Below are 142,641 nucleotides of genomic sequence, written 5' to 3'. Positions count from 1 at the left end.
CAGATCAACTTTATAAACCAGGGGTGTCAGGTTTTGTGAGTTCATTCAAACCCATTTGATTCCTCTTAGCAGAGTGTGCCCACATTGAGGCTGATTATTGTCCCCTGAATCACCTGCAGCCTATTCATTTTAATAGCATATCTTGTTAGTAAGAGACCTGCTCTGACACTCTTGACAAGAGATGACTCACCAGACTGACGTCACATTGACTTGGACATGCTGTGGTTAGAGAGACACTTATTAACTCAGCCTTTTTCAATAACAAAGCGTTGTCCTCTGTGCCCCATTAGAGCTGGGATTTTAAACATATTTTTACAAAAATCTATTTCTTTGTGTGGTTTGCATGTGAATATCACATTGTTTAGTGAGAGGCACAACTTTGATCTCTATCATTGTTGAAAGCCTGACACTGGCAGACTATTTATATTAGTTATACGGACCAAAGAAAGATAGAATTCCAGGAGAAAGTAACTGCTGGTGGCGGCTTGAGAATATTGCCTTCAGAACTCTTCCATTCCCTTTAGTTGACTTCAACAACGACAGCACTGGGAACAAAGCAAAAATGACATGGTTTGTGTAGCTTGGAAGCCTAACCCAGAGAAGACTGACAAACCACTAACCAAACCACTGTCTGGAAGGCATCCAGGTAGATCCTTTATCCCATTGTTTGAGTAGAAAGTTTGGTTTGGTAGTCCATCCCCCACTGAGGTTATTCCCAGACTTAGGTTCAGAGGTCCTCTCTTCAACTCCAAGTGTTTCTTTTTATTTTGGTCTCGGAAAAGCCTAAATGAGAGCCTTCTGGCCGTAGCCCCATCACCACCCAGTAATAAGTGGGGTATTTATAGCAAGCCTCAGGGTCACTCTGTCTGCCTGTCTGGGGAGGCTGAGGCAAAGGGCGAGGCTGTAGATTCCATCCAACCATCCTCTCCTCCCCCGGTGTATCAATAATTATATCCATCACTGAGACTGAGGCCGGGGCGTGGTACTTCGTGGTTGGTCCCAACCTCTCTCCCTGATGAGGCAGTGGTTCAACTTCACATTGATCTCACTGGTGGATGAGGTAGGGGTTTAATTATTCTAACATTTAGATGGGGCTGACTCGTGACTGACAACCACAACAAAGCAGAGAACTGTAAGGTATGTCATGCATTGTGGTTTTTTGTTTCTATGTTGTGACTGATGGTGTATTATAAGGACCTATGCCTAAAGAAATTGTATACTTCTGAAGTACTATGCACTGAGTGTACAAAACATTATGAACACCTGCTTTTTCCATGACATAGAATGACCAGGTGAATCCAGGTGAAAGCTCCAGTTTGTGTCAAGGACTGCAACGCTGCTGGGTTTTTCACACTCAACAGTTTTCCGTGTGTATCAAGAATGGTCCACCACCCAAAGGACATCCAGCCAACTTGATACAACTGTGGAAATAATTGGAGTCAACAGTGGCCAGCATAGATGTGGAATGCTTTCGACACCTTGTAGAATCCATGCCCCGACGAATTGAGTCTGTTCTGAGGCCAAAAGGGGGTGCAACTCAATATTAACGTTTTGTACACTCAGTGTATATCCAACCTATTCACAATGGACTAAAACAGAGACAGTATATACAGTATACACGGTATATGCTTTCATTGGAGATGAGATGGGAAACAACATCAGGGATAGAGCGTGATTGATGAGGAGGTTCCAGATGCTGTCATCCCTGTGGATGCAGTCTGTCCCTCCCACACAGTTACAGCTCCACTAGACAGCCAGCCAGCTACAGTCTCTCTCTCTCTCTCTCTCTCTCTCTCTCTCTCTCTCTCTCTCTCTCTCTCTCTCTCTCTCTCTCTCTCTCTCTCTCTCTCTCTCTCTCTCTCTCTCTCTCTCTCTCTCTCTCTCTCTCTCTCTCTCTCTCTCTCTCTCTCTCTCTCTCTCTCTCTCTCTCTCTCTCTCTCCAGAGCAGCATGTCTGGGGAGAACGTTAGTGAGGGAAAAGGAAAATTTTGATGGACAAAGGCAAAAGAGACATTCCAAAAAAAATCAAATAACAAGAGGTGTAGACTTTACAGTGGAATGCTTACTTAGAGCCCTTTCCCAACAATGCAGAGTTAAAAAGTAAAAAATGTAGCTAAAAATAATGGAAATAACACAATAAAATAACAATAACGACACTATATACAAGAGTACCGGTATCGAGTCAATGTGCAGGGGTACGAGATAGTTGAGGTAACTGAGGTAATACAGTATGTACATGTAGGTAGGGGTAAAAGTGACTAGGCAATCAGGATAGATAATAAACAGAGTAGCAGCAGTGTACAGTGCATTCGGAAAGTATTCAGACCCCTTGACTTTTTCCACATTTTGTTACGCTACAGCCTTATTCTAAAATTGATTAAATAAAACATTTCCTCATCAATCTACACACAATACCCCAAAATGACAAATCGAAAACAGGTTTTTAGATTTTTTTGCAAATGTATTAAAAATAAAAAACTGAAATACCTTAGTTATATAAGTATTCAGACACTTTGCTATGAGACTCGAAATTGAGCTCAGGTGCATCCTGTTTCCATTGATCATCCTTGAGATGTTTCTACAACTTGATTGGAGTCCATCTGTGGTACATTCAATTGATTGGACATGATTTGGAAGGGCACACACTTGTCTATATAAGGTCCCACAGTTGGCAGAGCAAAAACCAAGCCATGAGGTCGAAGGAATTGTCCGTAGAGCTCCGAGACAGGATTGTGTCGAGGCACAGATCTGGGGAAGGGTTCCAAAAAATGTCTGCAGCATTGAAGGTCTCCAAGAACACAGTGGCCTCCATCATTCTTAAATGGAAGAAGTTTGGAACCACCAAGACTCATTCTAGAGCTGGCCGCCTGAGTTGGGAGTTGGGCCTTGGTCAGGGAGGTGACCAAAAACCCGATGGTCACTCTGACAGAGCTCCAGAGTTCCTCTGTGGAGATGGGAGAAACTTCCAGAAGCACAACTATTTCTGCAGCACTCCACCAATCAGGCCTTTATGGTAGAGTTGCCAGACGGAAGCCACTCCTCAGTAAAAGGCACATGACAGCCCGCTTGGAGTTTGCAAAAGGCACCTGAAGGACTCTCAGACCATGAGAAACAAGATTCTCTGGTCTGATGAAACCAAGATTGAACTCTTTGGCCTGAATCCCAAGCGTCACGTCTGGAGGAAACCTGGCACCATCCCTACGTTGAAGCACGGTGGTGGCAGCATCATGCTGTGGGGATGTTTATCAGCGGCAGGGACTGGGAGACTAGTCAGGATCGAGGGAAAGATTAATGGAGCAAAGTACAGAGAGATCCTTGATGAAAACCTGTTCCAGAGCGCTCAGGACCTCAGACTGGGGCGAAGGTTCACCTTCCAACAGGACAACGACCCTAAACACACAACCAAGACAATGCAGGAGTGGCTTCGGGACAAGTCTCTGAATGTTCTTGAGTGGCCCAGCCAGAGCCCGGACTTGAACCCGATTGATCATCTCTGGAGATACCTGAAAATAGCTGTGCAAATAAAATAAAATCAAATATTATTTGTCACATGCGCCGAATACAACAGGTGTAGACCTTACAGCAGGGGTGTCAAACTCATTTTAGCTCAGGGGCCACATGGAGGAAAATCTATTCCCAAGTGGGCCGGACCGGAAAAATCATGGTATATATAACTTAAAAACAACAACTTCAGATTGTTTTCTTTGTTTTAATACGATCAACATACAACATAAAGCTGGAGCCTGAGGACAGTGTGTCCAAAATTGTACAAGCACAACATCACTATTATGTGGTCCTCTGTAGCTCAGCTGGTAGAGCACGGCGCTTGTAACGCCAAGGTAGTGGGTTCGATCCCCGGGACCACCCATACACAAAAAAGTTATGCACGCATGACTGTAAGTCGCTTTGGATAAAAGCGTCTGCTAAATGGCATATTATTATTAATCATAAAACACGTCAAGTTTATTTGAAAATTCTAAAGAAAAAGAACACACAAACACACTGTCACGAGTGCTGTAGGTGGGTGTAGTGGTGGAATCAAACGCAGGACACCGAAGTATAGTCCAACAGACTTTAGTCAATCTCCACAAGGAAAATACGACACGAACTTGCCCGAAGGCTAAAATTACGCACGAAGGCGAACAAACAAAAGCGCACTAAACAGGTGCGGAAACACTCCAACGCAGTGGAGGAAAGCTCAACCGAGCGCAATAGCGAAAATAGCCCAACACACGACAGACCAAAATCAATAACACACAACACTAGACAAACACAACGAGAAACTTATAGGACACTAATTACGCTAAACGAGAACAGGTGTTACAACAAACAGACAAAAGCAAACGAACATGAAACATACAACGGTGGCAGCTAGTATTCCGGAGACAACGAACGCCGAAGCCTGCCCGAACAAGGAAGAGAGGCAGCCTCGCCCGAAACCGTGACAGTACCCCCCCCTTGACGCGCGGCTCCAGACGTGCGCCGACTCCGGCCTCGGGGACGACCCGGAGGACGCGGAGCAGGGTGCGTCGGGTGCCCACGATGGAATTCCGTCAGGAGAGACGGGTCCAAAATGTCTCTCCTCGGCACCCAGCACCGCTCCTCCGGACCGTACCCCTCCCACTCCACTAGATATTGGAGACCCCCCATCCGACATCTCGAATCCAAGATGGACCTCACGGAGTACGCCGGTGCCCCCTCGATGTCCAATGGGGGCGGAGGAGTCTCCCTGATCTCACTTTCTTGGAGTGGGCCAGCTACCACCGGCCTGAGAAGGGACACATGGAACGAGGGGTTAATACTTTTATATTCAACAGGTAGTTGTAATTTGTAACACACCTCGTTCAACCTTCCCAGGACTTTAAATGGCCCTACAAACCGCCGACCCAGTTTCCGACAGGGCAGGCGGAGGGGCAGGTTTCTGGTAGAGAGCCAGACTCGATCACCAGGTGCGTACACCGGTCCCTCACTGCGGTGGAGATCGGCGCTCGCCTTATGACGTCGGAGGGCCCGCTGCAGGTGGACGTGTGCAGCGTTCCATGTCTCCTCCGAGCGCCGCGCCCACTCATCCACCGCAGGAGCCTCGATCTGGCTCTGCTGCCAAGGTGCCAGAACCGGCTGGTAACCTAAAACACATTGGAAAGGGGTTAGGTTAGTGGAGGAATGGCGTAGGGAATTCTGGGCCATTTCGGCCCAGGGAACGTACCTTGCCCACTCCTCCGGCCGGTCCTGGCAGTATGTTCTAAGAAACCTACCCACATCCTGGTTCACACGTTCCACCTGCCCATTACTCTCCGGGTGGTAACCCGAGGTGAGGCTCACCGAGACCCCCAACCGCTCCATAAAAGCTCTCCAGACTCTGGAGGTAAATTGGGGACCTCGATCAGACACAATATCCTCGGGTACCCCGTAGTGCCGGAACACATGGGTGAATAGGGCTTCGGCAGTTTGCAGGGCGGTAGGAAGGCCCGGCATGGGGAGCAAACGACAGGCCTTAGAAAACCGGTCCACAACGACCAGTATAGTGGTATTCCCCTGTGAAGGAGGAAGGTCAGTAAGGAAATCCACCGAGAGGTGGGACCATGGTCGTTGTGGAACGGGCAGGGGTAGTAACTTACCCCTAGGCAGATGTCTAGGCGCCTTACACTGGGCGCACACCGAGCAGGAGGAAACATAAACCCTCACATCCCTTGCCAACGTGGGCCACCAGTACTTGGCACTAAGACAGTGCACTGTCCGGCCGATACCCGGGTGTCCAGAGGAGGGTGACGTGTGAGCCCAATAGATCAATCGATCCCGAACCTCGAGCGGAACGTACTTCCGACCCTCCGGGCATTACGGTGGACTAGGGTCGGTGCGTAACGCCCGCTCGAGCTCAGCATCGACCTTCCACACTACCGGTGCCACCAGACACGACTCCGGCAGTATGGGAGTGGGCTCCACGGACCTCTCCTCCGTGTCATACCGCCGAGACAGCGCATCTGCCGTACCGTTCTGTGACCCAGGGATGTACGTGATCTTAAATGTAAACCGGGTCAAAAACATATTCCATCTTGCCTGCCGAGGGTTTAGCCTCCTCGCTGCCCGGATGTACTCCAGGTTACGGTGGTCCGTCAAAATGAGGAAAGGGTGTTGAGCCCCCTCGAGCCAGTGCCTCCACACCTTTAGGGCCTGTACCACGGCTAACAGCTCCCTGTCCCCTACGTCATAGTTTCGCTCCGCCGGACTGAGCTTCTTGGAATAAAAAGCACAGGGGCGGAGTTTAGGTGGCGCGCCTGACCGTTGGGAAAGCACGGCTCCTATACCGGCCTCAGACGCGTCCACCTCTACCTGAAATGGTAAAGAGGGATCCGGATGCGCCAGCACCGGAGCCGAGGTAAACAGGTCCTTCAGCCTCCCAAACGCCCTGTCCGCCTCGGCAGACCACTGCAGACGCACCGGACCCCCCTTCAAAAGAGACGTGATGGGAGCTGCCACCTGTCCAAAACCCCGGATAAACCTCCGGTAGTAATTCGCAAACCCCAAAAACTGCTGCACCTCCTTCACAGTGGTTGGTGTTTGCCAATTACGCACGGCTGACACCCGGTCTACCTCCATCTTCACCCCTGACGCAGACAACTGATACCCCAAAAAGGAGACCGACTCCTGGAAAAACAGACACTTCTCTGCCTTAACATACAGGTCGTGCTCCACCAGCCTCCGCAACACTCTGCGCACCAGGGCCACATGCTCGACACCGGTAGGCGAGTACACGAGAATGTCATCTATGTACACCACGACCCCCTGCCCCTGCATGTCCCTGAAGATCTCATCCACGAATGATTGGAAAACTGACGGAGCGTTCATCAACCCGTATGGCATGACAAGATACTCGTAATGGCCCGAGGTGGTACTAAAGGCTGTCTTCCATTCATCGCCCTCCCTGATGCGCACCAAGTTGTACGCGCTCCTGAGATCTAATTTAGTGAAGAAACGCGCCCCATGCAAGGACTCAGTCATGGTCGCAATCAGCGGGAGTGGATAACTGTACTTCACCGTGATCTGATTGAGACCACGGTAATCGATGCACGGGCGTAAACCACCGTCCTTCTTCTTCACAAAAAAGAAACTCGAGGACGCAGGGGAAGTGGAAGGCCGTATGTATCCTTGTCTCAGAGATTCGTCTATGTAAGTCTCCATAGCTTTCTTCTCCTCCTGAGACAGAGGATACACATGGCTCCGTGGGAGCGCAGCTCCTGCCTGGAGGTCTATCGCACAATCCCTGCCTATGGGGTGGCAACCGCGTCGCCCTCGACTTACTAAACGCGATAGCCAAATCCCCATACTCAGGGGGAACGTGCAATGCGGGCACCTGGTTTGGACTCTCCACCGAGGTAGCCCCTACGGAAACGCCCAAACATCGACCCACACACTGGGCAGACCACTCCATCAGAGCCCTCTCCTGCCACGAAATAGATGGGTTATGGGTACTCAACCAGGGCATGCCCAGCACCACCGGATACGCAGGCGAGTCAATCAGAAATAGCTGAATCATCTCCTGATGACCCCCCTGCGCACACATCCTAAGTGGCGCAGTGACCTCCCTGATCAAGCCCGCACCCAACGGACGGCTATCTAGGGCATGAACGGGGAAAGGGACATCAACAGGAAGAAGGGGAATCCCTAAGGCTAAACAAAACTTCTTATCAACAAAATTCCCAGCCGCGCCTGAATCTACCAGCGCCTTATGCTGGGAATGAGGTGCTACCTGTGGAAAACTCACAGGTATACAGAAATGTGCAACAGAGAGCTCTGGGTGAGTGGGGCGCCTACTCACCTGGAAGGAATCCCCAGTGCGGGACCTGTCGTCCTCTCCCCTAGGAGGCCATCCCCAGCACCTAGCCGCGGTGTGTCCTCCCCGACCACAGTTGGTGCAGGAGATGGACCCCCTAGTAAGCCGACCCCTCCTCTCTCTAGCGCCAGCGCCCCCGAGCTCCATGGGGCACGGCTCGGAGGCGCTGGAGGGTGAAATGGTCGGACCCCCCTCGGGACGTCCTCGGGTAGCTAGCAGGTTATCCAGCCTGATGGACATGTCGACCAACTGGTCGAACGAGAGGCTGGTGTCCCTACAGGCCAGCTCCCGACGGACGTCCTCTCGTAGACTACATCTGTAGTGATCGACGAGAGCCCGATCATTCCACCCTGCATCTGCCGCTAGAGTACGGAATTCGAGGGCGAACTCCTGGGCACTCCTCCTCCCCTGCCGGAGGAAGACCAGACGCTCCCCCGCCGCTTTCCCCTCCGGGGGATGGTCAAACACCGCCCTGAAGCGGCGGGAGAACTCGTCGTAAGTGATGGTGTCCGCGTCGATCTTCCTCCACTCCGCGTTGGCCCATTCCAACGCCTTCCCGGAAAGGCAGGAGATCAGGGCGGACACGCTCTCATGTCCCGAGGGCGCCGGGTGCACGGTGGCCAGGTACAGCTCCACCTGGAGAAGGAATCCCTGACACCCGGCCGCGGTCCCATCGTAGGCCCTCGGGAGCGAGAGTCGGACTCCTCGGGGTTCCGGTGCGGGAATGGGCTGACTGGCCGATGGTGCTGGCAGGGAGGGTGGCGGTGGAGGCGTCCCCCAGCCTCGGATGGTGGTGATCACCTCCTGCAGTGCGGTCCCCATCTGCAGGATCTGGTCCCTTTGTTCCCGGACCCTGTCCTCCAGCGTCGCCTGGGCTGCTGCGGCTCCTGCTGATTCCATTCTTTAAAGGTGTGTTATTCTGTCACGAGTGCTGTAGGTGGGTGTAGTGGTGGAATCAAACGCAGGACACCGAAGTATAGTCCAACAGACTTTAGTCAATCTCCACAAGGAAAATACGACACGAACTTGCCCGAAGGCGAAAATTACGCACGAAGGCGAACAAACAAAAGCGCACTAAACAGGTGCGGAAACACTCCAACGCAGTGGAGGAAAGCTCAACCGAGCGCAATAGCGAAAATAGCCCAACACACGACAGACCAAAATCAATAACACACAACACTAGACAAACACAACGAGAAACTTATAGGACACTAATTACGCTAAACGAGAACACGTGTTACAACAAACAGACAAAAGCAAACGAACATGAAACATACAACGGTGGCAGCTAGTATTCCGGAGACAACGAACGCCGAAGCCTGCCCGAACAAGGAAGAGAGGCAGCCTCGGCCGAAACCGTGACACACACAATGCCTCAGTGATTAACAGAACTGTTTCACAGATCACAGAACTATATCAGGGTGTCATTTCTCAGGCAGAAATGTAGATAAAAATAATGAAATCCTGTTCCCCAAACAAGTGCAAGAACCACAGAGTCAAGAATATGTTAAATATACAAATAAAATAAAATCAATTAAAAACAATAGCACATCAACATAAAAACATATAAACATAAATCTGAAAGTGTTGCTCAAACTCCCGTAACAGTCCCGTTATTTTATCTTTGAACCCCTTCATGTCTGCCACATGTTGGGTCGCGCACACATTTTTCAGACAGGGGAAGTGAGCTGCATCACCACCGGCAAGTTGCGTCTCCCACAATGACAGCTTCAACTTGAAAGAACGTATGCTGTCATAATACTGCGTGACAACTTTGTTGCGCCCTTGCAGGTGTTTGTTCAAGTTATTCAGGTGCTCTGTAACATCCACCATAAATGCAAGGTCCGGCATCCATTCTGCGGAATGAAATTCTAACACTGGTTTGCCCTTTTCTTCCATGAACTGTTCAATTTCTTCTCGTAAATCAAAGAAACGCCTCAGCACAGCACCTCGGCTTAACCATCTTACCTCAGTGTGGTATGGCAGGCCATAGATGTGGTCTTTCTCTCTGAGAAGGCTGTCAAACTGACGGTGATTCAGGCTTCTGGATCGGATGAAATTAACAGTTTGGATGACCACCTTCATGACGTTATCCATCTTTAATGACTTGCAACACAAAGCCTCCTGGTGCAAAATACAGTGAAAAGTCAAAAAATCACGTCCTCCATTTGCAGATTGTACTTTCTCTCTGAACTTTGTCACAACGCCTGCTTTTTTCCCGATCATTGAGGGTGCACCATCTGTAGCCAGGCTGACAGCGTGGGACCAGTCCACTCCGACCCTGTCCAGCGCGCCGACGAGTGCGGTAAAAATATCAGCTGCTGTCGTTGTATCTGTCATTGGCACCAACTCCACGAACTCCTCGGTGACGGTCAATGTGTCATCAACTCCGCGGATGAAAATGGCCAGTTGTGCAACATCTGTAATGTCCGTGCTTTCATCAATTGCAACCGAAAACGCAATAAATGACTTTACTTTTTGCTTCAACTGGCTGTCCAAATCCACTGAAAGATCGGAAATCCTGTCTGCAACTGTGTTTCTTGTCAGGCTGATATTTGCAAAAGCCTGCCGCTTTTCAGGGCACACAATCTCCGCTGCCTTCATCATGTATGTTTTTACAAATTCACCCTCACTAAATGGTTTTGAAGCCACTGCGATTTCATTAGCAATGAGGTAGCTAGTTTTCACTGCAGCGTCACTGATGTCTCGGCTGTGAGTAAACACAGACTGCTGTTTCTTCAGACCCGCCAACAGTTCATTCACCTTCTCTCATCTCCGCTGTCCTTGAAAGTTGTCATATTTGTTGGCATGAAGACTCACATAGTGGCGACGAAGGTTATATTCTTTCAGCACTGCAACATGCTCTGAACACACCAAACATACAGCTTTCCCATTCAATTCTGTGAATAAATAGGATGACCATTTTTCTTGGAACACTCTGCGTCCACTTTTCTCTTTTTTGACAGAGACATATTGGGGCAATGAGGGTGCCAAAGCACATAATGTTAAAAGTAGAAGCCGTAATAAATATCGCGGGAAAAACAAAGTTGCTCATTGGCTGCACGTGCTTGACCTACTTGCTCTGCCCCGGTATAAACAGTTTGCTTGCTTAACACAATTGCTATTGCGCCATCCAGTGGACGCAATTGGAACAGCAGTTTATTTTATTGAAAAATTGCAGCGCATTTTTATACTTTAATAAAAAAATAATAATAATAATAATTTTTTTGGGTAATCATCTCGCGGGCCGGATTAAACCCGTTTGTGGGCCTGATCCGGCCCGCGGGCCGTATGTTTGACACCCCTGCCTTACAGTGAAATACTTACTTACAAGCCCTTAACCAACAATGCAGTTTTAAGAAAGAATCACACAAAAAAATACAATATAAAATAGTACAAATAATTAAAGAGCAGCAGTAAAAATAACAATAGTGAGGCTATATACAGGGGGTACCGGAACCGAGTCAATGTGTGGGGGCACTGGTTAGTCGAGGTAATATATACATGTAGGTAGGGGGGGGGGGGGGGCAATGCAAATAGTCTGGGTAGCCATTTGATTAGATGTTCAGGAGTCTTATGGCTTGGGGGTAGAAGCTGTTTAGAAGCCTCTTGGATCTAGACTTGGCGCTCCGGTACCGCTTGCCGTGCGGTAGCAGAGAGAACAGTCTATGACTAGGGTGGCTGGAGTCTTTGACAATTTTTATGGCCTTCCTCTGACACCACCTGGTATAGAGGTCCTGGATGGCAGGAAGCTTGGCCCCAGTGATGTACTGGGCCGTACGCACTACCCTCTGTAGTGCCTTGCGGTGGGAGGCCGAGCAGTTGCCATACCAGGCAGTGATGCAACCAGTCAGGATGCTCTCGATGGTGCAGCTGTAGAACCTTTTGAGGATCTGAGGACCCATGCCAAATCTTTTCAGTGTCCTTAGGAGGAATAGGTTTTGTTGTGCCCTCTTCACGACAGTCTTGGTGTGCTTGGACCATGTTAGTTTGTTGGTGATGTGGACACTAAGGAACTTGAAGCTCTCAACTTGCTCCACTACAGCCCCCGTCGATGAGAATGGGGGCGTGCTCGGTCCTCTTCTTTTTCCTGTAGTCCACAATCATCTCCTTTGTCTTGATCACGTTGAGGGAGAGGTTGTTGTCCTGGCACCACACGGCCAGGTCTCTGACCTCCTCCGTATAGGCTGTCTCGTCGTTGTCTGTGATCAGGCCTACCAATGTTGTGTCATCGGCAAACTTAATGATGGTGTTGGAGTCGTGCCTGGCCATGCAATCATGAGTGAACAGGGAGTACAGGAGGGGACTGAGCACGCACCCCTGAGGGGCCCCTGTGTTGAGGATCAGCGTGGCGGATGTGTTGTTACCTACCCTTACCACCTGGGGGCGGTCCGTCAGGAAGTCCAGGATCCAGTTGCAGAGGGAGGTGTTTAGTCCCAGGGTCCTTAGCTTAGTGATGGGCTTTGAGGGCACTATGGTGTTGAACGCTGAGCTGAAGTCAATGAATAGCATTCTCACATAGGTGTTCCTTTTGTCCAGGTGTGACAGGGCAGTGTGGAGCGCAATAGAGATTGCATCATCTGTGGATCTGTTGGGGTGGTATGCAAATTTGAGAGGGTCTAGGGTTTCTGGGATAATGGTATTGATGTGAACCATGACCAGCCTTTCAAAGCACTTCATGGCTACAGACGTGAGTGCTACGGGTCGGTAGTCATTTAGGCAGGTTACCTTAGTGTTCTTGGGCACAGGGACTATGGTGGTCTGCTTGAAACATGTTGGTATTACAGACTCAGACAGGGAGAGGTTGAAAATGTCAGTGAAGACACCTGCCAGTTGGTCAGCGCATGCTCCGAGTACAAGTCCTGGTATTCCGTCTGGCCCTGTGGCCTTGTGAATGTTGACCTGTTTAAAGGTCTTACTCACATCTGCTACGGAGAGCTTGATCACACAGTCGTCCGGAACAGCTGATGCTCTCATGCATGTTTCAGTGTTACATTTTTACATTTTAGTCATTTAGCAGACGCTCTTATCCAGAGCGACTTACAGTTAGTGAATACATATTATTATTATTTTTTTTATACTGGCCCCCCGTGGGAATCGAACCCACAACCCTGGCGTTGCAAACGCCATGCTCTATCAACTGAGCTACATCCCTGCCGGCCATTCCCTCCCCTACCCTGGACGACGCTGGGCCAATTGTGCGCCGCCCATGAGTCTCCCGGTCGCGGCCGGCTGCGACAGAGCCTGGATTCGAACCAGGATCTCTAGTGGCACAGTTAGCACTGCGATGCAGTGCCTTAGACCACTGCGCCACTCAGGAGTTACTTGCCTCGAAGCGAGCATAGAAGTAATTTAGCTCGTCTGGTAGGCTTGTGTCACTGGGCAGCTCGAGGCTGGGTTTCTTTGACTTAATATGGCGACAAGTCAAAGAAAGTATCAGAGAATGAAATATAGAGTTATGCTAGGGGAAGTGGGGAATGGGGTTGGTTTGGAAAACAGAGATATCCTTACACACTGTTGCATCATACACACAGTCTACAGGAGTTGCGTGGAAATGTTTTTTATTAAGAGTTTCACAGAATTTCCGCAGTACATCTGACACCCACTATAATAAGTTTGTGTGTATGACATGCTGAGCTTCTGACTCAAAAGGGTTACTGAGGACTGTCCACAAACCCACACTACACACCAGGGCTTCCCATGTGAAGTTTAAAAAGAAAACTTGTAAAATAGTATTTTTACTGAGGTCTCCTTTTAACAAGCATGCTGGAATTTGCTGAATGTTGAGACTACTAAATCTTGAGAATCGTACATCCTGTCACAATAGCTGATGTGGATGCGGTGTAGGAGTCAGGCGCAGGACACAGAGGCTCAGTCAAAATGACTTTACTTAAGACTGAATAGCGAACAAAAGCAAACGGCCTCGAAAACACAGGAGGCAAAACGATTACGCAAAACAGTGCGTAAAATACTCGTTCCACAATAAGAACGTACAGAGACATCAACGGACAGGCGGACAACAACACACAACCACAAACAAAACCAAAGGAAACTTATAGGTGACATAATCAATACGTGATATGGAACAGGTGCACTAATCAGACAAAACCAAACAAACATAGATAACATCAAACGGTAGCAGCTAGTACTCCGGGGACGACGAACGCCGAAGCCTGCCCGAACAAGGAGGAGGAGCAGCCTCGGCGGAATCCGTGACAGTACCCCCCCCCCTTGACCTCGGGGACGGCCAGGAGGACGTGGAGCAGGGCGCGTAGGATGACTACGATGGAACTCAGTCAGGAGGGATGGATCTAGAATGTCCCTCCTAGGCACCCAGCACCGTTCCTCCGGACCGTACCCCTCCCACTCCACGAGATATTGTAGACCCCCCCTCCGACGTCTCGAATCCACGATGGACCGGACTGAGTACGCCGGAGCCCCCTCGATGTCCAGTGGGGGCGGAGGGGTCTCTCTTATCTCATTCTCCTGGAGTGGACCAGCTACCACCGGCCTGAGGAGAGACACATGGAATGAGGGGTTAATGTGATAGTCATTAGGCAGTTGCAACCTGTAACACACCTCATTCAATCTCCTCAGGACTTTAAATGGCCCCACAAACCGCCGGCCAAGCTTCCGGCAGGGCAGGCGAAGGGGCAGGTTTCGAGTCGAGAGCCAGACTCGATCTCCAAGGCCGTAGACTGGACCCTCACTGCGGTGGTGGTCGGCGCTCGCCTTCTGCCTGCGGATGGCCCGCTGCAGATGTACGTGGGCAGCGTTCCACGTCTCCTCCGAGCGCCGAAACCACTAATCCACCGCCGGAGCCTCGATCTGGCTCTGATGCCATGGTGCCAGAACTGGCTGATAACCTAACACATACTGAAAGGGGGTCAGGTTAGTAGAGGAGTGGCGGAGAGAGTTCTGAGCCATCTCTGCCACCAGACAAGACTCCGGCAGTATGGGAGTGGGCTCAATGGACCTCTCCTCTGTGTCATACCGCCGGGACAGGGCGTCTGCCTTACCATTCGGGGATCCTGGGATGTACGTGATCTTAAAAACGAACCGGGTCAGGAACATGTTCCACCTAGCCTGACGAGGGTTCAATCTCCTAGCTGCCCGGATGTACTCCAGGTTACGATGGTCAGTCAGAATGAGAAAAGGGTGTTGAGCCCCCTCAAGCCAATGCCTCCACACCTTTAGGGCTTGAACCACGGCTAACAGCTCCCTGTCCCCTACGTCATAATTACGCTCCGCCGGGCTGAGCTTTTTAGAATAAAAAGCGCAGGGACGGAGCTTAGGAGGCGTGCCGGAGCGTTGCGACAGTACTGCCCCAATACCGGCCTCTGACGCGTCCACCTCTACCTGGAACGCTAAAGTGGGGTCCGGGTGCGCCAGCACCGGAGCCGAAGTGAACAGGTCCTTAAGTTTACGAAACGCCCTGTCCGCTTCAGCCGACCACTGCAAACGCACCGGGCCCCCCTTCAGCAGGGACGTAATGGGAGCTGCCACCTGTCCAAAACCCCAGATAAACCTCCGGTAGTAATTGGCAAAACCCAAAAACCGCTGCACCTCTTTAACAGTGGTTGGGGTTTGCCAGTTACGCACGGCTGACACCCGGTCAATCTCCATCTTCACCCCTGACGCGGACAACCGATGACCCAATAAGGAGATGGACTCCTGGAAAAACAGACATTTCTCTGCCTTGACATACAAGGCATGCTCCAACAGCCTACCCAACACTCGGCGCACCAGGGCTACATGCTCGGCTCATGTAGCAGAGTACACTAGGATGTCGTCAATGTACACTACCACTCCCTGTTCATGCAGGTCCCGGAAGATCTCGTCTACAAATGATTGGAAGACTGAAGGAGCATTCATTAACCCGTATGGCATGACAAGATACTCATAATGACCTGAGGTGGTACTAAATGCCGTCTTCCATTCATCTCCCTCCCTAATGCGCACCAAGTTATAAGCGCTCCTGAGATCCAGTTTTGTGAAGAAACGCGCTCCGCGTAATGATTCAGTCATACTCGCAATCAGAGGTAGAGGGTAACTGTATTTCACAGTGATCTGATTGAGACTACGATAATCAATACACGGGTGCAAACCTCCATCCTTTTTCTTCACAAAAAAGAAACTCGAGGACGCAGGGGAAGTGGAGGACCGTATGTATCCTTGTCTCAGGGACTCAGCTATGTAGGTTTCCATAGCCGCCGTCTCCTCTTGAGACAGAGGATACACATGGTTCCGCGGAAGCGCCGCACCTGTCTGGAGGTTTATCGCACAATCTCCCTGTCTATGAGGTGGTAAACGCTTCGCCCTAGTCTTGCTGAACACGAGTGCCAAATCCTCATACTCAGGGGGAATGTGCATTGCGGGCACTTGGTTCGGACTCTCCACCGTGGTCGCCCCAACGGAAACACCTAAACATCGCCCAACACACTGGCCAGAACATTCCTTGAGAGCCCTCTGTTGCCACGAAATGGTGGGGTCATGGGTGATTAACCAAGGAAGCCCCAGCACCACGGGATACGCAGGTGAGTCAATGAGGTACAACTGAATAATCTCCTCATGACCCCCCTGCGTCTTCATCTTCAGTGGCGCTGTGACCTCCCTAATCAACCCAGATCCCAACGGGCGGCTATCTAGGGCATGGACAGGAAAGGGTGCATCAACGGGCAGGAGGGGAATCCCTAACTTAGAGCAAAATTTCCGATCAATAAAATTCCCAGCTGCGCCTGAATCGACTAGCGCCTTATGCTGGGAATGAGATGCAACGGGAGGAAATACCACAGGTATACACAAGTGAACAACAGAGAGCTCTGGGTGAGTGGGGCGCCTACTCACCTGAAATGACTCCCCACTGCACGACCTGTTGCCTCGATTCCTTGGAGACACTCCCCAGCACCTAGCCGCAGTGTGTCCTCCACGGCCACAGCTGGTGCAGGGGACGGCCCCCCTCGGGTTCTCTCTCCTTCTTTCTCTAGCGCCAGCACCCCCGAGCTCCATTGGGCTCGGCTCGGAGGTGCTGGGGGATGGAATGGACGGCCCCATCTCGGAACGTCCGCGGGTGGCCAGCAGGGTATCCAGTCGGATGGACATGTCCACTAGCTGGTCGAAGGACAGATTGGTGTCCCTGCAGGCCAGCTCTCGACGAACGTCCTCACGCAGGCTACACCGATAGTGATCGATGAGGGCCCTCTCATTCCACTCCGCATTCACCGCTAGAGTCCGGAAATCCAGGGCGAACTCCTGTGCGCTCCTCTTCCCCTGTCGGAGGTGGAACAGACGCTCCCACGCCGCTTTACCCTCAGGAGGGTGATCGAAAACTGCCCTGAAGCGGCGGCAGAACTCCGCGTAGCTGGTGGTGGCGGCGTCTATTCCCCTCCATTCGGCGTTGGCCAACTCCAACGCCTTGCCGGAGAGACAGGAGATGAGGGCGGAAACGCTCTCGTATCCCGAGGGCGCCGGGTGTATGGTGGCCCGGTAGAATTCCACCTGAAGGAGGAACCCCTGACACCCGGCTGCGGTGCCATCATACGCCCTCGGGAGCGAGAGCCGAATCCCACTGGATTCCGGAGCTGGTCTGGTGGGGCTGGCCGATGGTGGTGGTAACGTAGGAGGAGGTGTGGGCACGCCTCCCCTTTCCCATCGGCGCAGGGTGTTCATTGCCTCCTGCATGGCGGAGCCGAGTTGCTGGATCATGGCCTCATGGCAGCTGACCCGATCCTCCAGCGACTCGGTCGCAGCCGCTGCTCCTGCTGACTCCATGAATGGTGTGTTGTTCTGTCACAATAGCTGATGTGGATGCGGTGTAGGAGTCAGGCGCAGGACACAGAGGCTCAGTCAAAACTACTTTACTTAAGACTGAATAGCGAACAAAAGCAAACGGCCTCGAAAACATAGGAGGCAAAACGATTACGCAAAACAGTGCGTAAAATACTCGTTCCACAATAAGAACGTACAGAGACATCAACAGACAGGCGGACAACAACACACAACCACAAACAAAACCAAAGGAAACTTATAGGTGACATAATCAATACGTGATATGGAACAGGTGCACTAATCAGACAAAACCAAACAAACATAGATAACATCAAACGGTAGCAGCTAGTACTCCGGGGACGACGAACGCCGAAGCCTGCCCGAACAAGGAGGAGGAGCAGCCTCGGCGGAATCCGTGACACATCCCTTAAAAGTATGCCTCACGATGAGTCGAGCAAAAATTATACAGGGTCGTGCAAATTGTATGAGTGCTTTGAATTGTCTAATATTTTATTTTAAAAAACATTTATTCCTTTTATCTGAAAATCTCCAGCAGTTTAATATGCCATACTCTGAAGAATGGTCTAATCCAATGTATAAGATGTTCTCCTTTTGTCTCTCCATCTCAACCTGTCTCAGAGCAAAATTATCTCATTCTGCTCCTAAAACCATACCATGGAGAATACTGCAGCATGAGAAATAGGCCTCGCCATCTTTTGTGACCACAGAGATGAGTCACACCGTAAGTTTACACTACAGGCAAGTAAAATATATGATTATGTTTGTTTGGGTGATAGTGTTTGGAAGGTGAAAGTGTGTGGAAAGGGACAAAGGCAAGCTGTATCCCAGGGTGAGCTACAGATTAAATGCAAGCAGGGGGCCTTGGGTCTGGGAATTGAAGCTCTCCGTCCTCATTGTGTGGTCATACCAATCCAGCCAAATGTAATTCAGTTTATTGAAGAGTTCAAGGATACTCCCTTCCATTCACAGGTACACTATTTAAGTTTAAATCTCCTTCAAAAGACCAAGAAGAGATTATAAGCATTGTAACGACTAGCGTTTTCTGAAGGCCTGACATACAAGAAGATCGATGTTATAAAACCTGCCAGATATACAACTTGGTGACTGTGTGTTACCATTTCTAGCAAGGTACTTATAAAAACATAGTTTTAAGTTTGAACATGTGCATTTCTTGGAAAATCTCAGTATGAAGGAAATATCCTGATTAAAGTTGAATGTTGACATGATGAAGAATGGCTGAAGAAAAGCTTTGCGAGCCCATTGGCTTGTTTCAATTCATGTTTTAATCTTATTGAAACTGGATGAAGATGCAGAAATATCAATTCAAACGTCAAGTTGAACATTGGCTTCACTATTTGGATGTTTCAGCCAAATAAGTTATTAAGCCAAAGGAATTACTTTTCATGACTTTTCATTCACCTCTGCTCAGTCTGGTAAAATGTTAAAACAAGTTAATTCAGCCAAGACTATGTAGATAGGTGTATGGCTCCATCCACAGTGAATGTACAGTACTGCATCTTCACAACCAGCAAGTTCACAGGACTATGAATAAAACTTGTTGATGTGGTTATTTGTGTGTTGCTACTTGAAAGACGACATCAATAACTTAAAGATCCTATGAATGAAAACAAGCACTTGGCCTGAAAATCAATAGGCATATCATCAAAGTTATAACAGATGAAGATTGGAAACCAGCAGCTGAGGTGATTGATTAAAAGGACTTATTGAACTCATTCATGAACATGTAAAATCAATTCTGTGGGTCAGTTATAATGGGGTATACTGTACGTTGGCTTAGACATAGGCTACAACATACATAAATATAGATACAAAATATTAAAATAAGTGAAACCAGGACTACAAAAGAACTGAAACAGGAATAACAACGAATATAGGGACCATACATTAAATATGATTGAGTTCCTTTTTTATGTAATGGTCTGCCTATCCATGTGAGAGACGCAGACTCAGTCTCAACCTTTAAGTCTTTACTGAAGACCCATCTCTTCAGTAGGTCCTACGATTGTGGTCTGGTCCAGGGGTGCGAAGGTGAACGGCAAGGCACTGGAGCGATGAACCACCCTTGCTGTCTCTGCCTGGCCGGCTCCCCTCTCTCCCCTGGGATTCTCTGCCTATGGCCCTATTACGGGGGCTGAGGCACTGGCTTACTAGTGCTCTTCCATGCCGTCCTTAGGAGGGGTGCGTCACTTGAGTGGGTTGAGTCACAGAAGTGATCTTCCTGTCTGGTTTTGCGTCCCCTCGGGCTTGTGCGGTGGAGGAGATCTTCGTGGGCTATACTCAGCCTTGTCTCAGGGTAGTAAGTTGGTGGTCTGTTGATATCCCTCTAGTGGTGTGGGGGCTGTGCTTTGGCAAAGTGGGTGGGGTTATATCCTGCCTGGTTGGCCCTGTCCGGGGATATCGTCGGACGGGGCCACAGTGTCACCCGACAACCCCCGTCTCAGCCTCCAGTATCTATGCTGCAATAGTCTATGTGCCGGGGGGCTAGGGTCAGTCTGTTATATCTGGTGTAATTCTCCTGTCTTATTTGGTGTCCTGTGTGAATTTAAGTATGCTCCCTCTAATTCTCTCTCTCTCCCTCTCTCCCTCCCCTACCGGAGGATCTGAGCCCTAGGACCATGCCTCAGGACTACCTGGCCTGATGACTCCTGGCTGTCCCCAGTCCACCTGGTCGTGCTGCTGCTCCAGTTTCAACTGTTCTGCCTGCGGCTATGGAACCCTGACCTGTTCACTGGACGTGCTACCTTGTCCCGGACCTGCTGTTTTTGACTCTCTCTCTCTCTCTCTCCTCTCTCTCTCTCTCTCTCTCTCTCTCTCTCTCTCTCTCTCTCTCTCTCTCTCTACCGCACATGCTGTCTCGACCTCTGAATGACCCTGCTGGTCATCTATGAGCGTTTAAACATCTTGAAGAGCAATCTGGCCTTAATGGCTATGTACTATCTCCACCCGGCACAGCCAGAAGAGGACTGGCCATCCCTCAGAGGCTGGTTCCTCGCTAGGTTTCTTCCTAGGTTCCTGCCTTTCAAGGGAGTTTTTCTTAGCCACCGTGCCTCTACATCTGCATTGTTTGCTGTTTGGGGTTTTAGGCTGGATAGCACTTTGTGACATCTGCTGATGTAAAAAGGGCTTTATAAATACATTTGATTGATTGACTGATTGAAAAAAGTAACTGGAAGTAACTGCTAAGCCATATTTTGAAAACTTAAAAGAAAGTTATTGCTCTCAGCTGGGACCTTGACTTATACTCCTCTAAGGAAAAACCTTTACATTACTACCCACTAGTGGCCTTTGCAAAGCTCTGCAATGATGAGCTGCACTCAGAAGTGAATATTTTCGGCATCTGTTACCAATAGGTCACATACCTTGTTGTGCCTATTTATGCATGCTCCTTGGATCGATGGGCATTGACCCAGGATGTGTGAGCAGGATTCGTACGGGGCTGGGCAGCGCCTGCAAGAGGAGTCCATCTCAGGCCTTCCTCTTGCAAGCATCTCACGCGTGGGATAAACGTTTGCTCTCTGTAGCACAAAACAATCAATCAACAGCAGTGGCGACCCGTCATTCAGGGAAAGTGGGACAGATCCCCACCTGTTTTGAGCCCCACATTTTTAGCAAAAAAAGTATATATATATATGAAACACATTTTTGGGGCTTGCCTGTTTTGCATGTTATTTTGGCATTAATAAACATGGTCTCTTTTTTGCTTTCTTGAGTAAGGCAGCTCCAAAATGCAGGCTTTGATTGGACTGATCATGCCAACATCATACTTTCAAAATCTTAGCTAGCAGTCATCATCATGAATCAAGTCGACAATCTACTCACAAATCCTGTTTAATCCTTGTCATATGAAGAGAAATAAGGAAGAGAAATTATAGATAAAACGTATCGGTGCTCATCGGCCATTGGACATAAACATTACACAACAATTTGGAAATCGCAAATTCAACAATGAGTGCTTTGGAAGGAATCAGTGACAGTGGCTAACTGCAAGCATTGCAAAGCAATCACTAGCCTGCTATTCAGTGGAGTGGCTGTATGGTCCCAAATCCAAGTTTAAAATGATAAACATTCAACATTGGCCATGCTGTCAATTAAGCATGATTTGTGCAGTGCTCAAAACAACTGTTAACTCGGAACTGTGAAAACTTGACTTCAGTGAGTTTAAGACACTGGGAAGTCGGGGGAAAAACGAGCTCCGACTGGAAAAATACGTTTTGAACGGTCATCCAACTCGAAATTGTAAGTCGGGAACTCGGGCCTCTTTCTAGAGCTAGGACCTGAAGATCACTGACGTCATCATGATTCAACCTTGTTCTTTTCAGAGTTCCCAGTTGTCTTGAAAATCCAGAGAATGCCAGACTTTGATGACAGAATTTGCCCACGAAGGACCGCCAAGCCACCTTCCTTTTCAAGTGAGCACAGCACAACAAGGTGAGTCCAAAAATGTATTGTATGCTGCTGCATAAATGATGTAACATGCCAGGGAGATATGTATAATGTAGCTACGAAAGTAATACTAAGTGTATGTTGTGTAGTAAGCTGTTAGTAGCCCATGTGCCTCACCCTAATAATTTGGTCTATTTACCCCTCTTAATAGGCCCTTTTCACGATGACGTCATCTAACTTCCGCCTTTCCGCGTAGCAGGTTAACTTCACTTCCGTTCACCCGTAACCTGAGACTTCTCAACGAAAATACAACTGTTGACCACTAACTAGCAAGCTAGCTACTTGAAGAAATTCCAAAAGGTACGTTTAAGTTAAATTAGTAAAGTTAAGAGTAATAATGTTTACGTATATGCAATGGTTTGTAACTTGCTAACGTTATTGTTAATTCATAATTGTTCACTGCCTTAGTTACTTAAAAGTGGGCTAACGTTAGCTAACAACAACTTAGTACCAGATACCGATAACGTTAAAAGGTAGCGTTACATTGCTGCCTGGCTGTAATGTAACAAGTTTACTTAGCTAGCTATCTAACCCTTTGTTAGGCAGTTAGTTTATTCATGAATGTATAGTAACTCACCTATTCAAATACTGTTGTGCATGATAGCTAGATAAATATTGATTCCTGGTCAAAGCTGAATGTTAATTTAGCTGTTTCTTTTCTCCCGGTGTCTGTATCGCAACAGTATCCCATCCAACACCGAAGCATGGCACAATCTTCGAGAAGATGCTATTGCAGTGTACCATTTTGTTCAAACAACAAACAGAAATTCCCGTATCTGAGTTTTCACGATTTCCCTGTTGATGGAGAAATACGTGCCCGTTGGGTGAGGGCGATCAGGAGAGATGAGGGACCAAGTTTTAAGATTCTTCGTGGGAGCACCTTTGTTTGCAGTCAGCACTTTCCCCCTGAGGATAGATACACATCGGCCAGTGGACGGATCCGTATTAAACAGGGATCAGTGCCGTCTAGATTCCACTGGAATGATTGGGGTAAGGATAGGTAGACAGCGTTAAACGTAATACTACTGTAATCCAATAATATATTACTTGTACAAAATGTTTAATAATTTAATCCTGATGCAATATAGCTGCTACATTTTGTCATTTTAGGGACTGAAAAGTGATTACCAAAATGTATCATGACAAGCATATGGTTAATTTCACACATATAGGAGGCGGCTCACAAGCTCGGGAGTCAGTTTACCAGCGAGCAAGAAAGCGTCTTGGTGTTGCTGTCCTGGATGATTCTGATCATGAGATGCCTGACAGCACAGAGGGTGCTTTGCCTGCAGTGACAAACGATCACGACTATGCCTGCCGTCCTTCTCCTGGTTAGTATTACAAATAAGAGTAACCATGTATCTGTTTGGCAAAAAAAGTAAAAGTATATGGCAGTTAAGTAAAAATACTATTTTGATTTTGAAACTGATCCACAGTGGAACTTTGTGGAATCATTCTTATTAAATCTGCAACCGCAGCAAAACACAACAAAAAGAAAACTTATCTATCTTAACCTATCTTATCATAATGTTAGAGAACTGTTTATCTGAGAAACCTGAAGCCGATGAGCCTCCTCATTTTTCTTCATGGACCTGTAACATCGCCCTCTCACTGTCACCTCACCGTTAACTACACTTGAGACTGTTTCAATACAGTGATTGGGAGAAAGGGCGCAGCATTAGCCATTAATACATTACTGACTCTTATCTTACGGTCGATACAAACAGCAGTAATATTAAAAAGAGGCTGCAAAACAGAAACTCGTCAGCTCATAACCTTCGCTAGCATAGGGCTAATTTAAGCTAAATAAAGATAAACACGTACCTTCATAATCAAACAGGTAACCTTCAACGAAGAACTTGTAGCCTTTATCAAGCTTCGATCTTGAAGTAAGGGACCACTTGTCAGCAAGTCGTTCTACGTCGTTAAGTCGTATTGGTGGCAGATGTGAAAGGGACTGGGTGAACTCCATAATGATGTGCTACTAGCTAAGCGTTCCTAAGCGACACCGGATGTAAACATAACCTGCATCGCGGCAGAACGGAAGTTGTCTGACGTCACGTGAAAAGGGCCTATTTCGCCTACTGTTCTCACTTGGTGGTGCACATGTAGCCTATAACCTGTTTTAGAGAAATGTAATCATCACATTTTGTAAGAGCTTTCATTGTCTGCTTATATGCCCCCTTTATTTATCCTACGGTTCTGACTTGGTGTACAGGGAGAACACTGTAAGAATGGCCCATGTTCTGAATTCTGTCGCTGTACATTTCAAAAGTGCTCCACAAATAGTTATATTGACTACGTCCGTCCTAGCTCGCTCATGAATGTCTTAATCGAAATTATGGATTGCCCCTTATCCGCTTGTCCTCCCCTTATGCTATAGTTTGTACATCTCAGTTGTCATTAGAAACCACATTTGTTTAAGCAAGTCAGCCATATCAGCTATGTTTTTTTAAAAGGCAGTAAATGAGGCTAAATTAACTGTTTCGCTGCCAGACAAGGCTCCGCTGATAGCCAGGTGTAGCAGTGGTAAGATTTTGGGACTGCTGTTGGGACAGCTTTATGTAGGCCCTAACAGTTTGTGGGCACCGTTTGTCACTGTTATAGTGCAATGAATGTATTGTTTAGTGTTGTGTTGTGTAGTGCCTTTGCTGGCATGCATCCCACAGTTTTTCTTTTTTTGCCCCACTAAGATTTACATGCTAAAAGTGCCACTGATCAACAGTAATGTTTCAAAGTCTCACTGACTTACAGTATATCTGATTGACTGACTGTCTATACTCGAGAAGGAAAATATTTCAAGGATTGTCATACATTTCCTTTGCAACTCAACAATGCATATCCTCACGTTTATCACGTCTTCTCCCTCAATCACACAACCATAAAGATACAGCATCCTCGGACTGACACTAAATGTTCTCACGTACCCACACATAGTCTCAAAACATGTCCCAGAACACTAGTAAACATTATTGATAGTTTTCAAAGTAACTAATAGATTCCATTATTGTTGGCATGAATAGTAATTAGCCAATACCCTTGATCTGTCTTAATTTGCAAATAAACAGCGAGCTCTCATTCAGTCATTAAATCTTCACAATAAAACTTCAAAATTCATTTTTGTCATGAGCCTTTGAAAAGTAGTCACTGAATTATTATAAATACAAGAATACACATATATCAGTGTGAAACCTGGGCTGAGCAGAAAATGTAACTCCATTGCTTTATCTACAGAACATACATATAAAACCACCCTCAACTATAACAGTAGAAATAATGGTTTAATAACTTGGTGATAACATGGTTAAAGGATAGAGAATGAAGTCAGCAGCTGAGCTCCTGTGAGATAACTGATATATCTGTGAGAGACCTGTCATTTCTCTCAGGTGTGCATTTTGCCGTGACTGAATTTTAACTACTCTCTCCTGTGTACATAGGAGTCTTTGCAGAAGAGAAGAGGGCATGAGCGATTTGATAGGCCCCATATCTGTGGATTGGCCTCTCACTTCCTTTCTCCATCATTAAAACACATAATAGGGGCACTTCTGTATCTGAACAGCTTCATTAGAACACTCAAGTGCCTTTGCATTAGTGAGGGCATGTATCTATGAAAGTATGAAGACATTGTTCTCTGATATGTTTGACTATGAAATACAAATCAAATATATTAATAAAGTGTATAATGCTTTACAGTGCCCACACACAATACCCCATAATGTCAAAGTGGAATTATATTTTTCGAAATGTTTACAAATTAATTAAAAATGAAAAGCTGAAATGTCTTGGGTCAATAAGTCTTCAACCCCTTTGTTATGGCAAGCCTAAAATCAGGAGTAAAAATTAGCTTAACAAGTCACATAATAAGTTGCATGGACTCAGTCTGTGTGCAATAATAGTTTTTAACATGATTTTTGAATGACGACCTCATCTCTGTACCTCACACATTCAATTATCTGTAAGGTCCCTCAGTCGAGCAGTGAATTTCAAATGCAGATTCAACCACAAAGACCAGGGAGGTTTTCCAATGCCTTGCAAAGAAGGGCACCTATTGGTAGATGTTTTTTTTAAAAAGCATTAAAAAAAATACCTTATTTACATAAGTATTCAGACCCTTTGCTATGAGACTCGAAATTGAGCTCAGGTCCATCCTGTTTCCATTGATCATCCTTGAGATGTTTCTACAACTTCATTGGAGTCCACCTGTGGTAAATTCAATTGATTGGACATGATTTGGAAAGGCACACATCTGTCTATATAAGGTCCCACAGTTGACAGTGCATGTCAGAGCAAAAACCAAACCATGAGATCACCAACGAACTATCATGGTCCAAACACACCAAGACAGTCGTGAAGAGGGCACAATAAAGCCTATTCCCCCTCAGGAGACTGAAAAGATTTGGCATGGGTCCTCAGATCCTCAAAACATTCTACAGCTGCACCATCGAGAGCATCCTGACTGGTTGCATCACCGCCTGGTATGGCAACTGCTTGGCCTCCGACCGCAAGGCACTACAGAGGGTAGTGCGTACGGCCCAGTACATCACTGGGGACAAGCTTCCTGCCATCCAGGACCTCTATACCAGGCGGTGTCAGAGGAAGGCCCTCAAAATTGTCAAAGACTCCAGCCACCCTAGCCATAGACTGTTCTCTCTGCTACCGCACGGCAAGCAGTACCGGAGTGCCAAGTCTAGGTCCAAAAGGCTTCTCAACAGCTTCTACCCCCAAGCCATAAGACTCCTGAACAGCTAATCATGGCTACCCGGACTATTTGCACTGCCCCCCCACCCCATCTTTTTACGCTGCTGCTACTCTGTTAATTATTTATGCATAGTCACTTTAACTCTACCCACATGTACATATTACTTCAACTACCTCAACTAGCCAGTGCCCCCGCACATTGACTCTGCACCGGTACCCCCCTGTATATATAGCCTCCCTACTGTTATTTTATTTTACTTCTGCTCTTTTTTCTCAACACTTTTTTGTTGTTTTATTTTACTTTTTTATTAAAATAAATGCACTGTTGGTTAAGGGCTGTAAGTAAGCATTTCACTGTAATGTCTGCACCTGTTGTATTCGGCGCATGTGGCCAATACAATTTGATTTGATTTGATTCCCACAGTTGACAGTGCATACCAGAGCAAAAACCAAGCCATGAGGTTGAAGCAATTGTCCGTAGAGCTCCGAGACAGGATTGTGTCGAGGCACAGATCTGGGGAAGGGTACCAAAATAATTCTGCAGCATTGAAGGTCCCCAATAACACAGAGGCCTCCATCATTCTTAAATGGAAGAAGTTTGGAACCACCAAGACTCTTCCTAGAGCTGGCCGCCCGGCCAAACTGAGCAATCGGGGGAGAAGGGCCTTGGTCAGGGAGGTGACCAAGAACCCGATGGTCACTCTGACAGAGCTCCAGAGTTCCTCTGTGGAGATGGGAGAACCTTCCAAAAGGACAACCATCTCTGCAGCACTCCACCAATCAGGCCTTTATGGTAGAGTGGCCAGACGGAAGACACTCCTCAGTAAAAGGCACATGACAGTCCGCTGGAGTTTGCCAAAAGGCACCTGAAGGACTCTCAGACCATGAGAAACAAGATTCTCTGGTCTGATGAAACCAAGATTGAACTCTTTGGCCTGAATGCCAAGCGACACGTCTGGAGGAAACCTGGCACCATCCCTATGGTGTGGGGATGTTTATCAGCGGCAGGGACTGGGAGACTAGACAGGATCAAGGGAAAGATGAACGGAGCAAAGTCCAGAGAGATCCTTGATGAAAACCTGCTCCAGAGCGCTCAGGACCTCAAACTGGGCGAAGGTTCGCCTTCCAACAAGACAACGACCCTAAGCACACAGCCAAGACAACGCAGGAGTGGCTTCGGGATAAGTCTCTGAATGTCCTTGAGTGGCCCAGCCAGAGCCCGGACTTGAACCCGATTGAACATCTCTGGAGAGACCTGAAAATAGCTGTGCAGCGACGCTCCCCATCCAACCTGACAGAGCTTGAGAGGATCTGCAGAGAAGAATGGGAGAAACTCACCAAATACAGGTGTGCCAAGCTTGTAGCGTCATACCCAAGAAGACTCGAGGCTGTAATCACTGCCAAAGGTGCTTCAACAAAGTACTGAGTAAAGATTCTGAATATTTATGTAAATGTTATATTTCCGTTTTTTTTAAACCTGTTTTTGCTTTATCATTATAGGGTATTGTGTGTAGATTGATGAGGGAAAAAAACAATTTAATCAATTTTAGAATAAGGCTGTAACGTAACAAAATGTGGAAAAGGTCAAGGGGTCTGAATAGTTTCCGAATGCACTGTATTTAGGCTTGCCATAACAAATGGGTTGAATAATTATTGACTTATTGATACTTATTGACATTTCAGCTTTATTTTTTAAAATTAATTTCTAAAATGTTCTACAAACATTGACACTATGGGGTATTGTGTACAGATCAGTGACAAAAAATCTAAATTTAATCAATTTTAAATTCAGGCTGTAACACAAAAAAATGTGGAAAAAGTCAAGTGGTTTGAATACTTTCTGAAGGCACTATTTGAAACAGCTGAGCTGAGGGCTGTACTATACTCTGTGACTCACTCACCTGATTGTTGCTGTGACCTTGCTGAGATCCCAAAACTGCTGCTTTTTGTGAAAGAGTTGCCTCTATGCATGTTTACCACACAATAACTTTTGAAATAGGTCTACTTATATTATGTGATAATAACTAAACTTGATATTTCACATAGCACTGCATCCATCAATTATTAAAGGCCCAATGCAGCCTTTTTTATTTCAATATCAAACCATTTCCCCCCGAACATCGGCTCTGACATAAATCGGCCCACGGCTGAATGTAGTTGCCTAACCCTGTCATATTGTGTGCCACTATTTTGCATCATGCTTTATTTTAAGCCATTCGTACATGACATATAATAAATGTTAGTGTCCTAAATTGTAGTTGTGCAGTACATTGCGTACATTTGACCTTTCTTCATAAACCCTACTATGCCGCAAACCAGGGTCAAAATTTGATGTGATTTTATCCCAACTGAGCACCCTGCTCTTGCATCAGTAGGCTACACAAGACTGTCCTGTCTCCAGTGATTCCCTATAGCAGGGGTGTCAAACTCATTCCATGGAGGGCCTAGTGCGCCCTATAGGTTCTACTTGTGCTGATTATGTCCGTAGGCATGCTGTCTCTGCACTAATCATCCCCACTGTAACTGGCTGTTACAGTGGTGGATACAGTGGCTCACAAAGGAGATGTCAGGGCCACATTAGCACTGTTGATGAGCACTACTGAAGTGGCTGCAAGATCAATCTCAAACCCAAAGAGCGAACAGACTAGTCTATAGCCATGAGATGTTGTGCATTTAGAGTGCTCTGTGCCAAATAGGAGGTCCAGGAAAAAGAGGACTATTGCGGGTGTACACAATGACCATGCAGCAGGCACTCACTGTGGAGAATCGAATCTCCAACATAATGCATATGATCTTTGATAATTTCAACAGCTCAATATCTTATAAGACTGCATAAGTCTTGCGTTGCAATCCTTCCAATCCCATCTCGTTGACTGAAGTCCGATGCTAACCTTTCTTAAACAAGACAACAGGGTAAATATAATTAGCATTTGTGGGGAACAAAATGGGCCAAAATAGAACATTTTGATCAGATCATTTTTGTCCTTATGAAAGAGTATATATATACAGTGGGGAGAACAAGTATTTGATACAATGCCGATTTTGCAGGTTTTCCTACTTACAAAGCATGTAGAGGTCTGTAATTTTATATCATAGGTACACTTCAACTGTGAGAGACGGAATCTAAAACAAAAATCCAGAAAATCACATTGTATGATTTTTAAGTAATTAATTTGCATTTTATTACATGACATACAGTGGGGCAAAAAAGTATTTAGTCAGCCACCAATTGTGCAAGTTCTCCCACTTAAAAAGATGAGAGAGGCCTGTAATTTTCATCATAGGTACACGTCAACTATGAAAGACAAAATGAGAAAAAAAAATCCAGAAAATCACATTATAGGATTTTTAATGAATTTATTTGCAAATTATGGTGGAAAATAAGTATTTGGTCAATAAAAAAAGTTTTGTCAATACTTTGTTATATACCCTTTGTTGGCAATGACACATGTCAAACGTTTTCTGTAAGTCTTCACAAGGTTTTCACACACTGTTGCTGGTATTTTGGCCCATTCCTCCATGCAGATCTCCTCTAGAGCAGTGATGTTTTGGGGCTGTCGCTGGGCAACATGGACTTTCAACTCCCTCCAAAGATTTTCTATGGGGTTGAGATCTGGAGACTGGCTAGGCCACTCCAGGACCTTGAAATGCTTCTTACGAAGTCACTCCTTCGTTGCCCGGGCGGTGTGTTTGGGATCATTGTCATGCTGAAAGACCCAGCCACGTTTCATCTTCAATGCCCTTGCTGATGGAAGGAGGTTTTCACTCAAAATCTCACGATACATGGCCCCATTCATTCTTTCCTTTACACGGATCAGTCGTCCTGGTCCCTTTGCAGAAAAACAGCCCCAAAGCATGATGTTTCCACCCCCATGCTTCACAGTAGGTATGGTGTTCTTTGGATGCAACTCAGCATTCTTTGTCCTCCAAACACGACGAGTTGAGTTTTTACCAAAAAGTTATATTTTGGTTTCATCTGACCATCTGACATTCTCCCAATCCTCTTCTGGATCATCCAAATGCACTCTAGCAAACTTCAGACGGGCCTGGACATGTACTGGCTTAAGCAGGGGGACACGTCTGGCACTGCAGGATTTGTGTCCCTGGCGGCGTAGTGTGTTACTGATGGTAGGCTTTGTCACTTTGGTCCCAGCTCTCTGCAGGTCATTCACTAGGTCCCCCCGTGTGGTTCTGGGATTTTTGCTCACCATTCTTGTGATCATTTTGACCCCAAGGGGTGAGATCTTGCGTGGAGCCCCAGATCGAGGGAGATTATCAGTGGTCTTGTATGTCTTCCATTTCCTAATAATTGCTCCCACAGTTGATTTCTTCAAACCAAGCTGCTTACCTATTGCAGATTCAGTCTTCCCAGCCTGGTGCAGGTCTACAATTTTGTTTCTGGTGTCCTTTGACAGCTGTTTGGTCTTGGCCATAGTGGAGTTTGGAGAGTGACTGTTTGAGGTTGTGGACAGGTGTCTTTTATACTGATAACAAGTTCAAACAGGTGCCATTAATACAGGTAACGAGTGGAGGACAGAGGAGCCTCTTAAAGAAGAAGTTACAGGTCTGTGAGAGCCAGAAATCTTGCTTGTTTGTAGGTGACCAAATACTTATTTTCCACCATAATTTGCAAATAAATTCATAAAAAATCCTATAATGTGATTTTCTGGATTTTTTTTTCTCAATTTGTCTGTCATAGTTGACGTGTACCTATGATGAAAATTACAGGCCTCTCTCATCTTTTTAAGTGGGAGAACTTGCACAATTGGTGGCTGACTAAATACTTTTTTTCCCCACTGTAAGTATTTGATCACCTACCAACCAGTAAGAATTCCGGCTCTCACAGACCTGTTAGTTTTTCTTTATGAAGCCCTCCTGTTCTCCACTCATTACCTGTATTAACTGCACCTGTTTGAACTCGTTACCTGTATAAAAGACACCTGTCCACACACTCAATCAAACAGACTCCAACCTCTCCACAATGGCCAAGACCAGAGAGCTGTGTAAGGACATCAGGGATAAAATTGTAGACCTGCACAAGGCTGGGATGGGCTACAGGACAATAGGCAAGCAGCTTGGTGAGAAGGCAACAACTGTTGGCGCAATTATTAGAAAATGGAAGAAGTTTAAGATGACGGTCAATCACCCTCGGTCTGGGGCTCCATGCAAGATCTCACCTCGTGGGGCATCAATGATCATGAGGAAGGTGAGGGATCAGCCCAGAACTATACGGCAGGACCTGGTCAATGACCTGAAGAGAGCTGGGACCACAGTCTCAAAGAAAACCATTAGTAACACACTACGCCGTCATGGATTAAAATCCTGCAGCGCACGCAAGGTCCCCCAGGCCCGTCTGAAGTTTGCCAATGACCATCTGGATGATCCAGAGGAGGAATGGGAGAAGGTCATGTGGTCTGATGAGACAAAAATAGAGCTTTTTGGTCTAAACTCCACTCGCCGTGTTTGGAAGAAGAAGAAGGATGAGTACAACCCCAAGAACACCATCCCAACCGTGAAGCATGGAGGTGGAAACATCATTCTTTGGGGATGCTTTTCTGCAAAGGGGACAGGACGACAGCACCGTATTGAGGGGAGGATGGATGGGGCCATGTATCGTGAGATCTTGGCCAACAACCTCCTTCCCTCAGTAAGAGCATTGAAGATGGGTCATGGCTGGGTCTTCCAGCATGACAACGACCCGAAACACACAGCCAGGGCAACTAAGGAGTGGCTCCGTAAGAAGCATCTCAAGGTCCGGGAGTGGCCTAGCCAGTCTCCAGACCTGAACCCAATAGAAAATCTTTGGAGGGAGCTGAAAGTCTGTATTGCCCAGCGACAGCCCCGAAACCTGAAGGATCTGGAGAAGGTCTGTATGGAGGAGTGGGCCAAAATCCCTGCTGCAGTGTGTGCAAACCTGGTCAAGACCTACAGGAAACGTATGATCTCTGTAATTGCAAACAAAGGTTTCTGTACCAAATATTAAGTTCTGCTTTTCTGATGTATCAAATACTTATGTCATGCAATAAAATGAAAATTAATTACTTAAAAATCATACAATGTGATTTTTACGGATTTTTGTTTTAGATTCCGTCTCTCACAGTTGAAGTGTACCTATGATAAAAATGACAGACCTCTACATGCTTTGTAAGTAGGAAAACCTGCAAAATCGGCATTGTATCAAATACTTGTTCTCCCCACTGTATCTCTAAAAGTATGGTACATCTTTCAAATACAAACTCATCTCATTCATAATGTTCAAACATCCTATATTACTTAATCACAATAGCAATTTCCATATCGTGTGAACAGGACATTTTTTATAAAACTAGAATACACAACTTGCATGTTAGCCTATATACACACCCTTTTAGCATTCAAACATTGATATTTTGAGAAGAATGGATCGAATCCTTTTCAAGGTGTTCCAACAAAATACAATGGATCTGGAATTCAAAGTATTTCACTCTAGAATTTGCAGATGTTGAGTATGATAATAGCCACATGTTTTGTGGATATGATTAATATGCCTTAATCCTTTGCTTTCAAAGAAATTGCCACTTTTTCGTTTGTAGGCATGTTTTCTGTCTAATTGTGCGGGCTACTGTGTAGTTTCATCTAGGCTGTAGGACGGGGCCTGTTAGATATGGGCCTGTTCTGGCATTCAATTCCCGATCTTGGTCCTGGCACTGGCGTAGCACATAGTCCCGCAGCCCCCGCAAGGCCACAAGCTTTGGGGCCCCCAACCCCCAAAAATGAATTCGCTTTAAAACTACACCATTTTCTCTCTGCCTCATGGCAGAATTTGTAGAATAGCCGAAAATTTGTTCCGAGATTCTTGAAAGTCTGGACAATCCTTCTCCAGCAGGGGAACTTTATTTTTTTGTTGCATTATTTGAGCTTAAAATGTACATTTAGGGGAATTTTATAAGGGAAAATATTTGTTTTGGGAATTTTCAAAATACTTTCAATATTATTAATGTTGGCTCTATGCCTGGAAATGCCCTTGTCCAGTGCAAAGGATCCCAAAAAAAAGTATCTTATGTACAGTGGGGGAAAAAAGTATTTAGTCAGCCACCAATTGTGCAAGTTCTCCCACTTAAAAAGATGAGAGAGGCCTGTAATTTTCATCATAGGTACACGTCAACTATGACAGACAAAATGTGGGAAAAAAATCCAGAAAATCACATTGTAGGATTTTTAATGAATTTATTTGCAAATTATGGTGGAAAATAAGTATTTGGTCAATAACAAAAGTTTCTCAATACTTTGTTATATACCCTTTGTTGGCAATGACACAGGTCAAACGTTTTCTGTAAGTCTTCACAAGGTTTTCACACACTGTTGCTGGTATTTTGGCCCATTCCTCCATGCAGATCTCCTCTAGAGCAGTGATGTTTTGGGGCTGTCGCTGGGCAACACAGACTTTCAACTCCCTCCAAAGATTTTCTATGGGGTTGAGATCTGGAGACTGGCTAGGCCACTCCAGGACCTTGAAATGCTTCTTACGAAGCCACTCCTTCGTTGCCCGGGCGGTGTGTTTGGGATCATTATCATGCTGAAAGACCAAGCCACGTTTCATCTTCAATGCCCTTGCTGATGGAAGGAGGTTTTCACTCAAAATCTCACGATACATGGCCCCATTCATTCTTTCCTTTACACGGATCAGTCGTCCTGGTCCCTTTGCAGAAAAACAGCCCCAAAGCATGATGTTTCCACACCCATGCTTCACAGTAGGTATGGTGTTCTTTGGATGCAACTCAGCATTCTTTGTCCTCCAAACACGACGAGTTGAGTTTTTACCAAAAAGTTATATTTTGGTTTCATCTGACCATATGACATTCTCCCAATCCTCTTCTGGATCATCCAAATGCACTCTAGCAAACTTCAGACGGACCTGGACATGTACTGGCTTAAGCAGGGGGACACGTCTGGCACTGCAGGATTTGAGTCCCTGGCGGCGTAGTGTGTTACTGATGGTAGGCTTTGTTACTTTGGTCCCAGCGCTCTGCAGGTCATTCACTAGGTCCCCCCGTGTGGTTCTGGGATTTTTGCTCACCGTTCTTGTGATCATTTTGACCCCACGGGGTGAGATCTTGCGTGGAGCCCCAGATCGAGGGAGATTATCAGTGGTCTTGTATGTCTTCCATTTCCTAATAATTGCTCCCACAGTTGATTTCTTCAAACCAAGCTGCTTACCTATTGCAGATTCAGTCTTCCCAGCCTGGTGCAGGTCTACAATTTTGTTTCTGGTGTCCTTTGACAGCTCTTTGGTCTTGGCCATAGTGGAGTTTGGAGTGTGACTGTTTGAGGTTGTGGACAGGTGTCTTTTATACTGGTAACAAGTTCAAACAGGTGCCATTAATACAGGTAACGAGTGGAGGACAGAGGAGCCTCTTAAAGAAGAAGTTACAGGTCTGTGAGAGCCAGAAATATTGCTTGTTTGTAGGTGACCAAATACTTATTTTCCACCATAATTTGCTAATAAATTCATTAAAAATCCTACAATGTGATTTTCTGGAGAAAAAAAATCTAAATTTGTCTGTCATAGTTGACTTGTACCTATGATGAAAATTACAGGCCTCTCTCATCTTTTTAAGTGGGAGAACTTGCACAATTGGTGGCTGACTAAATACTTTTTCCCCCACTGTATGTAGTTTTTGCAATAGCCCTCTGTGACTTTAAATAATATTTATCTCAAAAATGTGATTCCAAAAAGATGTGTCCGGAGATTTTGTCAACTCCGTCAGATTTGTCTAAAATCCTAAATGAATCAGGAATGAGCAGGGTCAGCTATACTGTACCATAAGGACCCCTTATTCATTTCGTCATTACATGTAGTGCAACAAGACCACTCATGGTCTGTAAAGTTCTCTACTTTTGATAGATTTAAACAAACAATATTGGAATCCCCATGGTCACAAAACTCCATCTGCCTGATAGATTAAGATAGATGGTATATGAATTTTGGTTAAAATACACTGAGTGTACAAAACATCAAACTTCCTAATATTGAGTTTCACCCCCCTCTTTTGCCCTCAGAACAGCCTCAATTCGTCGGGACACGGACTCTACAAGGTGTTGAAAGCATTCTACAGGACATAAGTGCACAACACATCAGCTGTCTGTGACCAGGCAAAAACAACTTTTCAAGCCAAACCTTTATATCATAACCTGTAACCTCTACACACAGCCTACAGTGCCTTGCAAAAGTATTGAACCCCCTTGGCATTTTTCCTATTTTGTTGCATTACAACCTGTAATTTAAATAGATTTTTATTTGGATTTCATGTAATGGACATACACAAAATAGTCCAAATTGGTGAAGTGAAATGAAAAAAATAACTTATTTCAGAAAATTCTAAAAAATAAAGAATGGAAAAGTGGTGCATGCATATGTATTCACCCACTTTGCTATGAAGCCCCTAAATAAGATATGGTGCAACCAATTACCTTCAGAAGTCACATAATTAGTTGAATAAAGTCCACCTGTGTGGAGTCTGCAACACCACTAAGCAAGGGGCACCACCAAGCAAGCGGCACCATGAAGACCAAGGAGCTCTCCAAACAGGTCAGGGACAAAGTTGTGGAGAAGTACAGATCAGGGTTGGGTTATAAAAAAATATCTGAAACTTTGAACATCCCACAGAGCACCATTAAATCCATTGTTAAAAAATAAAAAGAATATGGCACCACAACAAACCTGCCAAGAGAGGACCGCCCACCAAAACTCACGGACCAGGCAAGGAGGGCATTAATCAGAGAGGCAACAAAGAGACCAAAGATAACCCTGATGGAGCTGCAAAGCTCCACAGTGGAGATTGGAGTATCTGTCCATAGGACCACTTTAAGCCGTACACTCCATAGAGCTGGGCTTTATGGAAGAGTGGCCAGAAAAAAGCCATTGCTTAAAGAAAAAAATAAGCAAACACGTCTGGTGTTCGCCAAAAGGCATGTGGGAAACTCCCCAAACATATGGAAGAAAGTACTCTGGTCAGATGAGACTAAAATTGAGCTTTTTGTCCATCAAGGAAAATGCTATTTCTGACGCAAACCCAACACCTCTCATCACCCCGAGAATACCATCCCCACAGTGAAGCATGGTGGTGGCAGCATCGTGCTGTGGGATGTTTTCAATCGGCAGGGACTGGGAAACTGGTCAGAATTGAAGGAATGATGGATGGCGCTAAATACAGGGAAATTCTTGAGGGAAACCTGTTTCAGTCTTCCAGAAATTTGAGACTGGGACAGAGGTTCACCTTCCAGCAGGACAACGACCCTAAGCATACTGCTAAAGCAACACTTGAGTGGTTTAAGAGGAAACATTTAAATGTCTTGGAATGACCTAGTCAAAGCCCAGACCTCAATCCAATTGAGAATCTGTGGTATGACTTAAAGATTGCTGTACACCAGCGGAACCCATCGAACTTGTATGAGCTGGAGCAGTTTTGCCTTGAAGAATGGGCAAAAATCCCAGTGGCTAGATGTGCCAAGCTTATGGAGACATACCCCAAGAGACTTGCAGCTGTAATTGCTATGACGGTAAAACTACTAAATGTAGCGGCTTCCTGCTACAGGTTTCACTTTATCTGGCGCGTCAGCCTGGGGCATATCCATCTGACCAAGCCAGGATAGCGCTGGTGATTTCGCTACTTAAAGGAAAGGCGCTGGATTGGGCCACGGCAGTCTGGGAAGGAGAGGAGGCAGTGGCGCTTCCCTACCCCACGTTCCTCGCTAGGTTCAGGGTGGTGTTTGATCATTACATTTTACATTACATTTACATTTTAGTCATTTAGCAGACGCTCTTATCCAGAGCGACTTACAGTTAGTGAGTGCATACATTTTTTACATTATTTTTTTCCATTCTGGCCCCCTGTGGGAATCGAACCCACAACCCTGGCGTTGCAAACGCCATGCTCTACCAACTGAGCTACATCCCTGCCGGCCATTCCCTCCCCTACCCTGGATGACGCTGGGCCAATTGTGCGCCGCCCCATGGGTCTCCTGGTCGCGGCCGGCTACGACAGAGCCTGGATTCGAACCAGGATCTCTAGTGGCACAGCTAGTACTGCGATGCAGTGCCTTAGACCACTGCACCACTCGGGAGGCATCCCACAGAGGGAAAGGACGGGGGTGAGCGTCTCCTCCATCTACAACAGAGAGAGGGGCCCGCGTCTGAGTACGCTCTGAGCTTTCGCACGGTGGCGGCGTCTTCCGGCTGGAATGAGCGTGTTCTGCGCACGGCCTTCAGGAGAGGCTTACGGGATGACATCAAGACGGAACTCGCATGTCGGGACGACGAGATGGACCTTGATACCCTCATCACCACGTCCATCCGTCTTGACGACATGTTGAGAGAGAGACGGCGTTCGAGTGGAGACAGCATTCAGCACTACCTCAGGCCACTGCGTTATGCCCTACGGCCTCGCCAACGCACCTTCTGTGTTCCAGTCCTTCGTCAATGGCGTGTTCCGGGACATGCTGAGTAGACAGGTGGTGGTGTACATCGACGATATCCTGATCAACTCGGCTACATTCGAGGAGCACGTCAGGGACGTCCGAGCTGTCCTTCTCTGCCTCCGGGAACACAGCCTGTTGGTGAAGGGGGAGAAATGCGAATTCCACCTTCCTGGGATACCGGATCAGTCCTCAGGGGGTGTTCATGGAAGGAGTGAAGACGGACGCCGTCAGGTCATGGCCAGTTCCCACCACCATCAAGGGCCTACAGAGCTTCCTGGGCTTCGCTAATTTCTACTGGCGTTTCATCAGGTCCTTCAGCTCCATAGCCGCCCCGCTCACCTCTCTCCTTAAGGGTGGACCTCAGAAGCTGGCCTGGAACCCTGAGGCTGACACTGCCTTCAAGAGGCTGAAGGAGAGGTTCACCACAGCGCCCATCCTAAAACACCCAGATCCATCTCATCCTTTCATCCTGGAGGTGGACGCATCGGAGGAGGGCTTGGGTGCGGTCCTCTCCCAGCGGCACGGTAAGCCAGAGAAAATGTATCCCTGTGCCTTTTTCTCTAAAAAGCTTACCCCCGCAGAGAGGAACTACGGAGTTGGAGACAGGGAGCTGTTGGCGGTGGTCCTCGCTCTGGAGGAATGGAGGCACTGGCGGGAGGGCGCAGTCCATCCATTCTGGATTCTTACTGACCACCGGAATTTGGAGCACATACGGGCAGCGAAATGGATTAACTCTCGTCAATCCAGGTGGGCCCAATTTCTCACTCGCTTCCAATTCATTCTGTCCTACCGCCCAGGATCCCAGAATGTGAAGGCCGACGCACTCTCCAGGATGCACCGTACCGGAGAAAGGAAGGATCTGGGGGGTCCTATCCTGCCCTCGTCTCTCATCGTTGCTCCTGTCGTTTGGGATGTGGACGAAGACATCCGCCTGGTGGCTCAGGACGACCCAGCGCCTGCCAACGCCCCTCCGGGGCGCGTGTATGTACCCACCAGTGTCCGTGACCGCCTGCTGATCTGGGCGCACACCACCCTTACGGCAGGGCACTCTGGTATTACGCGCACCCTGCATTCTCTAGGCCAAAAATACTGGTGGCCCACCTTGGCTTCTGATGTCTCCCGCTACGTCAACTCCTGTTCCGTATGTGCCCAAACGAAGACACCTTGGAACACCCCGGCAGACAAACTAGTTCCTCTCCCAGTGCCTGAGCGACCTTGGTCACACCTGTCCATAGACTTTGTCACCTACCTTCCACATTCTGACGGCTTCACCACAGTCATGGTGGTCATAGATCGGTTCTCCAAATCATTCCGTTTTTTGCCACTAACTGGTCTTCCTTCTGCTCTCCAGGTCGCTGAGGTCCTGTTCCAACAGGTCTTCCGGCATTATAGACTTCCGGAGGACATCGTCTCGGACCGTGGCCCCCAATTCACCTCCCGAGTCTGGAAGGCTTTCCTGGAGAAGATCGGGGCCACGGCCAGCCTCACTTCCGGGTATAGGCCTCAGTCGAATGGGCAGGTGGAGCGCATGAACGAGGAGCTGGGGAGGTTTCTTCGTTGCCACTGTCAGGACCGGCAGGGTGAGTGGGCGAGGTTTCTTCCCTGCGCAGAATATGCCCAGAACTCCCTCGTTCACTCCTCCACGGGGCTCACTCCCTTCCAGTGCGTCCTGGGGTACCAGCCGTCCCTGGCCCCTTGGACACCCAGCCAGACTGATGCGCCCGCTGTCGACGAGTGGTTCCACAGGGCCGGACAGGTCTGGGACGCTGGCCATGTCCATCTCCAGAGGGCCATTCGTCGGCAGAAGGACCAAGCCGACCGCCACCGCAGTGAGGCCCCGGTATTCCAGCCTGGAAATCGTGTCTGGCTGTCCACAAAAAACCTCCCTCTCCGCCTGCCCTGCAAGAAACTGAGCCCCCGGTTTGTGGGGCCATTTAAGTTCCTCCGGCGGATAAATGAGGTATCATACCGGCTGCTCCTTCCCCCTCACTACCGTGTCTCACCCACTTTTCATTTGCCCCTCCTCAGGCCGGTGGTTTGCCTGCTCCTCGTCCTCGGGGTCGTCCTTCTGGCCGGCGACATCAAGTGACTGGAGCCGCGCGTCCGGGGGGGGTGGGGTACTGTCACGTCTCCTCCCGTTGCTCCCCTCCGGCACTCTGATTCGCCGGTCTACTGGGCACCACCTCGGCAACACCGGAATGGAAACCCAACGCACCCTAATCACCTCCAGTGCACCTGCACCTCATCATCTCATCACCACCCCTATTTAGCCCTGGACTGTTCTGGATGATGTTGTGTGTGATTGTTAAGCTTTGTGTTGTTTACTCTATCTTTGTTATTTCTCTTGCTCATTGTTAAGTAAACCTTGACCTTGTTAATTCCTGCGTCTGCCTCCTGCCTCTTCGTATTCTCAGTACGCGTCACAGTTGTAAGGCAACAAAATAAGAAAAATGCCAATGGGGGTGAATACTTTCGCAAGCCACTGTACATCGTTGTCACCATATTAGCTAACATCGAAGTCAACGTAGCTACTAGAAATAACGCATTAGCACTGTATCGCCTTAGACTGGGTTCGATCCCAGGCTGTGTCACAACCGCCCGTGACTGGGAGTCCCATAGGGCGGCGCACAATTGGCCCAGCGTCTTCCGGGTTAGGGGAGGGTTTGGCCGGATGGCTTTACTTGGCTGATCGCGCTCTAGAGACTCCTTGTGGCAGGCCGGGCGCCTGCAGGCTGACTTTGGTCGTCAGTTCAACAATGTTTCATTTACATTTACGTCATTTAGCAGACGCTCTTATCCAGAGCGACTTACAGTTAGTGAGTGCATACATTTTTTTTTCATACTGTTCCCCAGTGGGAATCAAACCCACAACCCTGGCATTGCAAGCGCCATGCTCTACCAACTGAGCTACACGGAACTATACACATTGTTTCCTCCGACACATTGGTGTGGCTGGCTTCCGGGTTAAGCTGGCGGGTGATAAGGAGCGCAGTTTGGCGGGTCATGTTTCAGAGGACGCATGACTCAAACTTCGCCTCTCCCGAGCCCGTTGGGGAGTTGCAGCGATGAGACAAGATCGTAATTGGATATGACGAAATTGGGGAGAAATAAATAAATAAATAATAAATAAAAAAATACGCGTTGGTAAACCTCCTACAATCATGCAGTACAGTGTACAGTCAGCAAGCAGTTTAGCAGTTACATCAGCGGGCCCTGGTGGCAATAAATTAATAAAACTTGGTAGTGTTCCAGTGTTGGATAGCCATAGCCAGCTAGCTAACATACTGTAGCATCCCTCTCTGTTTGAGATGGGTGTTTGAGTAGGCTAAACTAGCTAGTTGCATTCGCTAGCTAAGTGAAAGTGACAGAAAAATACTACGAAATATAGCTATCTCTCTCCCTCTCTCTCTCGCTTCTCCTTCATTTTTAAATAAATACATTTGTTCCAAACTGTTCAACTATTGTCTTCCTCTCTCTTTGAGTCAACTACTCACCACATTTTATGCACTGCAGTGCTAGCTAACATTAGCTTATGCTCTCAGTACTAGATTCATTCTCTGATCCTTTGATTAGGTGGACAACATGTCAGTTCATGCTGCAAGAGCTCTGATAGGTTGGAGGACGTCCTCCGGAAGTTGTCATAATTACTGTGTAAGTCTATGGAAGGGGGTGAGAACCATGAGCCTCCTAGATTTTGTATTGAAGTCAATGTATCCAGAGGAGTATGGAAACTAGCTGTCCTCCGGCTACACCATGGTGCTACCCTACAGAGTGCTGTCGAGGCTACTGTAGACCTTCATTGCAAAACAGTGTGTTTTAATCAATTATTTGGTGACGTGAATATATTTAGTATAGTTTTCATCTACCAATAGGTTACCTTTTTTTGCGAGGCATTGGAAACCTCCCTAGTCTTTGTGGTTGAATCTGTGCCAGAAATTCACTATTCGACTGTGGGACCTTACAGATAAATGTATGTGTGTGGGGTACAGAGATGCTGTAATCATTCAACAATCATGTTAACCACTATTATTGCACACAGAGTGAGTCAATGCAACTTATTATGTGATTTGTTAAGCACATTTTTACTCCTGAACGTATTTAGGCTTGCCATAACAAAGGGGTTGACTCAAGACATTTCAGATAAAAAATGTGTATTGTGTAAAAAAATAAAATAATAATAATTCCACTTTGACAATATGGGGTATTGTGTGTAGATCAGTGACACACAATATCAATATAATCCATTTTAAATTCAGTCTGTAAAACAACAAAATGTGGGAAAAGTCAAGGTGTGAATACTTTCTGACGGCTTTTGCTATATATTTGACCATACTATCCTACTGACAGCAATAGACTACGCACCCGATCCGCGCCTATTGGTGTCAGATAGTTTGATCAAGTCTTACATCATTATCAACCTCAATTCTTCTAACAGTACATTTATTCACGTTAGTAAGTAACAATGTCTGATTTGTACGTGTTTGTCTGTCTGACTATGATCAAAGTTCCTGAATGTGGTATATCATTGCAAAGAGTTGGGGTATTTATGTCCGACAATTCGTGAAAGTGGTCTGTTACTTTGCATACGAAGCGTTTCATCAAGTCTACATCCGGGTTTTTTTCCTAGGCAATGGAGGCGTATCACCTCCGTTCCTTAGGCAAAGTGAAATAAATTCGCCGCACCGTCACATAAAGTAGTTCCTCTACTAAATGCGATTTCATCTGTATTTATATATATAATCACAATATACTGAATCGATTTAATACTTTAATGATATTATTGAATCAATCAGATCCATTGGTGACTTGTTTTGTGCAAAGTGCCCCTTAGTTTTCCCTGCCCCGTTCTCGCTCACTCTTCCTACGCGCATTGATGTGCAATGTGCTCAGGATAGGGGGGTGAATGAGATTGACGAAGAGTTCTTGTTCTGTATCTCAGTTTTTCTCTTTATACTCAAATTTAATAGTGGAAAAAATTATCGGGAAAATCACATCATATGCAATGGAGTGTATTTGGATATTAAGTGGATAAATACACGCTCTGGGCGTTTTTCGGTGAAGAAGTACTACGGTGTTTGTAAATATTTATTTAAATAATTTGTGTTAGAAGAGCAGGGTTGGCTGCTGCTCAAGTGAGTAAAAGAGGAGGGTAAGAACATCTCGGGATCTTTCTATTATTATAAGAACTTTCATTTCCATCTCTGCTACTCTCTTTCTTATTTGATTAATATTGTTGTTTTAGATCAAGTGTATTCTCATTTTAGTCGAAGGAAAGCAGTCGCTGAGCAATCGTTTTGTTCATATATCCATATTCTAGGAGTTGGGTGATATTTTATAAGTGCCTTGCTATTGGAGGGCATTGAACGTAGTGCGTAAAGGGGCAGATTCTAACTTGCGCTAAGCTTTACGCCTCTGTTATACAATAAAAACACTGTTTGCAAAGAATTTCATAGCACAATTATAATGTATTTTGTTGTGTAACGAACTGCCAGACAGTCATCCATTTCAGATGTCTATGTTAATAAGGCAATGTGTCTGCTTTTTAGTTGAACGAATGCTTTGTTGCTTGCCCTCTGTTTCTTTTTCGTAAAGGAACGCTGTCTCGCCACGAGTAACACGTAATAGCGCCACAAAAGCGTTAGTGAATGCTATTGAGTAGGTTACCATTTCACGTGAAAGAATAAACGTATCACACAAGTTCTTATATTTTATCCCAAAAGAGGTATGACATACGCATCTCCTGTTCTTGCATAGTTAATTTATGTTTCAAGTTTATACCATGAGATATTTGAGTTAATAGTGTAAAAGAACTAAGCAGATTCTCATTGGACAACCAACTTGCTATTTGGAGGAACAACTCCAGCTCGTTAATGATCTTTAGCTAATTTAGTTATGCCTGCATCAAGTGGAATTTGATAGTTTCTCCAGGTGCCCCACATACTAGCCTACTCTGAGAAATAAGAATACTATTTACCTACTGAACAAGATAACTAATTCTCAGGATTAGCTATACAGTTATTTTCCCGAAATAAATGTGGCCTAGCTGTTGAAATAGTGGGGGCAGTTGTATGTCCTATTCCATTCGAACGGCTGAGATTGGAACGCTTGATATTGTATCAGTTTTTCTTAATCGAGGCCCTTATTCTTAGTTTGTTTGAGTGACAGACAGATGCAGTGACGTGTCCAGTAGGCCACATTAGGAATAGGACGAATAAGTCGACCCATCTGTATCTTACATTTCCAGTTTTGCATCACGTTCATGTTTGGCCCCACTTTACATTATGTATTTAGACAGGTGCAGTGGAATTACAGTGTAGGAAGGGTACTCATTGTTGTACTTACTGCACTGTTGTACTCACTTACTGCACTGTTGTACTCACTTACTGCACTTAGTGCACTGTTTGAGCTAGGAACACAATAATTTTGCTACACCCGCAATAACATCTGCTAAATATGTGTAGGCAAACAATACAATTTGATTTGATAGTATGTAGGCCCAGCCTGGTCTCATAGACTAGACGTAACATAGTGAACGTAAATCCGAGATCCACATTTTTAATGATATGTTACGTTTGGTATTGTTACATAAGACAGAAGGTTACTTAAGGCAAAAACAAAAGTAGGGTGTGCGTATCACGCGAACGTCTAGCAACCCAACGGTTGCATGTTCGAATGTCATCACGGACAACATTAGCATTTTAGTAAATTTGCACCAATCTAGTACCGGGTCTGACCCCACTTTCCCTCCAGAACAGCCTGAATTCTTCGGAGCATGGATTCTATGCTCAGAGATGCTGTTGTGTTCAAACGTTGCTCAATTGGTATCAAGGGAGCTAACGTGTGCCAGGAAAACATTCCCCACGCCATTATACCACCGCCACCAGCCTGTACCGTTGACATCAAGCAGGACGCGGCCATGGATACATGTTTCTTACGCCAAATCCTGACTCTGCCATCAGTATGACGCAACAGGAACCGGGATTCATCGGACCAGGCCATTTTTTTCCACTCCTCAATTGTCCAGTGTTGGTGATCGCATGCCCAATGGAGCCGCTACTTCTTGTTTTTAGCTGATAGGAGTGGAACCCGGTGTGGTCGTCTGCTGCAATTGCCCATCCGTGACAAGGACTGACGAGTTGTGCGTTCCGAGATGCCCTTCTGCACACCACTGTTGTACTGCGCCATTATTTGCCTGTTTGTGGCCCGCCTGTTAGCTTGCACGATTCTTGCCATTCTCCTTCAACCGCTCATCAACGAGCTGTTTTCACCATTCTCGATAAACCCTAGACACTATTGTGCTTGAAAAGCCCAGGAGGCCTGCCATTTCTGAGATACTGGAACCGGCACGCCTGGCACAGATGATCATACATGCTCAAAGTCGCTTAGGTCACTCGTTTTGCCCATTCTAACCTTCAATAGAACAGTAAGTGAATGACTCGATGCCTGTCTGCCTGCTTTATATAGCAAGCCACGGCCACTTGACTCACTGTTTGTAGGAGCAAACCATTTTCGTGTACGGGGTGATTTACCTAATAAACTGTATGTATATTATAATACATGAGTTTTCCGTATGGGTAACCTTAACCCCTAGCCTAGCTAATGTTATCCACCTAGCTAATGTTAGCTTTAGCCACCTAGCTAACGTTAGCCACAACAAATTGGAATTAGTAACATATCATTCGGTTTGCAAATTCATAACATATTGTACGCAGGGGTTGGAACCGGTTTAGGGAACAGAACAGAAAACCGTAAAAGAACGAAATTATTTGATGAACAGAACCGGAAATGAAAGTAATCGATACTGTTCCAGAACAGAACCATTATTTTAAAAGCATGGGACCCGGTTAATAACATTATTTTACGTTCCTGACATTTTTTTCCAGTCCCCCCAAAATCGCAACAAAGTGCCTATGCAAAGCTCTTACTCTGTCACTCAGAAACGTATTGCTGTGTCTGCCTGCCAGGCCTGCCAGTGAGTGTGTGTGTAGGCTACCTGCCCCTCCCAAGCGTGATTCAGAAATTATGAAGAGATGTTTAATTAGAGAAGAATGGATTAACGTTTTCGTAGCATATCGTACAAATTGTAATTCGTAACATATCATATGAAATGGATGATGGACATCCACAAATTAATACAAACCATATGAAATTAAACATATCATACTAATTGGAGTGTTCTGGATTTACATTTACTTTGTTACGTATACCACTGAGTCCAGGTTGGTAGGCCTACAGGTGTTATACCTTTAGTATTAACATTAGTATGTGCATCATTAACAATTTCAAGGATTTCTGAAAAAAGTACAGGTTTTAGAAAATAATGTCGCTGTAACTGTTGATGATTAGTTTTTTCACTGCAATGTCCTAATCCTCACTCTATAAATTGTGCATACCATCAAAGAGTGGGCCACGAAGAAAAACATAAACAACGGTGCAAATGCATTTAATGCATGGCATTTTTATGTGCAAATAGCACTCGTTTGTATTATATGTCTGTAGGCTATGGTGTTCAAGCAATGACATTCCATGAGAGCGACATACTGTAACGTTTTTTTAAAACATAATTTGAAGCTATACATAATTGTTTACAAAGTTTTCTATGATATCAAAAACAATGGACTAAGTGGTCTTTAGTTTTTTGGTTTTGATAATGTATTAACAAGTCATATTCTTCTAAATCAAGGGATATAGACTATTTCCTTAATAAAAATTACTGGAACTCTTACAGACTGTTAGTAACCTACAGTATGAAAAAGCAGTGTACTTCTGCTAGATCATTTGAATAGTGGATCAGCTTCCTGATATGTACACTAAGGCTGGGAATTGCCAGGGATCTCCCGATATTATCACAATACTTAGGTCCCGATACAATATGTATTGCGATTCTCACAATTCTATGTGTATTGCGATTCGACACTGCGATTTTATTGCGATTTGATGTTCCAAACATATTGCTCACTATTTGTCTGCTGATGAGAGAAAATGAGTTTTGATCAGTAATGGAAGTAAAAGTGTTGAAAACATGTTGGCTCACTATTTAAAAAGAAGATGGAGAACAAGCTATAGGATAAAAAAATACCAGAGTTTTGGCGCAGGTACAGATGACTAGCGCTAGCTAACGCTACCTATAGTAGCAAAAAAATAAAGGAATAATAATATTTACCTACTGAACAAAATAAAACGAATTCGCAGGCTTCAGTATACAGTTATTTCCCCCTAGCGATATGGAACTGTAACGATTTATTCCCCCATCTCTAATGTACACCTGTGTTTTACCTATATACCCCCTTCCCCTGAAGTTGGCATGTTCTCAAGGATAGTGAGGGAAGGATATGAGGAGAGCAGGAGAGAGAGATAGTGAGAGAATGGGAGAGGGAGGAAACCAGTCCACTCAGCCAGGTGGTGAGCCCATGTAATGGCCCCAGTGTTATTATTGTTCTATTGGCACAAGGCCCTGGCCGGAAATCAATCCGCCGGCTGGGAGGCTGTAACACTGCTGCGATTTGACTCGCTCTCTTTCCCTGTTTTCACTCTCTATGAATTGCTTACACACAGTGTACAAAACTAGAAGGATGTTTTGGGGAGTTTCATCTCTTTTAATTTTCTCTGCATTATAGTTCATCATCAGAAATCAGTAGGTTACTTTTAAATAAGTTGCACAGAACATCAAAATCTGTATTTAAATGCCAACGATTATCAAACTGTCTTTATAAAAAAAATACTGCATTTGTTTTATCCCATTACTGTAGACTAGAAAATTGTCTAATGTACTATTAATATTTTAAAGGCCGAACTAGGCCTAGAGAGCAGAGGGTAGTCCATACTATCCAAAGCATAGTAGAGTGAGATGATGTAAAACAATAACAGAAAAAAACTATTCTAAAACATTATGCTGAATCCTTTCGGGCATATCACAATCTAATGACTTAGTGGAGTAGCCTTGGGCCCTGAAGTCTTTGAATGGGCTCTACGGTGAGAGAGAAGAGAGTGTGGACAGCAAGTGTTTTGTGCCCCTGCTGTGGGTGAGGAAAGCCCACACTGGCATGCTGCTGGATGTCGCACTGCAACATTATTTAAGTGGAGTGGCTTATCTGATTGCCTCTTTTTTGTCACAGCTGCCACCCCCTCAACGCAAAATTGGATGGTGTTCAAAACTGAAGACTGTGTGAAGGTAAAGCTATGAACATGTATGGTGTGTGGATGTGTGTGTGTTAGGGGTGTGAACATTTAAATGCAATTGGAATCCTTAACGTTAAGAAAAACCCATAACTGAACATTTTAAATCACAGTGCACTTATCACAAAACATATTATTTTACGTGTTATAGCCTAACTAGGCGATAGGCTATAAAGGCCTTGGGAAAGTTGTGTAATTTAAATAAAACCAGAGAGGAAGAGGTTAACTTTAGGCTACTTTGGTGAATTTGTGAGGCGTGCAAGACAAAACATTGAAAGATACAGATAACCAAGACATATGCGCACAGTTCTTTCTGCCTGCCCCCTTCTCTCTCTCCCTCGCGCTGGCTCGCCTGCTCTTTCTCTTTGCTAATGATGCAAGTGTGTGTTCAGTCTTCGGTCTGCTGCGTGTAGAATATCCTAGCTTATTCATTGACGATAGGCCCTGCTTTACTGAAGTTGCGAGACATTGCAACCCAAGAAATGGCGAGATACAGCATACCATTGCGAGATGCAGCTTTTGATTGCCTAGTGCACGGTTCTGACTGTCTGCTTGGTGGCCGACCTGCCTATAATGTCCCTCTCTCACCTGTCTCACCGTCCCTTGCTAGGTCGCTATGAAAGATGTGAGCGTTTCTGTTCTCGGAAGTACGGCAACTGATCAGTCTCCTCCGTTCCCAAAATACTGAATCTTAGGAGTCGATTCCTAGCGGAATCGAATCTTGACACTCAGAAATGGGAGTCGACACCGGGAGTCGACATGCAAGGAGTCGAGAAATCAATTATTTTGGAGTCAACTCTACACCACTACTTCATCATCGACAGCAGCGAAGTCCTGTATGGCAATACTTTGAGAAGTTAAATGAGAAGGTGGTAAAATGCAAATGAGGTGGAATTGAGGTACAGTAATGGTAGTACAGGTGCAATGCTTAACCATCTGAAAGGGACGCACCGTGAGACCCAAACCTTTGCTGGCAGCAGCACAGCTGCATTGTGAATTCACATTGAATTTCATGAAATGTTCTTATCGTTTTAATGGAAAACCGCAAAGAAATGGTCTGTTTAAACTATAACAAACATTTTCAATTTGTCACATCCAAAGTGTGTGTGTGTGTGTGTGTGTGTGTGTGTACAGGTTTATAAACTAATAATTAAATGTTTATAAACTACTTACAAACATGTTATAAATCCTATTAAGTATACTTCAATGTGAAGTGTTTTGGAAATGTCTACCTTAATGTACACCTTTACTCAAGGTGATAGATAACAACTCAATTTTTACAGTGTTCTATGGCCTGATGCCATGTCATTGCTTTGTTATAAGCACAACTTGATTTCACTGTCACAAGTCTTTATGTTGACATATTAGTATTCATGTTGAATGAAGGGATAAATATCCTTCTTCCTGGCTGAACAGGCTGAAAGCTGTCCAGGACTGAGCTTCCGACAGAAGGGATCAATGATGGAATTACAGACCCTCCAAGAGGCCCTGAAAGTGGAAATACAGGTTCATCAGGTAATGGGACTATGCATCTCTCTGCTTTTCTGCCATTTAACCACCATTTTATTACTTGATTAACCTGTAAATTATCATCAGAGATGTTTCGGGAGGAAAGTTGGTAACACATCCAACTGTGCAACAGAATATGGTTGGGTTTTTGTTCATACACTCCATCAGATTCTTGCCCTCAGTTTGCTCCATTTTAATTTATTTAATTTAATTAAATATGGGGGTGAGCAAAAGGAACAGTTATCTCAGGAAACATGTAAAAACCTATTGCGAAACCATTTTTCAAACCATTAAGGACATGTGACATGTTAGGAACAAGTGACACAGCCTTTCTCATTGTTATATATTATGTGTATCAATGAATTTGTTATGTGGTTGTTAATAACTTGTGTGTCTTTCTATGATTTCTCTCTCACAGAAACTAGTGGCCCAGATGAAACAGGATCCACAGGTAAGCCCCTCCTGTCACTAAGGCGGTTGTACCAGATTGCTAGGACCAAATACAGTATATTGTTTTGGGGTTGACATTAGTTTAATTATTACAGAACATTTCAGTCTGTTCAGAGCTTTTCAAGCGTTTTGAAACAATGTAATATCCCTATTACTCAAAATCTACACAGTTGAAAAATACGATTTAAAACAGCCTAAGAGGAAAACCAGATAAAAGACAAGTTAAGAAATGATGTCCTTGTCACTGGGGCTCAGAGATTTGAGATTTGTTCCAAATTCCACCTCTTTTACTTTACTCTGTCAATTTTGCGAACGGCCTTGAAAACTCCTCAGAGCTCTTCTATCTCTGTAGTATCCGCCCACCGTACTTGATCATCCTGCAGCCCTTTTATGAGGACCCAGTGCTGTAGCAGCAGCAGCAGCCCGTCCCACATTTCAGTGGTGTTCCTACATCCCAGCTCTGAGTCCCCTCATGTGGCTGACAGCTGTGGCTGTGGCAGCCCAGTGATGTGACGGGAGTGGATTACTCTTTCTACCTCACTTCACTTGTCCCGTGGAAAACGGTGTGCACAGTCATTTTAGCTTGGACTTCATGCTAGTTAAAGCTACTCCTACACATGCACACAAATACAGCACCCCGAGCTTGGCACACTCCCCACATAGCACGCAAACCCCAACTCAGCTGTCACAAATGAACAGCTCTTCACAGCTATGTATAAGGGAGCTATAACAAGCTTGTTTCTCTCTTTTTTTGCAGAATGCTGATTTGAAGAAGCAGCTCCATGAACTTCAAGCCAAGATCACAGCTCTGAGTGAGAAGCAGGTAGGCAACTGAAACAGGAGAGGGGAGCGGTGGGGTGGCTCTGGGATTTCATGCACCATCACACTGGCACACACCAAGGTCTTTCCCAGTATTACATTACTGCACAGTGTATTAAAATGCTAGAGGCTCTCTGGATGACAGAGCCTACCTTGACTTCCTGCCAGAGCTATCCTTTCTTTCGTTCTTTCTTTCTTTTTCTTCTCTGTCCTTGTCTTTTTCTAGAGAGTAGGCCTAGACAAGTCAATGTGGCAGATCTAAGAGTCCTGCATGCCTCTGCAGGTGATGGATGATTTCTGGAGAGTTGCGGGTGTGAGCCTGGGATAACTTAGAGTTGGGTTTTGTCTCCTGCTTCAGGCTAGGGGCTTAGAGTAGGTATCTGACTGATCCAGTTTCATGGTGCTAAAAAGCACCACTCTCTGTGAAGCTGTTAACATTCACATCCATTGACAACCATGGGGTAGGTAGAGATAAGAGTCATTTGAGACTTTAACAGTTTATAGGACCTATATACAGTATATAAAGTATATTTGCTATTGACTTAGAAGTACAACTGGCATACATGCAGGCTAGTGTTAGTGAATGTGCCCCTCATCCAACCATTCACATATTCCTGTAAGAGGTTTTGTTTTGGTGATTTGAACCTAACAGGCTAACTGTTAAAAGCAGCTGCTTTTAAATGAGTCAAACTAAACCTTTGGAGATACACTACCAGTCAAAAGTTTGGACATACCTACTCCTACCTTTTTTTACTATTTTTTACATTGTAGAATAATAGTGAAGACATCAAAACTATGAAATAACACATATGGAATCATGTAGTAACCAAAAAAGTGTTAAACAAATATTTAGTATTTGAGATTCTTCAAATAGCCACCCTTTGCCTTGATGACAGCTTTGCACACTCTTGGCATTCTCTCAACCAGCGTTACCTGGAATATACAGACGATAGCCCTATTTGGTAAAATACCAAGTCCATATTATGGCAAGAACAGCTCAAATAAGCAAAGAGAAATGACAGTCCATCATTACTTTAAGACATGAAGGTCAGTCAATACGGAAAATTTCAAGAACTTTGAAAGTTTCTTCAAGTGCAGTCGCAAAAACCGTCAAGCGCTATGATGAAACTGGCTCTCATGAGGACCGCCACAGGAATGGAAGACCCAGAGTTACCTCTGCTGCAGAGGATAAGTTCATTAGACTTACCAGCCTCAGAAATTGCAGCCCAAATAAATGCTTCACAGAGTTCAAGTAACAGACACATCTCAACATCAACTGTTCAGAGGAGACTGTGTGAATCAGGCCTTCATGGTCGAATTGCTGCAAAGAAACCACTACTAAAGGACCCAATAAGAAGAAGAGACTTACTTGGGCCAAGAAACACAAGCATTATACAGGTGGAAATGTGTCCTTTGGTCTGGAGTTCAAATTGGAAATTTTTGGTTCCAACCTTCTTTGTGAGACGCAGTGTGGGTGAACAGATGATCTCCGCATGTGTATTTCCCACCGTAAAGCATGGAGGAGGAAGTGTTATGGTGTGGGGGTGCTTTGCTGGTGACACTGTCTGTGATTTATTTAGAATTCAAGGCACACTTAACCAGGATGGCTATCACAGCATTCTGCAGCGATACGCCATCCCATCTGGTTTGGGCTTAGTGGGACTATCATTTGTTTTTCAACAGGACAATGACCCAACACACCTCCAGGCTATGTAAGGGCTATTTTACCAAGAAGGAGAGTGCTGCATCAGATGACCTGGCCTCCACAATCCCCCGACCTCAACCCAATTGAGATGGTTTGGGATGAGTCGGACCGCAGAGTGAAGGAAAAGCAGCCAACAAGTGCTCATCATATGTGGGAACTCCTTCAAGACTGTTGGAAAAGCATTCCAGGTGAAGCTGGTTGAGAGAATGCCAAGAGTGGCTTTTTGAAGAATGTCAAATATAAAATATATTTTGTTTCGTTTAACACTTTTTTGGTTACTACATGATTCCATATGTGTTATTTCATAGTTTTGATGTCTTCACTATTATTCTACAATGTAGAAAATAGTAAAAATAAAGAAAAACCCTTGAATGAGTAGGTGTGTCCAAACCTTTGACTGGTACTGTTTTTCCTCTCAATCACATTGCTGCAGATACAGTGCATTCGGAAAGTATTCAGACCGCTTGACTTTTTCCACATTTTTTACGTTACAGCCTTATTCTAAAATTGATTAAATAAAAAAAATCCTCATCAATCTACACACAATAACCCATAATGACAAAGCGAAAACAGTTTTTTTGAAATTTTTGCAAATGTATTAAAAATAAAAACAAATACATACAAGTATTCAGACCCTTTGCTATGAGACTCGAATTTGAGCTCAGGTGCATCCTGTTTCCATTGATCATCCTTGAGATGTTTCTACAACTTGATTGTAGTCCAGCTGTGTTAAATTCAATTGATTGGACATGATTTGTAAAGGCACACACCTGTCAATATAAGGTCCCACAGTTGGCAGTGCAAGTCAGAGCAAAAACCAAGCCCTGAGGTCGAAGGAATTGTCCGTAGAGCTCCGAGACAGGATTGTGTCGAGGCACAGATCTGGGGTAGGGTACCAAAGATGTTCTGCAGCATTGAAGGTCCCCAAGAACACAGTGGCCTCCATCATACTTAAATGGAAGAAGTTTGGAACCACCAAGACTCTTCCTAGAGCTGGCCGCCCGGCCAAACTGAGCAATCGGGGGGGGGCCTTAAGGTGACTAAGAACCCGATGGTCACTCTGGCAGAGCTCCAGAGTTCCTCTGTGGAGATGGGAAAACCTTCCAGAAGGACAACCATCTCTGCAGCACTCCACCAATCAGGCCTTTTTGGTAGAGTGGCCAGACGGAAGCCACTCCTCAGTAAAAGGCACATGACAGCCCACTTGGAGTTTGCCAAAAGGCACATACTCACTGTGGATGCATGGGTATTTGATCTGAAGAGGAGTTTAACACCTATTGAGAGTTCTTCTTTGAGAATCAAGGGGAGCATTCTACTGGAATTAGCCTCAAACCTGCTTCCCAATAGTCCCATCCAGACACTGCTTGTGGCAGTGCACTTTCTCTGTTCTTATTACCCCCTCAAGATATGCTTTTTAATACAATGTTGCTGTTGCAGTCTCTCTTATATTCAGTTTACATGGAGTCAATGTCTTCATTATGTAACTTACATGAAGTTACTCCACACCTTGAGGCTCCTTAAGGGAAACATGTTTGAAATATATTTGTTACTGGTGTGTGTGTGTTTGTGTGTTTGTGTGTATGCGTGTGTGTATGTGCATTAGTGCTAAACAATTATGCTTTTTGATTTTTGAGGTCGGTTCGGCTTCTGTTTGATAAAACCGTATCATGGTTTTCGGTTTTGATTATGTTTTTAAACATGAACTGCGCTATGCATTATGTGGGTTGAATGCTTTAACAACACAGAATAAAACAATAAATAAAAGTCCCATGATGGTAGTGACTGCCCATTACTGCTTATCAGTTATTAACCATCATTTATTCACCTTACCTTAGTTTAATAAAATATTTTTTGTGTATATTACATGTTTTTTTTTGGATTACTTTATTATTCCATTCAAAGTCATCATCTCTATAGAGCTGACTATGCTATGACAAAGTCACTATTTTAGTAGTTCATCAAATTAAATAAGACATTATTTTATGACTGCTGAATACCAACTATAAACCACTTAGATCAGGGATGCGTAACTGATCTGGGATGGGCAACCCCCCTCCCCCAAAACAAAAAGTAATTTGGTGTCTCAACTACAGGGCTTCACAGATCCACCTGTACCCGAATACACGAGCGGGTCCGGATCCAGAATTCTAAATAATGTCACGGGTCTGGGTCGGATCTGATATGATTGTCACGGGTCTGGGGTATGTGTAATTGTAACTGACTTTTCCGTATAGTTTTGAACGCGACTGCTGCAGTAGAGAGAGTGAGAGAGAAATTGTAGAATTCATGCTGATGTTCTTTGTTTTTCACGTAGGTGGCACGTGTAGCTTGTTGTTGTTGTTGTTGGCCAATCATAAGCCATCAAAGCGGCAATAGGCTAGTCATAGAGCCTCTGTGTGGGGCAAAGGTTAGGAGATATCTATTCAATGGAAGATGGAATTAAAAGTGTAAGGAGAAGGATAGGCTACAACGACCAAGAGCCAACAGGTAGGCTGCTACTACTATATTCTGAATGGAGTTGTTGTTGTTTGTAACTGTGTAGGACGAGAAAGCGCATGCAGCCTCAATAAGCATAGCTAGCTAGCTTAACTAGCTTCTCCCGGTTTGAAGACAGTTACTACGTAATCATATTGGATGATAAATAACCTAACTATGGCAGGTATTAGTCTACTATAGTGCAAGCCGGCTTGGTTGGTTGCAGTCTCTCATCTCTCCCTTCCTCCTCCCTCTTCCCCGTCACTCGCTCACACTCATAGTAGCTTACATACACAGCACGGCCCCTGCTCCTCTCCCTCGCGCTTTATCAGCTCCGGTTAATAAAGTAGCTTGAAATTTTACTTTTCTGCTGCTTCCCTCACTCAGATCGGACCGGGTCTGGATCCAACCAGGCCTATACGGAACAAGTCTAGTTGTCCTCAGGTCCGTTTGGAACGGATCTCTATATTGTCAAAATTAACTTATGCATATTGTGTCCGGTTGGGAAAGCCCTAGGTCCATTTCGGAACGGGTCCAACATTTTGGTCTTGTGAAGGCCTCTAGTCTCAACTTACTGTTGCAAGTTAGAATAGTAGAATTCACAAGGTGCGATTTCGAAATTGGGTTGTCCATTTGGTTGTCGGGTGGTGTCGAAGAGCTCACGTCAGCCCGTGGCAGGGCTGCTCCGACCCCTGCCTATCCCCAAGCGTCCCTGGTCCCACATCTCTCTGGATTTCATTTCTACCCTACCCCCCTCTGATGGATACACAGTCATCCTGGTCGTTGTGGACCGGTTCTCGAAGGCTGCCCACTTCATTCCCCTTCCCAAACTCCCGTAGGCCCGGGAGACGGCTGAGTTGGTGGTGCAGCACGTTTTCCGGGTCCACGGCCTTCCCCAAGATATGGTGTTGGATCGGGCCCTCAGTCTGCCTCCAGGTTCTGGAAGGCGTTCGCCACCTGCCTCGGCGCTTCCGTCAGCTTGTCTTCCGGCTTCCATCCCCAGTCAAACGGGCAGACGGAGTAAGTCATCCAGGATCTGGAGGGGGTGCTGAGGTGCTACGCCTCCAGCAACCCAGTTACGTGGAGTCAGTGACTGGCATGGGTGGAGTACGCCCACAACACCCTTCTCTGCTCGTCCACGGCCTGTCCCCCTTTCAGTGCCAATACGGGTACTGATAGCGCTTGATGGTTTTTGCGACTGCACTTGAAGAAACTTTCAAAGTTCTTGAAATGTTCCGTATTGACTGACCTTCATGTCTTAAAGTAATGATGTCATTTCTCTGCTTATTTGAGCTGTTCTTGCCATAATATGGACTTTGTCTTTTACCAAATCTTCTGTATATTCCAGGTAACGCTGGTTGAGAGAATGCCAAGAGTGTGCAAAGCTGTCATCAAGGCAAAGGGTGGCTATTTGAAGAATCTCAAATATAAAATATTTGTTTAACACTTTTTTAGTTACTACATGATTCCATATGTGTTATTTCATAGTTTTGATGTCTTCAATATCATTCTACAATGTAAAAAATTGTAAAAATAGGTAGGAGTAGGTGTGTCCAAACTTTTGACTGGTAGTGTATCTCCAAAGGTTTAGTTTGACTCATTTAAAAGCAGCTGCTTTTAACAGTTAGCCTGTTAGGTTCAAATCACCAAAACAAAACCTCTTACAGGAATATGTGAATGGTTGGATGAGGGGCACATTCACTAACACTAGCCTGCATGTATGCCAGTTGTACTTCTAAGTCAATAGCAAATATACTGTATATACTGTATATAGGTCCTATAAACTGTTAAAGTCTCAAATGACTCTTATCTCTACCTACCCCATGGTTGTCAATGGATGTGAATGTTAACAGCTTCACAGAGACCGTGAAATGTGTGCATTGAGCTCACAGAAAGAAAAAAAAACGAAATGGAATTCAAATAATTGAACTGATGTTAGTCAATTAGTTGTTTAAAAAATGAAAAATAACCGCACTAGTGTGCGTGTGTACTTGTGCCCACACGTGTGTTTGTGTCTCCCTCTCTTGGCATAGCGCTCTCAGTACCGTGTCTTGCCCGGTGCTGAAAGAGACACCTGCTGACGGAGTGTGAATAATACCAGGTTCATTTAACGAGGGTGGCAGGCTGCTCAGGCCAAGTATTTCGTCAGCTCAGCTATGAATTATTTTAAGTGTTTTTGTAAATTCACACTAGCAGATGATTGGGGCCTCCACTGAGTCGATGTCAAATGAGCGTAGCAAATAAGACAGGAACTATTAGATTATTATATCCATAGAGCATTTACATTTTTTATCATACTGAACTATTCGTTGTCTGTATGAATAGAGGTGGGAGTGATGAAAGGTAAATTGAGAGGATCACTTAATTCTAGCACTATGTGAAAGACAAATACTCAATCTGTGGATTTTCCGCTGAAATTAGTCACACCAATGTGCTTTTGGCCACATGACCTCCCCCACTGCATTGTAACTAGAAGGAATGAAATATTAAAGCACTGATTGAAGGTCAGGTTGGTTGTGTGTGGAGAAACCTGCAGGCCATTTCATGGACCTGAGCTGTTTTCATCTAGTGTTTCACACTGTTCGAGAGGATTCTAGCTGACTTATTTGCTGGACTGGCTTGATTGGGAGTTAGATACTGCAAAGCTCTTGATGAATATAATTGTCAATTTTGACAGATAAATTGTGTAACACAGCATGTGAAGTTCTGCTTATAAACGTATAAATCATTATTTAATTGTTTGTTAACAAGCTTTTGAAAAAGGTCATTATATGCAATTCATTCTTGATAGGACCTTCGCTTAGCCCCCATAATGCACAGATGACTTATTTTATGAGTGGAGAAACTTTTTCAGAAACCGTTTAGTCAACAATGTCCTGAAAGAGACTATTACAGTTCCACACATCAGCAGCTTTCATTGTGTGGACTGAAAAGATGTAGAAAACTCTCTCTCTCAATTAATGAAAGGCTCAACTCTGGGGATGTCACCCTACAGGGGCTATGGAAGCAGCCAGGCTGTACTTATATAAATCATGCTGCAATGATCCAGCCATTGATTTCGGACTGGGGTTGTCTTTAGCACAGTTGAAAAACCTTAAAAGTTCAATTTTGTTATTGATTCCTGTATTTTTTTCCTAACTCCCCTGTCCCCCATTTACAGTATTTTTCCAAACAGTATTTATCCACACTAGTCTCTCAGTACTGTATCTATGTGTCAGTGTGAAGTGTTATAATCTGAGTTTACAGCACAGTTCTTTCAACATTTTGATAAGAAGTAACAAAGAAGTAAAAAACAGAAACAAAGCTCACTTTTTGGATTTAAAATAAAATGCCATGCATTTCACAGGGGTCGATACTAGGACCTGTTCTTTTTACTATTTATATAAATGCTATTGGTCAATCTGTTAAAAATGGTACATTTCATCGATATGCTGGTGATACTATTATGTACGCAATTGCCCCGACTGCTGACCTGGCTGTGACAAGGCTACAGTCTGATTTTTGCAGTTGTGCAGGAAGCACTCCAAATAATCTCCAAAAGAAGGTTTCGATTGGATGCTTTGAAGTCCCTAGGACAATTCACACAGCTGATTATTATAATGAGGAAAGTGTTAGTTTTAAATGACTGTGTTTTGTATCTTAATGTGTATTTATCAAATCAAATCAAATATTATTTGCCACATGCGCCGAATACAACAGGTGTATACATTACAGTGAACTGCTTACTTACAAGCCCTTAAACAACAATGCAGTTTTTAAGAAAAAAATAAAAATAGCAAATAATTGAAGAGCAGCAGTAAAATAAAATAACAGTAGGGAGGTTATATACAGGGGGTACCGGTACAGAGTCAATGTGCGGGGGCACCGGTTAGTCGAGGTAATTTAGGTAATATATACATGTGGGTAGAGTTAAAGTGACTATGCATAAATAATAAACAGTAGCAGCAGCGTAAAAGAGGGGGTTGGGGTGGGGGGGCAATGCAAATAGTCTGGGTAGCCATGATAGCTGTTCAGGAGTCTTATGGCTTGGGGGTAGAAGCTGTTAAGAAGCCTTTTGGACCTAGACTTGGCGCTCCGGTACCGCTTGCCGTGCGGTAGCAGAGAGAACAGTCTATGACTAGGGTGGCTGGAGTCTTTGATAATTTTTAGGGCCTTCCTCTGACACTGCCTGGTATAGAGGTCCTGGATGGCAGGAAGCTTGGCCCCAGTGATGTACTGGGCCGTACGCACTACCCTCTGTAGTGCCTTGCGGTCGGAGGCTGAGCAGGCAACCAGTCAGGATGCTCTCGATGGTGCAGCTGTATAACTTTTTGAGGATCTGAGGACCCATGCCAAATCTATTCAGTCTCCTGAGGGGGAATAGGCTTTGTTGTGCCCTCTTCACGACTGTCTTGGTGTGTTTGGACCATGATAGTTTGTTGGTGATGTGGACACCAAGGAACTTGAAGCGCTCAACCTGTTCCACTACAGCCCCGTCGATGAGAATAGGGGTGTGCTCAGTCCTCTTTTTTTTCCTGTAGTCCACAATCATCTACTTTGTCTTGATCACGTTGAGGGAGAGGTTGTTATCCTGGCACCACACGGCCAGGTCTCTGACCTCCTCCCTATAGGCTGTCTCATCATTGTCGGTAATCAGGCCTACCACTGTTGTGTCGTCGGCAAACTTAATGATGGTGTTGGAGTCGTGCCTGGCCATGCAGTCATGGGTGAACAGGAAGTACAGGAGGGGACTGAGCACGCACCCCTGAGGGGCCCCCGTGTTGAGGATCAGCGTGGCAGATGTGTTGTTACCCTACCCTTACCACCTGGGGGCGGCCCATCAGGAAGTCCAGGATCCAGTTGCAGAGGGAGGTGTTTAGTCCCAGGGTCCTTAGCTTAGTGATGAGCTTTGAGGGCACTATGGTGTTGAACGCTGAGCTGTAGTCAATGAATAGCATTCTCACGTAGGTGTTCCTCTTTTCCAGGTGGGAAAGGGCAGTGTGGAGTGCAATAGAGATTGCATCATACAGGCCTCCTGTAGCTCAGTTGGTAGAGCATGGCGCTTGCAACGCCAGGGTTGTGGGTTCGATTCCCACGGGGGGCCAGTATGAAAAATGTATGTGCTCACTACTGTAAGTCGCTCTGGATAAGAGCGTATGCTAAATAACTGAAAAATATATATATGTGGTGTACTCCTCAATGCTATCGGAAGAATCCTGGAACATATTCCAGTCTGTGCTAGCAAAACAATCCTGTAGTTTAGCATCTGCGTCATCTGACCACTTCCTTATTAACCGAGTCACTGGTGCTTCCTGCTTTAGTTTTTGCTTATAAGCAGGAATCAGGAGGATAGAGTTATGGTCAGATTTGCCAAATGGAGGGCGAGGGAGAGCTTTGTATGTGTCTCTGTGTGTGGAGTAAAGGTGGTGTAGAGTGTTTTTCCCCCTGGTTGCACATTTAACATGCTGGTAGAAATGAGGTAGAACGGATTTAAGTTTAATGTGTATATTGTCTATATTTATCTATACTGGCCTGTTGTGGTCCTCTGTAGCTCAATTGGTAGAGCATGGCGCTAGTAATGCCAGGGTAGTGGGTTTGATCCCCGGGACCACCCATACGTAAAAATGTATGCACACATGACTGTAAGTCGCTTTGGATAAAAGCGTCTGCTAAATGGCATATTATTATTATTATTATTATATCATTGTATGTGCTTTTTTTGTATTGTGCAGGGCTCATTTGTGAAAGAGAATTTAGTCTCAATATGACTTCCCTGTTGAAATAAAGGTAAGTCATCCGAATATTTCTCAGAAAATCATTTTTACGTTCGAAGAGGGAAGGTGCTTTTCTTTGTTATTGTAGAGACTCAGTAGCTTGTCTTGTGTTTCTGAGCATTATGGTAGCTCTGATGTCTCAGAGTTGTCTCATTTTCCCACAGATAAAATTGTATTGGCTTTTAAGAGGCATGCCGCTGAGGATGACTGTGATAATAAAAGGGGTTCAACCTCTAGTCAGACCTGGCCTGATAATCTTGGGACACATGGGGGCAGAAAATGCTGAACCTACCTTCTCTGATCATGTTCTCCAGGGAGGCTGTGTGTGTCAGTGAGCTGTCTCTTTGTGGGTTGGCATAGGATTTATCCATATTTTCAAGCAGGTTTCAAGCAGTGGAGTAAATTTGCAGCATTCTGTATTTATGATACTATGTGGTGGTCCCTTCCTCTTTTAAGAGTTGTGCTATTCAACTTGCCCTGCAGAATTCAGGAAAAAAAGGCTGCTGGCTCCCTTTTTAAATGAGGAAGCTCTATTGTCTCGTAATACCTGTCTGCCTGTGTGGCTCCCTAGCTCCCGCCCAAGGATAATAAAACACCTTGAGCTCCTCCACTGTAGAAATAATGACCCATGGCACTGAAACGAGGCACAATTGAATCGATTTAGCTGCAGTCTGTCCTTTCTTTGACTGCCTCAATGGTCTGTATAGTACGGGCCATTTTATGAGGAGGGGAGCCCTGTGGTTCCAGAGAAATGTAACTGCGATGAATGCTTGGGCAGGTCTCAATTGGCCTGCCCAGTATTGAATAGAGGGGAATCAGACAGACTGGCTGTGACATGTGACGTTATGGCTCACTGTAAAAGTCTCACAGCTGTTGATAAGCTAGTTGCACTTGTGCCATTTGTGAAAACGTGAGGAATAGAAAGACTGTATGATAATATGCTAGATAATGGAAGGACAAAACCATTGATGCCATGGAAAAAACCTGCTCCTCGTCTATTGTTATCTCATGACTTGCCTTTTCAATACTGTTATTCGTGAGTCACATACATTATCAAGATGTTGTAAATTGATTTACAAAGACTTGCTATGCCCTTATATTGGTTGGCACTGTCTTTGGCCAGCTCTGGGGACACAGGTTTGCTAGTGGAGCATTTTTGGGCAGGGCTGTTTTATGGCTACTTCAGGGATGGTTCAGGACTGCTTGGGGCTGGTTCAAGGCTGGTGCAAGTTTGGTTTGGGCTTGGTTCAGCGGGGGTAATCTGGCACTCAGTCTGAACTATATTTGCAGCCTCTAACGAGAGTCCCTGCTGCGAGGCCCAGTTATTGTCACCACTGCTCCTCCATGCGTGGAACAATTGAGTGAGTCTGGATGTGTGTCTCTGCTGTGTGCCCAGGGAAGAGAAGAGGAAGGTAGGGAGGAGAGAGAAGGGTGGGCATAAAAAGAGCTGAAAACTAAAAGTGCTTCACAGTATTGCTCTAAAATGAACTGAAACAATTCCTGCATACAACATCCGGTTGTCCTCCGCTGCACTCTTCTAAATGCAAAATATGCAGACAAGCATTGTTTCACGCAATTTCCAATTGAATATAAATCAAATGAAGTATTCTGACTCTTTTTACTGTACTTTTTAATTATTAGCACACATTGAGGCAGTATCACACATCAAGTTGTACTTTCCCCTCCTCACACCTTGAAAACACACACAGTAGAAGCATACACATTACATTCAGCCCACCAGGTAGGCTACTATTTCTTCTCTGTGTTAGGTACCTGCGTTGGAGTCCGTCTGCACAGGGTTCGCTGATCTCTGTTCCTTAGCAACAGGTGAGCCATATGGTTGTTTCTGGCACAGAGTCAGAGTCTTTGTGTTTGGCGTGAGCAGCTGACTAGAATTTTTAAATTTTTGTTCTGTGGGCATTTGTAGGGCGATTAGGGTTGCACCTGTGGCTGGTACAGATGTACTGTATGTCAGTGATCTTCCGGTCACCTCCCAGGGAGTGATGACACATCTTCCATAGACATCTAGCTCCGTCTCAGATAAGAGAGTAAAGAGCCAGCCCCCTCACTGACCTCCCACTTCCCACTTACAGTTCAAAGGTTAGTGAAGTAGCTACACCTCCATTCTACCCTACAGACCCTTAAAGAACATCCTCAACACTTTAAAAGCTAACAGGGGAAGAATGCATCTTTTCTCTTTAAACTGAAAATAATCTGAAAATCCCTATTCCTGAGAAGCGCTGTGGCAGCACGTTGTTAAATCACTGTTTTGAAAGCAGAGGGTGGGAGTGTGTGTGCCAGGAGGATGTGCTTTAATCCAGCAGCACGGTAGAATGTCAGCTCCACTCATCCACACAGATGCTCCCTGCTCTGTGGTCTGGAGAGGAGACTGTGGCAGGCCAGAGGAGAGCAGCAGAAAGGGAGCAGCCTGGCTGGCTGTCACTGGGAGAGTGGGGCCAACCTACCATGCTCTCTGGGAGCCGTGTGGGGAGGGGTTTCACTAAGACATGCCCCCGCACTGTTCCACTGCAGGCCTGTTCTGTCCGCCCCCGGAAACCTAAAACTACAATCCGGGATAATCTCCTTGATGTCTGACTAATACAGTGGAAATCAAAAATGAGCCTTATATACTACCTCCTGTGGTGTGCTTTCCTTGGCGTGTTCTTAAAACGAATGACCCCACCTGCTAGTTCACTGATACTTACATCACGATCACCATTCTCTCAGTAGATTAACATTTGCTCAGGCTGAATAAAAACATGTTTGTGTGCCATGTGCTTTATAGAAAGCTTTGAAGGTTACTACAGACAATGAGCTTGTTGAGTAAGTGGGTAGATGGATGCTGTGTTCTCTCTATTGTTTTCTATTCTGTACTAAGAAGGATTTGCAGTATGTGTCATACAAGAAATGGTGTAGGTAATTACGAAAGATTATAAATCACATTTCAAACATTATTTTGTAAATATTAGAAGAAAATAAACAAATCACCCAATTGTTAATACTATTAGTTGCTTTATCTATTTCAAAGCAGATAAAGCACTGCTCCTGGTGGACTCAGTAAATTGATTTTAGAAATTAAGTATAAACCAGATTAAACACACATTCATGGTAATGCTAATCCTTTTCCTGCTCAGGGGGCAGTTTACATTGTTCAGCACTTTGTGCTTTGAAAGTAGATTTGTATTCAGTGCCCTACACTTCCTCCCACCCCACTAGAGTGTATCTGCAGGGAGCAGTGCTGTCTGGATAGAGAATAGGTTTTATACATTTACATTTTAGTCATTTAGCAGACGCTCTTATCCAGAGCGACTTAGTGAGTGCATACATTATTATTATTTTTCATACCCCCGTGGGAATCGAACCTACAACCCTGGCGTTGCAAACACCATGCTCTACCAACTGAGCTACATCCCTGCTGGCCATTCCCTCCCCTACCCTAGACAACGCTGGGCCAATTGTGCGCCACCCCATGGGTCTCGCGGTCATGGCCGGCTACGACAGAGCCTGGATTCGAACCAGGATCTCTTGTGACAGCTAGCACTGCGATGCAGTGCCTTAGACCACTGCGCCACTCGGGAGGTTGCTGGTTATACCTGCTTAACCCACTTTCACAGCGCTCTGTGGCTGACTGAGAGACTGACTGAGTAAAAGAGAGCAGCGCATACCCCATGATGCATGTAGTTGCTGAGTAAATACTTAATTCTGGCAGTGATGTTCACTGTGCACTGTGCCAGGGTCTGTGTGTGTGTGTTTATGAGGAGACTGTAGAGCTTTTACTATTGTTGCCTCCCTGGGATTTAGCTCTAGGTGTTGTGGTCTTGATGGGGGGTGGGTGTAGAGCTAGGTCTGCTGGGTTATGTTTAGCTTTAAGGCTGACAACATGTGAACGTGCCTCCTGAGGTCAACCTCTGTACTGTGGCCAGCCATGATTGCATTAATAGCAGTGACACATATCCTGTTTGACACTAAACAGAACTGTGCAGATTTGTCTGTAGATCTGCTTTGCCAGAGGTTTAAGGAAGGCAGATTGTAGCCTACAACCGCTACTAGCTACTACTATGCACGTTTATCGGATGTAATTGATCAATTAATCTTTTTTTAACGGATATGCTTGTGTATGCTTTTAGAGGCCTTATGATAATTTACTAACCACCCTCTTGTTCAACCTCTTTGTCTCCACTCCTATCTAAAATACAAAAAAGAAGCTGCCTTGTGTTTAACGCTCCCCAGCTAATTGATATTAATGACTACCATTAATGTACAACTGCATAGTAAATATCCCAGGATCCCAGATCCTTTACAGTTCTCCTGTTGTCGACTACCATGATGCCATCCCAAGGTAGCTCTGACTTTAACCTCAGCTTCAGGCTCTTGTGAGAGGAAGATGAAACTGATGGGATGACCACCATTTTATTTACTCTCTGTAAGAAATGTCTACCATTTGACTATTGTCAAGCAATAATTTCATAATGTAACTAATAATGTAATGTGATAATGTCAAGTAACAATGTAACAGAGTAGATATAGATATCGATACCGTATGAAAGCACCACAATATAGTGCAACTGAGGTGGCCTGACCTGCGTTTTTAAATCACACTCGTACTTACTGTAATATGCATTCGTCACTCTGCCTCTGTGAAGAGTGTTGTCTTGGCAGCGGTGGGTTTGACAGTTAGGGAAATTGACTATCACTTTAACTGTAACAGGGGTGATAATGAAAGGCACAGGGAAAGGGCAAACGGTGGATAAGGGTTGTGTGGAGGAGGTACATGATGTCACGCACAGTCAGGCTAGGACAGGATCACTGCTTTTCCTTTCCTGTCACACTCAATGTCTCATCCTCAATATCAAGTGTCATCATCTTTCACTCGTTCATGTTCTTAGTATTTTGCACACAATCTCTGTCAGTTTGTTGAAATGTGCTCTCGTTTTAGTGAAAGAGTGTGAAAATTTGACCTTGCCTTCATTAGACAGCTGTGGCGTGAAAATAATCTCAAAACAATACAGCACTACCTCACACTTGGTACTTTCTAATTGTCTGTGTGTGCGTAACTGCGTATGTGTGTGTGTCTGTTGTGTATTTGTGTGTGTATGTGTGCTGATAGGATCTTTTGAGCAGTGAATAATTGTAGCTGACGCATTGCATCCTCTGGTGTTTATTACTTCCTCACTAATCTTTGTTAAGAAACAAAAGGACAGAAGTAGCCCTCTAACTCATGGTTTCTCAACCCTCTCCTCAGGGCCCCACCAGACGTTTTACATTTTAGTTTTAACCCTAAACTGGCACACCTGATTCAATTAGTCAAAGGCTTGATGATTAGTTGACTAATTTAATCAGGTGTGCCAGTTTAGGGTTAAAACAAAAATGTGAAATGTCTGGTGGGGCCCTGAGGAGAGGGTTGGGAAACCCTGCGTCTAACTGAGAAAGGCAAGAGGAGTCTACTGCAGGGGTAGGCAGTTCCGCAGGCACCTGGAGTTCCGCAGGCACCTGGAGTTCCGCAGGCACTTCATGTTTTTGATTGAACCGACCTGGAAGACCAGGTAGGTTGAATTTAGGCAATCACTGAACTGATCAATTAGCTCAGTTGGTCAGGTGTGGTGACTAGTTGGAACAAAATCCTGCAGTACCTGCAGCACTCCAGGAACAGGGTTGCCTACCCCTACCCCTGCTACTGTGTGTGGACAGATAGCCCAATGTAATCTGTAGTTCTTTGTATGTGTGTGTTTGTGTGCGTGTGTGTGTGCGTGCGTGCATGTCCAAGCATGCCAGGATGTGTTACAAGTACACACACTGGCTGCAGTAGGGAGGCTTTGTATGTGTCATATGGATCTGCCCAGATGGAGCGAGAGGAGAGGAGAGTTGTAACGTGTTAATGTGTGTCTGTGATGGGTTTAGTTCTAGCTCAGAGAGATATCGAGAGAGAATGGAGGGAGAGAGAGGGAGAGGGAGGACTGTGAGGCAAGAGGTAGTGTGAGAGGAATTTCAATCAAGGGCTCAACATGCTGTTTAAATACCATCAGCACAAAAGGGGAGGGGAGACTGTCAGGGGGATAAATCCTCACACCTGAGAGGCTGAGAGGAGGCAGGCTGGACGGAGGCAGGCAGCCCCAACCCCACCAGACCTCCCTCCACATGGCTGGGAAGCGCCAGATGTACCGCTCACATTTCATCCTGTTTCAGAGGAAGATAAACATTTAAATATAAAAATGAGAAAGAGATTATGGAGGGAGAGGAAAGCCAGAGTCAGCAGGTCTTAAGCCAATGGCGATAGCAGAATGCCAATACACAGGATCCGACTTTTATGGCGAAAGAGAAATCTTAGGGAATATTGATTATTAATACTGGATGCCATCATTTTTAAGTCTGTTTATCTTGAGAAAGTCAAGTTTCTATTTTTTATTGTCACGTGCACAAGTACAGTGAAATGCCTTTCTTGCTTTCTCTTTCCCAACAATGCAGTAATTAATATCATTAGTACTATAAAAAAAAGGAAGTAGAACAAAAAAAACTAAGAAGAATGTAAGTAAGCTATATACCAGGTCAGTTCCAGGGTCAGTGTCAATATAATATGTATAACTCTAAGGTAAATCAAGTGTTTGCACTTTTGGACTATTCCATTGGTTTTCCTTTGTACCGGGCAAATTAAATAAAGCTCAGGTTAGTCATTTAAAAGTATACTGAACAAAAATATAAACGCAACATGTAAAGTGTTGGTCCCATGTTTCATGAGCTGAAATAGAACATCCCAGAAATGTTTCATACGCACAAAAAGCTTATTTCTCTCTGTGCACAGACTTGTTTACATCCCTGTTAGTGAGCATTTATCCTTTGCCAAGATAATCCATCCAACGGACAGGTGTGGCATATCAAGAAGCTGATTAAACAGCATGATCATTACACAGATGCACATTGTGCTGGGGACAATAAAAGGCCACTGTAAAATGTATATATTTTTGTTCAGTATATATATCATATGTACAGTATTTGGCCCAGATCTGCTATACATGGTTTCCATGCTACATCATGACATGAGGAGGAGTAGTGGGTCTGAACGGAGATGCCCCTTCATTCCATCTGTTATATCCCTCCCCCGAGATGAGATAGGAAATAGAGAAGCTTGTGTTTTTATAAAGTCAACCTCATCTGTGAGTCACTGCTTCCCCTTCCCTTTGTATGCCATTTGAAATGACTGCATTCTGTCCTCATTGACAGGGGGATGGCCATTGAAGGCTGTGTGATGTAGTGCCATTTACCCTTGCCTGTCACTCACACAGTAGAGATCCCAGTGAGTGATCGAAGTGTCGTAGGGGACTCATGACAAAGAGGTCTGACAATGTCACCTAATAAATAACAGAATAACGGCAATGCAGATGAAGCAAGGACTTTTTAAAACATGCGCTATGGGTTTTGACACCCCCTGAGGAAAGCTAGCAGAGGAAACAGCTGATGCTGTGAAGCCAGAGACTGAAGACCATTTAGCAGAGCATTGGTTCAGATTTTTCCCCTGCAGGCAGCCTTTGGACTTTCCACCATGTATAATTTGTGAACTACAGACCCTCCCAGAGAAAGTGAGAGGCAGGCCAGTTATAGGGCGCCCTGCTGTGAGTGCTGAGTGAGCGCATCTTGAGCACTGGGCCTTTGATTAGCCAACCACTGCTTTGCGCCCTATGTTCAGCAGCCAAGTCAGCACTTCAGCAGACAAACAGGGCTTTCTGCAAGGCCTCCGAACACCCCAACAAGCATCTGGAGTTGACTCACTTGTGGTTAAAATCTATAACTGGAAAGGAATTGTTGCTATGGTCTCTCAACAAATTATTTTAAGAAAGTATATCAGACTGATTGTGAGTAATATTTTGCTATATGTTATTGTCCATTCCTGTTTTGGTTTTTGAGAGATTCCGGTCTTTTGACTTCTTATTTATTTATAATTAATAATTTAAGCCTTGACTACATTTTCTGTACATACAACTGATAAACAGTGTACCCCATCAAATAATTAAACACTTTGATTTCGCTCTTCAGAGGCTGTAAGACACCGTTCAGTAACACCTGTGACCATATTGTGCCCTCTGGAGGTCATCTTTGCCTGTGCAGGTTTCTTACCATATCCTACTGGGCTGTGCTGTGTTCTCTCTCAACAAAAAGCATTCCATCACTAGGGAGACCCCAAAAGGAAATGTAGCTGGCTGAACTACCATATGCCCAAGGACTTCTGCATAATGAAACTTATCCTGCTGTGAAAATGGTCTCTGAAAAGCTGTCAGCTTAGTCTAGCTATTACTGAGCATCAGAGAACACTGAATGGTTATGCTAAAATTACCTAAGGACAGTAGTTCACATACTGTAGCTGTATGTGGTGTAAGAGATGTGGAAAATTTGAGGATGATACAAGATGTCTTGCATTAGCCCAAGATGTCCCAAGACCTTAGCGGCTGATAGCTGTTGTCTGAGAAGGACAACTGTCAGAATCATAAGGGTAGTCTCTGATGAAACCTGTCTCACCATGGCAGCTGTCCTGCTTTGTGCGTGTGCGTGCACATTTGTTTATTTGTGTGTGTGTGTGTGCGTGCATGGCATAGAAAGTTATTTGTCCATCAACTCAATGTAGCTGATGGCAATAACAGCAGAGAAAGCTTGAATGTGCCCAATTCTTCTTTGTGGAGCACTAAAGGGCAGCTCATGCATATGCATCAATGACCTTGCCAAATCAAAGCTAAAGCATTACACTGACTTTAAAAAAGAATGCAATTAATGTAGAGTCCTTTACACGATCATCTAATTAGAATTCTCATAATAAGCGGACTGTAAAAGGCTGGTTTAAAACGAAATCATTAGTTAAACACAAAGTATAAGAGCAATCACTGCATCAGTCCTCAAGGCTTAACAGGAGTGCACTGAGCAGATTATGAAATTCCAATGTTGACCCTTTAGTGCTTATTAGTAGTGTTGCATGGTATACTGAAACGTCTGTACTTTTTCGATACTATAACATGAAAAATTGTTCGGTACTAGAATTTGTGCTATTTTCGGTACTTCTGTCAAATGTGTCACGAATCAAGCCTGTCTATCACCCTGCCTGCTCCACTTACTCACTGCTAGCCTGCACTGGGAGTCTGGGCTGCCTCTTGTTAGCTCCCACTCATGCTGCACAGAAGTTAACACACTTGAATAATGCGACACGGCATGTAGAAATGTTGCAACTGTTAATTACTTTTTGCCAAACAGGCTAGTCCATTACAGGCTAGAACACTTTAAAATGGAAGAAGATACTGGTAGCTTCCAGCTTTGTAAGCAAAATGTCCTTGCTAGCTGACAGCTAAAGCTAACATCAATTCACTACCCTAGTACTTTGTTTGTGATAATATGCAACCATGAGGCAAAATATGCAGATTTTCCAAGCTGATTGCCACCAAAAACATTATTCATTCACTTATTTGGTCTCTCGCTCACATCTCTCCCAAAGATGATCTATAGAGAGCATTAGTAATGGCGTCTTTTTGTAGGCACTAACTCCGCCATGGTCCGTTGGACAAAGCCTATGGGGAAAATGAATGCCGTTTTTAGGGGGATTTTGGATAAAATCCGAAAATAAGGTCTGTGGTAAACGCAGGCTTAGGAGATCTTATACGTTTTGTTCTATGAGATAATCTTCATCAGCTAACGTCACTTTTTGTGAATTTTGAAGAATTTATGTAATAAAGCACATAAAACATAAAGGCTTCATAATTCATAAAGGTCATGTTAACTGACTGCTATTATCTCCAATGGAAGGGAAACATATTTTTTGTCATCTGTAGCCCCATGAAATCAGTCAAAACACATGGATGTCTCAGATTTTTTTTATGTACAAAATATTATATGCAAATGTAATGATATTGAACTCAAAAGATGCCCAACGATTGAACAGAGCAGTAGCTGAGTTTATCTGTCTGGTTCAATGCCATTCTTTGACTGGCTAATATACCGTCTTTATTTGCCATTGTATCGTTTTGGTATCGAGTATCGTGATGGCTTTGAGTATTGTGATACTAAACCTGGTATCGGTATTGAAGTCAAAATTCTGGTATTGTGACAACAGTACTTATTAGTCCTTCATACACATTTCTCTATATTTGAATAATTTTTGGGTGGAAAGCTGCAGTGAGTGGTGGAAAGCTGCAGTGCCTGTAGAAGTTAAATAGGCCTGATGCAGAGGAGATAAGGATAAGGGAATGTGAGCAGCATCACCTTGTAGAGCTGACAGTACCCTCACCTCAAGCCCAATGAAAGATGAAATTAGAGGTGTGCAGTGGTGGGATTATAGATCAGAGGGTGGGTGTACTGCATGGATGGAAGGGGGAAGTCACTGGCTAGGACTGATACATCCACATTTGTTACTAACACACAAACACATCAGTCATTCACAACAGCACTTCTAAAAACCTCATGCTTATTGCTCTTCCCTGGAGCTGTGTATTTCATGAGGTTGGCCTTTTGTTCAGACACGCCTGTGTTTGGTTATTAATTGATGAGGTTCTCATGTGGTCTCCGAGAGTGTTTGTGCATGCATGTCAGATCTATTTCCAAATAGGCTGTTCCATACTACTGCATGATTTGATAAAAAAATATATTCGATTTCAATCAATAGAAAGAAACATAAAGGTTGTTTTCCTATGGGGGATCAAATTAAGTTTAAATGGTATTACAGTGAAATGCTTACTTGCAAGCTCTTTCCTCAACAGTGCAGTATCAATATAACAATTGTCAATGCCAGTAATATATATATAAAAAAGAGCATGATCAATACTGAACTAAGTCAGATAAAAGGTAAGAAAGAAATACATTATTGGGGTTTATATTGATTCATTAATGGTTATATTTTTATTGTAAAGCTACAGTTTAGTGTTTTTGCTTGCTCTGACAGAATGTACGTAGAGAGTCAGTTACCCTTGGTTCAGATGCAACGCTCTCCAAGAAGTTTGGCTCAGCCTGCCCATGGCTTCTGAGAGGGCATTGGCTCACTTTTCACTGCAGTGAGTGTGAGTGAATGGACAGAGGTGAACTAGAGCGGTCAGACTGTTCCGTCTTATCAGACGCAGGCAGCAGAGAGGGGGAGCGCTTTCACTGTATACGTCAATAGAGTGAATGTGAGGGGAGAATGAACTGCGTCTCATTGTGCTGCCTTCATCATGCGTGTCCTCTCCGATCCCCTGGCTGGCCCGCGAGAGGCAGTGGCAATGCCAGAGGCAATGCAAACTAGTCTGAAGCCAGGCCAATTGGCAACTGGAAACTGTTTGTGGATGTGTGTTTATGCATGTGTGTTAATCTGAGTGAGTGAGTGTGTGTGTGTGCATGGTTCAGCAATTAGCTCTCTAGACATAAAGGAAAGCAGGAAATAATTATAAACCGTAAAGCGTTCTATGAGCCTACCAGAAAAGGATTGATGCTCACTGTGTAGGTAAGATTGCAGACCATTGAGAATGTTTGCAACTCTCAGAGACTTGCTGTGTCAGAACCAGTATAAACCTGTTGTTGGGGGATGGCACAGATGATTTGCCTAGAAGCAGGCTGCTCATGACTGAAGTAAGTGTCCTACGTGCCGTAGCCAGAGGGAATCTGGGACACCTGCCACTTTGCTTGCTGTCAAACTGGAAGCATGTTGGGGTGAGCCTTGTGTGTCTTTGTCACAGTGTGTGTAGAACAGTTTCAGGCTGTATTTTATTGGACCAAATCCAAAACTGAATTTCAGCACTGATTGTGCAGGAGGCTAAAATGATTGTTCATCCTCATTGGCTTTCTGTTCATGTTTAGCTGTAGTAGTTGGTTGTGGTTAATATATAAAAATATAATACTAAATCTGTGCCTTTTTGCCATAACAAAGGGATAGCTAGACGTCTCCAGGACACTTCCTGGTATTCCCCAGTGAGGGCTACTCTAACAGGATTTAGGCCTACATGCGTGTGAAAAGAATCCTCATGTAATTTTAATAATGTCTAGTCAGACTAAAAATGTGGAAACATGGAACATAGTTTTTTGTTCAAAAATCTACTGGATAATGTACACAGTTTGGATTACACCATTGCTTTAGTTCAGTGCGCGATGTGGCCATTTTTTTGTAATCTGATGTTTAATTTCGGTGTGAATTTAACCTGAGGCAGATACTGTTCTCTTCGGTGTGAATTTAACCTGAGGCAGATGCTGTTCTCTTCAGTGTGAATTTAACTTGAGGCAGATGCTGTTCCTCTCTCTTCTCACCCTTTCTGTTCCCATTTACCTCACCACTTCCCTCTGCCTTAAGCAGAAAGCATTTCTATTACGTTTAGGCAAACAGTGCCTTTATTGCCGTTGGAGATAAAAAAAAAAAATTATGACTAAGTCAGCAACAGAGGGAATTGGGTTTGTATGAGGAAAATAATAACATTTGTCAAGGACAGTTGCTTGTCTCTTTTTACTTTGTTTTGTGCTTTTGATATTCTGGTACTGGACAGTTTTGTTTGAGTCATCATTATGGATGTACCTCTCTAGCACAGCACAGTCCACATGAAAACTCTGAATTCCTTCTGTCGACTTAAATCTGTCTGTCTCCTCCTCTGTCTTGCAGAAGAAGGTGGTGGAGCAGCTGAGGAAAGAGCTGCTGGTGAAACAGGATCATCCAGAGGTCCAGGCCCACCAGCAGCCCCAGCACCCAGTGCAGCCTGATGGGAAGGCCTCTGCCCTGCCTAACCTCCACACCCCACCCTCCCTACCCTCGCCTGACAAACTGAGCACACCACAGGTACTTGCTCACACACACACACACACACACACACACACACACACACACACACACACACACACACACACACACACACACTCTGCTGTAATAGTAATCTGTTGCTATGTGTTGTTGAGGGTAGCCCCATATTCAACTCAGCTTCTCTCTCCTGGACAGAACACGATGACGATCACCCCAATCATCGCCACTAAGACTCTACCTCTGGTACTGAAAGCTGCCACCGCTACCATGCCTGCTTCCGCCGTGACGCTGCGACCCTCCGTCGCCAAGGTCACAGCCATCAGCAACACGCCCAAGGCCAGCATAGGTCACCCTGACTCATTGAGTGCACCTATCAACCTTCAGACATCCAGCAAGTTGACCAATCAGGGAGTGGAGCCGGTTCGGATAGTCTCCAAGAACACTATAGTTGTAAGTATACTGTATGTACCACATGTCATTCACTCAGCCTCATTGTCTGCACATACAATACATTTACACTGAACTGTCCCTGAAGTCCTGATTGTGTTAATAGTATATTTCTGATTTGTAAACAAACATTTGAAATCACAGGGCACAGATGGGGTTGCTGTCTCCTTTAGATAAGGATGATGTGTCGCCATTTTCTGTGTCGTTGCAGGAGTTTCTGTAAATGCAGATTTCATAAAGAATGAGTCGGATCTGGGATCTATTTTTCTTCACTGTGTGAATTGTACGTGTGAGTGTGTGTTTATGAGTGTGTTCTCATGGTCTATCTTGTTGAGACTGCACATCTGTGTGTTTTCACAGTCCCTAATGTGTGTAAATGGATGGTTTCATCACAGGTGCAGGCCACTGCCCAGCCTATCAAAGTTCCTCAGTTTATCCCTCCACCTAGACTGATGCCTCGACCTACCTTTCTACCGCAGGTTCGTCCACATGGATCTCCCCACCCCTCACCCTCTCTCCAGTAACACTAACAGGGGGCGTTTGGATTGGATATCAGTCCTAGAATGATAAGCTTCTAAGCTTTAATTCATTAGCTATCATCTGACATCATATAACATCAAATGTACTCAATTTGAGGCAGTTTGATTAGATAGCCTACCACAATGGTTTTCTATTCAGAGGTCTGAATAGGAATTCTACTGGAGGGGACTGGTGGAGCAAGTTATTTTAATTTGTTGTGTTTGTCTTGTGTCCTTATGTGATGTGTGTTCATATGCTTTTTGTTCAGGACAGAAGGCTTGGCCCAAGACCTGTTTCAGTGGCATTTTCGTAACCCCTTGCTAACTACCTGGCTTCTATGTCAGCAGTGTTGTTCCTTACCACATGCTTTGGCTGTTCCTTCAATCTACCTGCCCAGTGCCAACCCACCTCCTGCTAACCTTTGCTGTGAATGTGGCATGCTCTCTGTTGTTTCTGCTTTGTGTGTTGATTACAGAGGGTTAATGACAAAGCTGTGTAATTTATATGCACTTTTCTTGCTGTTTAAAAGACATTGGCCCTTACATACTGTATACTCACTATCTTCCTCTCTATATTGTGGACCAGGTTCGACCTAAACCAGCCACACCTACACCCACTTCCACGGTGCCCATCGCCCCTGCGCCCCCTCCTCCCATGCTGGCTGCCCCTCAGCTCCTCCAGCGGCCGGTCATGTTGACCACCAAGCTGACCTCCACCTCACTGGCCTCCACCACCGGGCCCATCCACCAGGTACGCATCGTAAACGGCCAGCCCTGCGCCAGCATCACCAAGACCCTGCCATCTGCCCAGCTGACTGGCATCGTCATCACCTCGCCAGCCACCGTTACGGCCACCACCCCCCTGGCAACACATCAGACCCTTCAGATCAGAAGCCTCAGCCCTGACACCAAGGTGAGAGCAGGGGGAACGGAGAGGGGGCAGGCGAACTTGATTTGTCTAGATTACATTAATCTCAAAGGACCCAATCAAATGAAATCTATTAGCTTCCAGGTAATATTTTGAGTAGGGCCTTCAGTAGTAGAATTACCATTTTTGTTGCTGTTAAACCAAGAAGCACCCAGCTGTTATCCTTGCTATTTTGTGTTCATCACAGGCTTCTTACTTAACTCAATTTGGTCTGCATAGACACCCTGCTTTGTTGATGTGCATGGATAGGTACTTGAGCGGCTGCCACAACTCTATTCCAGAGTGAATTCTTAGATGCAGTGAATATTGGAAGACCTCTCAATAACATTCATGGATGGAAAGTCCTCCACCTCCATAAGCCAGTCATCACCACCCTCTGTTCTGGTTTGCTGTGTGTGAAAATATGTGTTTTTCTCATGGAGAGAGGTCTCTAATGAAGGGGCGTAGCACCCACCATGGAGCGACTGTGACTCTTGAAATGTGTGGCTAACTCTGTTACTTCTGTCCTCCAGACTGCTAAAGCTCGGGGTGTTACAGAGCCGAAGACATTGGCCAGTGCGCCCTCCTCCCCCTTACACACCGCTAGAGGCACCCCTCCACCCCTGCTGAGGAACAAGAGAGAGGACAACCCCCAGGTGGGCCTATACTCTATACACAGATGCAATGAAAACAGGAAAATAATAGTATATGGTCAGCTTTGTTTCTGACACGTTTAATAAAAATGTGATTTCTTGTTCTCTCCCACAGAAACTTGCCTTCATGGTGTCCTTGGGACTTGTGACATATGACCATCTGGAAGGTTGGAAGACCCAAATGGAGCTTTGCTTTTTCATAGCACCCTCACCCTGTTCTGTATACATTTTTACAATAATGTATGCACTTGCGTGAAGACAATGTAACATCAGATATATCCATAGTGTTATACTGACCTGGTCTATTCGATACCTGTGCAGAGATCCAGAGTCGGAGGCAGGAGCGCAAGAGGAGAACGACAGCAAACCCAGTGTACAGTGGAGCAGTGTTTGAGCCTGAGGTACAGTATATAGGCCACTAAGGTTATTATTATGGCATTATGATGATACTGTCAGGGTTGGGGTCAATTCCATTTAAATTCCAGTCAATTCAGGAAGTACATAAAAATTCAAATTCTCTTCAATGGGGAACATTTGGAATTGGAATTTGGTTTTCTTTCTAAATTGATTGGAATTTAAATGGAACCGACCCCACTCTACTGTACCCATTTAACTCTGCTGTGAGAGAACCCTACCTAAGTAGTAAATAAAACGTATATTTACAGCGTAAGAAGAACGGCGTCACATACCTGAACACTCCTCTACACCAAGGCACCAGGAAGAGAGGTCAGTATGAATCTCCTGTCAGGTTATGGAAACACCTAGCTGCTCAGGGTTGTGTGGAGTGTCACACCTTGTAACCTTGTTAACACCACCGTGTCAATTGGACCGCACCCCTGCCTCCCAAATACCAGCAGGAAGGCTATGCTGTCATATCTCATAACTGTGGAGACTAGTATACGTTATTTTGTTGTACTGTGATACTGTCCCATCACAGACTTACTGTAGTAGCTCTGTTGGTTGTGCTGTCATGCTAATGCAATGTAGCTGGCTCTTTCCTTGCCTTGCATTTCCTGCTTTAATGCCGCTTGACTCTGTGATTTTTCCCTGTCAGTAATTAATGCTACTTAACCAGCTCTCTTTGCCCTCTCAGTAAGATGCCTTCCCACCCTGCTCTGAATGTATTGTTGAGGATGGCTTCATAGTTCTGTGGTCCTCTGTAGCTCAGCTGGTAGAGCACGGCGCTTGTAACGCCAAGGTAGTGGGTTCGATCCCCGGGACCACCCATACACAAAAAAAAATGTATGCACGCATGACTGTAAGTCGCTTTGGATAAAAGCGTCTGCTAAATGGCATATTATATTATTATATTATTCTGCCTGTACTGTATGTGCTCACCCCAGGACTCCACCAAGCAAAACCCCATGTGGATTTGAGCCATGTCTCTGTCTGAATGCTATGTGTATGGCATTAGCCTGGGTACCAGTCTGAGTTATCATTCCACTCCTTGTCATGTTTAGCATGACACGGAGTATATGGAGTGGAATGTCAACAAAACAGGTTCTGGATTTCAGGCTAGTATGGCATGCCAAGCCAAGTCAGACATCACTGCTAATTTGTTTGTAACATACTTAAGAGGCCTGTTATGTAACAGATTTAGTGGTACACTGCAGTTCTATGGGTAGAACATTTAGGATCATTAATCCTCATATGAACCAAGCATTTGCTTCCCACGTTCTGACTGACAATGTTGAATGTAGCTGTATTTGACCTATTGTTTCATATAGTACATTGAAATAATATTGATATTAGCTGATATTAGATTTTACATTTGTTTCAACAAAGTTTTGCTCTGCGGGTCGATACGATGTGGCTTATATCTTGCTTTGACCTGGTTTGTTCTCAGAACGACTGTCTAATTAACTGTCAGCTTTGCCCAGCTCACCCTTCCTCTTGACCCGACTTCACGCTGTTCCCCCTCGCTGTGTACTAACGCTTCTGTCTGTGCTCCTCCTCTTCCTCTTCCTTATGCGCTAGCCAATGAGGACCCCTTGTCACAGGTATGTCATGAGAATGTTTTTTTATTTTGTTCTCCCATTTTCCTTTCTTTTGTTTTTGTTTTGTTTTGTCGTGTCTCATCTCACCCAGGTCGCCCACCCAAATACAGCAGTGTTCCTGAGCTGGGTCTTCACACCCCAACATCCCCCACCAGCAGTCATTCCGCCTCCCCGGCCCACCATCGGCCAGAGAGGGGGGGCTCTCACTTCCCCGTCCACCCCCACACCCTCCCTCTGCCTAGCCCCAGCTCCGGGGATGTAAGTAGCTGATGGAGAGCCCACTGCACCTACCAGGACTAGAGGAAGCCTCCCCCCAAATCTCCCCTCAGTGGTATCTCCCTGAGTTCCTATGGTTTCAGGACAGACCATACCTCGTTACAACATGAAACCTTCCACATCCATTCACTTTTACACCCTACATGCCATTACATCCATCATTCATTTATGTGTGACAATCTATGTGTGTCCTGGTGTCCATAACCTTACAAAGTGAAAAGTCCATCCTTTGGCTGAGGATGTTTGGATCAACGCATCACACGTCAGTGTTGTTGACAGTGGTGTTTGGGGTTTGGTAGGGTACCTTGACCAGCAACATTACTCGCGGTCATCCAGTGAAAACTGTGGAGTGTGAACAACACCCAGTGCCCACAAACACAATTACAATGTGGACAGTTTGAAAGCACAGTCAGATTGGACAGGTGTCATTCAGTGAAGTTCGACTCCCTCTCCTCTAGTCCCACATATCCAGGTATGATCGGTTGGGCGTAGTGGCCACAATACTGATTGATGCAATTCTTCCTGACAGGGAGACATCCATGAGGACTTCTGCACTGTGTGCAGGCGCAGTGGTCAGTTGCTCATGTGTGACACATGTGCACGTGTTTACCATCTGGACTGCCTCGCTCCACCCTTGAAAACCATTCCCAGGGGCATGTGGATCTGCCCCAAATGTCACGACCAGGTAACAGCAGCATCTGTCCCTGAAGTCTCAGCCACTTAGAAGCTCCCCCAGCAGTTCCCAGGCTGGTTGTAAACTAAATGCAGCTAAAACAAGCTCCTGCTGAGCCCCAGCCACCCCTGTTTATCCAAGGCAGTTTGTAAGAGTGAGATATTAGAAGGTGAATCCTCAGTGAGAACTACTCATGCCACCTTGTCCTAGTGCTCTCAGGAATCTCAGAGCTTGTCTTATTGTAGGGTGGCTGAGCAATAAGACTGTTCCTAGCTTTGTAAGTTCTCCCAACAAAGTTTTTGAACAGGCATGAGAAAGCGCCATGCATTTCATTTCATTATTTGTACAAAATGCTTCTTGCACTGTCATCTTGTTTTTGTTTTTTTATCTTGTCCGTCTGATCTCTGAAAGATTTGTGTGATGTGGAAGTTCTCCACAGGGGCCCTGTATGTGTCCCTGGGCTTTTGGTAGCTTGGTTGAAAGGGAAGACGTGTTATGTTGATATCCCTCTGTGCAATGATTCCATAACATACAGTATGATAACCTACAGCAACCAATAATCATTTGATTCATGGCCTTGTCTCTCTGTCCTAAAATCCATGACAACAGCGTTCAGAGCCATGATTGTATAAACATCTAAAAGTTGGTGAAGAAATCAGGCAACAAACAGTGCGATCAATAATTGTTGACACCCTTGATAAAGATGAGCAATAATGACTGTATAAAATAAATAATTGAAATACTGAGCTATATTTTATGCAAATAGAAATTGGGAAAGTATATTATTTTATACTAATACAATTGTTTAGAGAAAGATTTTGTTTAACAAGTAATAATATTTTTTCTCAAAAAGGTAGCTGTCAAAATTATTGACACCCATAAATACTCGTATAATTAAAGTAGTCAAAAGGTTAGTATTTGGTCCCATATTCATAGCACGCAATGACTACATTGTTGGATGCATTTGCAGTTCATTTGATTGTGTTTCAGATTATTTTGTGCCAAATACTGAGCTACGTGGTCCTCTGTAGCTCAGCTGGTAGAGCACGGCGCTTGTAACGCCAAGGTAGTGGGTTCGATCCCCGGGACCACCCATACACAAAAAAAAAAAATATATATGTATGCACGCATGACTGTAAGTCGCTTTGGATAAAAGCGTCTGCTAAATGGCATATTATTATTATTATTATAAATACAAATGAATGGTAAATAATGTATTGTGTCATTTTGGAGTCACTTTTATTGCAAATAACAATAGAATATGTTTCTAAACACGTTTACATTAATGTGGATGCTACTGTGAATAATGATGAGTGATAAAGTTACAGAGGGTCAGAGATCATGCCCCAAAGACATGCTTTCACCATTACCAATAACGGGAGGTTAGCGTGTGTTGGGGGTATAATCTTTGACCCTCTGTAACTTTCTCACTCATCATTATTCACGATTCATTCAGGATTATCCGTAATCATGGTAGCATCCACATTAATGTAGAAGTGTTTAGAAACATATTTTTGTTCTTATTTACAATAAAAGTGACTTCAAAATGACACAATACATTATTTACCATTAATTTCTATTGGGCACAAAATAATCTGAAACAACCAAAACTAACTGCAAATGCATCCAAAATGTTTGTAGAATCACATATGCTAGTAATATGGGACCAAATACTAAACCTTTGACTACTTTATTTATAAGAATCTTTAGGAGTGTCAATAATTTTGACCGCTACCTTTTTGAGAGAAAGAAAGTATTACTTGTTAAACAAAATCTCTTTCTCTTAGCAATTTTATTCGTATAACATAATATCATTTCAAAAAAAAATTCAGCATACATATATATATATAATATATAGCTCAGTATTTGAATTATACTGTATATCTCCGCTCTCCTGTCTCCACCAAAAACTACTGAAACATAATGGATGGATGGTTGAATGGTTATTACAACAATACAAAAAAGATGCAGAACTAATCCTATTGTTGACATGGTTTCAAATGTTTTCCCTTTTCTTCTTTAGATTTTGATGAAAGATGAGGCAATCCCATGGCCTGGAACCCTCGCTATCGTTCATTCCTACATTGCATATAAAGCAGGTACAGACGAAGACAGATATTAAAAGAGCTACCTCAAATGAATTTGTATTAATATAATTAACACAGCGTTGACTGTAATGGTTTCTCTGTCTTCTGGCTGACAGCTAAAGAGGAGGAGAAGCAGAAACTGGTGAAGTGGAGCTCGGAACTGAAGCAGGACAGAGAACAGCTAGAACAAAGGGTCAAACAGCTGAGCCAATCCATAACGGTAAGCATCACACTGCATGACACTGATGCTAACACTGAAGTCATGTGAAGTCATCTCAGAACAGTACATTAACTGGATGGTTAATTACTAATAGGTCTGTCCCTATTTCCCTCTAAAGAAATGCATGGAGAACAAGAACACTATCCTGGCCCGTCAGAGGGACATGCACAACTCCCTGGAGAAGGTCAAGGGCCTGGTGCATCTCATTCAGGGCATGAACTTCTGCCCATCCCCTGAGGCCTCACCGCCACCGCCAGCGGTCCAGACCAGCATCACAAATGGAGGAACAGACTGTGCCAGTGCTGACCACACGGACGACACAAGTCCTGAGGATCACAAGAACATAAGTAACAATAGTAGGGATGACCTGAACAACAACACAGACGGGGCGGCAGAGGAGGATGAGAAAGAGGAAGTTAAAGAGATTGACAACCTCAACAGCAGCAGCCTCGGCAAAACCTTAGCGCCTCCCCAGACTATTGCACCGGCCCCTGTGGATGTAGCAGAGGGGCCAAATAACACCCACCCACCCAGTCCAGAGACAGGAACCCCCAAATATGGAGAGAGGGAAAGAAAAAGATAAAGCACCCCATGAAGTTGCCCAAAGTTGCCAATGGATTAACACACGCCAACATATATATTTTTGGGTCGTTGTTATTGTAGTTGTGTATTATTGGATTGTCTGAGAGGACATACATTATGAGTATCTGATCGAGAAATGGAAAGGGACGAAGGAGGGTGATTTATGTACCAGTGGTATGCCAATCGAGGTCAAAGATTATTATTCAAGTCTGATGATATTGACACTCTTACTAATAATAACGATATTGTTAATAGTAATAAACATCACACCAATGTGTGCCTCCAATAGTCGCCATAGCGCCTCTTTGTGGGGATGGTTTCTTAGGGTGTCTTAATCTGCAGCTTCAGGGGAGATGGATCCGAGATGTCCAAAGACAAGACCTGCCTGCTCGCCTGAAGATCCACCACATACACCACACCAGAAACAATTGGATCAACCAAAACACCATAGCAGCCATTTGGAATTTAAAAACGACCAGGGGACAAGGTTTTGTTTGCTGCAGTATTTGTCAACAGTGAAAATCACTGAAGTATTGCCTGAGGGATATGATTTGTCCCAAATCACACTTTTTGTCTTAAAGGAGCTCCAGCCCACCTCCATCCATGTATCCCACCTGCCCCATTACAACCACCAAAACCCCTGACAATACAGCTTAAAGTAACATCACAGGACAGATGATGGATCAGCATAGGTCAGCCTCACGTTCAAGTTGTATCCACTGTCACCTCAGTGCTGCCCAACAGACAGCTGGACAGACCGACTACAGTGGGAGGAGCTCAGCATTCAGCTTAAGATCCGTGGTCTTCAGCCGCATCACATGGACTCATTGCATGCTTCATTGACGACGGAGATGTTTTTCTTTTCAATGTAACCTTATCATGACTTGTGTTGCATTGTCCATTGTTGCTGAACTTAGCATTCCTTTTTGCTTGTTGAGAATATGATTGACCCATTTTTGGAGTGATACATTGGGAGACATAAAAAGAAAGCTGCTGCATCAATATTCCATTTGAATGATAGAGTCCATGTGAATGCAGCTCTAGGCATGCATGGGGACTTTGCAACTATCAGTTCAGATATTGTCTGAGAGGTTTTTTGTGTCCGTTTGTCATGCCCCTGGGATCTGTTGCTAAAGGAAACTAACAATTTATTCTGGGGGGATCTATTTGTATTCAGGTCTTCCTAGTTTTCAAATATCAAGATATGCTTCTTCAAAAGTGCTTTTCTGTTTCGCATTACTTTGGTTTCTTATAAAATATATTCGAACTGGAAAATAATATGTAAATAGCTTTGTTTTTTTAGATGTTCCTTGCAATTGAATTATCATTCAATATGCTGAATTCATAACTGCCAAATGCTATTGTATCCAAATACAGCAGGGAAACAGTCCTATTTTCTTATATAATGTTTTTAAGGTTTCAATTAGGAGTTCCCATAGATGGGCACAAATTTTGCATGGCCGTTACATACAAACAAAAGAGAGTGTGGCAATGACATTGTTCCAAATGTTGTTTGGAAAAACTGCCAGGAGCCCTATAGGAAAAGCACAAGCTTGTTGGCAAAAAAAACTGGAACCGAACCACATACACCCGTCCTGCCATAAACATGTCTAAAGTAAATTTGAACATTTTAATGATTATATTTTACACCACAACACTGACAAGTCACCTTTCATTTTACACATTGTTTACCCTTTTGTACAGTACGTGTAGCTTTTATTTATAACCTGCCATTTTACATGATTAAGTCCTTAGAGTTGCAATGAAATGTAGATATATTAGTTGTGAAACACTTGAGAAATTAGGGACATTAAATGGAAATTAAGGAATAGGTTGCCAGTAAACATACAATTTCATTTCACCTACTTGCTGTACTACACCATATGGTATGGGTTCCCCTGGGGTACCTTTTCTAGAGAGTTTGAAGGCGTTTACAAGGCCCTATATATTTTCTCTGACATGAAATGCACCCAACCATGGCAATGTTTTAGACAGATTTAAGTTTTTCAAAATAAAAAATCATAATAATGCAATTAACTGGAAAGCACAAGGGAAGATGCAAAGCGGTTTTAATCTATAGCCAGATCAAGAGGAAAGCATTAGTTAAAGAATAAGTGATGGCCCAGTCCAGTGTCTTGTGTGGATGGCCTGCAGTACTTGTCATTGTATAGCAATTGCCTTAAGAAATTCTTGCTCCTCGTGAACAAACTGTGTTCGGTGTATTGTTGGTCTTATTTGAGTGTCTCAAAAAAATTCAGTGAATTATGGAAATATTGTCTATTTGTGATGTACCATTTCAGGAAATCGACTTTTCTTTGCACAGAACTGAAATGATTGGCTAAAATTGGAATCTATTGTTTTCACAAGGGGTCAGTTGCTCTGAGTCATCATGTAAGAGTTCTGATTAGTTTTGACTTGACTTGCCAGTGTATGAAAAATAAGGATTGTGATTTGAACTACTATTTGAGTTTTCCCTCCACCAAGTCCCTCAAATACAAGTAATTAGCTAATATTATAATGCACCTTTGGTTGAACACTCAACAGTGTTATATCATTTAGTTCTTTCCTGTTTGTACATTTGCCATCTTCACAGAGCAAGATGCAAATTATAAAAGTGGCAGCAGTGATGACACTTTTTTTTTATGGTGCAGAAGCTTAGAAAATGTAGCTCTCAGTGCCTCAATAATGCAATAGAAATAATAAGGATCTCAGCAAATACTCTCCCTATCTTTGCTCAGCATGGTGAGCCAAAAAAAACAACTACTACAGTTGTCAAAACCTCAACAAATCTATGCCTACATATGCAAATAGATTGTATGGACATGATTATACTTATAAAAACCATTCCATTTAGAACTGAATTTAACCTTTCCAACCTTGGTAACACTTTACTTTAAGGTACCTTTCATAAAATAGTTATAAGTAGTTTATAGACTGTTATTTAGTAGTTTACAGATTTTAGTTTAAAACCCATAACTAATAAGTAACACTTTATAGACCAGTGATGAAGGGTATAGGCTACCTTAATGTAAAGTGTTACAGCAGCATATTGAAAACTACAGCTGTACCATTAAATGTTTCATATACTGTATACGTACCCCAATGACTCGTGTAGGAAATGAAATATTATTCTCAATTAGTGACTTTTATTGGATCATAACTTTGAAGGCAAAGTGCTGAATATTATGGGTGTAATTGTTTGTATTTTCTGATATAGGGAGGAAAATAGGGGAGGATGTGGTATGGCCAACTCAAATATTGTGTAGTGCTTTGTGCTGTGAAAGAAAGTAAATGTCATGTGGTAAAAAATTTTTGGAAACAACGTTAATATCCAAAGAATGATTTTAAAGCCTTTTTTATTTCCATTTATGATGTACACCAGCTAAATATTATTCACAATGAGAGCAACCAATTAGGAAACCAATATTGAGTAGATTCTTCATCCATACCAGTGCATTCATTACTTTGGATTCTCTGCATATCTTGATTAGTTCTGAAAACAGTTATTCTCATGCTATATCATGTCACATCTGTGGCCTTCAAGTATTCTAGTTGCATTTCATTGCCATCAATATGGAGACCCCCCTTTCTTGTAACCTCTGTCCCACCTCTTACCTCATGCACTCATATCATTTCATAAATTTAGAAGGTTTTTTCTTAACGTAAAGTATTCTTCCTCTTGGATAAGATGCATTGTAGCAAATCAAGCAAGTCACAGGCACTAATGTGCTGAATATAGTGTAAATGGTTTATTACACAAACTGCATACTCTCTTGTAATATTTGTCAGTTGTATTTTTTCACAATTTTTTTAAAGAAGTATTTGTTTATTTTTTACTACGGTTTTGTTACCTATCCTTTTTGTTGCCTGTGATCCACTGATTTCCTTTACCTCTTTCCTGTACTTTAGTTATTTTATGTAGCTATTTGTATGCAGTGTTTGGCAAATTCCATTGCAGTGTCAGAGTAAGTCGAGATTTTTGGAGCATTCGATCAATTTGTATTTATTTATTTGACAATTTTTTAATAAAATTACAAAGTTGTAATTGTGACTTCTCTTCTCTCTGTATAAATATATCCTGATTATAAACAGCCATCAATATTTAGTGTGTGACAGTTCTCCTTACAAACACTGTAGACACCAAAATGTCTAACAAAATAACATTTCAGTTTACATGATGTCTAATCTTTTTGTAATAATGGAATTACCCATAATTCAATGTCAAACAGAGATAATACCTCCTGGTCAAAGTGCAACTTCCGATCCATTTTCAGCTGCTTTCTGTCAAACTCCCATTTATGTTGTCAAGTGCCATATCAAAGCAGTGTGAACCCCTATGCAATTGTGCATTAACCAAATATGTAGCCATAGACACACAATATATATACTTTGTGTGAAATGCTGTCCATTATTTCCAAACCCATGAAGTCAGTGTTCTTCTCCAACTTCTATGTGCTTGTTATAAGGAAACTAGCCACTGACCTCTCGCTGTCAACTTTCGCATAACGCAGATGAAGATAGGAACGGTAGATCTTCAGTCAGTTCTCAGGGGGCCAGACTGAGCTGCCTTGGTCACCACTGCATGGTCTTGCTGCGGGTGAGCTTGCGGCTCAGTGCATGCCTCATCTGGAGCATGCGTGAGCGTTTGTCCATGGCCAGTAGGTGGCGGTGGTACTCCAGACGCACCTCTCGTACCAACTTCTCAACCGCTACCTCCACAGCCGCAGAACACTCCGCCACAGACAACTCAAAGAAGCTGCACCTGAACATACACAAGAGGCTAAAGATACGTTCTCCATTCTTCATCGCCCACTGAAAACAAATGGACATTGACAACTGGTCAATTTAATGTATGGATATGGTTGAGGGACAAAGAAATGGTTTTCCAGCATGGATCATTCACCACTGGCTGATTATATTTTCATTCACTTGTGTTGGCAAAAACTTTTACTACATCTTACTTCACACATCTTCAAAATGTAGTAGGATTCAGTGTTCCAAGGCTAATAAGAATATAACTGAATGGAAATTGTTGCTGATGGCACCAGACAAGTGAATCAAAGGAAACATGTTACCTCAGATCACTGGCAAGGGCCTTTCCTTCTTCTGTCTGCACCATCCTTCCATTCTCTATGTCACATTTATTCGCAACTATTACAGTAGGCATGCCTGTTGAAAGCATAAAACAGACTTTAGAAACCTATTAAAGGGACACAAAACACACACACACACAATACACACAGAGATGATCTTGTTTAAGATGATCTATCTTGCAAGGATTTTGAGGCTATGCACTGTCGTAAAAGTGACAACTGAGAAAAGACAACCACCACGTTTGCAGTTACGATAAGCAGACCTACTGTTTTATAAACCTTGCCTGGTGGATTCACTGTCCTGGTGTGTAACAGTGGCTTAAGTCTTTTATTACAGCAAAAGCTGTAAGCAGTCAAACTCAGTTTAACACAGCCTTGATAAAACCAGTTCCCCTAGTCATGAGTGATTTAATGGAATCATTCCGATAAATTAGATAAACCTTATACAAAAGCTGAATTTCCTTCAATGAAAAGATAGCTGGACTAGCCTATGTGACGTAGGTTCTGTAAGAGTCATGGGTGGGTTTGGTTCTAGGCTGCCCTATAGCCTCTTAGAAGATGTAACCTCTGCAATAATGAGATGCCCTCCACCCCAGACTCTATTTGATTGCCCTTTCCCCTAGTGTTTCCAAAGGTCAAAATAGCTGTCTCACCCAGGGTCTGCTTGACATGATCAATAAGCCTCTTTAAGCGTGAGACGGACTCAAAGCTGCTCCGGTCTGTGATGGAATACATAATAAGGAAACCGTCGCCCCATTTAATGGAACTCTCAAGAGAAGGTGCTGCAGAACCCACACACTCCTGCAGAGAGAGAGAGATAACGAGATATGGGGGGAGGGGGGGACCACAAAGGTTGAGTTTTGATTTAATAAAGAACTAAATACATCTGCACACTGGTTTTATGCTCTTAAAAGTGGTCTGTTCATGGCAACATTTCGACTTTAGCAGGGACATAGCACTTTTGGGAGCATATGCCAGTGTGTGGATTTGTTTTGTTCTCTACAATTGTTTGTTTAAATCAATGCAAATAGTCCGGGTAGCCATTTGATTAGATGTTCAGGAGTCTTATGGCTTGGGGGTAGAAGCTGTTTAGAAGCCTCATGGACCTACACTTGGCGCTCCGGTACCGCTTGCCGTGCAGTAGCAGAGAGAACAGTCTATGACTAGGGTGGCTGGAGTCTTTGACCATTTTTAGGGCCTTCCTCTGACACCGCCTGGTATAGAGGTCCTGGATGGCAGGAAGCTTGGCCCCAGTGATGTGCTGGGCTGTACACACTACCCTCTGTAGTGCCTTGCGGTCGGAGGCTGAGCAGTTGCCATACCAGGCAGTGATGCAACAAGTCAGGATGCTCTCGATGGTGCAGCTGTAGAACCTTTTGAGGATCTGAGGACCCATGCCAAATCTTTTCAGTCTCCTTAGGGGGAATAGGTTTTGTTGTGCACTCTTCACGACTGTCTTGGTGTGCTTGGACCATGATAGTTTGTTGGTGATGTAGACACCAAGGAACTTGAAGCTCAAGCACCTGGAGCATGTTTTTTTGCAGGATGTGCACATACCATATCCTTGACCTTGTGAGTTTCCATTTGACAGGTTAAGTGATGAGACGGCTGTTTACTTTTTAGTTTAATCTTCATTCAAAACTACTGACAGTAGATGGGATAGTTAATCCACTCAAATGGCCTTGAGTGTTCTTTTCATTGTCGCATCAGATGTTTCTGGTCCTCAGTACCATTATATTTTATCAATGTCAACATTGTTGATATTATGTCCAAGACACTTTAAGGCACCATGATTCAAGAAAACAGACTTGAAAGGAATGGTATGGGGGTCTGGTTGTTGTCTGAGACTGAGAGTAATCTTCCTCTTTGGGTTTATAGAGGTCTGACACAAGGGCAGAGAGAAACAAATCCCCCAAACAGTCAAATATAGACTGAATTCTGAGATCAAAGTAAAGCCAAGAATATGATGGCCTCAGTCTTTGGATAGTACCTTGTTGGCTGTGTCCAATATCTCCAAATCGATGGTCTCCTTGTCCACAGTTTTCCGACACCTGTAAGTTACTTCTGTATGAGAACACCACAGACAGAATGCTGTCAGCCTAATATAGTCAAGTGGCAACTTACATAAGGGACAGTAAAATTAGATGCAGATTGTCTTTACCCTTTTTATGGTCATACTCTCCTATGTAGCGCTTGGTGATGAATCTAACACACAGGGCTGCAGTTAAAACAAAGCAGACCATGAGCACTCAGGTATTTGAAATATTTCCCCTTGCGTAGACCTCCCCACATTAGTTAAGCCTAGGCTACAGATAGTACATATTAGTAAATAGCATAGTAAACATCATACTAAATTAACATAGTATCAACAATTCAGAGTATTATTATTTTACATTCATTTTTGTATTGCAGATTTGTCTCACCTTTAGACTTTTTTAAAAAGTCAGTCCTGGATGAGCCATTCAATATCCCACTCAATTTAAGCCATTCTTCATTTTAAAATAATTTTCAATACCTGTCTTTCCACAGTTGTCTCGTCCAAGTATCACCAACTTTGCCCGTGACATTTTTCTAGACGGTCCAGAATCGGTCATAGCTTGGATGGGAAAAGTGTATTGAAAACAGGCTGCATTGTATCAATATCTAAAACATATAACATGTTATTGTTATCCGGCAAGCCTATTTCAAATTGTGTGGTCATCATGTTGGTGCTTGCGAAAAAGTTCGATTGTGTGGCTGGTTACACCGTTATACCAATAAAAATAAATTGCATGCCAATGAGTTATGTTGATTAATTCTTTATAAACACTAAAACATGTATGAACTTACTTTACAAATAATCACAGCTTGTCTAAATAAGTTGAACACTTTTTTCTTCAGTCTACAACAGTTAGTTCAAAACCAGGATTCAGCCGAGTTCTGAGAACTCCTGCTACGTCTGTTCATGCATATTTTCTTCTTTTTTTTAAACAAAAACGGTGCAACACACATCGGATGTAATTTTGCGAGCATATGAAATATTCTCTATCCTTACTCACTCACTTCGCTATGTCTGGTCCTCCAATTACTCAATAAGTTGCTGGGAGACGTTTGTTCTCCATCACTTGCTCTGGTTTTCAGCTCAGTCCATCCATCGCCTTTAGTTTCCCTTTTCAAAATGAAACAATTTCTTCTTTTTGAAGGCGCGCCCCTTCCAAGTTTCATTAAATTGATTTGATGTATTGCTGTTGATAACCAAGCATGCTGTGCGATGGAGACAGCTTGCTTGGTCTTTGCACCGTTAACTCAAACAAACTGATATGGCGAATAAACTTTTTATCAAACAGTTTCTGGAATAAATTTTAAACTGTTAAGTTTTTTTTTAAATATAGTTGTGCATAGTTATGCGTATCTCTGATCAGATTTGAAGAAATTGTTGGTTATAAAGAGCAAAATAAATGAAACAGGCATAGACACATGTATTTATTGTAGCCAATTCCCATGTCTGCAAATACATACGTGTCTTCAGAAAAGATTTACACCCCTAGACTTTTTCCACATTTTGCTGTGTTACAGCTTCAATTTAAAATGGATTAAACTGAGATTTTGTGTCACTGGCCTACACATAATACCCCATAATGTCAAAGTGGAATTATGTTTTTACATTTTTTCACAAATTCATTAAAAATGAAAAGCTGAAATGTCTTGAGTCAATAATAAGTATCAACCCCTTTGTTATGGCAAGCCTAAATAAGTTCAGGAGAAACATTTGTTTCACAAGCCACATAATAAGTTGCTGGATTCACTCTGTGTGCAATAACAGTGTTTACCTTGATTTTTGAATGACTACCTCATCTCTTTACCCGACACATACAATTATCTGTAAGGTCCCTCAGTCGAGCAGTGAATTTCAAACACAGATTCAATCACAAAGACCAGGCAGGTTTTCCAATGCCTCGCAAAGAAGGGCACCTATTGGTAGATGGGTAAAAAAAAAGAAGCTAACATTGAATATCCCTTTGAGCATGGTGAAGTTTTTTAATTACACTTTGGATGGTGTATCAATACACCCAGTCACTACAAAGATACAGGTGTCCTTCCTAACTCAGTTGCCAGAGAGGAAGGAAACCGCTCAGGGATTTCACCATGAGGCCAATGGTGACTTTAAAACAGTTACAGAGTTGATAGGAGAAAACTGAGGATGGATCAAACACATTTTAGTTACTCCACAATACTAAGCTAAATGACAGAGTGAAAAGAAGGAAGCCTGTACAGAATACAATTATTCCAAAACATGCATCCTGTTTGCAATAAGTTACTAAAGTAAAACTGCAAAACATTTGGTAAAGAAATCAACTTTATGTTGTGAGTACAAAGCGTTACGTTTAGGGCAAATCCAACACAACACATCACTGAGTACCACCATATTTTCAAGCATGGTGGTGGCTGCTTCATGTTATGGGTATGCTTGTCATCGGAAAGGACTACGGAGTTTTTTAGGATACAAATTTCATTTTCAATAAATGTGTTTTCACTTTGTCATTATGGGGTATTGTGTGTAGATGGGTGAGAAAAATAATATATTTAATCCAACAACAAAATGTGGAATAAGTCAGGGGTATGAATAATTTCTGAAAGCACTGTACATATATACCTCCTACAACCTATATTATTCACAAAATCATCTTTCTTTCTGCTTATCCAGAATCTGGTGTCAACCATTTCTCCATTGCAGGCAGTGTCTCTGTGAACCATACAGTGTTTTCCCCATTGATTCTGAGCATGCAGACCTAGCTGAAGTGACTAAGTATGAGCTCCTGGCGGATTCGGACTGCCTCTGAGTCCACAGCCTCTGGCTTTTGACTGCCCTCCTCTGACTGGTCTGGTATATCAGTCCTCTCAAACGTCCAGGCATCCAAGCCTGATTGCAATGACACATTGTGCAAGACGCAGCAGGCCAGAATGATGTGAGAGCACTTCTCAGGTGAGTACTGAAGGTAGCCTTTGGACCCATCCAGGCAACGGAAACGGGTTTGAATGGCCCTGAACGTGCGGTCCACAATCTCATGAGTGGCAGTGTGAGCCAGGTTGTATCGAAAGTCTGCTGATGTTTCTGGGTACTGGACAGGTGTCATCAGCCATTTCTTTAAAGGATAGCAGCAGTCTCCTACAAGACAAGACATGGCTAGGTTAGACATTATGAAAGAGGGAGGCTTGAAGAGCAAGACAATTTGTTTTTTAATGTATTTTCAACAATGAAAGTTTAAATGGAGGATTATGAGCTATATTACCTAATAACCAGCCTTCATGATTTTCCTGTTCTTCCAATTCCTTGTACACAGAAGACTGTTTAAATATGCAGTTATCCTGTAAGCTGCCAGGCCAGTTAGTCTCTGCACTGAGCAAAAGTCCCCTGGCATCACACACAAGTTGGCAGTTTATTGAATGGAAGCCTTTCTTATTGACATATGAAGAATCCTCTGCATTGGGTGCCTTAATGGCTATATGGGCACAGTCTACAACACCCATGACGTTAGGTATTCCCGCTACCCTGAAAAACTCCTCTTTGGACTGCTGTTTTGTGGCTTCGTCTCTCATGAATCCTATGCACTCTGGAGCTTTCTCAACCAGTGCCTTGGTTACATTTGTCACACAGCGACTCATGGAAGCCTGGCTAATGCCAATGGCATCTCCCATCCTCGTCTGGAAGGATCCTGAGGTATAGAATCCTAAAGCAGCAAGAATCTGAACTTCTGGGCTGATTGCTCGAGACCGTTGCGTACGTCGTGATAAAGTGTCACGCAGTAGCTCCACTAGGTAGTAGATGAAATCTCGAGGGAATCCAAATGTTGTTAATAGGAACTCATCTGAAACAGTCTCTATATCAAACCTGTCGAGAGTTTTATGTCCACGACCATGGAGCAGCAGGTCACAATCCAGGATGGCTATTTGTATAGCCATTTCCACTGATATTCTGTAGGGGGAAAAATGAGAAAGGCATTGTTGAATGCATCAAAATAGAGCCTTGTGTTTTTAGCATGGTCTGTTTCTTTCAATATTATGTTCTGGTCTGGGTTGATATGCTTCCACTCTAACCAAATGTCCAGTTAGCTAAGTCAGAGATGGTCTCTACTAGATATAAAGATGATTGGTTTTCTATACAATTTGTTGTAGCTAGCTAGCTAACGGTACTGGCTAGCATAAAGGCTAGCCTAGCAATTTCCTTATCAGACATTTCTTTGGGAACAGTGAACCAGAGTCACCCGAGATGGTGCTAAATTAGAAGAATACGAACTATAAATATAAATCATTAGTAAAAACACGTCGAATTTGAATCCTACCAGCGTTTGTTGTTGTTGTCGTTGTGACTCGTCTGCGCAAAGTACACTGCGCATGTCACTTTTCTGATATCTAGCAAAAATAGGTGAGACGCAGTTTCGATTTTATTTTAAAACAAACAAACGTAGGTAATTATTGTTTCCAAAACAACGTGTAATATGTTTTTATTGATATTAAAACACTGAAATATCGATATTTTTTCTTCTTCTGATTTTATAGACCACAGTGTTGGAGATGAAAGTGCTTCTCAAAATACAACTATTTCGAAACACGTCATACCCCCAAATAAAATAAACAAGAAATGGGCCAGCTGGTCAAGGCTGGTGTCCCAATAACATAATGCGATGGTGTAACTTAGACAATATAAGAATATATAATATTTTGGGCATATAGGTAACCAGAAGTACGTTGTTCAGTACGCTATCAGCGCAACATTGAAGTACAAATTGTGAATTTCGGATGTGATGAGCTAAGTACGTGCATGCTAGCTAGGTAGCTAGCCATGCTATCAACTTAATTAGCTAGATAGCTACCACCAATCTTGAATGTTTTCTTGTCATTGACAGCCAATATGTTTTTACTAAAATAGTACCTAGCTAGAGTCTAAGTTAGCTAGCTGTTTTTTGTCAACACACACAAGCTTAATATGGACACACTGGAGTTCTTAGCTAAGATGACTATAGAATGGGGCTAGACAAAATCCAGCATTTTTTTGACTTTGACAAGCCATTGATATAGCCTGCCAACAGTTGTAAGATGAATGTGGCTGTCCTTACTCACCAGAATGTGTTTTTACGTTACAGGGGCATTCCATGATGGACAGTGATCTAAGTCCTCAGGATAAAAAAGACTTGGACAAGTTCATAAAGTTTTTCGCTTTGAAGGTACTCTCTTTAATTATACGCAATATTGCCACAATTAGATTATCAAGCACTTTCTACAGTATTCCTGAGCTGATTAATTCACTGAGGTTGATAATTTACTAATTTCTCTCTGTCATCAGACAGTGCAGGTGATAGTCCAAGCGCGACTTGGGGAAAAAGTATGCACACGCTCCTTGTCTTCACCTACTGGCTCTGATTGGGTAAGTCACAATTAATTCTTGCCTCTCAACTCATGAATTTACCTGTGCCAATTTTGTCCTGAAAGGGTTGTAGATTAAAGTCTCATTAAACTCAATTATTTTCACCAGTTCAATCTGGCAATCAAAGATATCCCAGAAGTTACACATGAGGCAAAGAAAGCTCTGGCCGGGCAGCTTCCTGGCATCGGACGATCCATGTGTGTTGAGATCTCCCTCAAAACCTCAGAGGTAAGATAGCACAGACTGGTGTTACAGACAGTCCTTGAGACCAGTGGTCTGGATCATTGGGCATTTGTTAATCAATAAATCCAAGTGACTGTAAAGGTTAGAAAAACATGTTTTTGTCATATTTTCCAGGGAGACTCAATGGAATTAGAGACATGGTGTCTCGAAATGAACGAGAAGTAAGTAATGAGAAAAGTTTTTTATTTTCTTCTTTTTGTGCTCCAGTTTTTGTAGTTTCTTTTTACATTTGATGGAATGTAACACTCATTGTAAAATGTATGATTCTTTTTTTGCAGGTGTGACAAAGATATTAAGGTGTCCTACACTGTCTATAACCGCCTGTCATTACTGCTCAAGTCACTGCTGGCCATAACAAGGGTAACCCCAGCCTACAAACTCTCACGAAAGCAAGGGCATGACTATGTCATACTGTACAGGTTTGTTTGTTTTAAGGTGCACAGATATCTGTTATCATTATTTTGACTTAGTAAACAATCTCACTAATATATACATTCTTTTGCAGGATATATTTTGGAGAGGTTCAACTCACAGGATTGGGAGAAGGTAACCATGCCCGTTATATTATTTATAAATTTTGTTGGTTGTCTGGGTCTGTGGAAGTGTTGTATAGGGCTGTGAAGATTCTGACATTTGTTGTTTGTGAATGCTGTTTTTCAGGGTTCCAGACAGTGCGTGTAGGAGTTGTGGGAACTCCCATTGGAACCATCACCTTATCTTGTGCTTACAGGACAAACCTGGCCTTCATGTCCACCAGGTACAGAAACAGAAGCCGTTCTTGTTCACAGCCCTGCATGGCCTCACTCTTCAGCGGTCTCAAATGCACTGCCTGTAAAATCTGCCACTATGTTTTCCCCTTTTCTTCCATGTCCTCTCCTTATTCTCCACTGGTTTTATCGATACACTTCCCTTATTCCTAATTCTACATTCATAATCTCATAGGCAGTTTGAGAGGACGGCTCCGATTATGGGTATAATTATTGACCACTTCGTTGAGCGCCCCTTTGGCAACATGGGACACATGCATCCATGTAACTACAGGTGGGTTAGCCCTAGCCCAAACACCTATACTGACCCAATACAATTATTTATTATCTTCTTTAGTGAAGGTATAAAATAAAGGATAGTGTAACAATCCGGTCATATTTGTTTGACTTCCCTATACTCAAGAGCACCAGGGGAAGATGAAGGAGCATACACTGGGGTGGAGGATTCTCAGGAAGTGTGCACCACCTCCTTCTCTACTTCTCCACCCTCACAAGTACGTATGTCACTGCTTAGCAAAGTCTATCTTTGCAACATGTGTAACTTCACAGGTGGTGTCCATGGTGAGATTTGTGAATGTGACTTAGACTTACTTAGACACACCGATATGTGAAAGACTCCCTCTCATGTCTTATTTCACTTCCAAATGGGTCAGGTGTTTTCTTAAACTATTTTGTCTTGCACCGCATTCAAATAGATATACATATTAAAACATTTGACCCATATTGATGATCATACATCCAACTGTTGTGTGTATTTGTGTATCTGGAGGCTTGTTTGTGTATCTGGTGGTTTGGTATTCTCATACCCAAAGCTCATGTCACAAGCCTGGCAGTGGGAAAAGCAGACGTTTTGTGTTGGAGACATTACCAAGCCCCCATACCATATGTGTCCTTTCCATTTTCTGTATAAGTGCTTTAATTTCTTAGCCCCTTTCTTTCTCTCTCTCTCTTTCTGTGCTGTCTGTGTAGTGTGTGTTCACTATAAGTAAGGCACATTTAAAGACGCCTAAACCTGCAGTGATGGACACTCTGAAAGTCCCCATGATGGGCCTGGCCTTCTCACACCAAGTGAGTCTTGTGTGTGTGGGCATGTATCTCACTCACTCACAATGCCTGAGGTGTTCGAGGACTATTTGGCCTGTCTTCTATTACCTCTTTAAAAGTAATAGAAGTATAGCGTGCTTAAAAGCAAATCAATGAAGCAATCAAATGGGACAGCTCTGTATCCCTTACATTAGGGCGCATATATATATAATATGTTTATTGTGTAGATAATCCTCTAAGAAAACCAATGGTCGTAACCTCATCGCTCTATAATAATCAGTTCAAAAGTTATTGGATTGTTAACCCTTGTAGAATGGACAGAATTAGGGTGACTAAATCAATGGAGTCCAGAAAAAAAAGGTGGTACAAAATCAGGACAATTGCATATTTCAGTATACGCTTTTCATATTCATTCGAAATTCGTGTTCTTTTTAGAAGATTTCTCACAAAAACAAGCATATCTCTGTGAAATGTCAATGGCACACTGAGCGTTTACCAAGCTTTTTATTTTCAAAGCCTTTTACATTTAATTCAGCTCGTGTCATGCTAATTTCACTTTTTGCGATCTACAGAAACAACTTTGAAGACGATGACCACAAAATGTAAAATGCTCAAAAGTTGTTACGAGAAACCTGCACCACTAGGTCAACAGAGCTTGGTGCTTATTATCGGATGTATAATGTTACGAAATCCGACTTTTTGTATGTAATGTTAATGATATGTTAGAGAGACTCACTGAACGATTCAGAACATGAATAATCATATTTGTAAAAGGTACACTACCGTTCAAAAGTTTTGGGAAATGTCCTTGTTATCGAAAGAAAAGCAATTTTTTGGTCCATTAAAATAACAGCAAATTGATCAGAAATACAATGTAGACATTATTAATGTTGTAAATGGCTATTGTAGCTGGAAACGGCTGATTTTTAATGGAATATCTACATAGGTGTACAGAGGCCCATTATCAGCAACCATCAGTCCTGTGTTCCAATGGCACGTTGTGTTTGCTAATCCCAGTTTATCATTTAAAAAGGCTAATTGATCATTAGAAAACCCTTTTGCAATAATGTTAGCACAGCTGAAAACTGTTGTGCTGATTAAAGAAGCAATAAAACTGGCCTTCTTGAGACTATTTGAGTATCTGGAGCATCAGCAATTGTGGGTTCGATTACAGGCTCAAAATGGCAAGAAACATAGAACTTTCTTCTGAAACTCGTCAATCTATTCTTGTTCTGAGAAATGAAGGCTATTCCATGTGAGAAATTGCCAAGAAACTAAAGATCTCATTAAATAGTACCCGCAAAACACCAGTCTCAACGTCAACAGTGAAGAGGCGACTCCGGGATGCTGACCTTCTAGGCAGATTTGCAAAGAAAAAGCCATATTTCAGACTGGCCAATAAAAATAAAAGATGTTTCGCTTTTCGCTAAGATGGGCAGTCTGAGATACAGGTGAAGTCGGAAGTTTACATACACCTTAGCGAAATACATTTAAACTCAGTTTTCAACAATATCTGACATTTAATCCTAGTAAAAATTCCCAGTTTTAGGTCCGTTAGCATCACCACTTTATTTTAAGAATGTGAAATGTCAGAATAATAGTAGAGAATTATTTATTTCAGCTTTTATTTCTTTCATCACATTCCCAGCGGGTCAGAAGTTTACATACACTCAATTAGTATTTGGTAGCATTGCTTTTAAATTGTTTAACTTGGGTCAAACGTTTCGGGTAGCCTTCCACAAGCTTCCCACAATAAGTTGGGTGAATTTTGGCCCATTCCTCCTGACAGAGCTGGTGTAACTGAGTCAGGTTTGTAGGCCTCCTTGCTCGCACACACTTTTTCAGTTCTACCCACACATTTTCTATAGGATTGAGGTCAGGGCTTTGTGATGGCCACTCCAATACCTTGACTTTGTTGTCCTTAAGCCATTTTGCCACAACTTTGGAAGTATGCTTGGGGTCATTGTCCATTTGGAAGACCCATTTGCGACCAAGCTTTAACTTCCTGACTGATGTCTTGAGATGTTGCTGCAATATATCCACATAATTTTCCTTCCTCATGATGCCATCTATTTTGTGAAGTGCACCAGTCCTCCTGCAGCAAAGCACCCCCACAGCATGATGCTGCCACCCGCGTGCTTCACGTTGGGATGGTGTTCTTCGGCCTGAAAGTAACCCCCTTTTTCCTCCAAACATAACGATGGTCATAATGGCCAAACAGTTCTAATTTTGTTTAATCAGAGCAGAGGACAATTCTCAAAAAAGTAAGATCTTTGTCCCCATGTGCAGTTACAAACCGTAGTCTGGCTTTTTCATGGCGGTTTTGGAGCAGTGGCTTCTTCCTTGCTGAGCGGCCTTTCAGGTTATGTCAATATAGGACTAGTTTTACTGTGGGTATAGATACTTTTGTACCTGTTTCCTCCAGCATCTTCACAAGGTCCTTTGCTGTTGTTCTGGGATTGATTTGCACTTTTCGCACCAAAGTACGTTCATCTCTAGGAGACAGAACGCGTCTCCTTCCTGAGCGGTATGACAGCTGCGTGGTCCCATGGTGTTTATACTTGCGTACTATTGTTTGTACAGATGAACGTGGTACCTTCAGGCGTTTGGAAATTGCTCCAAAGGATGAACCAGACTTGTGGAGGTCTACAATTATTTTGTGAGGTCTTGGCTGATTTCTTTTGATTTTCCCATGATGTTAAGCAAAGAGGCACTGAGTTTGAAGGTAGGCCTTGAAATACATTCACAGAAATTATGTCAATTAGCCTATCAGAAGCTTCTAAAGCCATGACATCATATTCTGGAGATTTCCAAGCTGTTTAAAGGCACAGTCAACTTAGTGTATGTAAAAACGTCTGACCCACTGGAAGTGTGATACAGTGAAATAATCAGTCTGTAAACAATTGTTGGACAAATTACTTGTGTCATGCACAAAGTAGATGTCCTAACCGACTTGCCAAAACTATAGTTTGTTAACAAGAAATGTGTGGAGTGGTTGAAAAACAAGATTTAATGACTCTAACTTAAGTGTATGTAAACTTCCGACTTCAACTGTATGGCTTTTTCTTTGCAACTCTGCCTAGAAGGTTAGCATCCCGGAGTCGCCTCTTCACTGTTGACGTTGAGACTGGTGTTTTACGGGTACTATTTAATGAAGCTGCCAGTTGAGGACCTGTGAGGTATCTGTTTCTCAAACTAGACCCTCTAATGTATTTTGTCTTCTTGCTCAGTTGTGCACCGGAGCCTCCCACTCCTCTTTCTATTCTGGTTAGAGCCAGTTTGCGCTGTTCTGTGAAGGGAGTAGTACACAGCGTTGTACGAGATCTTCAGTTTCTTGGCAATTTCTCACATGGAATAGCCTTCATTTCTCAGAACAAGAATAGACTGACGAGTTTCAGAAGAAAGTTATTTGTTTCTGGCCATTTTGAACCTGTAATCGAACCCACAATTGCTGATGCTCCAGATACTCAAATAGTCTCAAGAAGGCCAGTTTTATTGCTTCTTTAATCAGCACAACAGTTTTCAGCTGTGCTAACATTATTGCAATAGGGTTTTCTAATGATCAATTAGCCTTTTAAAATGATAAACTGGGATTAGCAAACACAACGTGCCATTGGAACACAGGACTGATGGTTGCTGATAATGGGCCTCTGTACGCCTATGTAGATAAAATCTGCCGTTTCCAGCTACAATAGCCATTTACAACATTAACAATGTCTACATTGTATTTCTGATAAATTTGCTATTATTTTAATGGACACAATTTTTTCTTTTCTTTCGAAAACAAGGACATTTCTAAGTGATCCCAAACTTTTGAACGGTAGTGTATATTATAACATAAGGAAGTACTTATGTCATTAGCTACATTATCTACTAACTGCCCTAGAATTCCTAACCTAAATCTTTTCCACATTATTATTTTTTTTTAAACCTTTATTTAACTAGGCAAGTCAGTTAAGAACAAATTCTTATTTACAATGACTGCCTACACCGGACGACGCTGGGCCAATTGTGCGCCGCCCTATAGGACTCCCAATCACGGCCGGTTGTGATACAGCCTGGAATCGAACCAGGGGGTCTGTGGTGACGCCTCAATTTGCTGATAATGATTCCTTAACAAATAGTTAGTCATCACTTAAATATATTAATATATTATCACGTTCAATGTCAGGGTAAGTAAAATCTGCCTAGAAGAGCTGTGCTTAAAATTGTTACCCTATCCTCTCTAATTCTATACTTTCTACCTCCTGATGCCTGCTCCCATCATCCCATTTCTCCTCTATGGATTAATTCATGTTTTAGCTCGCTCTCTTTTCTTTCTTACTTCTCTCTCTCTCTCTCTCTCTCTCTCTCTCTCTCTCTCTCTCTCTCTCTCTCTCTCTCTCTCTCTCTCTCTCTCTCTCTCTCTCTCTCTCTCTCTCTCTCTCTCTCTCTCTCTCTCTCTCTCTCTCTCTCTCTCTCTCTCTCTCTCTCTCTCTCTCTCTCTCTCTCTCTCTCTCTCTCTCTCTCTCTCTCTCTCAGCTCTACTGCTCTCGTCTTTCTTATCAGCCTCCTGTGGTTGTTGGAGCTGCTGACTTCTGCCCCCCCTCCACCTTAAACGCTGCCAACCCACACCAGGTAACCACCCAGATATTGAGCTAGTCAAATCACATTTGATTTGTCACATGCGTCGTAAACAACAGGTGTCGATTAACAGTGAAATGCTTACTTACGGGCCCTTCCCAACAATGCAGAGAGAAAGAAAATAGAGAAATAATAGAAAAGTAATAATAGTAAATACACAATTAGTAACGATAACTTGGCTATATACACGGGGTACCAGTTCAGAGTCGATGTGCAGGGGTACGAGGTAATTGAGGTAAATATGTACACTACAAGTCAAAAGTTTGGACACACCTACTCATTCAAGGGGTTTTCTTTATTTTTACTATTTTTTACATTGTAGAATAATAGTGAAGACATCGAAATGATGAAATAACACATGGAATCATGTAGTAACCAAAAAAGTGTTAAACAAATCAAAATATATGTTATATATGAGATTCTTCAAATAGCCACCCTTTGCCTTGATGACAGCTTTGCACACTCTTGGCATTCTCTCAACCAGCTTCATGAGGTAGTCACCTGGAATGCATTTCAATTAACAGGTGTGCCTTCTTAAAAGTTAATTTGTGGAATTTCTTTCCTCCTTAATGTGTTTGAGCCAATCAGTTGTGTTGTGACAAGGTAGGGGTGGTATACAGAAGATAGCCCTATTTGGTAAAAGACAAAGTCCATATTATGTAAAGAACAACTCAAATAAGCAAAGAGAAACGACAGTCCATCATTACTTTAAGACATGAGGTCAGTCAATACAGAACATTTCAAAAACTTTTAAAGTTTCTTCAAGTGCAGTCACAAAAACCATCAAGCGCTATGATGAAACTGGCTCTCATGAGGACCGCCACAGGAATGGAAGACCCAGAGTTACCTCTGCTGCAGAGGATAAGTTCATTAGTTACCAGCCTCAGAAATTGCAGACCAAATAAATGCTTCACAGAGTTCAAGTATCAGACACATCTCAACATCAACTGTTCAGGGGAGACTGTGTGAATCAGGCCTTCATGGTCGATTTGCTGCAAAGAAACCACTACTGAAGGACCCAAAAAGAAGAAGAGACTTGCTTGGGCCAAGAAACACGAGCAATGGACTGGTGGAAATGTGTCCTTTGGTCTGGAGTCCAAATTTGAGATTTTTGGTGGGTGAATGGATGATCTCCGCATGTGTATTTCCCACTGTAAAGCATGGAGGAGGAGGTGTTATGGTGTGGGGGTGCTTTGCTGGTGACACTGTCTGTGATTTATTTAGAATTCAAGGCACACTTAACCTTCATGGCTAACACAGCATTCTGAAGTGATACACCATCCCATCTGGTTTGGGCTTAGTGGGACTATCATTTGTTTTTCAACAGGACAATGACCCAACACACCTCCAGGCTGTGTAAGGGCTATTTTACCAAGAAGGAGAGTGATGGAGTGCTGCATCAGATGACCTGGCCTCCACAATCCCCCGACCTCAACCCAATTGAGATGGTTTGGGATGAGTCGGACCGCAGAGTGAAGGAAAAGCAGCCAACAAGTGCTAAGCATATGTGGGAACTCCTTCAAGACTGTTGGAAAAGCATTCCAGGTGAAGCTGGTTGAGAGAATGCTAAGAGTGTGCAAAGCTGTCATCAAGGCAAAGGGTGGCTGTTTGAAGAATCTGAAATATAAAATATTTATTTTATTGATTTGGTTAACACTTTGTTTTCCGTTACTACATGATTCCATATGTGTTATTTCATAGTTTTGATGTCTTCACTATTATTCAACAATGTAGATGCAACAGGATCAATAATAAACAGTAGCAGCAGCGTATGTGATGAGTCAAAAAAGTTAGTGCAAAAAGGGTCAATGCAGATTGTCCGGGTAGCTATTTAACTAACTATTTAGCAGTCTTATGGCTTGGTAGAAGCAGTTCAGGGTCCTGTTGGTTCCAGACTTGGTGCATCGGTACCGCTTGCCGTGCGGTAGCAGAGACAACATTCTATGACTTTGGTGGCTCGAGTCTTTTACAATTTTTACGGCCTTCCTCTGACACCGCCTGGTCTAGAGGTCCAGGATGGCGCCTTGCGGTCAGATGCCAAACAGTTGCCATACCAAGCGGTGATGCAGGCAGTCAAGATGCTCTAAATGCATAGATTTGAGGGCCAACAAGGGAAACAAAGCTTTGTATAGGTGTTTCAACATGACTCAACCAGTGCTAACTATGGCCTTTCATATGTCCTCTGTAGATGGGAATTCCAGGGAAGGAAGGGGGCGTACCCCAGCAGGTGCCTTTGCAGCCTTGTCATGGTGCCCAGGCAGAGCATGGACGAGTGTCCTCATGCCCCCCTGCTGATCATGTTCCTGCCACGCCCTCCAGCAGGTAAGCCCCAGTCTGCCATGATCCTATTTGACAAAGCGAAGCACCCTGTGGAACTGGGGATCACCTGAGATTATGCTTGCTTGGGAGAAACCTGTTTGTTACAACTTTGCCATGTTATCTTTCAAAGTGGTGAGGATGCAGAGACCTCGTCGAGGATCATTGAGGTGAAGAGTATGTCTCCCTCTGATGTACTGGAGACCACATTCACCAGGAAAGTGGGTGCCTTTGTCAACAAGCCAGGCACACAGGTAGGGACAGCCTTTTTATGTCCTTGTTTAAGTACAAACATTCAATATTTATTCCTGGAAGTACCCATTTTTATGAGTAAAGGACAAATTACCAATGAGTGTTATACCCTTGTAATTACTGCAGTATTAATCTATGTCCATTGCAGGTAACCACAGCAAGCCTGGATTTACCATTTGCAGCGTTTGCTCCCAGAGCCTATGACCTCGAGGAAAATGACCCTATGGTAAATCAATTATTCACATAAATAATTGTCACCCTTAAATAACTATTTTCTGGGTTATGGTTAGGAGTCATTTTAGTGCAGATATGGTAATGTAATTACTTCTCCTTTGTCCAAGGTTCAGCCACCGGAGTCCCCAGCCACGTCCTCCCCCCTGCAGGGCAGTTTGCACTCCCAAGGCTCTGGTGAGAGTGGAGGTCCGGCACAGGATGACTTTGTTATGGTGGACTTTGTAAGTACCCTGCCTTTTGTAACACAGATTGCTTTATTTGTTTTCCAGAGGAAAACACAGACAATGATAGATAGTAACTCAATCAATCTAACCTCATTTCTATGTCGTATCAAATGCTGCTATGAACAAATGTCGGTTTCTGTCTGTCAATTGTGGATGTTATCTGCATAGGAAGAACTCATGAATTTTCTTCATATATAAATGAGCATTACTTACATCACTTAGCAGTGTTCATTTAAGGCACCTGCATACTTGGTTGGATTTGCTTCTAGCAGAACTCGGCTAGACAAAGTGAATGTCTGTGCCTCGCATACTCCCTTTAAAGACCCTTGCTTGAAAAATGAGAAAAAAGCAGCAATAGTACTGTTTGTCCCTCTTGAGATGCTGTAGCAGTATACACTTCCTCAAAATAGTCTGAATTAATCTAAGATAACTCAAGAAATCTATAATAATTTTTGACATCTTTGCAGTATTTCTCAACTGAAACAATTTGCATGAAAACGAGTCCTCTCTCGTTGAATGACATCAAACACTTAATTGAAGAATCCCTACTGTTGACCGGTCACCGACGAAGGGGTGTAGACTTCGGCTACCGAACTTCGGCTTGCCTCAGGAAAAAATGCTGTGCACGAACAGTCGAAAAAACCCTTGCCAAAGACCAAAATTAACAAACTGTTTCGGATGGGAAGCATGCAGACGCCTTTAGACATTTTTTCTTTCAGACTGGTATCTGGGCTGTAGAGAGTGACCATGAGAAATCAAAGCCAAAACACCAAAGGCGAATGCGACAAAGCACATAGCAAGACCTAATGAAAACCAAAATCTATCAAAGGAACTAGCTTTTAAAGCAACAGAGGGAGAGATGTCAGCTTTGAACATTTTAGATTTTTACATTTTACATTTTAGTCATTTAGCAGACGCTCTTATCCAGAGCGACTTACAGGAGCAATTAGGGTTAAGTGCCTTGCTCAAGGGCACATTTACGTCATTTAGCAGACGCTCTTATCCAGAGCGACTACAAATTGGTGCATTCACCCTATAGCCAGTGGGATAACCACTTTACAATTATACTTATTTTTTTTTTTTTTTGGGGGGGGGGGTAGAAGGATTACTTTATCCTATCCCAGGTGTTCCTTAAAGAGGTGGGGTTTCAAATGTCTCCGGAAGGTGGTGAGTGACTCCGCTGTCCTGGCGTCGTGAGGGAGCTTGTTCCACCATTGGGGTGCCAGAGCAGCGAACAGTTTTGACTGGGCTGAGCGGGAACTATGCTTCCGCAGAGGAAGGGGAGCCAGCAGGCCAGAGGTGGATGAACGCAATGCCCTCGTTTGGGTGTAGGGACTGATCAGAGCCTGAAGGTACGGAGGTGCCGTTCCCCTCACTGCTCCATAGGCAAGCACCATGGTCTTGTAACGGATGCGAGCTTCAACTGGAAGCCAGTGGAGTGTGCGGAGGAGGGGGGTGACGTGAGAGAACTTGGGAAGGTTGAACACCAGACGGGCTGCGGCATTCTGGATGAGTTGTAGGGGTTTAATGGCACAGGCAGGGAGCCCAGCCAACAGCGAGTTGCAGTAATCCAGACGGGAGATGACAAGTGCCTGGATTAGGACCTGTGCCGCTTCCTGTGTAAGGCAGGGTCGTACTCTCCGAATGTTGTAGAGCATGAACCTGCAGGATCGGGTCACCGCCTTGATGTTAGCGGAGAACGACAGGGTGTTGTCCAGGGTCACGCCAAGGCTCTTCGCACTCTGGGAGGAGGACACAACGGAGTTGTCAACCGTGATGGCGAGATCATGGAACGGGCAGTCCTTCCCCGGGAGGAAGAGCAGCTCCGTCTTGCCAGGGTTCAGCTTGAGGTGGTGATCCGTCATCCATACTGATATGTCGGCCAGACATGCAGAGATGCGATTCGCCACCTGGTTATCAGAAGGGGGAAAGGAGAAGATTAGTTGTGTATCGTCAGCGTAGCAATGATAGGAGAGGCCATGTGAGGATATGACAGAGCCAAGTGACTTGGTGTATAGGGAGAAAAGGAGAGGGCCTAGAACTGAGCCCTGGGGGACACCAGTGGTGAGAGCACGTGGTGCGGAGACAGCTTCTCGCCACGCCACTTGGTAGGAGCGACCGGTCAGGTAGGACGCAATCCAGGAGTGAGCCGCGCCGGAGATGCCCAGCTCGGAGAGGGTGGAGAGGAGGATCTGATGGTTCACTGTATCAAAGGCAGCAGACAGGTCTAGAAGGACCAGAGCAGAGGAGAGAGAGTTAGCTTTAGCAGTGCGGAGAGCCTCCGTGACACAGAGAAGAGCAGTCTCAGTTGAATGACCAGTCCTGAAACCTGACTGGTTTGGATCAAGAAGGTCATTCTGAGAGAGATAGCAAGAGAGTTGGCTAAAGACGGCACGCTCAATAGTTTTGGAAAGAAAAGAAAGAAGGGATACTGGTCTGTAGTTGTTGACATCAGTGGGATCGAGTGTTGGTTTTTTGAGAAGGGGTGCAACTCTCGCTCTCTTGAAGACGGAAGGGACATGGCCAGCGGTCAAGGATGAGTTGATCAGCGAGGTGAGGTAGGGGAGAAGGTCACCGGAGATGGTCTGGAGAAGAGAGGAGGGGATGGGGTCAAGCGGGCAGGTTGTTGGGCGGCCTGCAGTCACTAGTCGCAAGATTTTATCTGGAGAGAGAGGGGAGAAAGAAGTCAAAGCATAGGGTAGGGCAGTGTGAGCAGGACCAGCAGTGTCATTAGACTTAACAAACGAGGATCGGATGTCGTCAACCTTCTTTTCAAAGTGGTTGACAAAGTCATCCACAGAGAGGGAGGAGGGGGGGGGGGGGAGGAGGATTCAGCAGTGAGGAGAATGTGGCAAAGAGCTTCCTAGGGTTAGAGGCAGATGCTTGGAATTTAGAGTGGTAGAAAGTGGCCTTAGCAGCAGAAACAGATGAAGAAAATGTAGAGAGGAGGGAGTGAAAAGATGGCAGGTCGGCAGGGAGTTTAGTTTTCTTCCATTTCCGCTCAGCTGCCCGGAGCTCTGTTCTGTGAGCTCGCAATGAGTCATCAAGCCACGGAGCTGGAGGGGAGGACCGAGCCGGCCGGGAGGATAGGGGACACAGGGAGTCAAAGGATGCAGAAAGGGAGGAGAGGAGGGTTGAGGAGGCAGAATCAGGAGATTGGAGGGAGAAGGATTGAGCAGAGGGAAGAGATGATAGGATGGAAGAGGAGAGAGTAGTGGGAGAGAGAGAGCGAAGGTTGCGGCGGCGCGTTACCATCTGTGTAGGGGCAGAGTGAGTAGTGTTGGAGGAGAGCGAGAGAGAAAAGGATACAAAGTAGTGGTCGGAGACATGGAGGGGAGTTGCAGTGAGATTAGTAGAAGAGCAACATCTAGTAAAGATGAAGTCAAGCGTATTGCCTGCCTTGTGAGTGGGGGGGGATGGTGAGAGGGTGAGGTCAAAAGAGGAGAGGAGTGGAAAGAAGGAGGCAGAGAGAAATGAGTCAAATGTAGACGTAGGGAGGTTGAAATCCCCCAAAACTGTGAAGGGTGAGCCATCCTCAGGAAAGGAACTTATCAAGGCGTCAAGCTCATTGATGAACTCTCCAAGGGAACCTGGAGGGCGATAGATGACAAGGATATTAAGCTTAAATGGGCTAGTGACTGTGACAGCGTGGAATTCAAATGAGGAGATAGACAGATGGGTTAGGGGAAAAATTGAGAATGACCACTTGGGAGAGATGAGGATTCCTGTGCCACCACCCCTCTGACCAGATGCTCTCGGGGTATGCGAGAACACATGGTCAGACGAGGAGAGAGCAGTAGGAGTAGCAGTGTTTTCAGTGGTAATCCATGTTTCCGTCAGCGCCAGGAAGTCGAGGGACTGGAGGGTAGCATAGGCTGGGATGAAGTCAGCCTTGTTGGCGGCAGAACGGCAGTTCCAGAGGCTGCCTGAGACCTGGAACTCCAGGTGTGTGGTGCGTGCAGGGACCACCAGGTTAGAGAGGCAGCAGCCACGCGGTGTGAGGCGTTTGTGTAGCCTGTGCGGAGAGGAGAGAACAGGGATAGGCAGAGGTATAGTTGACAGGCTGCAGCAGATGGCTACAATAATGCAGAGGAGATCGGAATGAAATGAACTAAACATCTGGGAAAGGAGAGAGCAGGCCTCCCTCACCAAAAAAATAATAATATAACTCTCCCAACTTCCACCTCAGAAACTATAATTGTTTCACTGAACCACCCGAATAAAACTCTCCCAACTTCCACTTTAGAAATTAGAATTGTTGTAAACTACAGCAGACTGTTATCAGTAGCTGTAATTAAGTACAGCAGCTACCAACCACCTAACGTTAATGCCTCGGATGAGGTTAGAAAAACAGCTGAATGGTAGCAGCTAGCTGGCTCAATCACAGGTACTCTTAAGCATGAAATAACATTGGAAACAACTAACCACAGTTGCTAAAAGTTACCAGTAGCTACCCGCTAGCTAGCTAGCTTTGTTGGTCCAAGTAGTGGGTAAGCTAGCCTCGTGCTTCGCCGGGGTCTGCCGAATACAATACTTACCTACAATAATTACCTACAATAACCTTCAATAACTACCTGAGTAAGCTACCTATAATACCAAACTACAATACCTACCTACAATCTAAATACATGGTTTAAGCTTAACTCAACACCATATAAGAAGCCAAGCTTACCTTTCATAACGCAGCAATGATTAAACGTTGGGTAGCTAGCACAAAGATATTGTATTTAGCTACTACAGTACAGCCAGCTGGTAGTGTTGATTTTTTAGATAAATGCTTCTGATGAAGCTAATGGGAATGAGTGTTCTTAATTCAAATCTCCGACCTCAGACCCCTTATCTTGTGGTTAACAGTTGTGAATTAATTAGGACTGTGTTACTGGCAAGAAAATGTTAAAAACATAACTTCTGGGAATAATTCTTCTGGGTGCTGCTGACAAAAAATCGTAGGAAGAAGTCTGTTATTAAGGAAGGTGCCTGTTACAGTTGTTGCCCTGCACATCTGATTGTGTTCTGTGTGCTCTGTGTTATTCAGAAGCCTGCGTTCTCTAAGGATGACCTCCTTCCCATGGACCTTGGCACATTCTACAGAGAGTTCCAGAACCCCCCACAGCTCGCCAGCCTCACTATTGATGTCAGTTCTCAGTCCATGGCAGAAGACCTGGTGAGAGACACTTCTGACTTCCAAAGAGAGATGGTTTCTGTTTTGTTGCCAGGTGGGGGGTGGAGGGGTCTCCTTGTGTATGAAGTGGAATTTAAACGACTGACAGATAGTAGTGAGAGGGGAACATAGTAGTTACCATTATACGATTTACTGTGTTTGAATGTCTCTTTTCTGTGGTGCTTTTTAGTCTAATAAATCAATATCTTAGTCATTCTGTGTTTGTAATGATGTTGTTCATTTTCCCTACAGGACTCTCTTCCTGAAAAACTGGCAGTATACGAGAAGAACATTGATGAATTTGATGCATTTGTGGACACATTGCAGTAGGGATGACAAATTATCCCATTTAGTCCATCTGCAAGGTCCTGTTGTCTTTCAAGCTTGTTTGCATTCAGTCTGTGTATGCCTGTTCTTCTCTTAATTGAAATTGCACATTGATTTCTAATCAGAATGTTTCTCTTCAAACCTCACTAGTTGATGTATTGTAGAGTAAGCGAGCCTGTACCCAACAACAGAAGACATCTAAAAAATAAATAAAAGTGAAGCGGTTTCTTTTCTGATGTGAATAACTGCAACATTTGCTCTAGTGTTGAGCAGACTGTGTCATAGTGTAAATACCAGATCCCCTCTCACCTTGCTGTTATAGAACTTAACACATAATAACAAAGACATTCAGTTCATCAAAGCTGTTGTCTAAATAATGTCAGGAGGCATTGTATTATTGCTGTCCCGTGTGACACTGAGAACGTTCATAGCACCTATGGAGTCAGACGTGGCTATGTTTTAGTAGATGTGAAGAAGCCAAGCTATGTATGGAAAATGATCAATAGTAGTCACTCTATACCCAAGAAACAACAAACATACTGTGTAGCTGAATCTGTATATTGAAAGAGAAGTTCCTGTAAAGTTTTTTTTGTAAATGGGGAGAAATATTGTCCTCGCTTTCTTCTCTAGATTACCAATTTTAGGGGGGGGGGGGGGGAATCACTGTGTATCACTACAAATGATGTAGTCAGTCACTGCTCACCTCCTCTAAATCACCATATAAAGCAAGTTTACTTTTTCCCTATCTGTAAAGAGGGTAAACATTATTTGCATTTTCAATGTTTCAATCTTAACTCTTCTTGGTTTTCCCAATGCTTTGTTAATATACAGTAGCATGGTCATGTGTAATAAAATTGGTTTTATTTCAAATGGTCTATTTTGTATTATCGGAAAGGAATAAGCCAGAGGCCCAATATTTCTGATTGTGGTCGTTTGTGATTTATACCAGCACAACACGAGTGATCGTATTTGTCGTCCCTCTTGAAGCTTAAATACAATAGAGCATCAATACTCTTGTCAAATGAGTAAACCCCTCCACACATATCTGAATACAGCAAATGAAGGCACTTTTAACCATCACCTTTTATTTATACTTTAAATTCACAACATATAAAAAAGTAAGATCTTGAAAGTAAGATTGCAGTAAAATACCTAGAACCGAGAAATACTCTTAAAAGAGAAATTTCATTTTCACTGTAGCAACCAGGAAATACTATTTAACAATACAGATAAACAGTACAGTAAAGGTGGATACACGGGCACAATTTTCACGAGATATGACAAGTGGAGGAGTTGGTAGTTACTTGCCTGTTTGTTTCCTTAAGGCACACAGATGCAAATGGGGTCATAAAGGTTCTACTAAGCCACTGATCCGCATGTCACTGCAATTGTTTCATTGACATGATTAGGAAGTTTTCATACACAGTAAACAAATTCATTTTAATAATAGACAAAACATAGAAGCACAACAGAACTCTTACTTATTCAGTCTTAACATTAGCACTGTTCTTGTTCAGGATATGTTCAGTACAAAGTCATTCAGGATTACAGAGTACAGGAGTTGTACCCCCAAAGGTTTGGCCATTGCAAATGTATGTTTTAAGGTTTAAAAAAATTAAACATCTTTGTGTTCTCCAATGCAACCATAATTATTTGGTTGAGTTGAATTTGGAACTGAACAAAAACAACGGACGTAATAAAATTAGCAAAATAAGGCTGAAAAACAACACAACTCACCTAACAGTTAACATACAGAAGAAACTGAAATACGGTATGGCCTGAGAGCCCCCTGGGTCTGTAAGTACACAGCATTTCAGTCTATCCATGATTAGGAGCCCTTCTATGCCCCCTACTGACTTTAAGGCTTCATGAAGATCTTTCACCAGCAATGACACTAGCCATCAGTCTTTACAGCTGGATAGTGATTTTCGAGGAATAACTGCTAACTGCCAATAGTAGAGTGTAATAATACACTAATTAAAGTAGAATATGTATCATGAAAACACTGTCCTGCATTGAGAAAGCTAATCAGGCATAACATGAAATGTAGAAGTTACATGATTAAGATTATTATAGTTTTTTTTTTTAAATAGTTGACCTGTACAAATTATCAAAAATGAAGACTTGGCAAATGTAATGCAGCAGAAACAAACAAACAAAGGCTTGCTGGAAATGTTTAAAGGGTATACCAGAATGTTTTGTCAGATGAGTAAACATTTAAAAAAGTAAGGCGATATGTGACAAACATTTTTTTTAAACGTAAATACACATACTCTTAAGGTTTTATTTAGCTATAGACTGTAGCTTTACACATAACCATGATTCTTAAATAAGATGTTTCAAAATATAAAACTCCCGATATAATTTAGACTACATCGAATACTGGAGTACACTGGCTCACTGACTGTAGCGACCGATCATTTAGGATTTGTTCCAATGCAAATAGGACTAGACATAAAGTAAATGAATATGAAATATATATTGCTCCCCAGATACAAAACATTGCATAAATGTTCTCTGAAATCTGTACCATCAAAATAAATATTTGATATGATTCAAACCAAAACAGATGTGAACTGGTTTAGATTGTTCCAATTGTTTTAAAGTACCAAATCATGTACCCTGTGTTGAACTTTTCCTGAGTGATAGATATCTGGGAGAGACATTAAAGCCTTCATACCTGTCTTCTAACCTGACTTTTGGCCTCTTTTGGCATCTTCAACGGTTCATCTCCCCTGTCTTTTTTCTCTCTGTGTCCTCAGTCACAATACACTCATGCATTTGGCAACACTACTAGGGGCACTGGGAGAGATACAGTTACACTGTACTAGACCAATACAGAGACAGGGTCAGAGATGGGGATTTAAACACAGAATGAATGGGGCATGGTTAGAGATAGCTGTCAGGAGACGTCTTAGGGGGAAAAGACCTTGTAGTGTTGGTCCAACAGAGTTCTGGTGAAGTTATTGATGGGGCCGATGGCACTGAGTGTCATGGCAGCATCTTGTCCCCATAGCAGGTTGGGTCCGAACACCACTGCCAGGTTGGCGTTGTTCATCTTGTTGATCTCACTCTGTGCGGACACCTACATGGGCAAGCATGCATGTTTGTAGAAGAATATCAATAAGAACAAAACAACTCACTGGTTAATTTACACAAACTGGTGAGGGCCAGTGTCACCAGGCAATACTAAATGCCAAGATCAATGCCTATTTAGACAGAACCATAGAATAACAAGCCTCCAAAGACAGTTTGCCGAGCTTCTGATAAGTATTCAGCTGGGGATATGACAGCAAACATACCTGCACCAGGAACTCAATGAGGAACTTCAGGGAGGCATAGTTCTCCTCAGGGAGCATTGCCAGCATGTTCCGGATCGCAGTCACATGGGAACTGCTGTCAACATCTGAGCAATGAGCATAACAAATAGACCCTTTACGTATCATGGCTATGACTTAGAACTATCCTCTAAGGATTACGACCTACAAAACAAATTGACAGCTATAGTGATATTTTGAATAGCTATAGTAACAAACCTAAAAATATATCCCCATCCTCTACCGTGTGGAGGATAAGAGAGTCTTCCCCAGACTTACTGTGGAAGTTGACAATGTCATTGTAGAGCTGGTATGTGAGGAGGGGCTCTGGTAGTTCTCTGAGGAAAGTCTTGAGGATGACAGCTGCCAAGTGAACGTCCTCCATCTGGGAAAAACTCACCTCCTCACCTGGAGCCACAGACGCACACGATAACAGAGTCATACAAATCCCACAGCTACAGCCAAAGAGATAATTAGGTCTACCCAGGGATGAACGGATTTCATGAACGGACATCATTTTTAGACATTAATTTAAGAGTAACAATGAGTGCAAATCATTCACCTGAGTTATATCTGTGCTGAACATCCCTAACGAGGGTCACGTTGGCTGACCGCCGGAATATCCCCTCAATTTCAAGACCTAAGACAGGACAGAAAATGGGGGAAACCATGAAAACAAAACCTTTTGTAAAACAGAATAAAATAGCAGAATTAGCCTTGTTTTGCAAGTCAAATACCAATCCATGAAATTGGAATTGTCCAAAAACTGAACCTCAGAACAAAGACTCAAAAATGTAACCAATCATCATCAAGCAAAATGACCACTGGTAAAATCTGAAAGAATGGTGCATACCTTGTTCCATTAAGAAGACCACTGTGTCTCGCATCACTAATGGAACTGCTCCGTTGTCAGAACTTCTCGCTCTTAGCCTTCACAAATAAACAAGAACAAAACACTTAAAATCTTTGAAACATCCACAGGAGAATATCTTACGTACGTAACATTAAGGTCGGATATTGAGGAAGTAGAGTAAAATACCACAGCCCTCATCCAGCTACCTACGTTGGCAAGGGGACTCCAAACTGTTGATTGGGCAGTGGTGGACTGCGAGGGGGGGACATCTGGGCCTGAACTGATGGTTTCAGTGAGGCTCTGATTTTTTCATCATAGCTAACAATTTGGGTAAGAGAAAGCAGAGTAATGCACTTAATAATATAGTCAGATATCACAAATAGACATCCATTACGCAAGAGTGACTAATTCCTTGCCAATGTTGAGATACAGTAGTTACACGTAACGTGTGAGAAATGTTCTTACTCTCGCACCCGGGTGGGTATCACTAGCTGCTCACACTTAACAATGTCCTCCAGTTCACTCAGGTAGTTGATGTAGTTGATCTTTCGTCCAAACTTGAAGCTAGAAAAGAAAGGATTCATCACACACGGCAAACACTTTACAGTTAAAGGAATAAAGAGCAGAGGTGCTAGAATGCTAACCTGATGAGAGGCTTGAAGAGGATGAGAAGAGTCTTGATGAACATGGTGGGGTGAACAATGTACAGTGCCTTGATGTTCTTCTTGTACCTGAAGAAAACAGAGCAGTCAGCAAAAGTAAACTTGAATCGGTTCATTTGTTGTTTGAGAAGTCAAGCCATAAGTGCAAATAAAGCACATGGTATTTTTTATAGACTTAAATAAGGGTGAGGGCAAAGTCCACTTCCTCTATGGTTTTAGTTTTTAGATTCAGATCTCTGGTGAAATGGATTGCATCTCATCATTCATAAGTGAAAAACTATCAAATGTGCTTTGCGAATATGGTCCCCAGTGTCTGGATGGAGGTAAGGTGGGACTCACTTTCGGTCAAATTCTCTGTAGGCGTCTCTCAGCCAGCTGAGAGATGGCTTGTTCTCACTGGTGAGGCCATTATGGAAGTAGATGAGGGTGTAGTCGCTCTCAACATACTGGTCTAGGGTGGCCTTCAGATACCTGGATTATAGTATGATAGTTGAGAAGTCAATCCTCTTCACTTATGAAAACACAAACACAACGACGACTACTGACTTGATTAGCAGCGGGGGAATCAAAGCACAACAAGAAGCAATTTATTAGACATTTGGCAGGATGAAAAAATCTAAATAATCTCAAGCAATAACACCAACATCAGTAACTTGTGGTGGTCCAGTTCGTGGTGAGGGGGCATCCGACAGGCGTTGAAGACAATCACCTTCCTGCCAAAGTTATCATCACCTTGACAGCAGAGTGAGAGAGGAAACAGTGTCAACTGGATTCAAGACTGAACATGAGATTCAGCACAGATAAGCTACACATGTAGAGACAAAGTTCGTACCTGCTACTTCTACAATCTGATGCCTGGCAATATCATAGTATGGGTGGTCCCAGGTCAGGTGTGACCCCTCCCCCAATCGCTTGGATATATCCGTCTCTGTAGAGAGAAGGAAAGGGACACATTCAACCATCTCACACGTATCACACTAGCTCATATCTTTGCGGGCAGTGCGCTCTGAATTTCACAACTCCTCAATGTTTTGGATCTGCACCGTCACAGACTGTATGTGCTCACTGCTCAGGCACTCTTAGAATGAGTTTGCAAACACACTTTGAGCCTCTTCTCGATGCATACCGAAATAAGTAGATTGGTGAGACATTGCATTGTACGAGCTACCCCACACACACGACTGCGACATCTGCATTGTGTGCTACTGTCAGCAGCAATCTGTAGGCCACGCTGAGGCCACACTGAGTAAACCAATGCCCTTCTCACAGAGTTAGTCAGTAACGTGCAGTGGCCCGAGGCAGGGTGAGACAGTGTGCACTTCATTTGGTATCTCATAAGATGAACCCTTGTTCCTCTCTCTTTTATCATCTGTTCATTAATAATGATTCTGAGCATAATTCAAACTCTAAATCATGGTGCTGCATCTATTAGTCACAAATAATGGCATCGTCCTCAACATCCCCACCCCTCCAACTCCAATCAGACAGGGGCAGGAGATCTGCTGTGAAACGGAAATGAACCAGAAATTTGACTGCGCCTACAAATAGAATACACAACTAATGTATGCACACTGCATCAGAGGGCAATATGCAATCAAGTTGTAATAATACGACACATGAGTAACAAAAGGCTCACTGCATTGGGCTGTGAATAAGGCTCTTTTTTACTCTTCCCTTGGACCAAAGATAGATTGACGTAAAACTATAAGATTGTAAAGATGTTTAGGGAAATAACAGCAATAGTAATGGTCCTATAACAACATTCCACTTCTAAAAACTCAGCTGATCTTACAACAAGCTGATTGTTATCATATTACGAGGGCCAACATTATTTTGCCAGGAATGTGGCTTTTTAAAACAGTGATCTCATGATTTAGGTGGCTTTTTTAGCACACAAATTCTTTAAACAATTCTCAAATTTCAGCAAGTGTATTTTTTACATTGTTGCCTAACTGTCCACATCTGACAGCACAGAGAGGTCCAGCTGTCCTTTTATTTGCCTTTAGGTTATTTTATTTATTTTTTAAGGGGGTAGATCAGCTTTAATATTGCAGAGGGGAAATATATATATTTTTAAAGGATATGTATGTATGTATGTATATATATACACACACACACACACACACACACACACACACACACACACACATATACTTTAAAAATATATATATTTCCCTTTATTACTTTCCAACCCCACCATCCCTTCCCTAATTGGAGTAAACTAGTGAACAACAATGCTTAGGCCTCTACTTCATGCTTATACATACTATATACATTTTATGGACACAGTCAATAATTATATTTTGTTTGTTTTTACTCCTGAACTTCCTCCGATCATTTTCATGATGTCCATCTGGTATGCTTCTATATGCCATATCTTTCTAACTGTGCTCTTTCACAAAAGCTCACAACATATAACCTATATACTTATTATGGACACAGCATGTCTTACACTAGTTATCTTGTTGTTATTTAGGTTCTTACCAGACTTGCTCATACTGGAGTCATCTGGGGGCCACAGCTTGTCCCCCATTGGAGACAGTTTGAGCTGGTCCAGGGCATTGCTGGGGGGATCATCTACTCCAAGGTCATCATTGAGGTCAACCAGAAGGTCTGAAGACATGGTGGTGTACTATGGGACTCCACACAGAACAAAGTCTGGTCAGGTGCTCAGCCAGCCTCCTGTCACAGAAACAAGTGTGTTCATCAACATCCATCCAGAACTTATCTAATGCAATGAGATAACACCTTCTCTCAGCAGTGGGTTCACTTTCAAGATCTTGTTTTTAGAGTGTTCCTCAAAAGAGAAGCATTCTTCTGACTGTGTCGATTCCCTCCCTATAGCCTAATTTAGACAAATAAAACAGCTAACAAGTGTTTAACAGGCACATAGAGGCACAATTTTTAAGATGCCTTTTCTCTTGTGCTTTGTGGTAAAATATCACTGCTGTAATGGACACCGTGCGAAATCAATGCAACTAAGCTACCATATTTTAAAGCTGTACTGATGCGTCATAACTGCAGAAGAGCCACTCCAATGGGGCCAGAAAGGACAATGCATGAAAGCATGAAACATGGACGGAAGAAACAAATAGGTCTATAAACCCTTGTCCTTCACTCTTTCCACAGTCCAGACTAAAAGAAAACTAGACTAGGCCTATTTCACATCTGCAATCAGGTTAGCATTTGGTATAATTTGAGTACATGTCTGTGCAATGCAGCAACAATTGCATGGCTGGTTTGTTTGTGGTAGGCCTACACAACATTTCTAACACACAACGACTTTCGCATGGAAATACCCAATCTATTTCACAAGGGTTGTGATTGAAGAAGCAGCCTTGTTGTGCCACCCGTTCTTCAGTTTACTGCAAGGCTCAAATACAGTCCTCCCCATTTATGAGATGCAATCTGCTAACATTTTGGTTCTTTAAATATCACGACTGGACTCAAACACATTCCTGTATGCGCAGTCCACGTGAGGAGAACTGCATTCAGGCAAAGTGCAATAATTGTACACATCTACTCAATTTGCCAAAATACTCCATATTACGAAACACTGGAACTGCCAGATAGCTACCAAAATAAGGTGATTCACGTCTTAGAGAAATAGCTAACATTAGCCATCAACCGTTACGAAAAACAAGTCTGCAATTTGTCCCGACTCTTCTAGCTAGCTAGTTAACTAACTATTTAACATATGCCCCAGGCATTACGCTGCGATGTCGATAGATTAAAAAAGGTTAGCTAACGTCAGTTACGGTACAGCAGTAGTTCACCTCAATGTTTTACAAATGTCGATAGATTAAAACAAACGTTAGCTAGCTAACGTCAGCTACCAGCAGTAGCTAACCTGTCGCTAGCTAACTACTCAACAATATTTTCGCTAGTAGTTAGCTACCTTGTCAGCTAGCAGTATGTTACCATTATTAGCCTCGGCTAATTAGGCTAACGTTAACTAGCTAGCTAACCACCTAGTTATATGGGGATAATCCAAATTAGCTCGTCTAACGTTTATGTTCTAGCTAGCTACAATAACCCGCAAAATACATTGATTAATTTAAACAGAAATAATTAAATTGGCGGATTTACCGTATCTGTGAAGTTGATCCCAGCTGAAAGGCTTACTATGTTGTTAGCTCGCCAGGGTACTAACGTTAGCTATGTCAGTGACAGCTGCTTGCTTCACAAACATCCGGTTTTCGTTCGGCGGGTGGAGAGCTCTCCTCCGCAACCACTCCTTCTGACCCCGAAAACGAGACACAGAGGCAAAGGTGGGGAGGTGCTGTTGTGTGAACTAGGCCTATCTTTGATTATGATAGCAGAAAGTTTCAAACCTTCCTGTCTGATAGCGCTCCAGCTGTGCTTGCTTTTACTTCATAATTAGATCTGTATCTAAAAATTTATATAAAACCTTGTATACAACAACAACATGCATAATTCTAGTTCTCAGTTCTGAATTTTGTTTTTGTTAATTTTTGTAAAAAGTCATATTGCTGAGTCTACGAGTAATAACAAGCAGATCATGATCAGGAACACACGTTTATTTCCAATATTACATCAGTTTCCTTTGCATGTAGAGAAAATGAGAAGAAATAACAATCAATCATCATCATCACCACCACCTGTTTTGTCAATAACTTTCTTCATCCACCTTCTCATACGGAAAAGATGGGTGTAGAATCCATATTTGCCATCCCTGTCACATCCTTCTCCCCAGGACACAATGCCAATCTGGTACCAACGGTTGTCATCTGGGCTCTGTGAATGAGGATATAGGTAATTCTCATGAGTATATCAAATATAAAGGGGGATATGCAAGACATCTAATGAGTGAAGTTCGTGTTTCTCTAGTTGTATACCTTCATGACAAAGGGACCACCGCTGTCCCCTTCACAAGCATCACCAGTTTTCTCTTCCTCTGGTTTGAACCCTGAAAAGTACATTTACATTTACATTTTAGTCATTTAGCAGACACTCTTATCCAGAGCGACTTACAGTTAGTGAGTGCATACATTTTTCATACTGGCACCCCGTGGGAATCGAACCCACAACCCTGGCGTTGCAAGCGCCATGCTCTACCAACTGAGCTACAGGAGGCTAACATGGGCATTATGAGGAAGCATCATACTAATGGTAACACCTGTGATTCACCTATTTTTTTCAAGTCACACACTGCACTAATTCACTTTTGGTTAACATATTGGATGGACTTGAGCTGCAGTATACAGCAAATACCGTACTGAGATGAGAGCTGAGAACTGCTACTCACCTGCACAGAACATGTTGTCAGTGATGCGGATTGAGGTAGAGGCTCTGCAGATATCCTGTTCAACGATGGGTAGATGGATCTGCTGGAGAACTGTGGGTAGAGACTTGGGGGAGGAAGTCCATGTCTCATAAAGGTTCCCCCAGCCTGTCACACGGCCTTTATAGCCAGCAAACATCAGTCTAGAAGGAGAAATTGAAAGAAAGGATGCTACCATTGCTAATATGGGGAAAAACCTCTGAAATTTTAATTCACATTTAATTATTACTGCTAGCTACGTTAAACTCTCTTACGTCTTAGCAACCTTCTTGGTTGGCAGACAGACAGGGTGAATCTCATCAGTGAAAGTAACGGGCCTCCTCATGTGCAGCAGAGCGATGTCCCGGTTCAGGTTCTCCTTCCAGTTGTACTTGGGGTGGACAATTATCTCATCAATGGCCACAATCTTCTCTGTGCCCCTCTCAAACCTGGGATTAGGTTAGAATAGGGTATGAGTCAAGAACATTTTGGTATGGCTATATTATTGTTTTGTCATGTCTTATGGCATGTTATGGTTCACTGTCGAACTGTGCAAAAGTCAATGTGTATCGCTTGTTAAATAAAGATAAACTGGGAAAATAGGAGATAACCACTCACTTAGCTCTGTTGTGTTTGCCAAGGCGGACCAGAATGTCATTGATGGTGAAGTTTTTGTTCCATGGTGGGTAGAGGATGCAGTGGGCTGCAGTGAGGATCCACTCGTCACTGATTAGACTGGCCCCACATAGCAGCTCCTGGGGGCTTTTCTTGTACAGCATCACCTGCCTGACATCAAAGCACCCATGAATAACAGGTATCATAATTTTCTTCTGCCAAATTGCATCTTTGCCGTTCTTTTAAGGCCGAGGCTGCGGATCTGACCTTTCCGGCCTCATGCATTTCTCACTGTCAATCGTGAAATGATAATTATTCAGGTTTTACTGTTGTAATGTCCATGCAGCATCTGCATACCAACCATTTGATCTCAATCAGTTTCATGGGGATATTAATTTAGATCTTCTTGAGTTATAGACTACTGTTTCAAAGTAGCCTACAGTGTTGTTTTGAATGAGTGTATTTTAGAGCAGATGGTGTTAACAAACTGTAGAATAGTTTCAATCAAATCACATATTTTGCCTAGTGGCGCGCTTTTGAGTTTTGGCCACATGAAAAAAAAAAAAGTGACCATTTGATCGCAATCATCCTAAAATCTCATAAGAAATGAGGTGGTGTTTTTTGTCTCACAGTAACGTTACTATGCTATTATATTTGGTTATGTTATGTAGAATAGGCTACTATCATTATGTGATCTTGCAGACATTGATTCAGCTTTGATCTAACTTTATTAAATGGGCACCATTCGCCTGAGTAGCCCTGTTCTCTATGAGTAGAACAGAGACTGTGCGTAAAGTAGAGAATCTCGCATGTGCAAAAGCTTCGGAGCCTTTAGCTGTCTGGAAGAAAGGTGCAGTAAAGTCAGATCTGCAGCCACTCCATTCTTTTAATTGGGCAATGCATCGACAACCCCAAAACACATTCTCTAAATGACAGACACAGATAACTTCCTTTCACGCTTCCACCGTGTATATGGTCAAACATGATGACCATGATCCTAAGTAGTAGTCCTACGTAATGCAATACAATAAATGTGGTGTTTTGAATATCTATTCATTTCATTACCATGGTGCACTGGCCACTTCTGCATCAATCCCTTTAACAATACGGCTTCCTTGGTAGGAGTCAATCAGTTCTTGCTCTCTACCGTCCTTCTTACTTATCTTCTCAAACATGGGTCGCTCTCCGCACACTGAAAATAAAGCAGAGTTTAAGTCATGAAAATAGGCTCTTTCCTCCTCTGTCTGCCGTATCTTACACTTTATGTTAACCAAAAGTATACTACTTACCCAACTCTCCACTGCCAAAGCTCCGAGGGCTGAAGAATGATTTTCTGGGCCCAGAGAGTGTTGTCCTTTCCCTTTCGCCGGCCACCTCCTCATAGTTATCTATTGGCTCATCTGAAAGAGAACAACAGTCCAGCACTCACAGTAAAGAGCATTAATGATACGTGTCAGATATCTTTCTTTTTTTTACAGAGTGTCCTAATATTTTAAGTCAATCATTTAGAACTGGAAAAAGTGTTGAAACAGCTCACCACACATCTCAAGGTCACAGTAGTCAACAGTGGTATTTCCATGCTGGTCCACATAGCACCAGGGTCCCTCCATATCTCCGTCAGGGTTTCTACAGTGGTTCGTCACAAGTTTGATCTCTGGGATGAAATTCTTTCCTTTGCTGAGTGCCAATGCCTTTGGGGAGGCCCAAGGCAGACACTTTTGGCCATTCATGGTAACTGAGAGATCCCCTGTATAATCCAAGCCATTGTTGGCCAGGCAGTCCTTCTTAATGTATGCGGCTTTCCCATCCACTGTAGCAGGTACTTTTGGGGGTACCCAAGGCTCACCTGTAAGGGAACAATCACAATAGAGGACCGCTAAGACATATTGCAACAAGCAACATGCTCTGCACTTTGTTGTTGAACAAGGAAGCATATAAACCACCGACTATCAGTGTAAAAGTACACCCAGCAATAGCAACAACATGCAGCCAAATGTTGGTTATTATGCAGTAGTGAAATCATACCACATTTTGGGACGATGCATTGCTCTCTCCTGACTGTGGGATCCCTGGTGAAGCACCAAGGTCCTTCAGGAGTTTTGTCTGGGTTCCTGCAATAGTTCTCATACAGGGTCTCATCCAGCGAAGTATTGAACTCCCTAAGAAGAGATATTACCCCTCAGCAACAACACAGCAAGAATGGGACAACTTTGAAATGACTTCCCTCAAGTTATGGGGTCAATAATACATACGTAATTCTGTGTGGGAAGTTACTGGACCAGTACTGGCATGTTTTTCCTGAGGAAGTAGTGGAGATCGTACCGTTGTAGTTCACACCATTTCCCACTGAGCACTCTCCTGTAAGATGCAGGCCCACATAATATTTGAGAAACAGGATGTCCTGCTCTAAAACGAAATCTTTACATTATAACATTTTCCTGATAGATTCCTGACACCTTTTAGCGGATTTCAACACAAACATTTTGTCAACAAATCATTGACGTATTTGAAATTTGTAGTGTAATCAGGCCATAATTATTACCATTGGCATTAATACACCCCCTCACTGTATTTATATTGTCCTTGGTTCTCAGCAGTGAAGTGCCTTTGCAAGCTGTGAAGAAGACAAGCAAGAATTAGAAAACATGCAGAAATACTTGCCTCTACTTGCTTATCATTGCCAAACCGATATGAATGTTTATTTTTTTAAATATAAAGCGTACAGCATGTGTGGGAAGAGCAAAACGTGTGGGGTCACCAACACTGGGGCTGAAGCCTATTCCTCAACCAAGTCGACTCACATCTGTTGCACTTTGTTCTGGTTCAATACCATCTATTTACATTGGGTGTTGTGACTGATGACTGCACATATTCCATGGATAAGGTTTTGATATAAAACACAAGTAATAATAAATAAAAACAAATACTTACCCAAATAGTTGCCCCAAAAGGCCTTCTAAATTAAGAAAGATCAATTTAGACAGTTATTTGGGGAGAAATCCTATAATCATACTTTATTATGCAAATAAACAGTGTTACCCAGGTAAGCGTAAAGCTCATGTTTCAGTTACCAGTATACCAAGGTGAATATGAATTTGCTTTGCATGATCCTTCAATCTAACAAGCCAGACATTCTCACCGTCTTGTCTGCCTTTTCAAAGACTTCACGGGCTTCTTCGTGGTCACAGATCTCCTCGATGCACTCCCGTTCCAAGTTCCCAGGTTTCATCTCCTCAAAGAAGGAATTTGCCCGTTTAGCACGGATAAAAACCTGTGAGGCCTCCTTGCTGTTAAGAAATACTATAAACAAATATTTGATAACTCAATGCATTGTTTAGTGATATTAGAACTGACAAATTGCCTATTTCACAGTTTAAGGGGTATACATTTTCAGAATATTTTGAAACTTGCTTGCTTTTGAGCTTTCAGGGCTGGTAAATAAAAGCTGGTATCTTACCATTATCACAAAGGGTGATCTGAAGAGTAGAAGAAAATAGTAGAGTGAAAATGAGAGTTGCGGGTATTCGACCCATTGTTATGGATCGTTAAGACAGAACTCCTTGTAAAACCTAGGACATTACCAAACCTTCTCACCCCCTCAAAATCCAGTACTCATTGAAAACACCCCCACTTTCTGTTACATTGAACCACCTGGTTAATATTGAACCACTGTACTAAGACTGACTCAGGGCTGCAGCTCCCATCTGGGTCATGTCACATAACATTTTGCTTTCAGTATTTCCATTAAAGTTTAAAATATTACATATAGCCATGGATAAGCTTTCCACACAATGTCAAGAATAGCTTTCTCCATTGTTTATTTTCTGTCAGGGCCTACACATGGATTACTTTATATGTAAAAATTATATTAAGTAATTACAAGTAGAATATAAAATGATAAAGACTTCAAGGCAATGTCAAATACATACACAATAAATCAACCTTTTAAATACTGCTATCTGCTCATTTAGACTATGTTAGTGTGTGCCGCTAAGCTGCATAGACAAGCATAGCAACACATGCTAAAGTTGCTCCAAACCAGAATGTTTGTTGATTCATGTCCCAACCATCTAAATATTTGCACCCAAATATCGAATGACGCATTGGATAAAGAGTGAAAAGTCAAAGTCGTGTTCAAAAACACATACAACAGTTGTAAAGCCACCACAGCGGTGTTATTTTCTCTCTTTTAATTGGAATCTTCAACAATAATGATCATCTTGTTGATGGCCCATATTTACAATAGTGTGTTAAAATACAGTAAAGCAATTTAAAAAGCCTTCATAAACATTCTCCAGAGATCAAATATATTTTGGTCAGATAAAAAAGCAAACTATTCATGAGGATTTCTCTTTGTAACCATTAAGACATTTCCTAAAATACAGGGCAGGTAGTTTTAGTACAGTTCTTGAAAATAACATTTGCAGCAGATAGTGGCTAGACAAGGTCCACCACAGAGGGGAGTCAATATTTGCTGATATCTTTAACTCGTTGACAGCTATGGCTCCCTTCTCCAGTAATCTAAATGGAGTATCCTGATGGTGATATCATAACATATTTTATATTCATGACAAATGTATTTTCCAAATAAGTACTGCTTATTGTCTTCTTTTAGGTAAAGTACATCTAGCAGGCAAAAAAATATAGTTTTTATTCACAATCTTGGTTTTATTTTAAGATTTTTTTTAAAAACAGCAACAGAAAGCAAAATGGTGTGAATTGCAGTTTTAAACTCCTGTTTCTATCTCTATTGTCTCTGCCACAGAGCTCAGTCCATCCTCTCCCAGTAGAATCACCAGGTTGCTGTGTGTTTTGTGCTCCCTTACCACAATGCACTTATCATTAGAATCTGAGACAATTATCTCAATAACATTCTCATTTAGCTGGATCTGGCCCACATCCTGTTCCAACCCTTCCTCTATTACCACAGAAGATATAGCACTATCATGATATGAGTCATAAGTGCTGACAATAACCTCCCCTGAGTTAGGCATGGCTAAGTCTTCGATGGCCTGAACATACACTACTGTCTGACTCTCCATGTTCTCTTCAGGGACATCAACCAATGGCTTGACCTCTGTCTTGCGAGGGGTCTTTCTAGGTCTGCCTCGAGCAGGGGCAGAGTGGCTAGACTCCAGAGCTGCCAGAGCGTCAGCTAGCTCCCCAGATGTCCTATCTTCTCTCTTTTTATGGGAGAGCTGGTGGCGAACCAGGCTCTGCATTAGCGTGTAGCCAGCACCACATGTCTGACATTTGTAGGGCTTCTCCTCAAGGTGGGACTTCATGTGGCGGCGTAGCTTGGTGGCCATTGTGTAGGCCTTCCCACACACCTCACACTTGTGAGGTCTCTCCCCTGTGTGTAAACGTTCATGGGCACGCAAGGTGTGGGGGTCCCGCAAGGCTTTGCCACATATAGGGCAGAGGTAGACTTCCCCTGTGTGTGATATGAGGTGTCTGCGGAGTTCAGGCACCTGTGAGAAGTACTGATTACAATGGTTGCACTTGTAAGGCTTTTCCCCTGTGTGGATGCGTAGGTGCCCCAAAAGGTTCCCCCGCTGTCGGAATGTCTTATTGCAGTGGGGACATGCATAAGGCCGTTCTCCTGTGTGCAAGCGCATGTGATTCCTAAGGGAGCCCGAATTGGCCAGTTCTTTATCGCAGACAGGGCACTTGAGCTTAGGAGCGTGGTAATTTTCTTCCTTAGCGCGGTGGGCCTCCCTATGAATACGTAGTGAAGGCCGGCGGGCAAAAGCCTTCCCACAGATATCGCAGACGAAAGGCCTCTCTCCTGTATGGAGAACTTCATGCTCCTTCAGGTCTCGTTTCAGGCCATAGCTCTTGTCACACTGCTGGCACTTGAATGGCCTCTCTCCCTTATGCATCAGAAGGTGGGCCCTGAAGTTCTCTTGGGAGCTGTAATTCTTACCACACTCTGTGCATAAGTAAGGCTTTAGGTCCGAGTGGGTGAATTTGTGCTTCTTCAGGTGACAGAGCTGAAAGAAACTCTTGTCACACTTGTCACATGTATACCTCCTTTCCCTGATGTTAAAGAGGTCTGGAGCGGTCATAAGCTCCTCTGGGTCTTTCTTTCCCCCTTTGTCACTATCCTTTGTGATTTCATCTGAGCTTATATGTTCTCTATCCGTTATATCTGTTTCTTGGCAAGCTTGTCCATTTTCATCACCAACTCTGGACGTAATCTCCAGTGTCACTTGACGATCAAGATACCTATTTTTGCGCCCTTGAAGACGCTTGTGGATGCAGCTGACTAATGAATGCACCTTCCTGGGTTTCGCAGCCAGTCTGCAACTGGCCCTGACAACCTGTGGCCACTGCTCCTCCTGGAGATGTTTTACCACATTACCTGGTTCTTTACTGCTCTTTGGAGGCTCGTCTGCAGGACTCACAAGTTTGTCCTCATTAGAGCGTGGCACATTGGTTCTTTCCGGAATGAAACTTTCTGTTTTTATTATTTTGCATGAGTCAACTTCTCCGTTCTGTTCCACTGTTTTCTCACCACTGGAATGAGAGTCTCTCACACATCTCTTTTTCATTTTGTAGATAAGAGGTTTGCTCCTTTTGATTCCAGTCTGACTTTTCTCCTCTTCCACCACCATAGACTTTGTAGACCCCAGTGGAGAAGTTGACATGTCTAAATCTTCAGTGTGCTCCTCAGGCTCTGTAAGACATACAAATATCTTCCACGTAACATTTCAGAAACAACTATCCAAATAGAAATGTCATCATTTCATAACATCAAATCCTTATTAATAAAATATTTATTAGTTAGTGTGTATTAAGAATGTTACTGAATGTGGGTGTCAGACTACCTGTGAGCTCTTGCTCTTGCTCCGTGGAATTTACACCTGGGGATCCATCCTCTCTGGACTTGCGAGGTGTAACTTGTTTGCGAGGTTTGCCTGGTGTTGTTAGTGACCCTCCTTGGCTTCCATCGTGTTCCAGAGGATCAGCTAGGAAACTCCAAAGCAGAAGTTCTGTCCCTGGGTTGATGTCTTTGCAGGCCCTTAGACAGAGACTTCCATCCACCTCATGAACAGTAACATTCTGTTCATCCTTTCTCCTTGCATTACAGGCAAATCTGCATAAAACAAAGAAAGAGGGTTTCTCACTCCCAATGACCAAATTAAATGTGACAGTAATGTTAATGTGTTTGATACAGCTGAGCGCTATTCTTCTTTACCTAGAGACACCTACCTAATCCAATAGCACCTGTCCCAAAGATGCCCCTTGATTATCGTCTGATATGCTTCTTCCATCAAGCTCTGACGACAACAAATGTGTTACATTCAATACATTTGCAATGTTATAGAAACTTGAGCAAGTGTGTGCCTCCCCCATCACAAACACTGATACATACCTCTGTAAAGTCTTCACTTTGGTCAAAGGTGTTGCTTTGGTCTTCCACGCCCACTATAATCCCTTTCTGCAGAGCATGTCCTACACACCAGAGCCCCAACTGGCCATCATTTGCTAGAGAGGGGCCCACTGTCAGTCCACGAGGAACAGCATTCAGCACACTGTGTAGGGAGTCCTGGTTTATGGATGGGCCCCTCATACCCAGAGAGTCCATCCTACTCTCTGTAGCCACAAAATGTAGAGACTCACAAAAATGCAAATGTTTTCAATGTCGTTTACAATGACACACAAAAATGCACGTTTTGGATGTAATTTACAATGACTAGCTACATGGGAAGTTGAAACGTATCTCCTTGTTTCAAGCTGTCATTGTCAATATGATACAGTACTGTATAGGAAACAGCAGCCACATACACAATGTATATACCATAGTTATATAGCTAGCTGAGTTTTATGGCCATCGTTTATCAATAATTGTATGTGACATGCATTCGTGATTGCTTGGAGCTGCCAAACACGAGTCCCCTGGCGGCAGGCAAGCTTCGTCGTGACAACTTATGTATGCATGAGCATGCGCGGACAAGGCAACGCATTTCAGCGCTAATGTAAGCCCCTGACAAAACAATTAGCCAACGTTAACAGAGTTTGCCCACTAACAAAAGTTGGCCTGTTTAACTGGAAATAGTACACGTCGACAAGGGACCGTGAGTAAGTTTGCCAATGAATTCGTGACACAGGCAGCAAATTATTATGAAGAAGCACAAGCCAACTATTAACTGGCGAGCTAGCAAGCTAACTAGCTATGATTTCAGTAGCTAGCTGGAACAGGCTTGAGTAGATGTCAGAAATCTAGTAACAGTAGTTATTAAGCTTGATAGCTAGCTAATTACGTTAACGTTATAAGCGATTTTTCTATTTGTTCTTGGTGGCACTGATAATGCTAACTAACAAATTCAAGCTACTGTCTTTGCTACCATGCATGCAACATTGTTGTTGTCTGGCTAACCAGTCGACGACAGTGTGGACATGATACTACTGTTAGGATATCAAACATATTTCAAGTAGACGTTCGATTCGCGGAAATAACTCGAAAATATTATTTCAACTAACTCAGGATATCCACAGGGTCTTTGACAATTTATAGCATTCGTTTTTTCCATTTGAAAACTCCGGGAAAATCATCGTTCTCCAGCCAAGGACAGAATCCGGAAGTCCTGAAGTTCCTGTCTATCTAAACATTCCGACAGGAAACATGTCCTTTCACGCACATCGTAAATGCTATATTTATTCTAATTCGAATGGTTAAAAAGCCAAATGATTACATGATATAGGCATGGATCTTTAGCTACCGTACCTTGCTGTTTTTGTTCTTTGCCAACTAGCTAATTTACAACAGTTAATTTGTCAGCGGCAAGAGGAACTCATGTTGTCTCATAGTGCAAGTGCTGTGGTCCCATTTATGGTTTTGCCACTGCCAGACTGAAATTGAATGTCGAGTTTATTTTAAATACTAGGCCTAATTTATTACCTGATCCACCTGTATTCATGGACTTCCATTATATTATGTTTTTTCTACCAACAGACCTGACATGGTATGCTGAGGTGGGGAGTCTGGGGACCGATGCACTATGGCAGAGTCACTTGCCATCCAGGACCATTCAACTGAAGCAGAACTATGCACCAAGTAGTAATATGAATCAATTTGGCCTAGTAGCCAGCAGATCCGACCCACCCGCTTGCTTACAGCTGCAGACAGGCTAGGGTCGGACAGGCTTCCTGTGTAAATTAAGACACAGCGGAGCCGGCGCGAGATATAGCTCGGAAAAAGTACCTCAATCCAGGGATCACAAATGTGTTGTACTCCGAATTGTCCCATTATCCCAACTGTTACACCGAGAAGATTGAAGACTGATTAAATAGTAGTCTTAATCTACACAGAAAGCCTGTCTGACCCTAGTGCAGCTGTAAGCAAGCGGGTTGGATCTGCTGGATAGCCTAGTAGTAGCTATGTGTTCTATCCTCTACTAATCAATGATCTGCTGTTTTGATCAGTGGAGGCTGCTGAGGGAAGGGCTGCTCATAATAATGGCTGGAATGGCGTGAAAGGAATCAAACACATGAAAACCAGGTGTTTGATACCATTCCATTCACTCCATTCCGGCCATTATTATGAGTCGTCCTGCCCTCAGCAGCCTCCACTGGTTTTCATGTAGCCTAGTCTGTTTTAATATTGGCTGCATTGATAGCCCATCTTTGCAGGTTAGTTGAATACATTGATGCTAATCAGGTGCAGTTATAAAAATGAAACATTTGACACTCATCCAGAGATTGTATGTTGATATGCTATATCTTCTTATAGTGAAATAAAAGACATTGAGTCCTTTGAGACAGAAGGAGCCAACCAGAGATTGAAAGTCGACCACTTGCTTTTCACCATTCAAAGACACCAAAAATGTTACTTCTGGTGTGAGTATTAGCTATTTCTGTCCAGTGCCTTTACACACAGACTCGCACCAAGAGCCTTAGACTATGACTAAGAGCAGCAAAACTGTGTTTGACTGTTTCATTTGTTCTGATACTTTGATACATTTCCCAGTGCCACTAGGCCTATCATTATTTATGTGAATATTGCTTATATAATGTAGTCTATAACTTCTATTGTTGCTGTGGTATTATTTTTTCATCCATGCATCATTGCTGTAATTATTTTTATTATTTTACCTTCAAATTATACTGCCTAAAACGTACCTTTGTCATGCCTTACAGTTTGTGAGGAGTGCAAAGACTATTTTATTGATGAATGCCCCACACATGGCCCTCCAGTTTTTGTGCCTGACACCCCTGTGCCAGTGGGAGTCCCAAACCGTGCCGCCCTTACTACCCCTAGTGGCATTGAGGTCATTCAGGAAGGCAGTGAGGTGGACGTGTGCTGCGTAGACAAAGACATTCCCAGGGGGGCACTATTCGGTCCTTACCAGGGTGAAGTGATGTCACAGGATAAGTCCTCTGGTTTCTTCCCCTGGATGGTGAGTTGAATCCACAAACCTTACTATGTTCTGCAATTCACTCTTCACTAGTATATGGTATACCTCATGAAATTGTCTTCCTAATTTCATGCACCATGTGTAACTTTAAGGCTCTCGCATCTATGTATTTATGTCAATGTTTTTTATCCCTAGTTGGTGGACAAAAACAACTCATACAAATCCATTGATGGTAGCGACGAAACCAAAGCTAACTGGATGAGGTATGTCCGAAACTCTTCAGAGGACATTGAGCGAAACCTGACAGCCTTCCAGCATGGCGAGCACATCTACTTCCAGGTGTGCCGAGACCTGTCAGTAGGGGAGAGGCTGCGGGTATGGTATAGTGATGACTACATGGACCGATTACACCGCATGTCCCAGGACACCATCGACAGCAACTTGGCCATAGGTAACACTCCTACCAGCCTCATCCCCTCTAGTTAACTACCAAACATATTTTATTGCTTTCCATAGTGCTACAATGTGTGTACTTTTCTACCCATATCACTGATCTAAGATCTCCTAAATAGTTATTCTAAGAAATGCATTAGTATGACTGACTTTGAAGGAAAGATGAAGATCATTGAAATACATTTTGACCACCAGGGGGAGCCATGTTGCAAAATACATGCAGAAGCTCAAACAGTGAATGGCAATATTAAACCAGTTGTCACCTTTTTGAAATTAATACTTCATATATCAACATGTTGTTTTACGCACAAATATAGTTAATGAAGAGGATTTTGTCATTTTATTATGTAAGAATGATTACATGTTTGTTTATATTATTATAAGCAGTTTTAAGGTGCTTACCTGTCAGAGGCTGATCAAGTTGAACTTGGGGTTTTGAATGATCATCTTGTCTCCCTCCACAACAGTTGAAAAGGACTCACGAGTGTGGTCAAGCCCCTGGAATGTTACAGCACGGGACCGGGAAGCCACTCAGGCCCTCATCGAGCACTACGGGTCCCCAGAGATCCAGGGCCTACTGAACGACCGGACAACCAGAACCAAGCAGATCTTTGAGATCATCGCCAGTCGGATGAAGGCACAGGGCTTCCTGATCAGTGAGAACTCCTGGCAGGCTGGCAAGCGATGCTTCCAAAAGTGGCGCAACATGGAGCGCACGTACAAAGACTATGTGCTGGCATCCAAGAGGACTGATGCTGGACGCAGGAAACAGCCAGAGTTCTTTGACCAGTTCCATGCACTCATGGGCCAGAGGCTGAGCTCCAAGCTGGCTACTGCTGACACCCCATCCAGGGCGTTGGCCAAGCTGAAGCCTAAAGCTGTAGCACCAACTCCAAGCCTGCCCCTCTATACTATTGTAGTCCCATCAGGTCAGCCAGTCAAGCTCGGTATCCCCTCCACCTCTAGCCCAGAGGCAGAGATTGGAGTCCCTGCAGGCACCACTGAACCTGAACCGCTAGCCAGGAAGTCCAGGAGCGAACGGGTCCCACATCCCAAGATACTCCAGTCAAATGCGGAGGAGGAGAGGGCAGAGAATCAACTCCAAAAGGGGAGGAGGAGGTTGTGGCTTGGGGATGACAGAGGTACATTTGTAATGATGTTGAATCTTAGCAGTTGGCCCATAACAGAAAAGGACGCAGACAGTTTCAAAATCATTGACAGTATTTGTGTAATAACTCTTTCTATCTTTCTGTCTCTAGCTGCTGAGAATGGTGGGTACCTGCCTGTGTGGTCAGAGCGGAAAGTTATCAGTCAGGACATTGAGGCAACGGAGGCTTTAGTAGAGCTGTACAGCTCTCCAGAGATCCAGGGACTGATCAGGGAGAACAAGACCCGAACCAAGAGGATCTTTGAGATCATAGCTAGCAGGCTGAAGGAGCAAGGCTTCCACATCAGTGATGTGCCTGAGCAGGCAGGGGAGCGATGTTTCCAGAAGTGGCGGAACCTGTCGAGGGCGTACAAGGAGTACATCCTCCACCCAGAGAAGGCTGACATGGCCAAGAGGAAGCTTCCTGCCTACTTCAACAGGCTGCAAGACCTCATAGGCCACCGGCTCAGCCTTCAACTATCTGAAGACTCCCCCGAGCCTGATGGCAGCATGGGAGATGCTGAGGCAGATGCAGGGGTTGAGGACATAAGCCAGAATCTGTTACACATTGCGGAGGTGCTGGCGAGCCCCATTGACATTGTCAGTCCCCCCTCCACTTCTGCCACCTCCTCTTCACAGACAGGAAACCACCTCCATGTTGGACCCAGTGGTCGGAAGAGAAGGAGGATGGCAGACATATTGGATGTCTTTCAAGGTTACAGGGAGGAGGACAAACGATTGCAAGAGGAGAGGGAAAGGAGGGCAGAGGAGCGCTTTAATCAGCTGCGAAGCCTTCTGCAGCAACAGCACACAGAGACTATGGCGGGGATGAGAGAACTGATCAATTCCATGAAGACGAAAAAACAATGAGATATAGTGTGTATATATATATATATATATATATATATATATACCTTGCAAAAGTATTCATCCCCCTTGGCGTTTTTCCTATTTTGTTGCATTACAACCTGTAATTTAAATGGATTTTTATTTGGATTTTATGTAATGGACATACACAAAATAGTCAAAATTGGTGAAGTGAAAAGAAAAAAATTACTTGTTTCCAAGAATTCTAAAAAATAAATAACGGAGAAGTGGTGCGTGCATATGTATTCACCCCCTTTGCTATGAAGCCCCTAAATCAGATCTGGTGCAACCAATTACCTTCAGAAGTCACATAATTAGTTAAATAAAGTCCACCTGTGTGCAATCTAAGTGTCACATGATCTCAGTATTTATACACTTGTTCTGAAAGGCCCCAAAGTCTGCAACACCACTAAACAAGGGGCACCACCAAGCAAGCGGCACCATGAAGACCAAGGAGTTCTCCAAACAGGTCAGGGACAAAGTTGTGGTACAGATCAGGGTTGGGTTATAAAAAAATATCAGAAACTTTAAGCATCCCACGGAGCACCATTTTAAATCCATTATTAAAAAATGGAAAGAATATGGCACCACAACAAACCTGCCAAGAGAGGGCCGCCCACCAAAACTCACGGACCAGGCAAGCAGGGCATTAATCAGAGAGGCAACAAAGAGACCAAAGATAACCCTGAAGGAGCTGCAAAGCTCCACAGCGGAGATTGGAGTATCTGTCCATAGGACCACTTTAAGCCGTACACTCCACAGAGCTGGGCTTTACGGAAGAGTGGCCAGAAAAAAGCCATTGCTTCAAGAAAAAAATAAGCAAACACGTTTGGTCTTCGCCAAAAGGCATGTGGGAGACTCCCCAAACATATGGAAGAAGGTACTCTGGTCAGATGAGCCTAAAATTGAGCTTTTTGGCCATCAAGGAAAATGCATTGTCTGGTGCAAACCCAATACCTCTCATCACCCCGAGAACACCATCCCCACAGTGAAGCATGGTGGTGGCAGCATCATGCTGTGGGGATGTTTTTCATCGGTAGGGACTGGGAAACTGGTCAGAATTGAAGGAATGATGGATGGCGCTAAATACAGGGAAATTCTTGAGGGAAACCTGTTTCAGTCTTCCAGAGATTTGAGACTGGGACGGCGGTTCACCTTCCAGCAGGACAATGACCCTAAGCATACTGCTAAAGCAACACTCGAGTGGTTTAAGGGGAAACATTTAAATGTCTTGGAACGGCCTAGACAAAGCCCAGACCTCAATCCAATTGAGAATCTGTGGTATGACTTAAAGATTGCTGTACACCAATGGAACCCATCCAACTTGAAGGAGCTGGAGCAGTTTTGCTTTGAAGAATGGGCAAACGTCCCAGTGGCTAGATGTGCCAAGCTTATAGAGACATACCCCAAGAGACTTGCAGCTGTAATTGCTGCAAAAGGTGTCTCTACAAAGTATTGACTTTGGGGGGGGTGAATAGTTATGCACGCTCAAATTTTCTTTTTTGGGGTCTTATTTCTTGTTAATTTCACAAAAAAATTGTTTTGCATCTTGAAAGTGGTAGGCATGTTGTGTAAATCAAATGATACAAACCCCCCAAAAATCCATTTTTTTAAATTCCAGGTTGTAAGGCAACAAAATAGGAAAAATGCCAAGGGGGATGAATACTTACACAAGCCAACGTATATACACACACTATCAGTCAAAAGTTTGGACACACCTACTAATTCTATTCATTCAAGGGTTTTTCTTTATTTTTACTATTTCTTACATTGTAGAATAATAGTGAAGACATCAAAACTATGAAATAACACATATGGAATCATATAGTAAACAAAAAAGTGTTAAACAAATCAAAGTATATTTTATATTTGAGAATCTTCAAATAGCCACCCTTTACCTTGATGACAGCTTTGCACACTCTTGGGAATCTCTCAACCAGCTTCACCTGGAATGCTTTTCCAACAGTCTTGAAGGAGGTCCCACATATGCTGAGCACTTGTTGGCTGCTTTTCCTTCACTCTGCGGTCCGACTCATCCCAAACCATCTCAATTGGGTTGAGGTTGGGGGATTGTGGACGCCAGGTCATCTGATGCAGCACTCCATCACTCTCCTTCTTGGTAAAATAGCCCTTACACAGCGCAAACCAGATGGGATGGCGTATCGCTGCAGAATGCTGTGGTAGCCATGCGGGTTAAGTGTGCCTTGAATTCTAAATAAATCACAGACAGTGTCACCAGCAAAGCACCATCACACCTCCTCCTCCATGCTTCACGGTGGAAACCACACATGCGGAGATCAACCGTTCACCTACTCTGCGTCTCACAAAGAAACAGCAGTTGGAACCAAAAATCGCAAATTTGGACTCATCAGACCAAAGGACAGATTTCCATCTGTCTAATGTCCATTGCTCGTGTTTCTTGGCCCAAGCAAGTCTCTTCTTATTATTGGTGTCCTTTGGTAGTGGTTTCTTTGCAGCAATTCGACCATGAAGGCCTGATTCATGCAGTCTCCTCTAAACAGTTGATGTTGAGATGTGTCTGTTACTTGAACTCTGTGAAGCATTTATTTGGGCTGCAATTTCTGAGGCTGGTAATTCTAATGAACGTATCCTCTGCAGCAGAGGTGACTCTGCGTCTTCCTTTCCTGTGGCGGTCCTCATGAGAGCCAGTTTCATCATAGCGCTTGATGGTTTTTGCGACTGCACTTGAAGAAACTTTCAAAGTTCTTGAAATGTTCCGAATTGACTGACCTTCTTGTCTTAAAGTAATGATGGATTGTCGTTTCTCTTTGCTTATTTTAGCTGTTCTTGCCATAATATGGACTTGGTCTTTTACCAAATAGGGCTATCTTCTGTATACCACCCATACCTTGCAACACAACTGATTGGCTCAAAAGCATTAAGAAGGAAATACATTTCACAAATTAACTTTTAACAAGGCACACCTGTTAATTGAAATGCATTCCAGGTGACGACCTCAGGAAGCTGCTTGAGAGAATGCCAAGAGTGTGCAAAGCTGTCATCAAGGCAAAGGGTGGCTATTTGAATAATCTCAAATATAACATATCTTTTGATTTCTTTAACACTTTTTTGGTTACTACATGATTCCATATGTGTTATTTCATAGTTTTGATGTCTTCACTATTATTATACAATGTAGAAAATAGTAAAAATTAAGAAAATCCCTTGAATGAGTAGGTGTGTCCAAACTTTTAACTGGTACTGTGTGAATGTATATACAGTTGAAATCGGAAGTTTACATACACCTTAGCCAAATACATTTAAACTCAGTTTTTCACAATTCCTGACATTTAATCCTAGTAAAAATTCCCTGTGTTAGGTCAGTTAGGATCACCACTTTATTTTAAGAATGTGAAATGTCAGAATAATAGTAGAGAGAATGATTTATTTCAGCTTTTATTTATTTCATCACATTCCCAGTGGGTCAGAAGTCTACATACACTAAATTAGTATTTGGTAGCATTGCCTTTAAATTGTTTAACTTGGGTGAAACGTTTTGGGTAGCCTTCCACAAGCTTCACACAATAAGTTGGGTGAATTTTGGCCCATTCCTCCTGACAGAGCTGGTATAACTGAGTCAGGTTTGTAGGCCTCCTTGCTCACACACGCTTTTTCAGTTCTGCCCACACATTTTCTATAGGATTGAGGTCAGGGCTTTGTGATGGCCACGCCAATACATTGACTTTGTTGTCCTTAAGCCATTTTGCCACAACTTTGGAAGTATGCTTGGGGTCATTGTCCATTTGGAAGACCCATTTACGACCAAGCTTTAACTTCCTGACTGATGTCTTGAGATGTTGCTTCAATATATCCACATAATTTTCCTTCCTCATGATGCCATCTATTTTGTGAAGTGCACCAGTCCCTCCTGCAGCAAAGCACCCCCACAGCATGATGCTGCCACCCCCGTGCTTCACGGTTGGGATGGTGTTCTTCGGCTTGCAAGCAACCCCCTTTTTCCTCCAAACATAACGATGGTCATTATGGCCAAACAGCACTATTTTTGTTTCATCAGACCAGAGGTCATTTCTCCAAAAAGTACGATCTTCGTCCCCATGTGCAGTTGCAAACCGTAGTCTGGCTTTTTAATGGCGGTTTTGGAGCAGTGGCTTCTTCCTTGCTGAGGGCCTTTCAGGTTATGTCGATATAGGACTCGTTTTACAATGGATATAGATACTTTTGTACCTGTTTCCTCCAGCATCTTCACAAGGTCCTTTGCTGTTGTTTTGGGATTGATTTGCACTTTTCGCACCAAAGTATGTTCATCTCTAGGAGACAGAATGCGTCTCCTTCCTGAGCGGTATGACAGCTGCGTGGTCCCATGGTGTTTATACTTGCGTACTATTGTTTGTACAGATGAACGTGGTACCTTCAGGCGTTTGGAAATTGCTCCCAAGGATTAACCAGACTTGTGGAGGTCTACAATTTTTTTTCTGAGGTCTTTGCTGATTTCTTTTGATTCTCCCATGAAGGTACACCTCCAATTGACTCAAATGATGTCAATTAGCCTATCAGAAGCTTCAGAAGCCATGACATCATTTTCTGGAATTTTCCAAGCTGTTTAAAGGCACAGTCAACTTTGTGTATGTAAACTTCTGACCCACTGGAATTGACATACAGTGAATTATACGTCTGTAAACAATTGTTGGAAAAATTACTTGTGTCATACACAAAGTAGATGTCCTAACCGACTTGCCAAAACTATAGTTTGTTAAAAATAAATTTGTGGAGTGGTTGAAAAACGAGTTTCAATGACTCCAACCTAAGCGTATGTAAACTTCCGACTTCAACTGTATATATATATATATATATATATATATATATATATATATATATACAGTGAGCTCCATAATTCATTGGACAGTGACCATTGTTTTGTTATTTTGGTTCTGTACTCTAGCACTTTGAGTTTGAAAGGATACAATGACAATGAGGGTGAAGTGCAGACTGTCAGCTTTAATTTGAGGGTATTTTCATACATATCGGATGAACCGTTTAGAAATGACAGCACCTTTTGTACATGGTCCCCCCATTTTAAGGTACTACAAGTATTTGTTAAATTGGCTTCACAGATGTGTGTCGTTAGGCAGGTGTATTCATTTGTGTCGTTAGTGAATGCAGGAGAGCTGTTGATGAATAGTAATGATTCTAGACGTTGCTATTGCCTTTGGAGGTTGTTATTGGGGTGTGACAACATGAGGAAGACAGCAGTGTCGATGCAAATGAAGTTGGCCGTCATAAGGCTCAGAAATGAAAATCAATCATTCAGGAACATTGCAAAAACCCTGGCCATGCCCAAGTCAACAGTTTTGTTCATCATTAACAAGAAAAAAACAACCGGTGAACTCAATTATGTCAAAAGACCCGGTAGACAGAGGAAGACCACTGTAGTGGATGACCGGAGAATACTCTCTATGGTGAAGAAAAAAACCCTGATAACAGCCCAACAGATCAAAAACACTCTCCTGGATGCAGGTGTAGATGTGTCAAAGTCTACCATACGCAGAAGACTACACCAGCAGGACTACAGAGGGTACACTACAAGATGCAAACCACTGATAAGCCTGAAGAACAGAAAGGCAAGATTACAGTTTGCTAAAAAGCACCTAAAAGAACCCCAAGAGTTCTGGAAAAAAATATTGTGGACAGATGAGACAAAGATTAACATGTACCAGAGTGATGGAAAGACAAAAGTGTGGAGAAAAAAAAGAAATGCCCATGATCCAAAGCATACCACCTCATCCATGAAACATGGTGGAGGGGGTGTTATGGCTTGGGCCTGTATGGCTGCCAGTGGAACAGGCTCACTTGTCTTCATCGATGATGTGACTGCAGACAGAAGTAGAACAATGAATTCTGAAGTCTACAGAAATATTTTATCTGCTCAGATAAAACCAAATGCCTCCAAACTCATTGGACGGCACTTAATCACGCAACAAGACAATGACCCTAAACATACTGCTAGAGCAACAAAGGGGTTTTTGATGGCCAAAAAGTGGAAAAACCTTGACTGGCCGAGTCAATCACCAGATCTGAATCCAATTGAACATGCATTTTACATGCTGAAGAGGAGACTTAAGGCAATAAGTCCCCGAAACAAGCAGGAACTGAAGATGGCTGCAGTACAGGCCTGGCAGAGCATCACCAGGGAAGATACCCAGCGTCTGGTGATGGCGATGCATCGCAGACTTCAAGCAGTCATTGCATGCAAAGGATATGCGACCAAATATTAACAATGATTACTTTATTCTACATTATGTTAAACTGTCCAATGATTTTTGATGCCCGAAAATGGGGGGGACCATGTACAAAAGCTTCTATAATTCGTAAACGGTTCATCCGATATGTATGAAAATACCCTCAAATTAAAGCTGACAGTCTGCACTTCACCCTCATTGTCATTGTATCCTTTCAAACTCAAAGTGCTAGAGTACAGAACCAAAATAACAAAAGAATGGTCACTGTCCAGTGAATTATGGAGCTCACTGTATATATATTTATATATAGTTTTGGCATCATCTTTCTATTATTTGCATTTGCTATCTGCCCTGTTATTTGTATTATGTATTGTTAGTCTTATGTATTGTTGAAGACTATAGAAAGTCGTATAAATGTTTATATAATAAGGGTTGTGTCTTTGGCATCCACAGACCACTTTTCTACATTTCACTTGGAAAATATACTGTATCTCACTTCCTGCAAGTGCCGTTATTTTTAATGCCAACTGATTATTTATGGGTGCTTTAAGTCTGACCCGGTCTGTATTGAGCTAGAACATGTGAAACTGTGGCTTATTAGTCAAAATAAACCTCTTGGTTCGAGCATTTTATTTATTCAGTACAAAATGATGTCACAACTGTTTAGCCTCATCACATTGTCTTACGTCAGATTTGACTCTGGCCAAGACAATGGCTCCATTGCTGACACAGAATTCGGCAGCAACAAATACTTTTTTCCCATTTTAAATTGAAAAGAGAAGTATCAGACGCATGGGACGGGCTGATCTAGTCAGTACGGTTCACTTATTAATGAGTCAGGGGGTTTATTTCGTAGTTCTCAGTCATTCAATTATTCTTCCATGTTCATGTTGTCCTTGCCAGGCAATGGATAAAAAATGTCCCATAGTTCTTCTCTCTTTTCGTTTAGGGGCCATGACGGATATTGAGGTTGATGAACTGTAGTATTGGTTAGGTTATATAACAAGCACATTGGAAACAACATTCATTATTCATTCTGGCCATATCTGCAGCTGCAGGGAGATTGTAATGGATAGTCCACAGAAGACAACTACCTGGAAACGCTGGATGATGTATTGTTACTTTATATCCAAGCACTGCCTCTGCACCAGTTATTTTACATAACAATGTAGCTACATCATTAGTTGGAAGTGCTGTTGTTTAGGGCTATAAAGTGTATGCACATTGCACAGCATTGCATGCATAATGATTGTACTACTTACACACAAGCGGATTGCTCATATCTTAACAAATAGGCAGGAATATAATGCCCATGGCATCCTAAGACAATCTGGCAAATGATCATTCAGAATCTCATGAAGATGCACATTTTTAAAGAAATTACTTTTAATATCTACAAATGATGACAATAAGCACACAAAATAAGACATTTGTTGAAATTATTTCATAGAAAAAATAAACATTTATTTTAACATGGAAACTGCAACACTTTTATTACAGCAGAAAATATAAGCCTGTGATTGTGAGTCAAGGACAAGGCTAGGTACTGTGAGTAGGATTTACATAGGTGTATTGACTGAGATGAATCCCTTGTTGCACTTCAAGGGTGACATGCTTTACAACAACAAAAAATTACTCAGCACACAGTATTACCAGTGTTCTTGTAAATACAACACCGTGCATGTGAAACAGCCATACTTTAGTAGTCAATGAGTTATCACTTCAAAGGTTGATTATATTGTGGTCTGTTACAGTAAATCTTAGTTTTTTTGTGAAATGGCTTGGATGGGTGACATTAATGTGTAACTTCATCTCAGCATGAGAATGGTAGTGCTCATTCAGCTATGAAAATCTAGCTACTGTATAGCAGGTCAGGTCCAGTATAGCAGGTCAGGTCCAAGGTTATATCAGTTACGCATAATGAGCTCTGAGAATAGGAAGTATCAATAAATAGATATATTACATCAATGTCTGCCCGGATGTTGTGTTAGGGGCTGATACTGTACATATTGCTCTCTGCATGCCTGGGTATTTGCACATCCTCAGTACAAGTTGACTAGAATCAGATATTGGCATAACATATTTTGAAGATCATGCAGGTAGCTTTTTTATTTTCACACGTTTTGTACGTAAAATTTCAAATTCCACAGTATGTTTCTCACTGGCGCAATCTATAGCAGTTCACTTGACAAAAGCTACGTAAAAATAAAACTACATTGGAGAAAAATACCTTTTGTAACTGAAGCAAAGTGGGTTGAATGGAAACAGGTGTGAAATGTGATAAGTTGATAGTTGTATTGTAACTACTTCATATATAACATTTATAACAACTCTCGTATTCTCCTAAGATAAAATCCAGCTGCACATATTCATAAAAATTACAAATACAGTATATTACTTGATTAAACACTGCATGATTTTGTGTATAACTTTAGCTGCCTGTGTAATAAGATCAACTTTAAACATAAAGTCCACTGTAATTCCATCACAGTTACAAAATATGAATGAATACCAATACTTGTGCTTTCAGTAGTACACAGAGCTTTTGAATCTCCTATCCGTTCAATATTGGCAGGCCTTTTACTTTCTGCTAGGTGCATTTTCTTGATTGCTTTCCAAGTGTGTGAAAACATCACTTTACAAATAAAATGACAGCTGTACTGTAGAATAATTGACTTATATTTATTTACATTTACATTTTAGTCATTTAGCAGACACTGTTATCCAGAGCGACTTACAGTTAGTGATTTTTTTCTCCATACTGGTCCCCGGTGGGAAACAAACCCACAACCCTGGCGTTGCAAACACTCTGCTCTACCAACTGAGCTACACAGGACTTATTTTACCATTACATACCATATACGTAATCCCCTATACCACAAAAACACAGGCATTACTTATCATATTTATTCTGTTCAGCTATGAAAACAGATCATAGAGGTGGTTAAGTATAGGTACTGTAGGCGAAGTATTAC

At 43.4% G+C, this 142,641-nt stretch overlaps 8 protein-coding genes across 14 annotated transcripts; 3 read left to right on the top strand and 5 right to left on the bottom strand.

Moving 5' to 3' along the window:
* Window positions 1–43,124: 43,124 nt before the first annotated feature.
* LOC311128282 (PHD finger protein 21A-like) lies at window positions 43,125–82,292 on the top strand. Of its 2 annotated transcripts, XM_084160344.1 has the most exons (18): window positions 43,305–43,387; window positions 48,354–48,409; window positions 49,831–49,929; window positions 50,342–50,374; window positions 51,131–51,196; window positions 73,709–73,882; window positions 74,039–74,293; window positions 74,686–74,769; window positions 75,395–75,721; window positions 76,249–76,371; window positions 76,484–76,535; window positions 76,690–76,769; window positions 77,034–77,094; window positions 78,457–78,623; window positions 79,171–79,326; window positions 81,338–81,413; window positions 81,518–81,621; window positions 81,740–82,292. In XM_084160344.1, the coding sequence occupies exons 2-18, from the start codon at window positions 48,380–48,382 to the stop codon at window positions 82,202–82,204; spliced, it is 2,352 nt and encodes a 783-aa protein (XP_084016470.1). In that variant the 5' UTR covers window positions 43,305–43,387; window positions 48,354–48,379; the 3' UTR covers window positions 82,205–82,292. The 2 variants fall into 2 exon arrangements, with proteins under 2 accessions (XP_084016471.1, XP_084016470.1); XM_084160345.1 differs by lacking the exon at window positions 74,686–74,769 and having other exon boundaries at window positions 43,125–43,387.
* Window positions 82,293–86,775: 4,483 nt separating this feature from the next.
* LOC311127086 (ras-related and estrogen-regulated growth inhibitor-like) lies at window positions 86,776–89,890 on the bottom strand (the record flags this gene model as incomplete). Its single annotated transcript, XM_084158852.1, has 6 exons — window positions 86,776–86,965; window positions 87,279–87,372; window positions 87,950–88,097; window positions 89,287–89,360; window positions 89,458–89,514; window positions 89,812–89,890. 6 exons carry the CDS (start codon window positions 89,888–89,890, stop codon window positions 86,776–86,778), a joined length of 642 nt encoding a protein of 213 aa, XP_084014978.1.
* Window positions 89,891–90,745: 855 nt separating this feature from the next.
* LOC311128417 (putative nuclease HARBI1) lies at window positions 90,746–93,663 on the bottom strand. Its single transcript, XM_084160541.1, has 3 exons — window positions 93,617–93,663; window positions 92,567–93,249; window positions 90,746–92,442 (listed from the first exon to the last, which is right to left on the bottom strand). Exons 2-3 carry the CDS (start codon window positions 93,234–93,236, stop codon window positions 92,066–92,068), a joined length of 1,047 nt encoding a protein of 348 aa, XP_084016667.1. The 5' UTR covers window positions 93,237–93,249; window positions 93,617–93,663; the 3' UTR covers window positions 90,746–92,065.
* A 219-nt stretch (window positions 93,664–93,882) lies between these two features.
* LOC311127163 (autophagy-related protein 13-like) lies at window positions 93,883–110,539 on the top strand. Of its 3 annotated transcripts, none has more exons than XM_084158939.1 (17): window positions 93,890–94,087; window positions 94,418–94,498; window positions 94,618–94,698; window positions 94,807–94,926; window positions 95,056–95,102; window positions 95,220–95,360; window positions 95,447–95,487; window positions 95,602–95,698; window positions 95,884–95,982; window positions 96,112–96,202; window positions 101,274–101,369; window positions 103,564–103,697; window positions 103,825–103,945; window positions 104,092–104,169; window positions 104,285–104,398; window positions 109,437–109,565; window positions 109,815–110,539. In XM_084158939.1, exons 2-17 carry the CDS (start codon window positions 94,427–94,429, stop codon window positions 109,890–109,892), a joined length of 1,539 nt encoding a protein of 512 aa, XP_084015065.1. In that variant the 5' UTR covers window positions 93,890–94,087; window positions 94,418–94,426; the 3' UTR covers window positions 109,893–110,539. The 3 variants fall into 3 exon arrangements, with proteins under 3 accessions (XP_084015067.1, XP_084015065.1, XP_084015066.1); XM_084158940.1 differs by having other exon boundaries at window positions 93,898–94,087; window positions 101,301–101,369; XM_084158941.1 differs by lacking the exon at window positions 101,274–101,369 and having other exon boundaries at window positions 93,883–94,087.
* Window positions 110,540–110,954: 415 nt separating this feature from the next.
* On the bottom strand, window positions 110,955–119,141 carry LOC311127165 (rho GTPase-activating protein 1-like). The gene is made up of 13 exons (XM_084158943.1): window positions 118,811–119,141; window positions 117,206–117,403; window positions 115,554–115,649; window positions 115,366–115,453; window positions 115,061–115,192; window positions 114,704–114,790; window positions 114,525–114,623; window positions 114,270–114,377; window positions 114,060–114,136; window positions 113,769–113,846; window positions 113,486–113,614; window positions 113,192–113,295; window positions 110,955–112,974 (listed from the first exon to the last, which is right to left on the bottom strand). Exons 2-13 carry the CDS (start codon window positions 117,342–117,344, stop codon window positions 112,804–112,806), a joined length of 1,308 nt encoding a protein of 435 aa, XP_084015069.1. The 5' UTR covers window positions 117,345–117,403; window positions 118,811–119,141; the 3' UTR covers window positions 110,955–112,803.
* A 100-nt stretch (window positions 119,142–119,241) lies between these two features.
* Window positions 119,242–124,228, bottom strand: LOC311127162 (prothrombin-like). The gene is made up of 14 exons (XM_084158938.1): window positions 124,078–124,228; window positions 123,760–123,920; window positions 123,552–123,576; window positions 123,163–123,234; window positions 122,873–122,978; window positions 122,646–122,779; window positions 122,158–122,466; window positions 121,910–122,020; window positions 121,686–121,812; window positions 120,624–120,791; window positions 120,281–120,454; window positions 119,991–120,169; window positions 119,581–119,651; window positions 119,242–119,479 (listed from the first exon to the last, which is right to left on the bottom strand). The coding sequence occupies exons 1-14, from the start codon at window positions 124,151–124,153 to the stop codon at window positions 119,321–119,323; spliced, it is 1,872 nt and encodes a 623-aa protein (XP_084015064.1). The 5' UTR covers window positions 124,154–124,228; the 3' UTR covers window positions 119,242–119,320.
* A 565-nt stretch (window positions 124,229–124,793) lies between these two features.
* Window positions 124,794–129,213, bottom strand: LOC311127160 (zinc finger protein 408-like). 2 transcript variants are annotated; one of them, XM_084158933.1, is made up of 5 exons: window positions 129,108–129,213; window positions 127,999–128,219; window positions 127,836–127,903; window positions 127,451–127,719; window positions 124,794–127,299 (listed from the first exon to the last, which is right to left on the bottom strand). In XM_084158933.1, exons 2-5 carry the CDS (start codon window positions 128,209–128,211, stop codon window positions 125,348–125,350), a joined length of 2,502 nt encoding a protein of 833 aa, XP_084015059.1. In that variant the 5' UTR covers window positions 128,212–128,219; window positions 129,108–129,213; the 3' UTR covers window positions 124,794–125,347. The 2 variants fall into 2 exon arrangements, with proteins under 2 accessions (XP_084015059.1, XP_084015060.1); XM_084158934.1 differs by having other exon boundaries at window positions 127,999–128,158; window positions 129,108–129,195.
* LOC311127161 (uncharacterized protein) lies at window positions 128,564–134,016 on the top strand. 3 transcript variants are annotated; one of them, XM_084158937.1, is made up of 7 exons: window positions 128,564–128,602; window positions 129,580–129,681; window positions 130,357–130,463; window positions 130,764–131,023; window positions 131,177–131,432; window positions 131,902–132,576; window positions 132,694–134,016. In XM_084158937.1, exons 2-7 carry the CDS (start codon window positions 129,626–129,628, stop codon window positions 133,449–133,451), a joined length of 2,112 nt encoding a protein of 703 aa, XP_084015063.1. In that variant the 5' UTR covers window positions 128,564–128,602; window positions 129,580–129,625; the 3' UTR covers window positions 133,452–134,016. The 3 variants fall into 3 exon arrangements, with proteins under 3 accessions (XP_084015063.1, XP_084015061.1, XP_084015062.1); XM_084158935.1 differs by lacking the exon at window positions 128,564–128,602 and adding an exon at window positions 128,617–128,705; XM_084158936.1 differs by lacking the exon at window positions 128,564–128,602 and adding an exon at window positions 128,618–128,701.
* The last annotated feature ends 8,625 nt before the right edge of the window (window positions 134,017–142,641 follow it).

The sequence above is a fragment of the Coregonus lavaretus genome, assembly GCF_964263955.1.
Source record: "Coregonus lavaretus genome assembly, chromosome: 4".
Taxonomy (NCBI): domain Eukaryota; kingdom Metazoa; phylum Chordata; class Actinopteri; order Salmoniformes; family Salmonidae; genus Coregonus; species Coregonus lavaretus.
This window is presented reverse-complemented; position numbering and strand designations above follow the sequence as displayed.

What these genes read in the sequence shown, in the direction of transcription:
- LOC311127165 (XM_084158943.1), bottom strand. Translation starts at nt 117,344, where the DNA reads ATGTCTTCAGACCTTCTGGTTGACCTCAATGATGACCTTGGAGTAGAT. An exon ending in CTCCAGTATGAGCAAGTCTG is followed by an intron (nt 115,650 to 117,205) that starts GTAAGAACCTAA and finishes TTCTCTCTACAG; the next exon opens with AGACGGATATATCCAAGCGA. An exon ending in TCAGCACAGATATAACTCAG is followed by an intron (nt 113,615 to 113,768) that starts GTGAATGATTTG and finishes CTGTGGCTCCAG; the next exon opens with GTGAGGAGGTGAGTTTTTCC.
- LOC311128417 (XM_084160541.1), bottom strand. Translation starts at nt 93,236, where the DNA reads ATGGCTATACAAATAGCCATCCTGGATTGTGACCTGCTGCTCCATGGT. An exon ending in TCATGAAGGCTGGTTATTAG is followed by an intron (nt 92,443 to 92,566) that starts GTAATATAGCTC and finishes CTTGTCTTGTAG; the next exon opens with GAGACTGCTGCTATCCTTTA.
- LOC311127162 (XM_084158938.1), bottom strand. Translation starts at nt 124,153, where the DNA reads ATGGGTCGAATACCCGCAACTCTCATTTTCACTCTACTATTTTCTTCT. An exon ending in CTTTGGCAGTGGAGAGTTGG is followed by an intron (nt 121,813 to 121,909) that starts GTAAGTAGTATA and finishes CTTTATTTTCAG; the next exon opens with TGTGCGGAGAGCGACCCATG. An exon ending in TGACAACATGTTCTGTGCAG is followed by an intron (nt 119,652 to 119,990) that starts GTGAGTAGCAGT and finishes TGTACTTTTCAG; the next exon opens with GGTTCAAACCAGAGGAAGAG.
- LOC311127161 (XM_084158937.1), top strand. Translation starts at nt 129,626, where the DNA reads ATGGCAGAGTCACTTGCCATCCAGGACCATTCAACTGAAGCAGAACTA. An exon ending in GAAGCAGAACTATGCACCAA is followed by an intron (nt 129,682 to 130,356) that starts GTAGTAATATGA and finishes ATCTTCTTATAG; the next exon opens with TGAAATAAAAGACATTGAGT. An exon ending in CCAAAAATGTTACTTCTGGT is followed by an intron (nt 130,464 to 130,763) that starts GTGAGTATTAGC and finishes CATGCCTTACAG; the next exon opens with TTTGTGAGGAGTGCAAAGAC.
- LOC311128282 (XM_084160344.1), top strand. Translation starts at nt 48,380, where the DNA reads ATGGTGTTCAAAACTGAAGACTGTGTGAAG. An exon ending in CAGCTCTGAGTGAGAAGCAG is followed by an intron (nt 51,197 to 73,708) that starts GTAGGCAACTGA and finishes TCTGTCTTGCAG; the next exon opens with AAGAAGGTGGTGGAGCAGCT. An exon ending in GACATATGACCATCTGGAAG is followed by an intron (nt 76,536 to 76,689) that starts GTTGGAAGACCC and finishes ATACCTGTGCAG; the next exon opens with AGATCCAGAGTCGGAGGCAG.
- LOC311127160 (XM_084158933.1), bottom strand. Translation starts at nt 128,211, where the DNA reads ATGGACTCTCTGGGTATGAGGGGCCCATCCATAAACCAGGACTCCCTA. An exon ending in AAAGTGAAGACTTTACAGAG is followed by an intron (nt 127,904 to 127,998) that starts GTATGTATCAGT and finishes TGTTGTCGTCAG; the next exon opens with AGCTTGATGGAAGAAGCATA. An exon ending in GACAGGTGCTATTGGATTAG is followed by an intron (nt 127,720 to 127,835) that starts GTAGGTGTCTCT and finishes TGTTTTATGCAG; the next exon opens with ATTTGCCTGTAATGCAAGGA.
- LOC311127163 (XM_084158939.1), top strand. Translation starts at nt 94,427, where the DNA reads ATGATGGACAGTGATCTAAGTCCTCAGGATAAAAAAGACTTGGACAAG. An exon ending in TGTCTCGAAATGAACGAGAA is followed by an intron (nt 95,103 to 95,219) that starts GTAAGTAATGAG and finishes CTTTTTTTGCAG; the next exon opens with GTGTGACAAAGATATTAAGG. An exon ending in CCTGCCACGCCCTCCAGCAG is followed by an intron (nt 103,698 to 103,824) that starts GTAAGCCCCAGT and finishes TATCTTTCAAAG; the next exon opens with TGGTGAGGATGCAGAGACCT.